The 103536-nt window shown below is 29.8% G+C and overlaps 7 protein-coding genes across 9 annotated transcripts; 4 read left to right on the top strand and 3 right to left on the bottom strand.

Moving 5' to 3' along the window:
• Nucleotides 1–23912: 23912 nt before the first annotated feature.
• Nucleotides 23913–28492, top strand: LOC114164552 (cytokinin dehydrogenase 2-like). Its single transcript, XM_028049269.2, has 5 exons — nt 23913–24508; nt 26879–27006; nt 27167–27427; nt 27543–27811; nt 27895–28492. Exons 1-5 carry the CDS (start codon nt 23920–23922, stop codon nt 28184–28186), a joined length of 1539 nt encoding a protein of 512 aa, XP_027905070.2. The 5' UTR covers nt 23913–23919; the 3' UTR covers nt 28187–28492.
• Nucleotides 28493–29560: 1068 nt separating this feature from the next.
• Nucleotides 29561–32906, top strand: LOC114196106 (Translation initiation factor SUI1 family protein). The gene is made up of 7 exons (XM_028086633.2): nt 29561–29873; nt 30000–30089; nt 30286–30338; nt 30449–30530; nt 30847–30914; nt 31647–31730; nt 32568–32906. Exons 1-7 carry the CDS (start codon nt 29726–29728, stop codon nt 32622–32624), a joined length of 582 nt encoding a protein of 193 aa, XP_027942434.1. The 5' UTR covers nt 29561–29725; the 3' UTR covers nt 32625–32906.
• Nucleotides 32907–34171: 1265 nt separating this feature from the next.
• LOC114162399 (pathogen-associated molecular patterns-induced protein A70-like) lies at nt 34172–35319 on the bottom strand. The gene has a single exon (XM_028046268.2). It carries the CDS (start codon nt 35229–35231, stop codon nt 34413–34415), a length of 819 nt encoding a protein of 272 aa, XP_027902069.1. The 5' UTR covers nt 35232–35319; the 3' UTR covers nt 34172–34412.
• A 9587-nt stretch (nt 35320–44906) lies between these two features.
• Nucleotides 44907–54514, top strand: LOC114163007 (Protein kinase superfamily protein). Of its 3 annotated transcripts, none has more exons than XM_028047050.2 (20): nt 44907–45538; nt 46396–46515; nt 46654–46779; nt 46857–47099; nt 47185–47313; nt 47438–47563; nt 47681–47806; nt 47909–48046; nt 48305–48391; nt 49677–49805; nt 49935–50063; nt 50395–50580; nt 50680–50751; nt 50859–50948; nt 51058–51165; nt 51290–51661; nt 51740–52033; nt 52416–52802; nt 52888–53131; nt 53416–54514. In XM_028047050.2, exons 1-20 carry the CDS (start codon nt 45457–45459, stop codon nt 54062–54064), a joined length of 3837 nt encoding a protein of 1278 aa, XP_027902851.1. In that variant the 5' UTR covers nt 44907–45456; the 3' UTR covers nt 54065–54514. The 3 variants fall into 3 exon arrangements, with proteins under 3 accessions (XP_027902851.1, XP_027902850.1, XP_027902852.1); XM_028047049.2 differs by having other exon boundaries at nt 50856–50948; XM_028047051.2 differs by lacking the exon at nt 46396–46515 and having other exon boundaries at nt 44908–45538; nt 50856–50948.
• Nucleotides 54515–58249: 3735 nt separating this feature from the next.
• Nucleotides 58250–64793, top strand: LOC114164213 (WD-40 repeat-containing protein MSI4-like). The gene is made up of 15 exons (XM_028048791.2): nt 58250–58588; nt 58674–58737; nt 58935–59021; nt 59261–59323; nt 59580–59645; nt 59720–59794; nt 60848–60923; nt 61013–61208; nt 61722–61803; nt 62218–62291; nt 62429–62540; nt 62646–62720; nt 62822–62898; nt 63677–63776; nt 64405–64793. The coding sequence occupies exons 1-15, from the start codon at nt 58338–58340 to the stop codon at nt 64510–64512; spliced, it is 1506 nt and encodes a 501-aa protein (XP_027904592.1). The 5' UTR covers nt 58250–58337; the 3' UTR covers nt 64513–64793.
• A 7130-nt stretch (nt 64794–71923) lies between these two features.
• LOC114163345 (putative polyamine oxidase 5) lies at nt 71924–74747 on the bottom strand. The gene has a single exon (XM_028047601.2). The coding sequence runs from the start codon at nt 74313–74315 to the stop codon at nt 72582–72584; it is 1734 nt and encodes a 577-aa protein (XP_027903402.1). The 5' UTR covers nt 74316–74747; the 3' UTR covers nt 71924–72581.
• A 12200-nt stretch (nt 74748–86947) lies between these two features.
• LOC114163163 (beta-galactosidase-like) lies at nt 86948–92597 on the bottom strand. Its single transcript, XM_028047296.1, has 19 exons — nt 92204–92597; nt 92009–92104; nt 91789–91901; nt 91594–91660; nt 91376–91468; nt 91101–91244; nt 90475–90563; nt 90293–90398; nt 90097–90184; nt 89764–89882; nt 89511–89672; nt 89185–89357; nt 88981–89084; nt 88792–88901; nt 88576–88686; nt 88072–88182; nt 87759–87964; nt 87539–87674; nt 86948–87436 (listed from the first exon to the last, which is right to left on the bottom strand). Exons 1-18 carry the CDS (start codon nt 92363–92365, stop codon nt 87569–87571), a joined length of 2160 nt encoding a protein of 719 aa, XP_027903097.1. The 5' UTR covers nt 92366–92597; the 3' UTR covers nt 86948–87436; nt 87539–87568.
• Nucleotides 92598–103536: the final 10939 nt, after the last annotated feature.

Raw genomic sequence — 103536 nt, 5'->3', positions numbered from 1 at the left:
GGATACCAATTTATAAACTAAAAGTGATTGGTAGCTAAAATAATTTCAAAAAATTATAATTGATCTCTAAATTGGTAAATAAAATAGTTTCTATTATGAATTAGTCTTTAAATTGATTATTAATATTAACTACAAAGGTTTTAACTTAATCTCTAAATTGATCACGAAAATTTATCATTATTTAAGAGTTTTTTGATAATGATTTTAATATAAATCAAAATATTAATGTTTAAAAAAAGTTAAAACATATAAATTTATTTTTAAATTTTTTATTAAATAAATATTTATTTTAACGTCAACTTAGTATAATTATGAAAAATATTAAAAATAAATAAAATTAAGGTTCATTTACATGAACTAAAATAAATATTAAAAATAATTAGATTAGCATTGACTTAATGGACAATAACTAAAATAAATATAAAAAATAAATGAAGTTAGCATTATTTATTTTTAATATTTATATTTATTTAAGCTAGTATATTTTCGGTGGACGCAAGCTAAAATAAATATTAAAAATAAATAAGTTAGTGTTATAATTTAATGAAAATTAATCTTGTTTATTTTTAATAGTTAAATTTGTTTAAAATAATGTTAACTAAACTAACACTAAGTTATATATTCTAAATGTCTAAATTTAAAGATGATAAATCTTCTTCATTGATGTCATCGACTGCTGTCTCTCCTCCTCGTACTCTTCACTCTCTTCTCACCCATCTCCTTTCGATATATAACAAATCTTATTAAACTTGGTGGAAAATTTGCCACTCAATTTATTTACAACCTTACCGACAAAGAAAATTGAATTGATAGAAGGAATTTCAAATTATACCAATGAAATTTATCGACAAAATTGATTATCAAATAAGTTACCGATGAAAGTATGTGTCGGTAAGGCATGAGAGTTAAAAAGTTGTCCTTTTTTTCTAAGCCTCTAAACTAGAGAGTGTTAGTAAGGAGATGTGTTTAGGGAAATTGATTTAAAGAGAAAGAAGAAGAAGGAGGAATGTTAACGAAGGTAAATTTGAATGCATAGGAGGTTTGTTAGGGTAGGGCTGGTTGAGGTGAAATTGTAAGTGGGTGAAAAATGAGATATAACGTACAATGGTCAATGTTCACACCTCATGCGTTTGTAGTCAGAAAAGGAGTTTGTGGGAGACATCGGTGGATAAAAAGGTAGCAAAAACAATAATTGGTGGTGCATAGCAAGTCACTTTTAATTCAATAGGAAAGGAAGATGAATGGAAAGGTCAAAGACAAAACAACATTAATAAGAAGGAAATACATACGTTCAATGTTTTCATTCATAACACCGAAGTGGTGGATGCTTGAACCTTTACATGGTTTAAGGAAAACGGAGTGAGAAAAAAGGTTACATCAATTGAGCATTGCATTGCAATAACAACAATAAATATTTCTACTAAATCGATTAACTGAAACAGAAACTTGAAACTTGAAATTTAGTATTCTGAGCAGTGTGTTATGTTTTTTTTATGAGTAATAAAAATATGAATTGAAAAAAGGGGACAATAGGGTTGCCTCAACCCTTATACAAAAAACAAATAAAAAAGGAAAAGAAAAGAATATGCTAGTAAATACAACAACAAACAGAAGAAAGGATAAATGTTCATACTCAACAAAAAATTAATAGCCACAAACTTAACCAGAACGAATTTTCTGACAGAATAACAAGGGCTTTTACATAAAAGTTTTCACAGTATCGACCTTCGAGGTTAAAACCTTAAGAATATGATTGTTGGCATTTGCGTCCTAAACGTGAGTATATTTCTTTCCTTCACAAGGTGACATAAAATACTTCTTTCCACTTTCAAAGACGAACTTGCAATAGCAAGCTTGAAAACACTGGAAAAAGGTGTTGTTTTGTATCAACCCTTATCTGTTAAATAAATGACGAAACTCATAGCATCATTCACCATTTTCTTATTTTGCTTATTTAAAAGAATGAGTAGACATTTAAAGAATGAGTAGGCATGTGATTGGGCATAGACACCAGTCAGAGTTAGAGAAATCAGCCGTTGAATACCTATTTGTGATCCATGCCCAAACTCTAGTTTGTGCTAACATAAAAACTTCCTCAGCGTCTACTTTAGTATTTCTAAAGATGACCTTATTTCTATGATTCCAAATGTCCGAAACAATAGCCAGCCACATGCATCGCCACACCTTATTACGTTCATTGCTAAATCCAATGAATTCAAACTGACTAAAATGTATTCCTGCACTGTTATGGTAAACAGAAGATTTTAATATCCAAAAATCACAGAGTTGTCATATTCATGTTGTCACCTTTCAAGTAAAAAACAAATGACTCACATTCTTATCTGTGATTGCACAAAGTGTGTTATGTGAGTAAACATGTTATAAAATTTTGATTGTCGTTTTGTGAATGTATGTGACATGAATATGTACTATTGGAGTGAGTTGTTGGAACTATGCATGAATGTGAATGAATGGGGGTGTGGATGGAAATTAGAACACGATGATCGATGAACAGAAGTTTTATTATGAATACACAAAAAGTGTATAAGCATTTAGAATTGTGTGGCGTTTGATTTAACGGCCACTAACTAACAAGGAGAAATATGGTTCCCACCTGCCTAACTAAAAGGAACAAGGAACTGCTGCAATTTTTCAAATTTTCCTCTTCCTATTCACATTCATATAATTACAAACTCACGACGTGTCAATTTATATGCCAAATCCTAATTCACTGTTTTAAAATTTACTGATTTTAAAAAAATGTATATATTTGGTTAAATATATAAGGTAGAACAGAATATCAAAAAGTTCATTAGGATAATCTCTAACTTGACTCTGATACCATATTAGAAGTGGGTTTAAATCTTAACTCAACTTCACAAGATCGACTTATAAAGTGGGATTTACACTTTACTTATATACAATAAAATTGTCTTATCTCTAATCCATGTGAGACTTTCAACATTCACTGCTTTAAACAAAATAAAATGTATATATTTAATTAAATATAAAAAGCATTAGAAAATATGCAGGGTTAGGTTCTTACTATTCCCTGACGTATTTGTTATTGATTTTGCATTAGTTAACCTATTTTTTCAAAGATCAAACCTGAAAGGTATTTTGATTAGGGGCAAAATATTTTCACAAAAAAACTAGTTAACGCTGAAAGTTAGCAGATTGTTAAGTTAGTTTATATGTAAAATGGTAGAAATTAATAATTTTATTTTTTTAGTTTTCCTTCATTTATATTCTCGTAATTTGTATCTATCTATACATGCACTTTAATTATATTGTTTAGTTTCAACTATTTTATTTTCTTATGTTATAGTTCTGTTAACAATCTAATACAATACCTTGGAATATTTTCTATTAAGTTTAAGATAAAATAACACTTAAATACACAAATATCATATTTTGCATAATGTTTGATTTGTACAATGGCCGAAACTTCACAAGCTATTGAAATAAACTTGTTTATTACACACTTTATAAATTAAGAAACACAAAAGTAATTGAAGTGTCTTTTAAAGCATACCATATTTTATTTAAATTATTGTAATTATTAAATATTTATTAAATAATTTTTACATACACTAAAAAAAAACTTTGATATAACTGACAGTGACAGTAAAAATTCTTCGATAATATTTAAAATTTATAAGTAAATTAAAATTATCAACAGGCTATCCACGATCAAAAATTCGTCAATAAAATTGTCATCGATAACTTTTTACTGATTGAACAGGAAATTAGTTGGTAATTATCAATAAAAAATTCATAAATAAATTTGTCGATAATTATTGACGAAAAATTTTTGTTAGTAAATATGTTAGACTCTGGTTCATCTTGTTCCTCCTTCCTTCTTCTTCCTTTTATCTTTTCATTTTTTATTTTTCTAATACTTCCTTTTTTTTTGGATACTCGGTTTAAGTAAAATATTTTTATAAATTGATATTTAAAGTAATAATTATTTTTAAATATAAATTATAAATTAATTTTATCTTTTGTTATTATTTAATATGGTGAATATAATAAGTAAAGGACGACAAATTTGAAGGTCGCCCTTATTATATTTGATTCAAATTTGAAGTTGATTATGGAGAAAGTTTGTGTCTATTTCACTTACATTTGATCAAACTTTGGAGTTGATTATTGAGAAAGTTAATGTCCATTTCACATTTTCATACACCTACTTTAATTATGTATTAAAAATGAGAAGTGAAAATGAGTTTAACATTTGTGTATCTGAAAAGGTTGAATAAATATCATTTTCACATTCTTTTATACGAGATCTCTTTGCTTTTTCTTTTTCACTTTTAATTTGGTAAAGAGGGAATAATGTGTATGTACTGAAACCAAAGGAGGTAAAAGAAAGTAATGTGTTGTTGGTAGGCCAATAATACAGCTTGTAATCATTAAATATCAATTTATATCACTCTGTCAACTTTTTTTCAACACTATCATTGTAAAAGACAAGACGGGTAGCCCTTCAAGCAAGCACACTTTACAGTGACAATATGCTTCCAACCCTTTACAATCATCCCATTAGGTAATCATCATTTTTGCAACAAATGAATGAACCCATCAATTCTATAAGTGCATGTACGCATCATACACAAAAGGGTGCTTCGAATGTGGAGTTGCCATAAAAAAATTTGTTCTCACGTTTAATCTATAAGTATCTATAAGTATTTTTAGAAGTGGACTTTAAGTCTAATTCAATCCCACAAAACCGATTTGTAAAATAAGGTTTGCATTGTGAGACTAAAAATCAATAAGTGGTCCGTTAGCAGCCCGATAGCGGGTAAAACAAAATGTCCAAAAAATCTCGCTAGAATAAACTTTTTTTTAAACAATAGCTCTGATACCATGTTAGAAGTGAGCTTTAAACCTAATTCAATCCCACAAAAATGATTTATAAGGTGAGATTTGCATCTCACTTATATATTATAAAATTATCTTATCTCTAATCAACGTGAAACTTTCAAGAATAGTAGAAATGTAGATTTATTCCGTTTAACATTAGGTTTGAGTTCAAACTTTTTATATCTGATGTTTTTGTTTGATCTCCTACTCGTGTCAATAGAAGATATTACGGTGTGTAGAAAATATTATAGTTGTCTCTTAACTATTATAAAAAGCTATAACTTTTTATTTCTTTATTTTCAAATGTATAATTTTAATAGTAGAACTGTACTCCCAATAACAATTGTAATGGCTACAGATGTTGACATGACAATAACATGTCACTCAGGTGGGAATGAGATTTTTGGCTTAAAAATTAGTTAAACGTCTTTAAAAAGAGACCTTAACACTTGTTTTGTCACTAAAATAAGAGTTTCTAAGTAATTTGATCTATTTCGTGTTTTATAAAAGTATATATTACATTATTTGGTGAGGGACTAAAGTTAAACAGATTTTTGTTGATGTTAAATGAACCTATATATAATTTATATGTCTTAATTGTAATTCACAGTACTAAAAGTTTTCATATTATAAATTTTATAAATTTATTAAAAGTATTTGTAAAAAATTACTTTTTCTTGTTATTTTTTTAAAAATCTTAATTGATAGATAATTCTTTTCATGGATAATTATTTCTTACAAAATTATAAAATTTATAAGTATTTTCTACAAAATTTGTCGCGAAAAATATTTTTATATAAAATATTTTGCAAAAAAATTGACAACAATTTCCTGCAAAAATATTTTTATAACAAAATTTATAAATATTTTTAACAAAAAAAATTTAAAACAAAATTGACATAAAATATAAATTTTTTTAACCGTGAATCAGTTACTTTATAGTAAATAGTTTATTCTTTTTTTTCTTTTCCTTTAATACTTCAGTGATTGAAATAAGATATTGTAATTAATATAAATTTATTTTTATTTTACCGAAAATATTGCTAATCATTGCACTTTATAATCCATTTTCCGTAATACTAACCTTTTTAATTTAATAACAAGGATCATCTTAATTTTAAAATTCAAATGGTTATTTTAATAATTGAAATGAGATATTAGTGAAATAAAAGATTAATATGGTTAATTATTAATATTCAAGATGGTATAAAAAGGGTTGGTTTAATTTATTTACAAATCAAAATGAAAACTAATTTTTAAGATATTTTTTAAATAAATTTTTTATCATAAAATATAATTTTAATTACATTAAAAAAATGAAATACAAAATAAAATTGAACATATTATTCAAAAAATTCCCTTTTGTTTGGACTAAGGTTCCACTTATAATTAAGAGAAGGTGAATAGATTATTTGCAATGAAATGAATTGATTTATTAGATTAGTTGATTTGACATGTAATAGAGGGAAACATTATGAGCGCAAAATTCCCGGTAAAAAAACTTATTTTATTAGGATATGTTAAGGGGTTATTATCAGATAATACACAAATAATTAATGAGGTATTTGATAAGGTTTCATGAATGGACGAGTTTTAAAAACTATAGATTTAGATAAGTTGTTCTTGAAAGTACTATTTAAAAGTGAGAAGATTGTTGAATTCCACTGAAGTTATTTTGTTCGACCTAAAATCGTGCTTAAAAATAAGTCTTTACTTTCTTTTATTAAAATGATTCTAAAATTCCCGATTTTCATTTAATTAATATTTTTAATATATCCTTATCATTTTAAAATAATACTTACAAGCATTTTTTGTGTTTTTTAAAATTGTGTTTTTCTTATAAACGTATTTAGAAGTACTATTTAATAAATATTAATTAAGTGAAAATTGTATTTCTAAATAAAATTTCAGTAACAAAAAAAAAACAGTAATTGTATTATTCACATTATGTTTTTCGATGATATTTTTATGCGAGACATGGTCATCCTTAGCAAGACACAAATTATTTTGAGTTTTTAGACTTTAAAAAATCTCAACATGTTCAGAGAAAATATACCTTATACAAAACAAGTTGAGTGATAGAGATAGTGATATCAATTAAAATACTACAAACCTCTAATAGCTCTAACACGTGAACATAATATTTGTAACTTCTTTAGATAGTCTAATAAACATAAAATAGAGAGTAATACTTTTTTTTTTAATCCTTCACCTTTTTAAAGTTCTCTCTCACGTGTGTAATTTTATATCTTCTCTTAAAAAAATATTCTTATATTTTTTAAAACATATTTTTTGTTATAAATAAAAGTGTATAAAATAATCATGAAAGTCATAAGTGATTTATTATACAAAAATATTTGTTGTTTTTATATTAACAAAAGAAAAAGTGAGTAACCAAAAGTGATTTTTCGTATTTATTATAAGTTAGAATGACCTTGAAAGAATATTTGTATAATATTCAAATTATAACGGAATTATTTAAAAGTATCTTAAAGAAGAATTGGAAATAAGTTAGAGTGAATAAGTATAAAAAATAAATTCTTTGTTGCCTATGCTATTACACATTTACAAACACTTATATATCCTTTGACGAATCTTGTAAAAATATTTGGATTTTTTTTTTAAATTAGTATATGTTTCCCCTAGATAATATTCTCGCAATATCTTTCAAAAACATTTTGTTAAGCCTTAAACAACATTCAACTCTTTTCTACAACTAACTTTTTATTTTATAAAAAACCTTATCCAACCATTTTATTATTATAGTTGGATGTTATGCGTAAGTTTTTCAAGAACAGAATATGGTTTATATGCATGAGTATAGTTTTGTAGTTTTACATGAATTTGATTTAGTTGTCCAATGCTTATAACTGGTTCAATACATAAATATGGGAAATTAAACACATTTCATTAATCTGTATTTCACAATTTCACTCTTCAAGTCCTTCTTAGTATCCTTTTATCCATAATCAGTAACAGTGAATGGTAGTTTTTTTTTTTTTTTGTCCAGAAGTGAATCATAGGTTAGAATAGTTGATCTTACTTTTTGCTGAAAGTGTAACAAAAAATGGTCCCATCCCCAGGACACAGGTCGATGGTTGAAGATAGGAAGTACATAAATGGGTACCATAATCTATGTCTAGATCCTCTTTTCTTTCTCTTCCCGCCTTCGGATCACACCTCTATATTTCTCATCCAAACATGTCCGAACTGTGTTTTGTACTACAATGTTTTTACTTATGATGTTCAGGTTTTCATTAATTTCAATTATTTCTCAAATCACTGATTAATATGTACACACATGTAGACATGTTGTGGTACATGCCAAGAATCATAGACATGATATGACGGAATGTTTGTCATCTTATTATCCTCTTAAGTGTAATTTAATCTTGTCGAAAACTCTTTCACCTAACCCCACAAAATATATGGTTCTATGCTAAGTGAAAAGTTTGAAACAGAAGAAAAACATGAAAATCATCCATTGGAATTGAGTCACTAATTGTGTTTGTTTGTCAGTTTATGGCCAGGTAGAAGAAAAGCGTGGAGTTTGCATTAAAAACATTAGATTTTAATTTTCTGGAAAAGTCCAAAATCCGAATGATGTTGGTGTTGGGGGTTAAAGAAAAAGATGGGTAACATGTGTTGACATAGTAGAAAAAAACCTAACCGTGTCGCTAGGGTTTAATGAGCATATCTTTGGAAAGATTGTGCGTTGTTGTTTAGTCAATTCCGAAGGTAATGGGCATGAGTTAGGAGCCATGGTGTTCCCATTGCCACTTCCCTGCCTCTTCTTATAATGGCAACAATGTCACATCTCAAATCTCCTTAATTGCTTCACCAACAAATCTCTGCCAAATCACACTGCAGATTCAACTTCCATCCAAATATCTCATACTTGACTTGTTCTTTTCCGGGGACCTCCTTCTCAAAACCACAACCAATATTGTTTTTTCTAGATCGAATGTTTTTTCTGCTCTTGTCTTCTTCCAATGATTTCTCCAAATCTTCACTTTTTTATTTATTAGCTATATGTATAATAATATTATTGTTTCTGAGTTCCAGTACTGGAGATACGTACATCTTCTGGACTCACTCAAGCTACAACTTCTCCATCATTTAACATTTTTTTTCTTGGCGACGGAAACACCGAGATGTACCCGATTGAGTTTAATAATCTACTCACTCTAAAAACTTGGTTAGTAAGAAAAGTGACTTTATATGTGTTTTTTAGGTGGTATATTGTTTTGTATTACTAGAACGAAACAAGTGTGATTACTAAAGAGTTTATTTTACAAACCTTCTAAAGTTGAATTGGACTTAATGCTTACTCTTTAATATGGTATTAGTTATATGAATTTAGTCTATTATAATAAAATTTATTCTTTATTAAATCTATTATGTGATTTGTTATTAAACTGTTATCGGATCACATATTAATATCTTGTTTTACCTTCAAGATATATACATTGACATAAAAAGTATGATGAAAATTTTATATTAACAAGAAATAAGATGAATCACAAGTTTATAATATGTAAATGAATGTAAATTTTATTTTACAAATCTAATAATCAGATCACCTATTAATATATAGTCTTATACTTTGAGTATCTTGGATTGTTTAAATGAAACTTATAAATGTAATAATATTTTTATTTTAATATTATATATTTATAATTTATTTATTTTTGTTTTGGGTTCTTTAATCGTTGACGGTTTTGAAAACCTAGACTGTGTTTCTAGAACCGAGAAAACGAAGAACCAGTTAAATGTTTTAAAAAGCAAGGTTTTGTTTTGAAGATGGTAATGAAAGAAAATTTGTAAGAAATGTTTGAATTTGTCGTACCATAATAATGATATGATCGTCATCCCCAGCCGTACGATGTCTTGTGGATGATTTACTATCCGTACGTGTGCTGAGGCAAAGCATGGAAAATCGGGCCATGGACAGAACATGTTCTGTAACAAAACCCAGAAATCTGAAGCTATATCAAAGAATCCAAATTGCTAACAACACTTACGACAACGTAGCAACAACCGTACTCGTTGTCTTCCTTGCCGACGACTAGTTTCCTTTCAACCTTAAACACAGAACTATTGTGTTCTCCGTATGCATCTTACTGCCACAACAACCAAGACCCATGAAGCCACCTCCATGCTATAACCTGACTCCTAACCTCTATTCATCAAACCCCAGAATTTGACATTTCCCAGAAATTTATGTCTTTCCACGCGTGGGAACAACCTAGTTTACTGTAATCTCTTTGTTTTATTCAACCAATTCTCACGTAGAATAAACATCCACGTTTCTTATTTGAACTGTTCCTGTATTGTGTGAGAGTTTATAAGGGTTTAATCATTACAGCAACCCATGAGACTGTATTATTATTATTATCTTTACTTTATGAACTGTTTATTGTAGATTTAACTAATCTTTTTTCACCATGCGGTAGTATTTTAAATTTATGGTTCCATTTTCTAAATACAAAAAATAATGGAATTTCTTGTGTTAAACCGAGAGTGATAAAGTTAGTATATTTACAGGTGTTATTTTATGTTTGTGTCATATATTATTTTTGTACACAAGTCAACTTTCGATGAGATGCAATCCCTTGTTCATCTATATATTACTGTAAATAAACACTGTTCTTGTCTTAACTCCTTTATGGGTCTTAAAAAAATGAAAAATAATAAGATAAAATTAAAAAAAAAATAAGAATAAAACGAAAGGAGTTACTAAACATTTATTACAATATGCATTTCAGCTCATCTCAATTTCACAAATTGATTTTCAAGGGAATATTTAATTTTACTTGTATATTTAACTTTATTTATATAATTAATTAATGTTTGATATCTCTCCTTATATATTAAGATCTAATAAATTTGTAAAATTCAACATTTCTAAATAGCTCTGTTGGAAATAAAGATTAATTTCATGTACTTAAAAACTATTACTAAAAAAAGTGCATACATGAGTTAGACTGAACTTTAAACTATGAAAAGTTTTTTTTTTTTTTTTCACTAAAGTTGATATAAAATTTGTTTTTATTTTAAAACAAATATTTGATTATCTTAGTTTCTTTCTTTGTTATCTTAATCCACACTTCTTACTTTGCTGCTTCTTCATAATATTCAAGTTTAAGCATTGTATGTTTTACCACTTTAGAGATTGTTATACTAAAACACTGACTCGACAAAACTTATTGAACTCGACAGTTATATTATTTGTTATCAATATTCAAGTTTTTTCTTCTTCAAAAACTTATTTAACTCCACAGTTATATTATTTGTCTTCATCACTTCTTATTAACACTTTTCTATGTCTCACTTTATTTTTCGACGAGTGCTTTAAACTTTTTGAATATTCCGAAGATTTGTATTTTCTTTTTTTTTTTTTGCAATTAAATAAACCCAACTCATTCTAAAGAAGTTAACAATGATAAGGATAAAGTACACCTTTTATTGGTGGTATCCTCATCAATTCACAACTGTCTATGTGAATTAACTTTAATGAGTATTTTTTTTTTCTCCTCATGGTTGTCAGTTGAAAATAATGGTAATATGTGTTGGTTCTTGAGAAGACATCCTTCACATACTTTTGTTATTTTTTTCAAGTATCACAGACTCGTCATGTTCTTTTGATATAACTGTTAAATTCAGACAATCTAATAGTCTTCTTTCAATTGTCTAATATAAGACAACCTAGTCTTCACAGAAAAAAAAAATAATGTAAATGAATCTTGATTATGATCATAACAATTTAATTTTATTGAACTATTATATCTCTATTTCAAGTGTGTTCAGCTGGAAAAGTACTTAGTTTCATGTGTCTAAGGGAAAAATACAAATGAAAAATGTGGCAATACATGGTTAAAGCTTGGTAGTTTCACATCGATTAAACATAAAATCAATTCACAATAGTAAAATGCAAATCTTATTTTATAAACCGATTTTGTAAGATTGAGTTAGATTTTAAACCTAGTATCAATGTTATGTACTGTCCGATTTATAATAAAATTTATGAAAGGAAGTCCTTCTAAAGAAGGAAACCTGACGTGTGCACCACTTTCTTCTGATGCTATCACTGTTTAGTGGGTTTAAGTAACAATATGGAAAGACCTAGTCACATCGAAGTGAGAGAGATTTGATTTGAATAGGTAAAGATAAGTGTTGTGTGATGCATATTTGAGTCACCGAATCTGGACAAGAAAATGTATATGCTGATATCAATATAGGACTTCAACCCTACTCTATTAGGTTTTCTTTTTGAGATATTGACATGGCTACGTTTCTTTAATTTTAGTTCTGTTCATCGCTAAAACTTTATATCCAACCGTGTTGCTTAGAACTTATAAACTTATTACACATGCAGCATCACAGAGATTAAAAATAAGAAAATTAGCCCCACTTTGTATCAGTCCCTGAAAATGGGTTTCATGATGAATCGCTTTCCCTTGTGGATCTGAATTGACTTCTGCAAGTGAAATGAATATGAAGGAAAATTGTGGAAGAAAATGGCGAGTCTAGCTTATATATAGCTTCTACGGGTCTGGACCACGCTAAATGCATCTTATTTGCTTTTTTTATTATCATGAGTGGATGACAGTAACATCATAGTTCCAAACAAACCGATTTCTCCAACAACATGAACTAGATTTTCTTCAAACAATCTGGTCTCGTTTGCCATACTGGTTCATTTTTCACGTGATTATATATGCAACTGCATGTGTAAGCCATTAGAACACAGGACAGAGCAAGAAAGATTAGGTATAACAGTTTAAAAAGTTGTGGTACATATAGAATGTAGGTTCAGTGCTTATTGAAATTCCTACCTAACCATCTTATCTTTTTCTTTTATGTTAACGAAAACTACATAGTTTGCGCATTTTTGAAAGGAAAATAGAAATGTTCAGTATGTATGTGTGCAGTAACATTCTTTTTTTGTAGTACTGTAAAATTATAATGCTAACTAATTTATGGTCATAAATAGGAAAAAAAGTTTATGTTTTATTACTATTTGTTTTTCTAATTTTCTTACGAATATAAAGGATGTTTGGAGCATTGTTAATTAGTAGTGATGGGTATGAAGAAAGCTAGGTAGGGTAATGGTAGATACCAAACTATGATGGCTTTGGCATGTGCAATAATTCCGCAGCCAAGCTGACTAATGTTTGGCAATATACCAAACAAGTTGAACTGCCTTAAAACCAAAACCCTATTAGTTGAAATTCGTAATGACCAAAACCATTTTTTGTCACTAATGTTCTCACCTTAAATTCACACATTCAACCTATAGTTTGCATTGATCGTTAGAAGTTTCATTATAGTCTAAGTGACCAGACTAACCATGTCATAAATAAAGAGTTAGATCATTAGAATCATGTTTAAAAATAAATAAAGAGGCTAAATTTGTGTTATTTTTATATTTATATGTATTTTTCCTTTTATTATTTTTGAAAGTGAATATGTTCTTTTATTCTTTATAATATCTAAAAAATAAATTATCAGAATCTAATTAAATATTGAGGAAATTAATAAAAAAAATATTGATAATGAAATTACATTTAAAGACGGATTATGAAAAAATATATAATAATTAATATTTTCTTTTATGTTATAAAAGATTACTATGCAAAAATATTAATTGAATAAAAAAATTTGAAACTAATATTTGATTATCAAGTGAAATAAGAGAGAATTGTCATTTTTTTCATAAATAAAATAAAATATGTAAAAAGTGAATGTAGAAATAATGAGTGTCTTCAATTTCTTTTTCCTTCAGAAATAAAAAAAAGGTTTGACAAAGTGAAAGATGAACATGGTAAGTAAATCAAGAGGTAAGGATAGAAAAAAAATCCTAATAAATTTTTTATTATATTTAATTTTATATTTTTCTATTTATTAACAACTTTTTTAATAAAAAAATAAAAAAAAAATTAATTCTATTTTTTATATATGTTATATATTTTTTAAATTATATATTATTATTATTATTATTATTATTATTTTATTTATATTAAATTTAATAAAAAAATTATTTTATCACTTATTTTATTTATATATTAAAATTTATATATATTTATTGTTTAAAAAATAAAATAAAAATCAACTTCATAGACATGGGTTAATAAAAGGTGATAGGTTTTGTCACTAGTGATGAGATTTTTTTACATTAAATCATTGAGAAATAATGAGAGTAGAAAGAAAGGTGAAGAGATCGAATAGGAAACAAAAGATTGAAAAACGTAAAATATATCTCATGAATCGAGATTAGTATCTTATCATGATTTATGTGTTTATGATTCTTCTATTGCGATAATTTTCTCAAATTAAGTTTTTTCCGAATTAATATGCCTAATTATGATAGTAGGAATTTTTTTAAAATTGGCACTAACCCTAATTATATTTTTTCCGAAATTAGTATAACATAGATTATGAAATTTAGAAATTTTGTGTTTTTCATTGCATATGGTAAAATTTGTAAAATTTTATGGATGTATCTTGGTTGCATTACGAATTTCGTTACTAATAATGAATTAGTTGAATAACCTTGTAGAAATTAAAATACCCTTGTTACGTTAATTCAATGAATTAGAAAGATTATAAATTGAAAAATACATACAAGAATCACTTTGTAAAAATGGTTTAAACAGAGAGAATGAAGAGTCTTTTTTTTTAATTAGAAAAAATAATTTATATATAAAAAATTTAATTTGTTATTCCTAAAGTTTTTGTCCAAGTTCCGTTACTACTCATACTTTGATTTTCAATAATCTCTAGCTCAAGGGTGTGAGTCCCTTCATATTGGTACATTATCCTCAATTATAAAAATTTCAAATCAGAAGTATCCCCTTATATTGTCATATCATCATATTGGGATAAGACTTGTTTGAATCCCCATTAAGATTTTTAATACGAGAATCGTAATATTGTATTAGTATGAGTAAATTATCAAACCAAATCTTCAATTCTAATGCTATTAATGAGTATTTTGAAATATATATTCATGTATCAATAACAAGTAGATATGAGCCGAACTCGCATAAAAAATGACATCATTTCTAATAAAAACCTTAAAAAAGTGAAACCATATTTTTAAATTTAAAATAATCACAATTTAATATTAAATTAAAAAAAATCTTAATTTAAAGAGAAAAACAATAATTGAAACATAAAATAATTTAAATTGAGATTAATTCAATGAAAAGAAAAAAAAAGAAAACTCAGTTTGATATATACAGATTTTCTACTGATCTACTGTTTTTTATTCTTGTTCAAGGTAAATTAACCTAATAAGATCATTTTTAATAATCCTCTTTTATATTTCTCTTACGATCAAGTTACAACTCCATAAATTGTTATTTTATTATGTTAATTTATTTATATTTATTATTACTATTATTTTAATATAATATTTTCTTATAAAAATAGTTGCCAAAGTAAAGAAAAAAGGCGGTGTCAATTCTTACCATAAAAATGTATACAAGTAAATTCATTATATTTCTAATTAAATTTCTTAAGCTCTTTATTAATTAATAGATTGTTAAATGTTTAACCTAATATTTTGTTTTATTCCTAAGTCTGTTGTCATACATGGATCAAAGAAACGGTGGCCCAAGGTTCACATGAATAAAATCAATAAACAATTGTCTTCCCGCACCTCTATAAATATTTTCTTGCACCCCTATATAAAAATATTCTATTTTTGTTCTGTACAATCCATAAGTTATTTTTGGAAGTCAAAAATGACTTTTAAATAGTGCAATCAAGAGTCAATTGTGCAATCAGAAAATATTTTTTATCTTAAAGTAAGAATTTTTTTTATTGTATAATCCAAAAGATAAAAATAGTTCTAAATTGTATATTTTGGAAGTCAAATAACTTTTGAATTTTACAATTTGGAAATTTTTCTTTTAAATTTCTTCAATTTTTGAAAGTAATTTTAGATTTCGAAATTGTATAAGGTGGAAGTATGGAGAGAAAAGTTGTCTAAAAGAAAGAGAAAACTAAAAAATATATTAATTAAAGAGTTAAATATATTTTTATTTATTAAACTTAGACTTTAAATATGTCTTAAATATATAAATATTTTAATATAAGATGTTAATTATTTTTATTTGTTAAACAATATTTCAGACTGTAATATATTAAACAGTTAATAAAATAATAATAGTGTTTAAACTTAAATAGTTAATATTTATATATCAAATTTTAATTATTAATTATAACAAAATAACAAGATTAAAAATTAGTTTCAATTATTTTCCTAAAGACCTGTCATTAATCAAGTAAAAAAATTTAAAATATTTTCACATCATTAGATATGTTATATATAATAATAATAATAATAATAATAATAATAATAATAATAATAATAATAATTGCATAGAATATACATACAAAATTTAAAAGAAAAAATATATATAATATAATAATTTAAAAAAAGTAATTTTTGGAAGAAATAATTATTTACCAAAATATAAAGCAATAATTTTTTAGGAAAATATCTATATAAGAAATTTTGTTATCGAAATTAAGATTTATTGATTTGGAAATAATCTGTTTTAGTAATTTAAGTTTGGAAAATTTTATAAAGAAAAGGAAAGAAATAATATAAAAATTTGAAGAATGTTTTACATAATTTAAATCACGTGAATAATAGAATAACAATCAAAATTTGATAAGATGTGTTTTTTCTATTAACTTTAACATGAAATTGAAATTAGCTTTTGCCTGAAACTTTGATATGTTATTGTCTCCAACAAATTTATGGAATAAATTAATATAATTTTTCTAACTCAATTAAGTTTAATTTTTTGACTTGTCACACATGTTTTATGTTAAGATTTAAATTATTTATCTTATTTGATATATTCTTAGTTTAATGTTAACAATAAAATTTAAATTTTTTAGTAGTACTTTTTTTACAAATCTTTTCAATACTGTAAGTTTAAAACATGAACCACTTATAATTTTTTGTAAATCTTTTCAATACTGTAAGTTTAAAACATGAACAACTTATAATTTTTTGTATTTTAATATTTATAATCCTCGATTCTTATACTTTCAAGACATCTTCTTCCTTGTCATCTTTTCCTACATCAGTTTGTTGGAGTCTTTCTCAACCAATATACCCAATAGTCTTGCATCATCTAGGAATTGAGAATTTAAATACTTTTTCATTCTAAAGATAAAATCGTAACGGCAGAATATTAGTACGGTCGATAGAGACGACAACTACTATATGGTATTGAAACATAGGAATACTATTTTTTTAAGAGAGACTAAAATTAGATTTTGAGGAAATATTCACTTTAACATAAATCAAAATTTAGGTTTGGATCAATAATAAATATCATAAAGCGCCTTTTTATACTCTAATTGATGCATGAGTCCAATTTTGTGTTTATATTGAACAATTCAGTTTAAAATGTGTAAATTTTGACTGATATTATAAGTTATTTTAAACAATGTTGAGGTCTCTATTGGGTTGATCAATATTGTAAATTAGTTTGAACGTCATCTATTAGAAGAAAGTGTTAAATTAGAAACCTTTTATTTTTTATTTTTTTTATATAAATATTGTGTGGTATATGAATTCGACAAATCAATTACTTTTATTCAATATATTTGTTTGTTGGAAAAAAGTTACAAGAGTTTGTCTCTAGTTTTGTAAGACCATATTTTATGGATTGCTTGGTACATAACATTATAAACACTAGAAAAAGTATTGAGATGTTCAAATTCTTTCAGAAACAATTTCAAAGTAAAAAAACACTACATACATGCAAACATTATAAGACAATGTTTTGTGGATTACTTCATGCATGACACATGCTCAGTATATTGTGATTTGGTTTAGAGATTATTAAAGTTTTGGTGCACACCCAACAAATCTTCCTATAATCTTTGATGCTGAAATTGGACCTTGTAAAATAATAAAAGTAAGAAAAATCTTCTTATAATCTTTGATACTGAAATTGGACCTTATTGTAATAATAAAAAGTAAGAAAAATCTTCCTAAAATCTGCTTGGAGTCATGTTGCATGCCAAAGAACATGAAAGGAAGATCACTTCAACTTTACTCAAATGGCTTATAATTTTCAAATGCAAATAAATTAATAGATAACGGTACTCATTGGGAAGCCAAAACATTATATTGCTATCATCTTTTAATAAAAGCATTAAAAATTAAAATTTAATTTAATTAGCCCTGAAATTAGAGTTAAATTGTTTTTGGTCCTTTAAGTTTTAGTGAAATTTGGAATCAGTTCTTCTTTAAAACTTTAATTTTTGACCAAGTTAGTCATCATCTTTAATAATACGTGAATTTAGTCATTTGAGTCGAATTTTGTTAAATTTATCTGACGTTTGAAAAGTATTCCATGATAATATTTGAATTGTTTATACCGTTTGACACATTTTTGCTTTAATGCTAACTCAAATATTATCATAAAATGCGTTTAAAATGTCAAATAAACTTAACAAAATTTGGTAAGAATGACTAAATTCCCGTATTTCTAAAGATGAATAACTAAATTAGTATAAAGTTTCAAAGAGAGACTAATTCTAAAATTCACTTAAATTTGAGGGACCAAAAACATATTTAACCCCTAAATTTTTAATTTTTTTACCGTTGATTTCTCACCCAAATTCTAATATATGTATTATAATTTCCACCCTTAGGTCAACGACGAAATCATGTTTTGAATGCAAATTTTTTTACAAAAACAACTATAAATTCATGTTTAGTCACGGACGTTTTACTACCTTTTTGTCTCAATCGAACTTCTAGATTATTCTCATAAATGTTCAATATATATGTTGCAGGGTGAATTACTTTCTAAGTGATTTTTTTAAGTGAAATAGTTTTGAGTGCAATAATTATTTTAATACAAACAATTTATTTTATACTTTTAGGTAAAAAATAAGTAAAATGATATTTTAATTCTACACAACGGATTTCAATTGAAATAAAAATATTTTTCAAAGTTCATTATTTTGAATTTCAAAATATATAGAATCCACATGTCAGCAATACACGTATTTTCACTACCCTACATCATAATTATTATACAAAGAATACTCTTCATGAACACATTTCCTTTTTCTAATTTTTTCCTTTTAATTAATTATTATTTTAAATTAAAATTATTATTTTTATTATTTTAACCTTTTAAATGACATTTTTTTAATTTGAACGGTTCTTTTTTAAAATTAACAATTTCTTAAAGTAAAATAACTATTTATAATAAAAAAATACTGTAAAATAAATAAAAATTATCTACAATAAAATTTCAAAAATTATTTATAATAATTTTATAATAATAATAATAATAATAATAACTATAATAATAATTATTTAAAATATACATGTGTGTGATGCATATATTTTCACTGATTATAAATAAAAGAATTTATTTTTATATTTGTAGCTATTATTTTAATATATACAGTCTTTATATATATATATATATATATATATATATATATATATATATATATATATATATATATATATATATATAATAGACGTGTTTCTATGGTGCATGTTTTCTACTGTGAGGTAATTACATACGATACATAAAGTTATATTAGTCTAAATACAATAATAATTTGTTTGTGTAACGTTTTTCAGGCACAAATGTTTACTTATAAATATTAAGCCTTGTCGTGTTAACTGATATAGGTTTAGATTTCTGAATAAAAAAATATATATATATATAGGTATATATTTGACCTAATAATAAAATGTTTGTTGAAAATTGCGTTAAAGTCGTATTAAACCTCGATCAAAGATACGATTTCCAATTTATGTCTGGGACCAAATTATCTGAAAGACCAATATTTAATTATGCCAGTATCTATAATTTATTTAGTTTACACTATACTAGTTTTACAAAAAAATATATATACAAAAAATAATGAAAATAGTAAATTTTTACTTAGTCAATAAATATTTAAAATATATTTTAATTAAGAATTAAAAAAATATGCTTTTAGTCCTTACCATATGAATGTGTTTACCTTTAATTATTGTAAAAGTATTTGTTAGTTTTATATGTTGACAATTTTTAGCAGTTTCTTTCTAGCCATCATTATTAACTATAGTTATTTTGATCATAAAATATAAATTATTAATTAATAGAAATGATATTTTAAATTAATATAATTAGATTATTTTACGTATTTTAATTCTATAATATTTATTATTGAATAATTTGTTTTTCAGATTAGATGGTTATAAATTATAATTTACTTTTTCATATATTAGTTTTTAGTTTTGATTGTACAATTTACGGTTTAGTATAAAATAACTTCATTTACAATATATTTTTTTTCACTACTCATTTTCTACCTATAAAAAAAGGAAAAATACATAATTACAAAATAAAGTTATATAATAATTTCATTTGATTAATACTTTGTGTATAAGAAAGTTATAAATATATAAAAAATATATTACATGATATATATTTTAAAAGATTATATGCAATTTGTTGCAAATCGTAAGAAATAAACCTCAAAGCAAAAAAAATAATTAAAATCAAATTACTATTGTATACATTAACAAGTTATAAAAAAAGGTTGTCAAATCTTATGATGGTATAACGTTATGATTGTCTAATATGGTCATTTAATCATCCGTGTTGTCTAACACTTTATATTGTCTAATAGATTACGGGTCATCTGATCACCATATTTGTTCAATTTAACTCTTAATGGTAATATGAATATCATTCAAAACACTCAGGGTACAAAATAAACGTTTGCTTTCTCAAGGAATAAGAAAGGAGGTTTTTGATACAATATCATTCATAATGTATGAAAGTCATTAGCCATTACATAACCTTAAAGAACATAAAGTTCATTAGGTTCAAGCATAGGACATGTTGAATCTTAACAAAACTAAAGAGTTGTGATTTTGCAAATCGTGAAGGCGTCTAGTCCCTTCAGAATGGTGTTCCAACCTCTATATTATTATCTGCTCTCATATAATACATAGTCATAGTAGGACAAAACCAAAAGACACACAAAGAAGATGATAAGCTAATTATAAAATAAGATATATATTTTCAAAGAAACATGCATCAAGTCATCATTTAAGCTTCCTAGAAGCAATAATATGTTATCATATGCATGAATCATGGATCTACTTCTGAAAGGTTAGTGTGGATTAAATCAAATATGCATAGAAGTCTTACACCTGTCACACCTATGATAAATTCGAGTTGTAACCAGTGACCTTTCCAACCACATTAATGTACCATGGTAGAATTGAGTCATAACCAATGACTCTACCAACCTATGTTGAACGAGGTTCTTAGTCCAGCCAAAACCATAACTTGTCAACGTATGATAAGGTTAATTCCTTATGGTCTAGCCATGATTATATTTCACACCATGCTAACCTCATAAAGACCTCCATCAATTCTTACCACTTGATCATGTTCTTCTAAGTGAATCAAATAACCAACAGAGCTTGGATGACTTCATTTGTAGACCCCAGTCAAATCACATCATATGCACACACAATGTGACAGTTCTTAAATGACAGTCATTATCACACCATACATATTTCTAGGCAATAAATTTTGACTCTTCCTTTTCTGGACTCTACTCGACACAACCACATTATCCTCTTATTTTAGACCAGATCATGTGCATGCACCACCAACATGTACATGGATTCATTCAAACATTTTATCCATATATATAAAATGATACATATAACCATGAACTTTAATATGCCACAAGAAACATTAACACATCAACAAAAAAATTCAGACAGGGTTAGCTTCCCTCACCTTAACAAAGCTTTTTGTAACTGTTAGGTCTTCAATAGTTGAAATGTATGCTCTCTTCTAAGAGCTTCTTCAAGTCCTCACACCACACTAGAATTCCAAGAGAAAAGATTCAAAAGAAAAGAGAGAACAAAATGAAAGCTTAATAAAAGAGAATGTAGTGACATGACACCTTATAACTCAACATCTGCTTCTTGAATAGACAAAGTTTTCATTCGTAACATGCTTTGCACCTCTATTCCAAACAGAAAGTAATATTGTACCATAGTACAGTATGCACCTATTGGGGATAGCAACATACTAAGTCGATTCGGACACGGATAGTGCTTACACATTACCTAACCCACAACAACAAAATTCACTTGTTATCCATCTTGTTACTTGCTGGGTAGCCATTTAAAAATACACACTAATTTTTCAACATGTATATGTAGACACTCGTAAATACTTAAAAAAAGAAATTTATACATTTTTATAATAAAATTAAAAAATATAATATAAAATAATATAAATTAAATTTTAATTTTAATTTTAATTAAATTTAAACTAATAAAATATAAATTAAATTTAACTTAATAAAATAAAAATTAAATTTTAATTTTAATTTTTTCAAATAACTTATATCTATAGATGCAAACATGATATCCAGACTCAAACCATTTATAAACTAATATTAAAATATCGACTTCATGCAAATAATCAATATTCATATGTACTGACTATTCAACATAGATTTTATTAACATGTATCCGTAGACATAATATTTTTACCATTCCTATCGCATTTCTATCGCTGCGCCCGCCCTTATCCCTCTGAACGCATGAAGCAATTTAAAGTTCAATCATAATATCTCTAATAAATATTTTTTTTCTTTCTTTCATGTATCTCTTCAGAGTCAACCACACACATTCTTAACACATCAAAAATACTTAAGCGCTCTAGACTTATAAAAAATAATTATAATAAGAAAGTTAAATTATTTTTATTTAAATTTATATTTTAGATATTTGTTTTAAGTATTTTATTTAATTTTTTATAAAAATAAAATATAAAAATATCCACGAATACCAATAAGGATATTCGCGGACATAAAAATCTCACAGATAGGAAGGAATCCCGCGTGTATAAAATTAGTTAACTAATTTTCATTTCATTTTATTGTTGTTATATTCTTTATTTTAATTTTTTTTAGTTTAATATTTTTCTATTAAATTCATTTTTATTTATATTAAAATAATAAAATACACACACACACACACACACACACATATATATATATATATATATATATATATATATATATATATATATATATATATATATATATATATATATATATATATATATGGAAAATATTTTCATTATAAATCGTTAGATATTCAAATGGTGGTGACTTTGAATTCACCTTATCAAGGTGCTACACTGCTACTAATACCTGTTTTCTGGCATCCACAGGTTTAGTAAATATTTTCAAGGCTAAAATTCCTTATTAACCAGTCCTCATTAATAAAAGTAAAAAATCCTTGTAGTGCATGATTGTCACAAATTATACAAAACCAATTTGTTAAAAATGCTTTTTTTTTTTTCTTTTGTGATGTAGGTTGGAATACAATATTTTGAATAATAAAAATATTGTTAATTAAGTGGTTCAATGAATCCAGTAAATATTATCATTTAAAAAGCTTCAATGAATGCAATTAAGTCATAAGTGGTAGAAATTTTCGACTTTTTCATTTTTTATTACATTTTTAGTATTGTTTTTTATGTTGCCTTTAAAATATATTGAGTTTTAATATTTTAAAATATATTAAAAACAGTAATAGATATAAACTCTATAATTATATACCTTTTTGTCTTACTGAAAATCCAGAATTAATTAGTAATTAATACATTTCATTTGCTGATACAGTATGTGCACAGTGTTAGGGAGTATTAAATTAATTAATAATTATTCTAACATAATGATATATTTTGAAAAATAAAAGTAACATTAATTAAAATATTTCAATTACACGATTAAGTCATATATACGTAGAGAGAAATTTAAAAAGAAATACTGAAAGTTAACCTAATGTATTATAATTAATCCATCTTTATGATTTGTCGTTTTCAACGGCAGTTATTACGTGTCAATTACATTAACATTGAATACATCATAATTTGTATATGACCTTGTCCCCTAAATCTATATATATACCCAATTCAAAGCAATTTTACATAGAAATCAATCTTGAAAATAAAAATGGATGTGAGTAATTTAGCATTTTTCATAGCCATAGCTGTTCTATGTCTACCTTGCACAGTGTTCACAGAAGCAAATTTCAAAGTCCCCAGAGAAATAGCCTCAAAGTTCAGTCGTGACCCTCAAATCCTTTCACTGGCATCAACAGATTATGGCCACATAGTTCACGAAACCCCATCACAAGTTTTTGAGCCATCTTCGGTTAGCGATATCTCAAGTTTGATAAAGTTCTCAAACTCTCTTCCCACCCCATTCACCATAGCCACCAGAGGCAAAGCTCACTCCATTCTGGGGCAAGCCCAGGCACGACGAAATGGGGTGGTCTTGAACATGACCAACCTCAAAGGGTCACTGGTTTCGGTTTCAAACTGTAGTGGAAAAAGTTTGAATTGTTATGCTGATGTTGGTGGTGAAGTGTTGTGGATTGATGTGTTGCATGCAACCCTAGAACGTGGACTCACACCTTTATCTTGGACTGATTATCTGTATCTGAGTGTTGGAGGAACTCTCTCAAATGCTGGAATCAGTGGCCAAGCCTTTCGTTTTGGTCCTCAGATCTCTAATGTTCTTCAACTCGATGTTGTCACAGGTATCATCACTTTCTCAAATCTCACCCTGTTTTCGAGTTCAATGCGGTCAAAGTCTTGAAAAGTTAGGTAACTGTTCATCACATTTCAAACTTCTCCTTTAAACATATTCATATTATTTATCACACTCAAATTTGTTCACTTTTTCATTAATATATTTTATGATTAGTCCTTGAATCATGTCACATTCACTTCACGACAAAGAATCATTAAAACTAAAGTTAAATCCTTTTAAATTTCAGTCAATAGAAAGATTAGGTCAGTAAGTTGTCATTTTTTAGGGTTTAAAATGTTTTATTACTCATTTTAATTCTAAGCTGTACAGAATTTATCTTAGTTTTTGTCTTTAAAACTTGTTTATCGTAATCTTCACGTATATGCATATTGATTTTAAACTTTTTAGGGTTAAATATGTTTTTATCCTACAACTTTCAGTGAAAATTAGAATTAGTTCCTTTTCGAAATTTTGACCAAATTTATTCCCCAACTTTAAAATTGTGTAAATTTAGTCATTTTGACCAAATTTTGTTAAGTTTATTTGACGTTTTAATTGCGTTTCATGATAGTTTCGTAGCTAACATTGAAGCAAAAGTGTGTCAAATGGTGTAAACATATCAAATGCTATCATAAAATGCATTTGAAAAGTTAAATAAACTTAACAAAATTTGCTTGAAAAAATTAAATTCATGCAGTTCTAAAGTTGGAAGACTAAATTGGACCAAAGTTTAAAAGAAAAACTAATTCTAATTTTCACTAAAAGTTGAAGGATAAAAACATATTTAACCCAACTTTTTAAGTCTATGTTATATATATATATTTGTAAAAAGTAAAAGATATTAAAACTTATATATATATATATAACACCAAAAATGAATTATTATATAGAATAGCAAAACAATATATTTGTCTATTATTCATCCAAAATATATTTTCTACTTAAACAATTTTTTTATCCCTCATAAACTTTTGGATTTTGATTATGCTCTTCGATAAATTTTATTTTGTCGTTATAAAAATATTATTTTGTTTTGTTCTCCGATATTTATTGGCATGCATTAAGTGATAATTTTCTATTAAGCGATAGTTCAATAGAGTGTAATATATATATCGATTAAAATATTAATTGATTCATTGAATTGGAATTATATTAAATTAATTATAATAAATTCCATTTTTTCATAATGAATACAAGTACAATTTTTTATCCCATTCAAAAATTGAAATTCATCGATACAAATTTGTCACTTATGTTTGAGTATATAGACTAAAATATAAATTGAGTTTAAACATAATAAAGTTAACAATTTGACAAATTTAAAATATGAAAGAAACACTTAAATGTAACTGTCATATGATTTCACCGTATATGTACCAATATTGTTCATGATTAAAAAAATCAAAGGATGTTTGCAACCATATAATACAAAGATTTCACATGTAACATCTTGTCGACCAATCTCTTGTAGTGAGTCAAAATATCAGTTAATTAGAACGCCTACATGCACATTATATATTTAATATATTCATGCATCTCTAAACAATTCAAAATCTCATTTTTCAAAGTCAACACTTGTTCTCTGATAAACCTAAAAGATATACTCCATATTATTTTCCTTTTTTAATTTAAATTAAAACATACATTACCAGGGTAATTGAGTTTTCATATTTATCTACTGGATAAGAATCTGGTTAAATATCAGATAAGTCAAGTAATTGATCTAATATTTATTTTATTTTGTTGAGATTTTTAGGACTTATGAAAATATAAGAGATATGAGAGATATATGTTATAGGAAGGAACATATTTTTGTATTTATTTTATTGATATCCTATATATAGAGCAAAATATAACAAATATCAAATATAAATTATTTAGAATATCTCACTCCTAATCTAAAATAATAATTAATTTCTAAAACCAAAATATATTTCTAAAACTGAAATATTTTTTAAAAATTAATTTAAATAAAAAAAATATTAAGTAATATTCTCTGTATATTTCAACCGTAAAATCGGTCTCCATTTTTTAATCAATTTGGAACCAATTCGCAATGAGTTAATAATGTGTTTTTATTTAGAAAGAAAAACGTTTTCCAATAAAAAAACTTATGTAAAGTATGTATCACTTTACTTCAAATACCTATATGTAAACATGTAAAACACTTAGTATGATTGCACTTTATACCTATGTGTTATTAAACATTTTATTTAGTGTTGTCTTTTAAATGTTAGAAACAAAACATTAATAAAATTTGAATTAATTTTTATATGATACATTTTTATTTAATATGAGACATAAATTCACAGTTAAATTTGTAATATTATTGTACTCTCAATTAGATCTATGAGAAATATATTTGTTTTTTTTTCAGGAAAAGGAGAGCTTGTGAGTTGCTCGAGGGACAAGAACTCGGAGTTATTTTACGGTGTTCTTGGAGGATTAGGTCAATTTGGTGTAATAACAAGAGCAAGAATACCTCTAGGACCTGCACCAACTAGGGCAAGTCTCATTTTCTCCCCTTTCTACATTTTTTTTATGTGCAAAATGTAGAATTACTTGAAACATATATATATATAAAAAGTAAATCATTTAACTGAACATACATATAAAATTATTTATTTACTTTTAACGAGGTATTTTTATGTGGAACATTTTGCAGGTGAAATGGCTCCATCTGCTTTACAACAACTTCAATGCATTTTCTAGGGACCAAGAACATTTAATCTCCTTCAGTGAAAACAAAAACACTACTGCAGCAGATTATGTAGAAGGCATGCTTCTGTTCAATCAGCCACCCCTGGATCTTTCCTTTTATCCAGATTCTGATCATCAGAGAATAACTTCACTCGTAACTCAAAATGGCATAATCTACATCATAGAACTTGTCAAATACTATGACAGCAACTCTCAAGTGGCAAAGGTAGTGAAACAAATGTTGCAAATTTCTCATGTTTTTCTTAGGAACACTGGAACAAACTCATTATTATGTGTCAACTCTATGTTTTACTAAATTAACTATTATGTTTCTTAAATAGGATGTGGCAGATTTGGTGAAAGGGTTAAACTTCGTACCAACATTTATCTTCGAAAAAGATGCATCGTACGAGGAGTTTCTGAACAGAGTTTATGCAGAAGAGTTATTTCTAAGGTCAAAAGGACTTTGGGAAGTTCCTCATCCCTGGTTGAACATCTGGATTCCAAGATCACGAATTTCAGATTTTAACGAAGGTGTCTTCAACAACATTATTCTTAAGCAAAACATTTCTAGCGGAATTTCTCTGATATACCCACTGAACCGAAACAAGTAAGTTCATAAAACTGATTATATATTATTTAGTATAAATCCAACTAAGATGAATTAATTATAATAATAATAATAATAATCAGGTGGGATGATAAGATGTCACCAGTTACACCAGAGGAAGATGTTTTCTACGCTGTAAGTCTTTTGCGTGCTACAAGTTCGATAGATATGGTGAAGAAATATGAGAGTCAGAACCAACAAATATTAGAGTTTTGTAAGGGTGCTGGTATTAAGATCACGGAATATCTCACTGGGAACAAAACACAGAAACAATGGATGGAACACTTTGGCTCAAAATGGAAACTTTTTGCAGATAGAAAAGCTCAATTTGATCCCAAAAGGATATTGTCACCGGGCCAAGGGATTTTCCAATAAACAATGTACAACTAGGGTTTACTTTACCAGGGAATCTCTCCTATGGAACTTTATGAAATTAGTTTTAATATGTATGAGTTCAACTTACGTATGAAGTTGTATTTTTTTTTTTTTTTGTAATAAATAAGTGTACCAAATAATCTATAAGGTATAATTTAATTTAATTTATGTTTAAATTTAATTCAATTAATAAGGTGTTAGATCCGGGGTCTATATAAATGGTGAGGTGAATAAAAACAAAGGTGAGCTTGCTTGTGGGCTTTTACGTTGGGCTAAAATAGAGGAAACTTAAAGCACGTGTTGAGGGAGGGGGAGTGTGCTTTAGTATTTAAGAGGTGCAAATAAAAAACCTCTCTATTTCTTTCCGATAGGCAATAGTTTTATTCTTATTCTTTGCCTTCAAGCACCACTTATGTGATAAAAATCACACTTGTCAAGTATTGATCAAACCATAAAAATAAGATTATTAACTCTAAAAAAAAAAAAACATGAATGACTATCAAATACAACTTTTATTTTAGTGTTGATTTTTAATATAATAATTAGTATCAAAAGTAAAGGTTTTAAAGAAGTATAATAAATAATTTTGTCTAGTAGCGATAAAAGAAAAAATCACGTGATGTCAGACTTTGTATGGAACCTTGCTTCGTGTTATAAAAGATAAGTAAATCACGAAACTTTCATATCGGTGTTAGTTCTTTCAATATCATGATGTTTTTCTACCTATTAATATATCAAAAACTATAATTGTTACTTAGAATACAATTTTTTTATTTAAGAATATAACACAAATTCAAATATCATAATTCATTTAATTGTAATTTGTCTTACTTATTTTTGTCACGAATAATTGATGTCATTGACCACACTTCTTCCTATATTATGATATTTTTCTACCTATTAATAAAAATAATTCCTAGAATATAGACTCTTTCAAACAAAATTACAACTTTAAGACAACACAATATTTCACTGCTTAATTTATTTTGCGATTCTATTATCATATTAGAATGAATTCAATACCTTTTAGTATCAATTAGGTTTCTTAAACCACGCGATTCTAATTTTTTAACAATTATGCAATTTTAGTTTTTTTATTTATTTTAATTGTGTCAATTTGATCATTTAATTATTATAATTATATAATTTTTGGTTTTCAAACAATACGTAAATTATACATTAATATATATTAGGGAGGAATTAAAAATTCATAATTATAATTATAATATCCGAAAAACAAAGTTGGAACCACCAATATTAAAAAGTCATACACTCACTCAATTGACACTATTGAAAGCACAAGGGGTTAAAAGTGCAATTGATTAAACTTTTTTATTTATTTTTTCTTTAAATAGAGAAACTCCCTACACGACATCGTATCAAAGAATCATCAAAGTCCCTCCCTTCACCGCGGCCATCGATCACCATCGTCTTTTTCTCTAGAGCTGCGTTGCGAAAACGCACCGTTTTGTTAGTGTTTTCGTTCTCTAGAAAACTGCAAAAGTGAAGCAGGGTTTGCAAGCTTGTGTATAAACAACAATGGCGGAGAAACCCCAACCGGTTCGGGTGCTGTACTGTGGGGTGTGCAGTTTGCCTCCTGAATACTGCGAATTTGGATCCGATTTCGAGAAATGCAAACCCTGGTTGATCCAAAACGTCCCTGACCTATACCCTAATCTTCTTAAAGGTACTTTTGCTTTCTTTCTTTCTCAAAAGAAATTCAATATTCCCCAATTTACTCGGTTTTATTTATTTATTTATTTCGATCATTCCGATTTAATTCAAATGCGAATTTTATTATTATTTCGCGCAGAGGCAAATGATAAGGAATCTGATAAAGTTGCTGACAAGCTGCAAAGTACCGGTATATCGTCAGGAACTGGTGATGGAGCTGCTTCCTCGGGTATTTTTCTTTTTAATTTTTGTTTAGTGTGCTTGCGATTGAAGAAGGTTGAAATTCCGTAAATTTTAGAATTTGTATTTTAGTGTGTGACCGTTAATTTAGATGAGTTGTTTGGCTTTCAATGACTTGAGTTTTTTGTTATTCTAGCTTAGTCAATGTGATTCTCTAATGGTGTGTTTTGGTTTTGATGTTTCAGCACCGAAGCAAGAAGAGGTGAAGCGTCTTCCGGGTGGGAAGATAAAGAAGAAGGCATGTTTTGGAATTCTTTAAGCCTGTCTAGTGAATGTACTTGTTGTGTGATGCTAATGTCATAGTTTCATGTCGTTTGGTGTGATTGGAAGTGATTTTGCTTTTTTCAGGAGAAGCAAGAGGTGGTTATTGAAAAGGTTGTACGTAACAAGCGAAAGTGTATCACCACTGTGAAGGGCCTGGAGCTTTTCGGTGAGCTTCTTTCTGTTATTCTCTTGGGCATTATTTGGATGTCTTAAGGACATGTAGAATCTAAGATGGAAGGGGATGAACTTGTCATACCTGTCTGGACGTTTCATGGTGAAATAAGGGGAAATTTTTATTCTACAGGATGGAATTAGATAATATGGATTCCTTCTGTTTCATTTCATCTTAAACAATCCAAAAATTTAAAACTGACATCATTTCATTCATCCCTTTCTATTCAGTATCAATCCAAACATAGACTTAAGGTAATACTACATAGGTGTGCTTTGGTGTTTACCTGTTTTTCTTCTATTGCATTCAGGTGTCAAGCTCAGCGATGCTTCCAAGAAACTCGGGAAAAAGTTTGCTACAGGAGCCTCTGTTGTCAAGGTTTGCTGAAATTTTGTATGATGTTCATAAAATGCATGTTGTGACCCTTTTTCCTGGGATTTTTCTTTTGTTTTCTTCCAAAAAGTTGATTACGAATTTACTTAAGAAAACATTTTTTAACTCAAAAAATAAACTAAGCCAAACCATCGTTGTCAATAGTGCCAAATAGCAGTGTTATTGGGGAATTGTGTCATTGAGCGGTAAAGTGGAGTATTGTTGCAATTTGGAGTAGCTGCTGTTGCAGCAGAAATAGTGGACAAAATCATGGAAAATTGCAGATGGAGCGGCTGCTTGGAGCGGGTCACAAAAAAACTTATTTAAACAATGAAACAGCTGTTTAACCTTTTTTGGGGGTTAATTTGGGATTTATCCCCCTTCTATGAATAAGAACTGAAACCGTTGCTTCTTAGTCATTTAACACTCTGTTATCCATAGTTTTTTTTATGTCCCTTAGACCTGTGGCTAACCGTGATCTTTTCGGCCTTACTTCGTTCTGTCCGTGTTCCTTTATTTAATCTCTCTGAAACATTTATGTCATCTCCTTGTCTTGTGCTATCTTCTAATTGGTTACAATAGTGGCTATCTTGCTACCCTCTATTCTGCTATAGTGTTTTAAGGGACATTTCCTCTGTACTGCTATTTGTGATTGACAACTACGATCCCGATACCTAGTATTGTTGGTTCATATATGGATATAATGTCTTATACTTTTTGTGGATTGATTGCTGTTAGGGACCAACTGAGAAAGAACAAATTGATGTTCAAGGGGATATAGCTTATGATATCGTGGAATTCATTACAGATACATGGCCTGATGTAAGTAATTTTGATCGTTGTTTGTTTGGCATTGTAATTGTGTAATCTAATTTAAACGTATGTATTGCCGACAGTGGTGAAAAGAAACAATTAAAAAGGAAAATTTGAGTTATCAAGTTTCAGAAACATAATTTCCATTATAATCTTCTTCTCTTGTGAGAGACCGATGCATATTTTAATTTGGTTATTAAACTGAGCAAGGAAATTTGTTGTTCAAATCGGCAATCTATCTTTGACACCATCTTATTTGGGACATTTCCTTCATCTATGATACTACAGCTGAATGTAGCCAACATATTTCATGCATGATATGGTTAATATTTTGTTTTCAGTACTGATGGATGAATTTGGTGATGAAAATGGAGTCTGTAAAGATGCATCTGTTTTTATGTGAATGTCGTCGGCTAAGATAGGCTTGCTTCTTATTGAATGAGATGTTGTTAGTGAGACTATGGGTTGAAAGCTGAACCCATTTGTTTGGTAAAAAACATTTACGTTTCATGGAAGGCAAAAATGCCTAAAACGCCTAAAACGGCCCTTACAATGAAAGGAAAAACATACATGCTTTTACTTTTGTGTACATTATGCAACGGAATTCCAAACATACACTATATCTATTTTTGTTGACATCTATCACTGACCCCCATTTGTTTGACAATTTTAAACGATGAGTCTAAATAAACAAAAATTTCAGTAATCTGTAGTTAGCTCAATGAATCCTTTGAAAAGTGTTTCATATGTTTTCTTTGCTATGAATAATTTCAAGATAGTAGGAGACGGGGAGTTAAATGGTTTGAAGAAATCTCGTATGATCGAAAATCTGCCTTCCTTTTGCAGGTTCCAGAAACAGCAATTTTCTTTATAGAGGATGGGAGAAAGGTTCCAGCTGCGTGATTTTGATATCCTGGCATTAAAACTTCGTACTGGTTGCTAGACTCTTCTATATTACTGTAATCCCCCAATGTTCCCTTTTTCCCTTACCATATCCCCCAAAAAAAGAACATAGTTTGGTCTCGATGGACATCAGCATGTGTACTTTTAGTTTAATGTTAATTAATTAGTGATGTGTGTAAAGAGGCAAGAGGAAGGAAAGGTTCCTTTTCATCAATTTTGTATTTTCATTAAGGTTTTAAGCCATATATTTAAGTTGTGGGGATAAGGCTCTGCTTGCATTAATTGCCAGTTGCAGAATCCTTTTACATAAGTTTATAATAATGCAGGCTATACATTCTGAACATAAAACGGGAATTTAGATAAATTAATCTGTTTCATTTATCATCGGTCTTTCGTGCTGTTCGGAGGATGGGGATAAGGGTGCGTGTGTCCCATTTAAAGTTGAACGCGTCCCTTCTTAGTGAAAGTTTGATTTGTTTGTACAAAAATTAAAGTAAAAGCTGATGTGAGTTTATTTATTTTATTCTTTCTTAAACGTCATTATGAATTCGTTTCTTTAAACACGGTGGTATTACATTATATTTTTCTTTTATGTTTGACAATGATGAAAGCTTTTCTTTTGAGTTTGACAGTGATTTTTAGAATTTAATAGCCATAACTTTTTACATTTGAAGTCTGATTCTTTTAATGAGTTTTCAAGAAGTTATGAATCCCTGCATTTTGCATTTACTCATCTGTGTTCAATGTCTTGTCCTACGCCAGAACGAGTTGTTAGTATATTTAGTTTAATATTAACAAAATTTGCCAACAGAAGGCTATATTGAGTTTTTCTAAATGCGCTTATTTACAATGCTTGAGGTTCGTAACAAAATTCATAAATGGGGAAATGACGTAATACTGTTTATATGAATAGAATTGTTAGTAAAATAAATGGTGCTAAAAGTCTTCTAATACTATATATTCGGTTGAGGTATTAGAGTTAAATGTGAAAGAGCAAATACTATTTAGGCTATGTAATTAAAATGAAATGTTCGATTTTATCGAGGCTGTGGAATTTTAAAGCCCTCCCTCCTTAAACATGTGATAGTGCATATGCAGTATTTAATAATCTGAACGGCAGTACTTAGAGTGTAAAACACTTTTTGACCAACATTCAGCCGATAAACTTGACAATGTGGTAAAGTAAGTCTAAGTGACTATGAAGCCCCGCCAAAGGTTGAAGAAGACTCCTAAGAGACCTATGTCAAACATATATATAGGGAATTCTAATTATGTTACTTTTCTATAATTTTGTTTCCTTTAGTTTTTTCCTTTTAAAGTTTCAATTAGATCGTCTTGGTGAAGAGTATTTAGTCAACAATTTATTTTTTCTTTCCTTAATTCTTATCATTATTATAATTTTCTGGTCGTTTTGGAACCTCGAAGTCATCTGATTAGTACAAGCGATGAGACTAACACCAGATAAATTAATAACCTAGTACACAGCACCCTCTCCAACACTCACCAAGAAACTAACAACAATATCGCTAAAAGAAAAAACCTCAGACTTCATCTTTAAAAATTGTTTCCATTCAAAAGATTATCGCTAGCTGCTTGCTATACACATAGATTAAATTTTTCTTTTCGAATAACAAAACAAAAACAGCAACGGTTTACAAATACAGATTACAAACAACACACCAGGTAGCCAAATTCTCGTGTTCAAACAAGAAACATTCGGAAAAAAGTGATCTTCTCCTTGGAATAATATTGAATCCAAAGAGTTTCTTCTTCTCTTTTCACTTGTTGTTATGAGTTTCGTGTGAGTATATCCCTGCAACGTAGAATAGAGTCAAGCCTCTGCAACCTGAGTTGCTGTCTAAACCTGTTGATGAAATCATCAGCCTTGGCGTCCACCCCTTCCTCTTCTTCCCTTTCCTCCACCGACTCCCCACCGTCCCTCACCTCAGCTTCGGATTCCGATCTGTCAAAGGTCAAGGACTTGAGCCGCTGGAGAAACGAAGGACCACGGCTCAATTGCTGCTGAACCGAGTCACAACTTTCCTTCTCCACTTTACCTAAATCCAGACTAAAACACCTAACACGCTCCAATAAAGATGGAGTTCGTACGAGATTATTCATTCCAGAGTCAGAATTTTGGACCGGGTCGGATCTTTCACTTTCTGTTCTACGAAAACTGAAAGACCTAATCCGGTCTAGCAACGACGAAGACGGAACCCGGTCCAACTGGGGTGAGTTATTATTATTACTTTTAATAACTTCATCCTCTTCTCCGGTCTCAGTCGTATCGAGGGATTTAATTTGAACCGGGCGGGACGAGTGTAGAGTCTGGACAGGCTCCACAACAACGTTGTGATTGTGAGGCGTTAACGTTGGTGTCGTTTCATGATGTTTGTGATAACGGAAGTTGAAGGATGTGAATCTGTTTAACAAAGAGGGAGAACGGATGAGTTGGTGTTGGCGTTGGCGTTTTGCTGTGTTGGTGAAACGAGAGGTGATGGCTATGGTTCCGATGACAAGGTTGATGAAGATGAAGAGATAGGAGGGTGTGAACCAACTTGCCATGACACCATAAACTGAAGAATCTCTTGCTGTTGTTTCACTCATTGTTGGCTCAGATTCTCTTCTGTTTTTAGGTTGATGAGTGTGTTGTTTGGGACTGTGGGAATGAAACGAAGGGTGTGTGGTGTGTTATATAATAGGAAGGGTTAACGTTTGCTTTCATGCATTCGTCAGTTTCTGTTTGGTCTCTTTGTTCAAACGTCAGGTTCTTCATTAGTGCGTGTTGTTGATGTTATTGTCGTTGTTATTTTATTCTTTTCAATTTCAACGCTCTTAACAACCATCACAGTTTTATGTTTACTAGAATGAAAGCATATCCTGTGACCTGTTATTATGCTAATTCAAACTCATTCATTCTTAACAAATGGATAAACATGGTTTCAGAAAAAAAAAAAACAAAACATGGAGCTGTGTGCAGAGGTAGTAGGAGAGAAAAAGTATTAATTAATTAAGTGTATTATTACACACGTGTCTGCATATCATTGTATTTTATATTGGTAGGAAGAGTTATTTTTATATTGCTCTTCAACAAATATTTATAGAAAAATATCTCTTAATCTCTTATCTTTTACATTTATATTTTCATCGTTTTTCAGTATTTTTAAATGAAATTATTATTGGTTAAAACTAACCTAGCTAGTATCATACTATAATTTATTTATCATAAATTTAAAATATAGTTTATCTGTTTAAAACATTTATTTGTTAAGAATTTTAGTCACTGATAAGAAGATCTTACAAAATTACTAGCCATATACAGATTAATGTTATTCTATATTGCAAATCTAAATATTAGTGCAAAACATATTTAACTATTATTTCATTTTGTTAGAAAATATTGGTAGAAAATTTAAATCGAACTACTCTTTCATATTTTGTATTTTGTTTAGTTCAAAGTATATGACGCAAAAGTCGGTGCAGTGCATGATATCATACTCATCAGGATTTGTCTTCTTTATTCTTGACCATATTTCAACCACTCTCTTTTCAGTCTTATGCTTCAAACTGCATTAGTTTATTTATTTTTTAATCAATCAAACATCTGAAATCTGAAATCATATATATAACCCTAAGATATATATATATATATATATATATATATATATATATATATATATATATATATATATATATATATATATTATAGGTATATATGTATATGTGTGTATTTTCTAATAATTATATCTTATGACTTCGTAGTTATCCATTAGTATGTTTTGAGGTATGCTGAGTTTGAATATTTTAAATTAACATTGTCATTTTTATTCCTTTCGCAGACAATTCTGACTCATCCATCTTTTGAATAATACTGTTAATTGCTATAATGAGTAATTTGGAATTTGCGTAATGATATGACATTAAAAAATGAATTCAATTACTATGTAGGGATGAGAAATTAACTCATACAAGTTTCTATTTTATAAATCTATATGGCGATGAAATTAATACTTAATAATAAATAATTAAAGTACCTTTTAAGTTTTAAAGTACATAAAAGTTTATAAAAATTGGATTATAAAATATGATTAAAGCAACACTAGCACAAAATCTAAAAAAAATAATAATAATATGATATAGTAACACCCATTCCAAATAAAATAAATCTTGTAAGAGAAGAATACCCTTTGTGTTCTTTTAACTGTGTTTTTAGTTAAAAAAAGATGTTATTATTATAACGTATTAAAACAATATTTGCTTCCCTTTTAAAATAATTATTTCACCATTTTTGTTTTCTGTCTATGTACAAAGCCAAAAAAGTTCAATCTGTGAATTAGCGTTTATATTATACAAACGTGATTTTAAGAAGAATTACTTTTGGAGAACATCTTGAGCACATGGATCCATAGTCGTGGCGGCTATAAAATTTTCTTCTAATTTGTGGAAATTAAGATGTTGAAAACTCTTTCCAAAAGAATTTTACAGAATAATCAACATATGTAGCCAGCCACGTCATGCTTCTTTAAATTATTAATTAGCATGAAATACATGTACAACATGTTATGAATATAAATTCTACCAAGACATCATTTATACTCAAATAAAGTAAATCTAATCAATAATCACGCTAAAAAATTTTAAACAATCACCAATTTTTGTAATTAAACATTGTTACTCACTATAATGGTTAATTTAGTACTAATTTACAACATAAAAAATTATTGTTACTAAAATAATCACTATTATAAATAAAACTTATAATTAGTTATTAAATTGGTTGTTAATTAATTAAAAACTAGTTTATTTGGTTGTCAAAATTTTGATAACTAATGTTTAATGATCAATTTATAAACTATTTTTTTTAATAGTTAAATTTTAAAGACTAATTATAATTTTTTATTTATAATAATAACCATTTTAATAACTAAAAATTTTTTATTTTATAAATTGGTATATAAATTAGTCATAATAATCATTAAATAACTTTTTTTTGTTGTCATGGTTGTTAGTAGAGTATTTTCGTGTATGGACACTTTGATTTTGATTCTATAAAGAGATGTATATTAAATACCGGAGACATTATACACTGATGCTTTTTTTCAGTTTATCAGGTAAATTGTTAATTTTAGATAACATTTAAATATTTTGAGTTTTAAAAAAAAGAAAATTCAGCATAGTACCTATAACAATTATAAATATTATTCTATATACAATAGATATTATAAATAATATGATCTTATTTTATTAGAGTAATTATTTAAGTAAAAATTTTAAATGTGTAAGAATTAAACGTTTCAAGTTGAATATAAATTAATGAGATGAATAATATATAAGAACAAAAATTACAAAACTTTTATTATTTTTAAGATTTTAAATTAAATGTAACGCCATATTTATTTTTTATATATAAATATAAAAATTGATTTATGAGTCAGGACTCATCAGAATCCAAATTTTCGAATACTTGTCTCAAATTTAATCTCGATATTAAATTAAATGTAACGCCATATTTATTTTTTTATATATAAATATAAAAAATGATTTATGAATTATGAGTCATCAGAATCCAAATTTTCGAATTACTTGTCTCAAATTTAATCTCGATATAAAATTAATTTGGAGTAGTGAACTAGAAAAAGGAAAAAAAAAAAAACTTGTATACAATTAAGCTTTGTTTGGAAGAATCCATAATCAAATGCAATAAAAAATTTAGTATAGTGAAATGGAGTGGCTACTGAACCTTAATACACACCTAACAAGTTTTAAATTGTAAAGAAATAAATAAATTACTATAATTACAATGAGAATTTTAAAAAATATAGGGGTGCAGAAAGAAAATCTGAGGATGCAGAAAGAAATTATCCCCAGATACTGCTAAACTGAAGTAGCCGCATGCAAGGCTAAAGCCCAGATCACTCACCTTCCACATTTGTTTGGGCCTAAAGCAATTCTCATAAACTGAAGTAGCCATATGCATGGCTAAAGCCCAAATCACTCACCTTCCACATTTGTTTCGGCCGAAAACAATTCTCATATTCATTACTTTCATAAGCAATTTAGCGATTGACATTTTACGATAACGTAGAAAAGAAAAACATTGATATGTTGACACTCATTTACACTCAAATAAATAAATATTTTTTACAATATAATATTTTATGAACAGTGATACTAAAGAAATATTTTCCTATAAAACAATCTTACTGTATAGGGAACACACTCACCTTTCATAATATTATTGTTTTTACTTTGTGAAACCATTATTTAAAACAAGGTCATTGGTGTCCTTATTTAAAAATATGTATTATACACAGGGGCAATCTCAGTGTATTAAAAGGGGCCGGCCCCAAATTTTGTTTAAGATATATATATATATATATATATATATATATATATATATATATATATATATATATATATATATATATATATATATATATTGAGTTTAAGTTTGCTTCTAGTATCTGAATTTTCAGAAACTGAAATTTGTCAACATCGAAACTTTAAAATATATTTGTTCATAAATCTTTAAATTGTGTTAAAATGTATTTTATATTATCATTTAAATTGTTCATATTATTTAACATGTTTATGTTGAAATATCAGTTCAAAAACATATTTGATCTATATAAAAAAATATATAATTAGATTAAAAATATACTTAACTTTTGTCTTTATCTTCACATCCTAAATTTATTTGAAGATCCACCATTGGCTTTATACTTTTCAATTGTTTTCTATTTATCTTCTTTTATCACGTCATATATATCTACAAATCTATATTATTTTTCTTCTTTCTCTCTCTGTGTAAATCATTATTTGGGATGTTCATAAATACTTTCCTGTAAAAATATGTTATTTTACTTTGCACTCAAATATAAAGAGAAAATAATGGAAAGTGAGAAGGAAATTGACATTTTCCAAAATTATTTCTCTCCGTAATTAACTAACGTAGGTAATGTAATCATACATTATTCAATTTTTATTTTTATTTATTTTACGCAGAAAATGTAATTTATATCATATATTTTTTAAAATAATATTTTTGTTCTTTTTTTATCCTCACACAAACCATCTTACTTTTCCACATGTTTCAATTTTTTTCAGCATTATTTTTTTTTTCATTTTTCTTCTTCTTTTCAACCCAACATAAGATAAGTGTAGAGTAGAGAAAAGAAAATCCTCATAGCAACTTATAAGTTAAATAAAAGAACTAAAAGATTTGAAAATCTAATTAGATCGAACATGCATTTCATAGAAAGTGAGAATTAAACTTATGTCCCAATGGTCTAAGAGTAATATTATGATTATTTTACCAACTTATTTTTTTTTGGTTACATATTAACATATAAAAACGTTACTTAACTATATATGTAACATAAAATTATATATTTAATGATATATTAGGTCACAGTTCCATTAGTGATCTATTGGTTGAACCAACAATCCAATATTTTAACCGAATTATGACAGTTGCGTTATAATAACATTGATGAGTAATATAAAGAAAACCTTTTAAGTTTTCTTTGTTTATTTTATTAATTATGTGTAAGTACAACCATTTGAGTTGGATATAGATGATTCATTTCCTCTATATTCACACAATTTTTAATATTATTCTAATACCTTCAAAAATTAGAATATGAAAAAGTCTATAAATATATAGAAAATAACTCATTATTATAAATTAAGAGAAAGAATGAGTATCTTCTTATCACCGGGCGCAATAAACTGAATATTGAGCCAAACTTCAACAAACGAATAGAGAAAAATTAATAACTCGTTTTCTTTAATATATTATTTATAACATTTTTTTATCATGGATTAAAATATATTGAAAATCATAACCCAGATTCTTAAATAAGAAATACAACCCAACAAATATACAAGATTTAATATATTTTAAATAATAATAAAAAGTACATCAGAAAAATAAGTTTTATGTATTTGATTTGATTATTCATATTCAAGATATTCATTGGTTGAATTTAAAACATAATTCTATTGAAATATATATATATATATATATATATATATATATATATATATATATATATATATATATATATATAATTCATAAACACGCAACAACAACAAAATACACACGTGTAGAATTAAAAAAAAATTATGCACATGTAAATGTAAGTAAAATTTTTAAAAGTATTGAATTGCTGGGGGGTCAATATATATATATATATATATAGCTTAATATATTTTATGTAGGTTTCTTCGGAATTCAGCTTTGTAGGAAGGAACCACCTCAACAACCGTGGAATGTTCTTCAAAAGTGCTTCTTTCAGCCTTAGCAAAAGTGAAGATCCTAAAGCTATGCATGTGATATAAGAATTGTGTGTTAAAAAGTTCTTGCACATGCTTTCAAAGCATTGGATGAAACTCTTTTATGTTTTTATGTTTGGTCCCTTCTTCCTTTGCTAACTTCCATGGTTGTTACCTTGTATCAAAAGATTAGGTTTTAACTCCCTCAGGCAAAGAAGTATATATATATATATATATATATATATATATATATATATATATATATATATATATATATATATATATATATATATATATATATATATATATATATATATATATATATATATATATATATATATATGATAAAACCCTAATACTACTAGAAATTTTTATATCATATGTGATTTTTCTTACAAATTTGTTAAAAAATTTGTAAGAAAATATTTTTTTCTACCATTTTTACTAAGAATCTTAATTGGTAGGTAATTCCTTCGTGAATAATTATTTTCTACAACATTATAAAATGTACAAGTATTTCCTACAAAAATTGTTGTGAAAAGTGTTTTATACAAAATATTTTGCATAAAAATTGATAGCAATTTTTTGCAATTTTTTTTTTCACAACAAAATTTGTAAGCATTTTTTATAAAAAAAATTTAAAAAAAAAATTGACAAAAAATATAAGTGTTTTTAGTAGTGTAATAATGGATGAAAAATAGAGCGGACCAAAAGGTAGTAACATGGTGGAGTGAGTAACAAGAAATTAGAGAAAGGGATGCAAGGGAACCTTTTCAAACATGCATATAATGTCACATTCTACTTAGAACTTTAAAAAGAAAAAATGTATATATATATTTTTTTTGTGGGGTTAGGGTTTGGGACTTGAAAAATAAGAAAGAAAAAAAAAAGTATGTATGTATGTTAAAAGACAAAGTGGACCATGTTGTATGTGTACGTGGTTATATTCTTTGTTGCGTGTCCTTTTCCACATACCACGTGACATTTCTTTTTTTGCTTTGCTTAGTGAGATTAATGACGTGGAATTTGAGGATTGTCTTTGTTTGAATTTGTTTATACACACTTCATGTATTTATTTGTTCCACTTTGTGAAATAGCCACCACATACGTTGTTTTTATTAATAATGGGACAATTCGTGTTTGCCAAGAATGTATATAGTATTTAGATACGTGAAGGTCGTTGGTGGTTGCCAAGAATGTTTGGTGGGTTTCACAATCTTGGGTGGGAGTGTGAATTTCATTTCTTCAAGATATAAGTCAAAATTGAAAGGTATTTGAAATTGCAACTGTAATTATACTTGATGAAATATCAATCTTGTAAGACACGTTTGGTTTATTTTTAGAATCATTTTGTTGAATTACTCTCACTTTGTCTAAATGAACTAAGCTTATATATCTTTTGGCAAGATTTTGATTCAAATTTCATATATTTATATATAATTAAAAATGAAATATCACCTAATTTAATATTTATATAATTTTAAAATAAAATATTGGAGATTTTATATCGACTAGAAATAAAATAAGTTTATAATATATAAGTGGATACAAATCTCATCTCACAAATCAATTTGTGGGATTGAGTTAAATTTAAAGTTTATTTCTTAACATAAGTCGATGCAAATCTCATCTCAGAAATCAATTCTGTAAGATTAGATTGAATTAAATTTAAAGTTTATTTCTTAACACAGTATCAGAGTCATAAATTAGACCTTATTCCACTTAAATTTGTTCTTTATTTAATTTATCGTGCTATCCGTGATTGGATCACTATTGACTATTCACTAATATCTAGTCTCACATTTGAAATATATACCTCAACATTAATCTTGCAAAACTAAATTAGACTTAAAATTCACTTTTTAATAAAAAGATTACGTTAAAATTAATTCAAAATGAATCAAACTTCAGAGTTAAGTTTTGTTCTTCGAAAATGAATTGTGGTACAAAAACAAAGCAAAAAATTTAAATGCATTCAAGAGAAAGAAAGATGGTTTTCAAGTTTGCATTGAAACATTCATTTACACAAAGAAATTAAAAAAGAAATGAGAAGGGAATTTTGTATTTTATTCTTTACAGAAGAAGATGCAATCAAAAAGGGCATTTGGGCTGAAATACACTTACTTTAGGTCTTTATTTTAAGAAACAAAATCCTCCATTTTCAATTGACACTTCAAGGTTAGTTGTCTGTAGTGTCCCTAAATTAGAGGCCATGATCCCTTTGTGAGGTATATGAGTTCCACTTACATAAGTTATAATGGTTGGAGAGAGAAGTTTGCGAAAGAAAATGTGTCCCAATATATGGACCCTACCATTATGAATGGTGTTATGGTGCAATGGTGCATGTGAACAACAAAAGATTCACCACCTTCTTCAGGCCATTGTCTTTGCACTAAAATCCAAGAAAACCATCACTCATGCTGCTCAACAATAATTTCAAGAAATGTGTATAATTTCTGAACATTTTGTGTGTGTGTGTATAAATTTAAATAAAATATGTGTTATATTTGAATTGATTTAAATTGAAAATTAAATAATGTACTTTAATATTTATTGGCAAGAATAAGTTATATGAAAAAGAAAAAAAAGAAAAAGACTATCATGTTTTGGTTGATTTATATTTATTTTAAGAAAAATAGTTAAAATTGTAATTTATTTTAGCCAAATTGAGAGGTTTCACTGATTTTTGTGCATCATTAATTTTTCACCATAACCAAATTGGTACGTTTTTCTTAGTTATAAAAGTCAAATAAAAAGTTATATTTTCATTAACTCAATAAGTAGCACTTTTTGGTAATTTTTTGTTTTTTGAGATTCCAATTGAACACATTCCAAAATTTTAGTAAGAAACATGTACTTTTAATTAAAAAATTTATTCTCAGTTAAGTTTTTAAGTACAGAACACTTAAAATTTTATTTAAGAAATAAAAAAAAAATGAATTCTAATCCGGCAAGAAGAAATGCCTCTCTCTCTAAAACCACTTTGTTTCATGTTCATCAATTACAAATAGCAACGCTTTTGTCTTTTTTCGGTCTAAATTTTGTTCAACTTGTTTTCTCTTTTGGTTATTTTTCACATGCATCTGTCAAGAATGCGTGGTTTGGGGACAACAATTTATTGCACTGATTCCCTTATCAGAACAGAAGCTTTCTTTATCATTAGAAAAAAAAAAAAGGTTTAGAAATGGAAACAGAACATATCACCTTCATAACAGTCCATCAAATTGGTCGCAGAAAAAAGTATAAAACTTGAATCTTTTTATGAAGGGTTGATGTTTTCTGTTCTAAAAAAGTTACAATACATCATCAACAGAAGTTACTTAACGTTAAAAGAACATTAGTAATAACAACGATTTGATTTAAAACTGTAATCTTTACCAGACCAAAGCCCTTAATTTCAACTGGGGTGGTGGACAAAAGAATAGGGACAAATAGTTAGGCAATAATAAAGTTGAAAAAGTCAGAAAATGGTGCAGCATGATCTGCCACTAGAGATGACAAAAAGAAAACTCATACTGCTAGATAGAAAGTTCATAATCAACCGAGATAAATTCATATCTGGGGATAAAAAAATGCTGTGTAGAGATGAACTAGTCCCTTCTTACAGCAAAACCATGTGATTGAAATTCTGGCCTTAAAATTGTGATGCAGAAGCATGTGTTGGACACTGGATCCTGTACTTTTCCCTAAACAGCAAGCAATTTAAAATTGATCATAGCATAATAACTTAATTGGTGACCATTTATTGGGTGTGGCAGAAGTCAATTAAGCATTAATTAATGTGAAATCATGTGGAGGAGATTCAGAGGGATCGGAACAAGATTTTGCCACATGGCACACCTTATTATCATCAATAAATCACTTTCTGAAGATGGCCACCAAAGGGAAGAGGAAAAGCAACTAGGCAACCTCCATTGAACTGAAATCAAAGTAAAGTTTGGTAATTATCCTCTGTTGACAACAACGCTTAAATCTGACTTTCCCACTGAAAATTACCAGACAAAAAATTAAGTACACATTTTCTTAATACACAAAATAAGACTCTTGTGTTCTGTTTCTGAACCTGTCTGTCCCACCCCAACTGCCTCTCTCTCTCTCTCTCTGAGAAGGGGTCTGTTACTTTTTCCTTTCTTGAGGTTCCTTGAAGTGTGTGTGGATTGTGGAATACACAAAGTGCATATTTTTATTGCTTTGCATCAATTTTATACTTGATCTAGTTACCAACTCCAGTGGAAAGAGTTCAACTTTCTAGTTTCTAATCTCTTCTACCCCTGCCATGGAAGACTCTCAGTTCTGTTTCTCACAATTCATGAGCTCAACTTGTTCTCAAGACACACTTATTCTGGCACTTGCCCTTTTCACCAAAGACTCTTCTGGCTTCTTCCATAACCTTCCTTCTCATTGCTTTGGTGTCACTATATGTGGGTCTTCTTCAATTTAACCTCTAGTTGTTCTTGCTTCAAAGTAATAAGCTTCCAAAGCTGTAGTTTTATTTTTCTCCTATTTATTGTCCTGTTGCTCTGTTGACTCACTTCTGAAGAGGTTATATTTGGAGATGGGGGTGATCTTGGCACTGATTCTGCAGCTCTTGAAGCTCTGCGTCATTGGCTTTGTTGTGGCATTCCAAGGATCTCAAGGTACGTTCTTTGTTCTCAGAACGCTTTGTTGAAGTTAATGTCTTCTTCAGAAATTTTAGCCTGAGTTTGTTATAGATTATGACAAACCTATGCTTTGGTCAGAAGAAGTACATGATCTTGATCAGTGTACGTGTTTTTAAATTTGTTATAATAGTACCTGTTTAAACCTTTATACACAGAGCTAGGATATTAGAATCAAAATACATTGGCTTCTTACTACAGATTCAGCTGATAATTAATGATTTTTTCTATCTGTGATCAATGCTCCATACCAGGATTTCTCCTTTGGTGAGCATAAAAATAGATGTATATAGGATTTACTGGCTTAAGAAAATCGTAGCTTGTAATTTACAGAATATTTAAAAGCCAGAGGGTTTCTTGTAGTGAAGGTACTTTTGGCATATTGATTGATTTCTTACCCTCCCCATGATCATCTTAAAATCGTGGAGGTTCATCTAGTGAAGGTACTTTTAGCGTGTGCATTGATTTCTTAATTCCATTTAAATTCTCACTATGAGAAGCTAGTGTTGTTCCTTAAGAATCTAATGGCCTTCAACATTTATTAAATTTGTAGTGGCAGAAATTTGATTTCTGTACTCTTCCATCTCTCAATTGAACCACAATCCTTCATTTTTATTTCAAAATTAGTTTTCCTAATGCACACAAAGTATAAACTAGCCAGAAGAGAAATACCAAGACTCAAAATGTTAAATTTTTCATCAAGATATAACTGATGTGTGGCCAAACCCTAAACCCTGTCTAATGATATTTTTTCCTGCTGATAGAAAAGAAAGTTGATATTTTTTCCTTTTCTCCCATGGAACTTTTGGCTTCCAATTGATGATATCTTCTTCTAGGGTCTATTATATCCCCATCTCCAGCATTCCTTCCAGTCATTCATCCTACTGGAGAAGCACCTGCTCCTATCCATCTTGGACTGTCATGGGGAAGCAGTCCACCAAGATCACCTTCAGATGGTATATCTAATCTAATCTAAAATTAAATCTAATATCACACAAAATGAGTTTGAATTTTAAGCCTTTTGAACTTGATTATTCGTTGTCCTCTCCCTATTAGCTTCTTCTGATATTTAATACTTCTGTTCCTTTTTCCAGGGTTTGTTATATCCCCATCTCCAAAAACCATACATGTGAATCCTTCCCCCAGTGAAGCACCTGGTTTTATACACCCAAAAGAACCATGGAGAATCATTGCACCAAGCCCTCAAGAAGTACCAAATGGTAATCTCACTCCTTTAGTCCACCAGATTGATTATGTTGTGATTATCTGACCAAAAACTTGGGTTTTCACCATCCAGGGCCATTTTTTTCCCATCCGGTTACATTTCCACCTCCTAAATCAGCTCCAACTCCAGAGAAAACGAGAGAATCTGAACCATCCATGTCTCCTAGTCCTGCTGCAAGCACCATAACATCATCATATAATGGTGCTCCTGGACCATCAACTGCAGAAGGGAATGTTTCACCATCCATACAATTAAGTCCACCTCAAAGCAAAACACCTGCTTTTAGTCCTCCTGTTTTCACACCAATTTCTCCAGGTACATGATTGAGAAATTTGTTTTCTGGGGGAACCTTCCCATTAAGAATAACCCAAATTCAACTCTTTTGTCACTTCTTGAACAGCTCCCATTGCAGTACCTTCAGGGAATTTGACAAAAAATTCACCAGTCAGCCAACCAACTGAACATGGAAGTTTGCCTCCTAAGATTGATGAGAGGAATAAGAGTCACAAGCCTGAGCCAGCTTTTCCAGGTGTGTGGTAAAAAGTCTTGTCATGTAGTTGGTATTCTTAATGATGGTTTTTCCATTTCATCATATCCAACTTCCAGTTTGTATTGACCTAAAAATATGCTTTTCTATTGAATACTTGGAGCAGCTATAGTTCCAATACCTTCTACACAGTTGCCCAAATATTCACCAGTTAGCCAACCAAATGAAAATGGAAGTTTGCCTCATAGAGATGGTGCAAATAATAGTCACATCCCCGAGCCAATTTCACCAGGCATGTGATGAAAGTAAAAAAGTTGTCTCCTGATTTCTTCTGAAATTTCCTCTTTTCATTTCCAACTTGTAGTTGGTATTAAGCCAAAAGTATGTTTTTCTAATGCATTTTCAACAGCCCCTTTAGTATTCAGTTTTCCTGAACATCCACCAGTGAGTCAGCCAACTGAACATGGAAGTTTGCCTCCAACTGTTCCCAGAGGGGATATAAACACAGGTCACACATTGGAGCCAGTTTCACACGGTACTTCTATTTGAGGGTTTATAATTGTTTTTTTTTTCTTTCATTGCCAATTTTGTGTTGATACTGACTTCAATTATTTGTTTCTATGACCATTTTTAACAGCCCCAGTTGCACAACCTCCTACAAATTTGCCAAAAAATTCATCTGTTAGTCAACCAACTCATGGAAATTTCCCACCTGATCTTCACAATGGAACTGCAAATAATGATCACACTCACACCCCAGCACAAACGATGTCACGTATGTTGTTTAGTTTTATATAATTCTCTGTATAATTCAACTGTTATGATTCTAAACTCCTCTTTTTCTTCATGAAAGCACAAAATATATTGCATCATCACACGGAAAATGGAAAATAACCAACAAATAGGCCACTTATTTTACCAAAATTAACTGCATTCGTATATCCTTATTTTGATGAAAGAAGGTATAAATTAAAATATCTATTTTATCCATTTTACTTGTCTCATTGATTTTTCTTTTACTGTATCCCTGCAGCATCAGTTACACCATCAAGTCCATTTCCAGTAGATCCACCATTAGTCCACCCAGTCATACCAGCAGCATCTCCATCCAAATCACCAGGTGCAAATTTTGAGAAAGGATTTTGTACCATTATCCTCCTACCCTGGTTGATTTTGTTGTTTTATTTCCAAATACGTTACAGTTGTTCTTTTCTGTTAAAGCATTCAATCTTTTCGTTTCCGAATCTATAGTCTTTCTACTCTTCGAATGGTGAAGGTTTAAAACCAATCTTATGTACAATGTGCATTTTGTTGTTGAATTACTATAGCCATTGATGTCCCACAAAGAGATGTTATTATATCTATCTCCTTTTAACCTTACATGATAATTTGACAAGGAGTTATGAAATGAGGATTGGATTATATATCTGAAAATTTGAATTGAGATAAAAATATAATAAATTGTGACTGATATGTAATGTTTCCTTTACATGCCTAATCTTTGCTACATGCAAAGTGGAATAATAAAAGAATTATCATGAACTTATTGAAAAATGTTGTTTGATGAGTTATGAATTCAAAATATTTAATAGAATAGTTGGAAAATCACCATAATTGCGGTCAGTCACCCCTATCTCACTTTGCTTGCAGCTTATTAGAATTGCTTACCATTGCTTCAAGAAAGGGAGTCCAGATTTTCTCCTAGGTTTTTTTTGTGCCGTCCTTTGTTAAGCATTAAAAATACATTGATGTTAGTATTTTAAAAATCTTTTTAATATATTTTAAAACATCAAAATTAGTGTCCATAAGTATATTTTAAAGACACAACAAATGATCAATACAGAAAAATCCAATTGAGAATCCAAATTCCAAAAAAGGATACTTATGGGGATGGTTTGACTAGAATGGTTGAGTGAAGCATCCTAGAATCCGACCCCTTGAACATAATCTTTTAGGTATTTGAAATTCCAAATCAATAAAAAATATGGCTAAGTGGTGCTTATAAGGTTTAGTCAATCCTTATTTTATAAGTCAGATTTATAAGATTGACATAGACCCTAAACCTAAATTCTAAATGTTAAAGATTATCAACATTGTGATTTATATCTTCTAAGGTGAGAAAAATGGGTGCATCCACATTGGGTTAAATCATGGGATACTTTAATTCAAATCAAGGGTCGACTCTCCCTTGCTTTTTCTTTTGACACACCTCAATCCCAAGGAGCTAAACCACAAAGTTGCTAAATATGAAAAAGAATATGCAATCACCGAAATAAATTTAGTTACAACTATTAGCATATATCTTTACAAAGGAGCATCTTTTCCCACATTGGAATACTATAATTTCTTCAGTGTTGTTAATTCTGTTGTGCATTAATTTAATTAGCACAAAAAATTTGGTGCAGCACCTACTGTCTCTCCTGCATTGACTCCTTCCAGAAGCTTTAGTTGGAAAAAAGGTGGAGAACCAGTTTCTGCACCAGTGTACAAAACACCAAAGCCACTACCGGCTATAGTACATTCCCAGACTCAAGGTATATGGTAACATTAAACTACTTTTGATGAGTCACACATTTTTAACTAGATGTTTGCCTATTCTACTTACAGTATCAATCCTTCTTCATTTGATGGAAAATTTAATTAGCACTAAACATTTGATGCAGCACCTGTTGTCTCTCCAGCATTAACACCTTCTAGAAGCTTCAATTGGAAAAGAGATGGAGAACCAGTTTCTGCTCCTCCATACAAAACACCAAAACCACTACCCGCTATAGTACATTCCACTACTCAAGGTATACAGTAATATTAAACTGCTTTTTATGAGTTACCATTTCTTAACCCGAGGATTGCTCATTGTACTAACAGCTTGAATAAAAAAAAAGATTTCCCTAACCATTCTGTCAAAAACCTACTCTTCCAAAATCCTTTGCTGGTTGAAGACCTAGAAAGATTTTATTCTTTTTTATCATCTCCAATTATTTACTATCCAAAACCTAAAGTTTTAGAGGCTGGAAAACAATGCAAAAACTAAGGAATGTAATTTTAATTATTAAAACACACACTAAACCAATATATTTATGCACACATACTGAGTTAACTTTATTATTTTCTTTTATGTTGTAGCTCCTTCTTCTGCACATGTAGCAAGGCAATTTCACTATGCTCCTGAACCATCTCCTAACAAAGATTACCCTCCTGCATCTTCACCTTCAGCCACATTCTATAAGCATCACCACACAAGGAGCACAATCAACAGCCCTGCTCCTGCGTCATCATATTCAGTTTCTCCTTCCACTTTAAAACACCAAGGTTTGTTTTATTAACCACCGATCTATTTAATTGTTTCACACAAATTCCAAATTTCACTGCAATTGAATATATTACTTTTTGCTTGGTTATTTTATGTAGATGAACCAATTCCTCCCTCACGGTTGCCAGCAAGTAGGCATAGACAACATGCTCCATCACCATTGAACACAGGTACTTAAAAACTTTTGGTGAGCTTATAAGATGTTCCTTCTGTTAGACTGACAAATAAATAAAGACATAAAAGGAAATTTAATCACTGAAACTTTTGTTCACAGTAGGTTCGACAGTTTCCCCGTTTCAGTCACCAGTAAGCCAGATTTCACCAGCTCCTTCTCCATCCTTCAAAATACTTCCCCATTCAACCAAAAGTAAGAAAGACTAAACTTGCATATTCATTGGAAACATTTTAGAAATCTGGTCTTTTCAGTACCATCTACTTATCCTTTTGCATCCATTCATTGTGTTTATTATTGCAAGTTCCAATTCATCCTCCTGAGGTATCTCCTTTAAGACCTTCTTCCAAGAGACCTAAGAAGCCAGTCCCACCTCATATTCAAGCACTACCACCGCCACCTCCCAATGAAGGTTAGTTAATAGTTAAGGCTTTATTTGTTTCCTCTCTGGTAAAGGAGTTATTTCTGCTAGTGCATGTTCTTTTTGCCTACTGTCTTCATCAAACTGAAAAATAACTGTCTCTTCATTTTTTTAGATTGTATATCACTGGTTTGCTCAGATCCTTATACAAGTACTCCACCTGGTGCACCTTGCAAATGTGTGTGGCCCATGAAAGTCAGTCTTCGCCTTAGTGTTTCTTTGTATACTTTCTTCCCTTTGGTTTCAGAGTTTGCTTCTGAAATTGCCATTGGGGTTTTCATGAAGCAAAGTCAAGTTCGCATTATGGGAGCTGATGCAGCAAACCTGCAACCTGATAAAACTATTGTATTCATTGATTTGGTACCACTTGGGGAAAATTTTGATAACACTACAGCCTTTTTAACTTCTGAGAGATTTTGGCATAAACAGGTTGCTATAAAGACTTCTTACTTTGGTGATTATGACGTATTATATGTGAGCTATCCAGGTATATATCAATTTTGAATGTCTTGTATCCTCTTCCTGACTTTTCTGGTTACAAACTTATCTGGCTTTTTCATTATAGGTTTGCCTCCATCTCCTCCTTTACCTCCTTCAAGCATTACAATTGTTGATGGCGGTCCATATTCGGGTGGTGGCAATAACAGTAGGACCATAAAGCCCCTTGGGGTTGACATATCAAAGAGGCAGCATAAAGGTGGAATTAGCAAGGGCATGATTGCTATTATTTCTCTCTCAGGTTTTCTAGTAGTTGTTTTATGCTTTGCTGCTGCTTGGGCCTTGTTCAAGTTCAGAAATCATTCAAGTAAACTGGCATCAACCCCACAAGTTGTGTCTCCTTCACTTACCAAAGCACCAGGTAATGCAATAGTAGTGTCTTGAAATCTGGTCAAGTAGTGCATTTGTCATGTTAGAAACGTTGTCTTGGTTGATCATTTAAAAAAAAGAAAAACTGTACTTTAAGAGAAAAGAACCTGAATTACGAACTATGGACCATATACTTAGTATTTGCCTCATCTAATAGTATTAAGAAAACAATAGTAGGCAATTCTATGCAGAAAGCGAGAAGTCCAGTTGCAATAATTTTAACAACTAAGATCATTTTCTCATGTAAGGTACATTGAAATTAAATAATTGGTGTCCCTTAATTTCTAGTGTCTCCTTATATCCTAATATTGTGTCAAATTGATTGTTTTATCAGTCTTTTTTTCTATTAAGAAACAAACATACAAATTTCACAGGTGCTGTCTCAGCAGTTGGAGGCAGGCTTGCTTCAGCTTCAACATCATTCCGGTCTAGCATTGCTGCTTATACAGGATCTGCTAAGACTTTCAGCATGAATGAGATTGAGAAAGCCACAGATAATTTTCATGACTCCAGAGTACTTGGAGAAGGTGGTTTTGGGCGTGTTTATAGTGGCATACTTGAAGATGGGACAAAAGTGGCAGTCAAGGTTCTGAAAAGAGAGGATCATCATGGTGACCGTGAATTCCTATCTGAAGTAGAGATGCTTAGCCGGCTTCACCATAGAAATTTGGTTAAATTGATTGGTATTTGCGCAGAGGTCAGCTTCCGGTGCCTGGTTTATGAACTCATTCCAAATGGCAGTGTGGAATCCCATTTGCATGGTACTTAACTCACTAAGTTTCAAATATCATTCCAGTAATTAAGTTCTTAAGTTAATGGTTTTTCTTACATTTTGTTCTTTGGTAGGGATGGACAAGGAAAACAGCCCCCTTGATTGGAGTGCTCGGATAAAGATAGCACTTGGGGCTGCTCGTGGACTGGCTTATCTGCATGAAGATTCAAGTCCTCATGTCATACATAGAGACTTCAAGTCTAGTAATATCTTGCTGGAAGATGATTTTACTCCAAAAGTATCCGATTTTGGATTAGCCCGAACAGCAGCTGATGAAGAGAACAGACACATATCAACACGAGTAATGGGAACTTTTGGGTAACAGACTTCTTTCATAATAAATTATTTCCTGCTTTTCTTTGGATATATTCATGTACAAGTTACCTCCTCATATTAGTACCTCTTAAGTTTATCTTATCACTTCTTACATAATAAATTTGTGTGGTTTTATTGATCAGATACTTTAAAACTAGAACTCTATCAATTTTTCCAAATGAAGTATCAACACTAATTTTTGTTGGAAAACTGTTTTAATTATTTGCTGTTATACTATAATGCATTCCCTGATTAAATTTTCTTACATATTCGAATAACAATTTCAGTTATGTGGCTCCGGAGTATGCAATGACAGGCCATCTTCTTGTGAAGAGTGATGTTTACAGCTATGGTGTTGTCCTCCTTGAGCTCTTGACAGGAAGAAAACCAGTAGACATGTCACGACCTCCCGGTCAAGAGAATCTGGTTGCATGGGCTCGTCCATTGCTCTCAAGTGAAGAAGGAGTGGAAGCAATAACAGATCCATCTCTTGGACCTGATGTGGCTTCTGATAGTGTGGCTAAAGTTGCAGCCATTGCTTCTATGTGTGTACAACCAGAGGTTTCAGACCGTCCATTTATGGGTGAGGTTGTTCAGGCTTTAAAACTAGTGTGCAATGAATGTGATGAGGCAAGAGAAACAGGCTCGAGTTCTACCTCTGTTGATTTCAGTCCTTCTAGACAAGTATCAGACAATTTTCAAGGCCAATCTTCAGCCACCAATTATGATTCTGGAGTTGATATTGAAAATGGGCTGTTGGCATCAGAGTTATTCAGCTCAGCATCCGCAAGATATGGAAAGCGAGTGTCAGGATCATTTAGAAGACATTCTTACTCAGGTCCTCTTAGTACCGGAAGAAGCAAACGGTTATGGCAGATAATTAGAAAGCTTTCTGGTGGCAGTGTCAGTGAACATGGAACTATGTTCAAGTTATGACCAGGGTTCAACTGAGCCAAATTGCAATTTTTGAACTTGCTATGTGCATACTTCTCTTCTCTCCTTCACTTTGTTAATGTGCAGTTCTGAACTCTGCTAGAGGCATTGCTCTTGAAGTTTGACAAGAGAATACAATCAACTTGTAAATAGTGTTGACATGTTTCTCTGCTGACCTGCAAAACCATGTGTGCGTAACTATACTAACTCTTTGAAGAGAGCAAGCAGTGCAATGCAAGTCTAGCATGAAAATAGAAGATGACTGAAGATGGTGTTTACCAAGACCCATTGGCAATGCAACATACAAAGTATAGTGTTTGCAGTTGCAGCATCAGTAATGTAATGTTGAAATTGTCAAAAACCCACATGTATTTAGAGGAGGAGGTTAATGGAATCTGGTTAATCAGTTGTGCAGAACATGATATATCACAAATACATCTCGAGATTTCAGAATATGCACAAGTCACTCATCTTTTAAGTATGTTTATGATGATAGTTTCTCTTATAAAAGAATTGAAGTTTAATTCAGCACCATAGAAATGGTTTATAAGATGAAATTTATATTTATTTATATATTATAATTTAATCATATTTATTTAGGACACTTAAATGAATAAGTCAGACTTAGTACGACAATTTATTATTATTTTTTAAAGAATAATATTTATTTTATAGGTTTCTTGACGTAGCATGCCAAAATATTTTGTAGTGATATATGCTGTTAACAGTGTTAATTTTGGAGAGTCGCCTATCACTATACTTGCAAAATATCTTATTGGGATAACTATATAGATCAATATTTTTAATTTAAGGATAATAAACTTGCTGTTAGAACCGCATCATATACAATTTTGAAGACGAATGTAGTTTAAATTCTATTGATGTCAATGTTGCTACTTCTCCTTTCCACATATAAACAAAAATGTCGTAGAAAATAAGATAGTATTGGGGTGAAAATATACAGTAAATGTTTTAGGTAATGGAAAAAATCTTAGATATTATTAAGTGCATTTAATCTTAATTGTGTTTGATAATATATGATAGGGTTAATTAGAATTAGGGATGGCAACGGGGCGGGGCGGGTACGGGTATCATGATCTCATCCCCATAATAAAAATTCATCCCTATCCCCAAACCCAACGGGTATACAACCTTTGACTCATCCCCATCCCCACCGGGTAACGGGTATTTTCTTATACACATACCCATACCCATTTTTTTATTGTTCCATATATCAATTAAATATTTTTTATAAAAAAAATTTAAAAATCACACCAACGGAATCATGATACTATCAAAATATTCAATATTAAAATAACATACTCTTTTTTATTTTCATGATGTCAAATATTAAGAAAAATATTATAATAGTATAAATCTCAAATTAAAGTATCAAATAACAACTAAATAAAATTCAAATAATTATATAAAAGCTAAAAAATTACACATTACTAAAATTTTATAATAACCAAAATATTTATTAATTTTACAAATGATTAGTGGTTTCATTTGCATTTGATCCACCTACACATAGAAAAAAAATGAAAAATTAGATATGATATAATAATTGAAATTGAAAATTTTAATTACTAGAATATAATGTACCTTCTTCATCAGATTCATTTTCACTCATGAGAACATCTTTTCCTTTTAATTTTTTAACACCTACAAACACCAAATGTAGAATATTAGATGAGAATTCACAAAAAATACTAACAAAAAATATTAATAAATTTGAGTAACTTACCTAGATGGTTTGAGTTCCATATCCAACTTCTTGTACACATCAAAGCCTCTATAGTAAATAATTAAACATTATCATGAAACAAAAAATAAATAATAAATAAAATTATCATAAAGGAGTAAAGATAATTAAATGTGTGACCCAAATTTGAGAATATCCATTTGAACATAACATAACGGAAAAAAAAATGTATAATTAAGATTATGATAAAAGGAAAAGTACCTTGAAGATCTGCTTAAACCTTAAAGAACAAGCCAAACAATTAAAAGAGAGTAAAAAAGTGTATAACCAAAGTAACAAAAAGAAGAGCTACAAAATAAGAGTCAAACATTTTCATGAAAATAAATAAATAAATAAAGATAATCAAATGTGTAACCTAAAAATTATTTCATAGAATGAAATTGAGGAACGCCTATTTGAACATAACCATGTACAGAGAGTAAAAATTATGTAATAAGAAGAAGAAAAATTACCTTCAAAATTAAATTTTGAAAAACAAACCAGACAATTGAGAGAGTAAACAAAGTGTATAACAAAAAACAAAGAGGATGAGAAATATGTTATATATATATATATATATTATTATATTATATTATATTATATATTATATTACTATGTATATATATATTATATGTGTGGATATCTTATGTTTATATATATATATATATATATATATATATATATAATTATTTATATATATTATATTATATTATATATTATATTATTATTACTATGTATATATATTATATGTGTGGATATCTTATGTTAATATATATATATATATATATATATATATATATATATATTTCTTTTAAATTTTTATAAATTTGTCATGTTATAAATTTATTTATAAAAGATCTCACTAGTTAAATGATTAATTTGTTTTATACGTATATATTATATATATTATATTATATTATTATGTATATATATTATATGTATATTATATTATATTATATTATATTACATGTATATGTGTAAATATATATATATATATATATATATATATATATATATATATAAAAGTATATTTTATTTATATGTATATATACTATATTATATTATACTATATTATATTATATTATATTTTATGTGTAAATATATTATTTATTTATATATATTTTTTAGATTATTTAATAAATTATAAATAGTTTAGTAATTTAAGCGGGGACGGGTATTTGGGCGGGTATATATATATCCCCATCCCCATCCTCATCCCCAGTTGAAAATTTCGGGTATTACTCATACCCATACCCATACCCAGTCAAAGCGGGGATTCCCCGTCAAAACGGGGACGGGTTCGGGTGATACCCACGGGCACGGATTTATTTGCCATCTCTAATTAGAATACTGAATATAAACTCTGATGATGAAAGACCTTGTAAGAGGTGACAATAATGTTAGGTTAATAGACTATTACTTCAAGATTAAAATGCTTTTGATATGTTTGCACAAATTTATAATGTAATATTTATTTTTGTACACATTATTACATTTATTTCTCTTCATATTTGGAGTACTTCTATGTCAAATTGGTTTTATGTATTTAAATGTTATAATATCTATTTAAAGTAATATAACTATAACATAATTCATTTAGAATAAAATTAATTAATTTAAATTATACTATTTTGAAGGAATAACATAATTCATAATTCATTTTTACTTTTACTAACACTTTATAATGAATTTTAATTTTAATTCTACTCTCGTTTTAACTTCAATTTATATTTATAGAAAAGTATTTTTTTTACATTATTACATATATTGATTGCACAAATGTAGATAATATATAATTAAAATGTTTTTTAAAATCCAATCTAATTTCATTGACGCTTTAGTCTTTTATTAGTATATTATTTTTTTATTTTATTTTATTACATTAATGAAATTATTTTCAAATTTTTCATTTTTTTCTTAATTTTTTCTTCTCTTTAGTTTTTTTTTATTCCTTTCAACTTTCTTCTTTTTTTCCTTTTTAAATCCAAACATAACCTTAAGATTAACATTTTCTCCTTCAATCTTTTGTAAAACTTTTCATTCTTTACATTTCTAAAATAATTAAATTTGATCTATGCATCATACTTAATGCACAACTCTATAATAGATGCAAATGGTAAGTTTCATGCATATTAAATTTGTGAGATTTCAATTCTCAATGAAATAAAATATCTAGGACCAAACATTCCCACAATAACTTACCCAACCTAACCCAAAAACATACATTAATGTTTTTCCTATTCAATCACTCAAATTCAAGTTTATTCATGTCCATTTCCACTAATTTATTTAGGAAAAAACACACCATTTAAAATGCACAAAACATGAACCTTACTCTAATTAATAATTTTTTATTAATAATGACTAATATAATAAAAATCAATTTACCACATTTTTTTATTTACATAAATAAAATCAACTGTGTGAGATTGGGGTTTTAATACTTTTATTTTTGACTTGTAGGTGTGGAAGGGAAAGAGAGCAGAGAGACAGAACAGTGAGAGTTTGTGAGGAAGAAGAGTGAAAACTGAGATGGAGACTCCTCCTCAGCAAGGTGTGGTGAAGAAGAAGGAGACAAGGGGTCGAAAACCTAAGCCAAAGGACGACAAGAAAGATGAACACTCCAAGACAAAGGAAGGGAGAAAGACACAACAATATCAGCAACAACAGCAGCAGCAACAACCTTCGGTGGATGAGAAATACACGCAATGGAAGTCCCTTGTCCCTGTCCTCTATGACTGGCTTGCTAACCATAATCTCGTTTGGCCCTCTCTCTCTTGCCGGTAACCCACTCTAGGGTTTTCACTTTTCTCCTTTCTTAATCTTCAAAATCTAATTTTTTTCTTAATGCTAATTTTGGGTTTTCAGGTGGGGTCCTCAGCTCGAACAAGCCACTTATAAGAATCGTCAGCGGCTCTATCTTTCGGAGCAGGCAAACTCTTATTTTATAAATTAAAAAATTAACCCTTTTTTATTTGTTGAGGAGTAATGTGAGTTGGTTTTGTTGTGTGCTTAGTCTGTGTTAGTGTAATGGGTGTGTTAAATTTAGTGGCTGGTTGCTATATAGGGGAGAAAGATTTTTTTTTTTGTTGTGAAAAATTAATTTTTGTTTTTGGTTTTTGTTGGTAGACTGATGGCAGTGTGCCAAATACTCTGGTAATAGCGAATTGCGAGGTTGTGAAGCCTAGGGTTGCGGCTGCAGAGCACATTTCACAGGTGAATTTTTGTTTTATGATGGTGAATGTCATGTTTCTTCTCCGAGCTTTTAAGTCTGATTTGTGACTGTGTTAAGGGTGTTGTGTCTTTATGATTGCCATTGGGACCACTTTTGTCCACAATTTTAAGGACTACTGCTGCATGATAACAATTGCTTAAAGCCTTGTTCATGTTTTAATGATTACTTTGGTGTTTGAAATTTGATTAAGCTGATAGAAATGCTTGTCTATCCCTTTTAGTTTAATGAAGAGGCACGGTCCCCCTTTGTGAAGAAGTTCAAGACCATCATACATCCTGGCGAGGTATACTCATTGTTTACATTGATGGGCTGGTTAAAGATTGGATGTGTTTTACATTGATGGGCGGGTTAAAGATTGGATACGATTGAAACACGTGTGAACAATGAAGAAGGGATAACAATTGTTCCCTAATCTGCCTTGGCTTTTTACTTTTTGTTTATTTAATGCTACCCATCATCAATGGTATATGTATTTTGGTTTGAATTTCATCTTTTTGATGATCACAGTATGTGTGATCTGATATGGCTTTATTTTGTAGGTGAACAGAATTAGGGAATTACCACAAAATTCCAAGATAGTGGCAACACATACAGATAGCCCTGATGTAAGAAATTTACTTTACAGTTTACATTTTGCTTTGATTTTTCTGGTTTCTTATATATAATCTTTCAATATCAGGTCCTTGTTTGGGATGTTGAGAATCAACCTAACCGTCATGCTGTCCTTGGAGCTACAAACTCTCGGCCTGATTTGGTATGGCTGGGCTTTTAATATTTTGCTTATAAATACTTCCTACTAAAAAAGTTTAATCTTTTTTTGGAATGCAAGAAAAAATGAAGCAGATAAATACTTCTATCTATTTATTTCGTAAGAAACATGACCTTGCTTATTTATGTGTAGCATCTTTTGATGTGAGTCTGATTGTGCTGCAGTTTCATTTGATTGCTGCATTGATTAACTTTTTTTTAGTTATGTTAGGATATGACTTCATTGAACAGAAAATAGGGGTAACATTATTGAGGCTAGGACAGGCCCTGGGTGCAGAGATTTGTATTCCACAAATATGATCTGACATGTCTCTGATGCTTCGGTTCTTTAAAATTCTTGGGACATGGTACTTTTGTGGCTATATTTGAATATAAGAGTGTGTTATTGTTGGGGCTAGAGCAGGTCATAGGTGTGAAGGATTATGATGCAAAGACATGATCTGATATGTGCATTTGATGTGGATATTCTTGAAAAAAAGTGAGATGGAACTGCATATATAGATATTCATAAATAGCTTGTAGAACACTATAATTATATAATTGCAATCCATAAAGTCTAAATTAAAATTTATATAATATTTTGCTTTTATGAAAATACAATAAAAAACTAATCAATTCAGGATGTCATGGTCTGTGTGCCCATGCTTATGTGTCTCACTGGTGCTGACATTTACGGGTTTGTTGCCTTGTAATAGGCTGAGAGGAATCAATTCAGTTTCCTCTTAATAAAAGTGACTTGAATATCGATGACATCCCCATTTAGTGGTGTGAGATATATGTATCCACTATCCCATACCTATATTTGATGCGAAGACCTTAGAGAATGCATCATGCATCCATGCTTCTTAGGTAAAAGCATGGAAATTCAAATAAGTAAGACCAAATTTGGCTCTCCACTTTGAAGTATGTGGCTACTATTAATTCCCTTGAATTATCTATTATACAAGAAACTCCTAATGCATCATTATTGTTATTTCTATGTTTGTTATTTGGCATGGTTGCTGCTTCCTGATATATTTTCGTATAATTTTGCTTGCAGATATTGACTGGACACCAAGACAATGCAGAATTTGCTCTTGCTATGTGCCCAACTGAGCCCTATGTTCTTTCAGGAGGTTAACTATCAAAGAATTAGGTTATTGAATTCCTGCTTATGTCTTGATGTAGTAATTCGATATCTGAAAGGAAAAACTTACACTTGCAGGAAAGGACAAAACGGTGGTATTGTGGAGTATTGAGGACCATATAACATCTGCTGCCACAGGTGGATCAATTATCAAGCCAAACTCTAAATCTGGGGAAACCAATGATAAAACTGCTGAAAGCCCTTCTGTCGGGCCACGAGGTATCTACTGTGGCCATGAGGATACTGTTGAAGATGTGACTTTCTGTCCATCTAGGTAACTTGCCTACTTTATACTCCGTAACTTCTGCTGTGCTTCACGATAAATGGCTACTCTCATTTTACTGTTCACTTTGTGAAATTTAGTCATTATTTGGTTATTGGTTGAGAGAAAATGGAACGAGAGATATTTACAGGTTGAGAAAATAAAGGAATTATACCATTTTCTCTTCCAAACAATAAAGAGAACAATGCCTTTTCTCTTTATTTCCTTTCCTTCCATTTTCTTTTTGTACACTTTCTCCCTGCAGCCAAACAAAGCATTAGGGTGAAGTCTAGAGTGTGTGTCCTCTGTTTTTCCTCATCAACTCCTTATCATTCATTATTTACTAATGTATAGCTATACCTTTTTTTATTTTATTTTGAGGGTGTGGGGGATTGTTCTATATTTTCATTTTTAAATTTCTGTTTGAGGGATCTAGTGTATTTGTACTTATAGTAGCAGCATAAACTAAATACCATATTTGATTAATAACCTTATTCTCCTGACATCATTGTGATCATGCTGAAGTGCACAGGAGTTCTGTAGTGTTGGAGATGATTCTTGTCTCATCTTATGGGATGCACGTGTTGGGTCTAGCCCTGTGGTTAAGGTATTGCTTTATACTCCAATCATTTATTTAAATTTGTTTTCATTTATTATTATTATTATTATTGTTATTATTTTATCTAAGTACGTGTTTTATTGCAGATTTAAATTTTTTGTGAAAAAAACATGTTTTTTTCTTTTAGATTTTAGTTTACTCCAAACATATTGGATTAGGAGTATGCAATAATAACATTGAGGTTTTATCATCTTGGAAAACATGCATCTCTATTTCAAAATATTAATGTTCATAAAGTAACCCTTATACACACCGTATCTTTGTTTTTTTTTACACTATTTTAAAATATTCATATCCACAAGAACCCTTGTTCACAATATCTTTTGTAAGGTATCGTTCTTTACATTTCTTTTTTGTTTTTTTTTTTAAATTGTTTTTCCTCTACCATGAATTTGGTAACAGGTTGAAAAAGCTCATAATGCTGATCTTCACTGTGTTGATTGGAATCCACATGATGATAATCTGATTCTTACTGGGTATGTTTTCCTGTTTTCCTGTTTTACAGTTCTCATTTTCATTAATTTTGCTTTGACATGTAAACTACATTTTGATCTTATCTTACAAATTGATGAAGATTCACATCCCTATTTGACTTGTCCCCATTTATCTACAGGTCAGCAGATAATTCTGTTCGCATGTTTGATCGTCGCAATCTCACCACTAACGGAGTTGGGTCGCCCATCCATAAATTTGAGGGTCACAAAGCTGCTGTTCTTTGTGTTCAGGTAATTTTGAACATACTTTTTGTTTATGAATAATTCTTCATTCGCCTTGGCATTATATTGTTATTTCACTGTAATGTATGAGAATCACTGTTTGTTTTTATTCAGTGGTCTCCAGACAAATCATCTGTATTTGGTAGTTCAGCTGAGGATGGTCTCTTGAACATTTGGGACTATGAGAAGGTGCAATCTCAGTCAGTAGTATTTAGCTATTTTCTTGCCCCAAAAATAATATTTGGTGTCAACTGCTCATGATGTCCCGTTTTTTTTTCCCTGCAATGTAGGTTGGTAAAAAGATAGAGCGATCTGGAAAATCAATAAGTGCTCCTCCAGGGTTGTTTTTCCAACATGCTGGTCATAGGTATGAAACTTGTTTTCTGGTATCCTTAACTATTTTTTTTTCGTGACTCCAATCATATAGTTGTAATCAACCTTTATTATTTATCTTTTTAGCCAAGGCCAAAAGCAACATTTTTCATATCTGAACCTCTTGTTTTATTCGTTGTCTGATGTAGCTTCACTGTTTCTTATGTTGCATTATCTTGAGTTTTTCTTTGGTGCTTGTCGCCTGATTCCCTATTATCAATGCTTTCCTGTGTCATTCTCCATGAGATCTTTTGGTAAAAACTTTTATGAAATGCTCGATATCTGATAACCTCCATGGTTAGTTACATAATTGGAGAAATAATGTTGCCTATAAAAAATGAAAAAAGGTTGAGATGGAGAGTCCAGATCTCTCAAAATCCTGCAAGTCATTTGTTCGTTCACTTTTTCTGTCAATTGAAGTTTTTCTCTCTAATTCTGATCCAGTTTGTATCAATATCAAACATAAATTTCTGTAATGGGTTTTTCTTTGATAATACTGTCAATTGTGGTCTATCGTCTGCAAGCTTACAATATCAATTCTTCAGGAATTCTGTAGTTACTGATATTCGTAAGATAAGTTATCCTTGGAATTCTTGTCATCCTCTAGCAGCTTTCTTTTGATTGTTTCTTTCCTGAATTGTTCATTACATATTTTGGCAAATAATACTCTGAATTTGTTCTTGTTTTTTTTTTTTTCAAAATATTTATTTAAGCCCCTCTCACCCCCAGTCTGGCTTACCTTTGTAACGTATAAACTTTGTTATTATATGCAGAGATAAAGTAGTCGATTTTCATTGGAATGCATATGATCCTTGGACAATTGTTAGCGTCTCTGATGACTGTGAAAGTACTGGTGGAGGGGGCACATTGCAGGTATGAGAAACACTTTTCAACTTACGTAATATAGATCATAGAAAATGGCTATTTGTGTCATATTTTATGTAGTTGAATATTTCTACTTTTGGAAGCAAAGCAACTTGCCTGTGGCATGATCAAATTGGTTGGTTGAGGTTAGATCTAATGGGGCAAGCGTAACTTTTTACTATTCACGACTCCAGTACCCTACGATTATCTCTCTCCTCTTCCAAGAACTTCATACACAGTAACTTGCATACAATTTCTACGTTTATCCTGCTATTTCTGCTCGTTTGTGGCATTTTTTTTTTATTGGATGTGAGGAGTGCTCACAGTAGAGCAGATTCAGGGCTGGCATAAGTGAGACAGTGACAAGGCTGTTTCCTTCTCCTTTCTTGTGCACAATTTTATGCACTTTGCAGATCAAGTTTTCTTTGCCATTTTTTACTTTTATTTATTTTTTAACGTGAATGATTCTGGTGTTCCAATTCAAAACCGGTTTACACCAGAACAGGTTGTGTACATTACATTTCTCAATAGTTTACTTAGACTCTTTAATGATCCGGTTAGTATTTCAAGTTTAGTAAGTAGTAATGAGTTTGTTTTAGTGATTGTCTGTCTGATCCATTCAAACTCATTTGTGCAGATATGGCGCATGAGTGATTTGATCTACAGACCAGAAGAAGAGGTTTTAGCAGAGCTGGAGAAATTCAAATCTCATGTGGTGGCATGCGCTTCCAAGTCTGAAAAATGATGTAATTCGCTGCCAAAAAAGAGTTCAGATATTCTTGCTGTTGTATTTACTTAATCTTGATTTGTGATTCATGTTTCTCAGCATTTTAAAACCACCCACATGGGATTGGAGTAGGGAAACTTAGATTAACGTAGAACTGACAAGGGTTTGTGGTGTAGTGTTCCTTAAATTTTACTGTTTCTCTTCATGAACCTCCTCGTGTTGTGCACACTGTTCAATCCTCCAACCACTGAACCGAATATGCATTATTAATCCATGATTCTCTGAGTTTGGTTGGCAAATCGGATGCTTTTATGTTTGTTTTTATATATCTTAGTATATAACTTAATTGGTATGTGCAGCCATAGCTATACGATGGTATTTGCTTTTATAATTGAACATTTCAGTGATTGAAAGAAAAAGGTGAAAGGTTTCAAGTTTGTGATTTGGGGAAATGATCAAGCTTTGACGAAACAAAAGAAAAACTCTTGAAATTCTCATTTGTAAACAATTTGTTTAAATTAAAAAGAATACTAAATTTGATTACAATATAGTTACATTCAATTTTCACATGCCATAAAGAATAATTTGTACTGCTATTACTATTGAATCACTTAATTTATACTTGTCGATTTAGGAGATAATTTGTTTGGTGAATCTTGAGTTATCTTAGATAAGAAGCAAACAATTATTACTTTATGGCATGTGAACAAGAATAAGCAAAATAATAGAGAATATTTTGTCTTCTTCATGTTTTTAATATTAATATCCATAAAGAAAAAAAATGCATAAATATTAAAATTGTTTATCGCTATATATTGGGAGAATTAGAAAACCAAACCATTTCTCTACTACCTTATATGTATAAATCTTCAATTGACTAATGTTTTTACTTAATAAGTGATCAGACAATAACATCATTTGCTTGCTGAAAATTGTTGGCAGTTGACTTACCAACATAAATTTGAGAAGGAATGTTAAGTCACCTTATGTGGATTTGATTTTACCTATAGTTATGATTTTTTTTTTCACATATTTACTGTATTTATTATTTATATGATAGTTGCTACAGAAGACCTTATATTTTAAATCCTGAATTATTTGTAATGTGAGAATTAAGATTTATTGAAAAGATTTTGATATTGATAACTTTTTTTTTTCAGTAAACATCTTCTGACTATATTGTAGTTTCCATAATGTGTTAATAGGAGTGTTAAATATGTTTTTAATCTATAAATTTTAGTCTCTAAATTACGTGAAATTTTTTTGACGTGTCAAGTGAGATGATGTTTGAGTTATTTATATCATTTGACACATTTTAATGTAAATGTCAGTCTAAAATGTAAAAAATTGACTTAGAAAAATTATATTCATTCTTTTTTAAAGTTTGGGATCAAAATATGTTAAACTTTGAAATATAAATGAATTTCAATTTTGTGTCCAAAGTTAGGGATTAAAAATATATTTAACTCAAACCCAATCAATTAAATAGTAGGTTGAAATTTTACTTTGATTATTAACGAAGCCTAAAAAGAATAATGATGTAATAATTGAAAGTAACTAAACAATATATATATATATATATATATATAAAATTAAAAATAACTTGGTTTTAAATATTTATGAATACAGGACACCTTCATTCATATATTTATGCAATATTTAGTGTCACACTTTAAAGCAATTGTCTTTTAATAAAGTCTAAGAATGTTTGTTAAATACAACGATTGTACAATTTCATCAACATATCCTTAAAAAGAAAGGAAAAATATACTAAGACTTTTATTTTTTGACTCTCGTTTTTTATTCCTTGACATGACTTAGTATGAGTTATTGAGGAAAAGATAGGGATACATTAATCAGTGATCCATACTAAGCCACGTCAAGAACTAAAGGATAAAAGTCAAAAAATGAAAGTCATCATATCATTGTTCAAAAAGAAAATATTATTGGGGTTGAGTAAGATTCCTATAATAATTACTATAAAAAAATTATTAAATAGTAACCAATTTTAGAAATAAAAAATAATTAGACACTGTAGTAACTAATTTAGATACCAATTTCTTGGTAGCTAGTGTTAGAGATTAATTTAGAATTTAATTCACAAACTGATTATATATATATATATATATATATATATATATATATATTTTATATAAGAGACTATTTAAATTGGTATCTAAATTAGTTATTATAGTGACTAATTATTTTTAGTGTCTAAACTTGGTCACTGTTTAATAATTTTCTTGTAGTGAATATTTATAAAGTATTAAACACAAATTTTGCATTATAGTCGAGGAGTCAAAAAATAATTATTTACTTATTGTAGATTGGTTTGTCATCTTCATCTTTTATTAAAAGTTATCTCTTCTCCAATGTTTTCAATTTTTTCCTCCTCTTCTCATGTGAATTTTTGCATTTTTATTGGTTTTGAAATTTAAGTTTCTAGACCTGTATGTGCAAAAGAAAAACAAATAAGTTTTAATTCTAGTTTGAACTTTCTATTTGTAAAAATTTTAAATATAAATAATAATCTTTCTTCTTCTTTTTTACCTCTATCTTCAATAAAGCACTAGTATATATTTATTCATAAGAAATCAATAAAAAAACAACTATTTGTTTTTCTAATGATCCATTCATCATATGATTTAGTATCCGACAAACACATGTAATCATATATATATATATATATATATATATATATATATATATTTATATCCATATTTTTTTATCTATTATTTTGTCTTATCTCAAGTTAAAGATTGTACTTCACATTCACAAGAGTATTTAATCTTTGTTGTTCTAATTTATTTATACACTTAGTATGCACTTGATCAAATACGTTCAAATTCCTTTTACACTCTTGTACTGCCTGTGAAACTCAAAATTTTCATGATTATCTTTTGTAACTCTTACATTCTTCCACATAATTCTTTCGTCAAAGAACTATAAAAAAAAGTGTTGAATTATAATGTAATTATAAATTTATAAATCATATAAAAATAGGAGTAAGTAATTTAATTACTAGGTTATTTCTTATTTCTAATACCTATTGTCATTTTCATTTCAAAAAGTCTATTAGTTTCCTTGAATTTTTCAAGTTGTTGGTCAACTGTAACTCTTTTTTTTCATTCGAAATCATTCTTAAAGGTTTCATATAAATCAACCAACACCCTCACTATTTGAATTGAAGTTTTTGTCATAATAATATCTAACACAATAAAAATTAAGTTGATTGTAGATAGTAGTCCTTATTAGGACAAGTTTAGATTATTCTTATTTGAAATTTGTTTGACAAATTATTGGAAAGGTAAAACCATTATGCTAAGTTATAGAAGAATGTAGTATAAATATCAAAATAAAGATCCATTTCAACACTCAAGGGAATAAAATTACTTGAAAATTTTAATGTAAAAATAAGAATGAGTATTGCATTATGTTGGATTTATATATATATATATGTCATATGAGGATTATAGGAAGACTGTGATTCTAGATATATATAACATTGGTTTTACACACATAAGATATTTGATATCACTTTTACCTCAACACTTTAAAACAATGGTGTTATACGTATGATATATTATACAGTGTTTAACTTTGTCTTTTCTATTCAACGTGAGACTTTGACCCACATTTGGATTATTCCTGACACATTACCATATTACACTCTTTAGTAAAGATGTTTTACATAGGCTTTTTAGCCTTTATGTTTAAACATGAATATCAACAACAAAATTAGGGTATTTATGCAATAATTGAGTTGTTATTATTACTATCAATGAAATTATGTATTAACTTTGATTAATAATAAATATTATCATACATATTCCGCGCGTAGATACCTCTCCTTTTACTATAATTCAGAAGAACATAAACTGACATAATCTTGTCGATATTACTTTACAGATTGATTTTCTTTGCAGGAATCCGAAGAAAGTAGCTAATAATTATTGTAAGAACACAACAATGGGAATAATTTGGCGAAGCAATTTCAGCATTAAGTGCCTACCATAAGGATAGCAAATAGACACATAATAATCTGAATTAAAAGCACTGTCATGAGATTCATATTCATTTCAAAGAAACAAAAATCTCGGATGATATCTGATATTTGTCATTAACTTTATAATTTAATTAGAAGACGCAGCACTTTAATCCTTTAGTCCTCAGCAAGGAATGGAAAAAACAATAAAATATAAGAAAAGAAGGTCAATTAATTATTATTTATTTCATTTTAAAATAGAAGTATTAGACAGAAAGAATATTGGATTAAGATAGTAATCCAACTTCAGAATCCACTCCCCTTCACCTCAATCAAACAAAAAATCTTTAGTCTGTGAAGTCCTTGTCATGTACTATTTTTTTCACAAGCTTTTGTTGCATCCTAGACATCATAGTTGACCAGCTAGGTTGTACAAAATTATATACTTCAAGCTCATGGGATCTACAAAAGAAAGTAAAAGAAGATACACTGATAAGAAAACAGTTTTCTGCAGAAGCTATTACCAGGTAAAAGAGACAGACAGGTAATAACTATAGTGAGTTGTTTGTAGGCTGTGTTATTTTTAGACAGCATATCTGAAGAAGAACCACTTCTCAGGTTATGGTAAATAATAGTCCTTTTGTTTACTTACCCTTTGAATTATAATAGCAGTAACAAAAGAGAAAATTTTAAGTGAGTTTAGAGTTGAGGTAAAGAATTGAAAGAGCCCACCATTGAATGAATGAGATTCATATATACATTTGATGTAGCTCCTGAAGAAAAGAAAAGAAAAGAAAAGAAAAGGAAAAGAAGTGAACTTTAGTTCTGAAATCGTTATCATTTAGCAGTGTTTGGTTGATGAGTTGCCAAAAGAACATATTGAAGGAGGATTGTCCTTCTCATGCTTTGGTTCAATGATCATGAAAGAGAATGTGGGCAAAAGATAGTAAATAGTTGGATCGACCCCTTGAAGTGTGATGCTCAAAAAAGAATTTGGGAAACCTCAAAACAAACCTATTAGCTAGGCTACGAATATGACTACTCCAAAGATTCCATTCTGAAGATTTAAGTGGCCTACTTCTTGATCTTTCTTTATATATTATTTGCAAAAGGGTCTACCCCTATCACTACCTAGGTCTTCCTAAAGAAAAATCCAGATCCCCAATGTGATAACTTATTTAAATCTGTCATCTTCCTCTTTGTCATCATTGGCTCTTTAGGAATGGAAAAACGTTATTCTCATTTAGAAAGAATAAAGGGATGGAGACCTCTTAATCATCTATCATTAAACTTTTAATCTAAGATTTGCAAAAAAGGAAAAGCAGGATCATCATGATAAAGAAGTTGGACACGTAAAGTTAAAGAAATGTTTGTCCAAAGGTGAATATGATAGAAAGAATCATAATTTTTGTGAAAGAGAATGATTAAAGTACATCCAACTGAATAAACAGAAAAGCAAGAAGCAATGGAGTTGAGTTGAGTGGTACGTATATTATATCAACACTTCTACAACAACATCCACTGCTTAAAGGAGTAAAGTAAGTCTCACGATGTGATTCACATTCTGCCATGCCAATTAGTTTTTATATTGTTTCATTCTATTCTTCTAATTGGTGACTGAATCAGTTCCCTTGCTGTACTAAGTGCATGACAGGGCCATGAGTACAATAATGAGAGGTAATTTGTCTGCCATTAAGTTAAATTTATGCTCAGTTATCAGATTCAGAGGGCTAGAGCACACACATTACACTTGAATTTGATTGAATCATACAAACCAAACCATCTATCTATCTGTTTGTATGTATCCTTACAATGAAATCTTTCCAATGTGCACGTGTAGTCAATTCAATGGTCCTACTAGAGTTAAACCAAATCAAGTGGCAGCCCCTAAACCTAGAGTAGGATTGTGTGGCATTGACTGTTCTTAATTCAAAAGATTTCTGATTAATTTCAAAAGATTTTGAGCAATGAATGGGGTAATTATCACACCAACTTGATTATAGCAGAATAGACCTCAGATGTTGTGGTCAATTACATGGGGTGGTGAGCATTAAATATTGCCAATGAAGGTGTGTGAGCATAATGATAATTGGATGGAAAGAGGGTGATGTTTTGGTAATTAAGATGTTAGATTAGCAGGTGAGGAATGTAGATTCTCATTTGTTGGTTTATGTATCAGACAAGGACTAGATGACAGATTGGTCTGTGGTGTGCAATCATCAAAGGGTGATTGAAGCCCACAAGAGGCAAAAAGAGAGAACAAGTGGGCCATTTCAGTGTTTTATTTTTTATTTTTTATTTTCTTTTCTTTTCCTTATTTATTCTTTTAAAAGGAGGGGGAGGGTGGAGTTAAAAACTTGAAATGGGGAACGGGGAGGGCCTTGGGAAATCTTACAATAATACTCACTTTACATTGCACTTGATTTGACCTCACAGTCACCAAACAGATATTCTTAGATAATCCGTTAGCATTTATCAAGCAAATGCACCAAGCCACTGCCACAATTTTAGTGACCCCAAAACAGGTTGTTATTCCATGTGACTTTTGTTCGGTGTTTTATTACCCAAAGGGTCTTCCTAATCATTATCCTAAGGATACTACTACCAATTCACAATATCAAACACTTTCAATTACCTAAGCATAACATAACTGATTTTTAAGTACTGTTTTTAACTCTAATAAAAAGAATGATGGAATTGATTCATTGTTTGGTTGAGAAGATGCATGAAATTCAAAGGGGTGAATTTTTGAAGCACAGAAAATAGAAGTTGGCAATGTCAGACAGACACATTATGACAGAAAGTGTGTATTATTGTAACATGGGGCTGTTCTACAAGAACATGGGTGTGAAAGGAGACCAAAATGAAGGGAGAAGTAAAAAGTATGAATGATGGTTTGAATAACAATTGGTAGGTAGGGGATTTTGTTACTTGGAGCAAAGTGGTCTACATATATGTATGTCTGTCCTATTGCCAAAATACGTACTACTATGCAGAAGAATGGGACCAGTCGTTTTCATGAATCCTGACCAAGAGAGCTTCTGCACAAAAGATCACTGCAATCAGATGGCTATAAGCATCTACAATTCTGTCTCATTGTTAAAGGACATTTTGGTTATTGGTCTGATCGACCGCAACTGGTCATGGGGGCAGGGGGGGTGCATAATGGGACCCTACCTTTGCTGCCTCTATCCATTTTCATGTGAATCCTATACAGTTTTAGCCAGCTCATTTATTCATTCCCACACACCTCTAATATATATCACTCAAACAAATCAATGCTTTTGGAGTTTCCTGTTATTACCCTTTGTTTCTTTGGAATCAAACTTGTTTAGTCTGTGTTTCGTTTGTGATAGATATACATACATACATCACACCTAGCTAGCCCCAACCACCATCATTGCATTGCTTTTGCTTATTGCTATCAACAATAATACATATATGTACATACAAAGTCATCCATTTTGTTGCCTTACATTACACTGATCAAATTAAACTTCATTTTACATGTAGAATGGAATCAACATGAATTGAATTGCACTTAATTACAAAAGCTCTATCTATATCACATCAAGGAGCAATTCTCATAAAGGTAGCATCAATGTTTTGACAGGAACACATAGGCCTGAGCACTTGACAAGCCATATTTCATTTCATAGAACTAATGAGGAGATTCCAAGCTGGAAAGAACCGGGTTTGGCGGATCCTGTCCTTTGAGAGAAGCCAGAGAGAGACACACACATGGAGATGGGGGTTCTTGCATTGCATAGCTGAAGCTTTCTTTCTAGTCCCTAAATTCAAATCCTGAATGTCATAAAAAAATCTCATCTGGTTTTCTTTTGAAGATTAACAAGGAGATTAAATGAAAAGAACTACACTCATATAAATGAAGAGAAAGGAATATATTGGGGAAAAATTACTTCAAGTAGTACATCTAAAGGTCCCCATCTCACTATTCATCTTGCCCCCTTCTAATATTGATTTCTCCCAAATCACTCACTACTTTCCTTAAAGAGAAACGAAGACGTTTTAAAATGAAAATGGGAATAATATCATAGAGATTAATGTTCAAAAATTTGAAGAGAAAAAGGAGGAAGAAAAACTAGTTATTATAAATCCCAACACAATGATAATGTTGAAGAAGCCTATTGGCTTCCCTGAGACCACTGAAGTAAGCTCCATGAGTTGTGGAATAATGAGTTCTGTGAGTTGCTTCCCCTGCAAACAAAATTTGAAGTGGAGATGAAGCAGAAGGCTGACAACTGCTATCTTTTGGCAATGGCTCGGCCATTGCATCTAAATCATCACCACTTGACCCTACTGCAACATAACTGTATGAGCCTAAAAACAAGGGATCAGTTCCCCATTTGCTCTTCAAGACTTTACTGAACTTCACCTCATTTTCTTGAGATCTCTCCTCAGAATTCACATTCCCATTGCACAATCTATGTGAACTGGAACCCTTTTGCCACTGAGAATGCTGTAGAAAGCACGAGACTGTGGATGAAACTCCATTTATGATCTCCTCATCTTTGAGTGACTCGAGTGCCAGTGCTTCTTCCCCCACAAACCAAGACAAGAGGACACTGGAATTGTTGTAGATGGGGAAAAGGGTGGCTGTCCTCCTCATCCACCATGGTATTTTCTTGTGCCTCGTTTCAGATTGAGGTGAATGGAAAACCATTTGCAGGAAAGGGAACCCCTTGTCGGAGTCTTCATTTACATGTTCATGATGGTATTCATGTTTCCCTCCTCCATGTTTTGGACTTAATTGCATAAACAACTTGTTAACAACCCCAAAGCCAAGCCTTGAAATTGCCTCAGTTTTGGAAGGGGGAAGAGGAGGACAGAACATACCTGAATCATCATCATCATCATCATCACGAATAGCAGATTTTAACACTCCCAGTGAAACTGTGACAATGACATGATCAGCAGACATAACGGAGCCATCACAAAAATGCAGCTTCACAGGCCTAGAAGAACAACAGCCATTTCCCACACCCTTCCTCTCATCAAGCTGCCACTCAATCCTTGTGACTTTTCTACCTAACTGAATCAAACCAGGTGGCAACACAGAGGCTAAGGACTCAATTATGCTCAAGTAGCCTTTAGCAATAGTGATTTCTTCACCTGGGAACATTCTGTACTCACTCTCAGCACTATAATCCAGTGTCAAGAGGTCATCAGCTGATGTATAGGTCCTCTGGTTGTTCTCATGCATTGCAAATATTGCTTCCTCAAGTAACTTCCTGCTCCACTCCCCACACCCTTTGACCTCCTCTTGCTCCTTTGAAATCTGGTAAGCCTCCAGGCCTTGTCTCAGAAAAGAGCCAATACTAAGGTTGTCGTTCCCAGACCTGTTGGAAGCAACCTTAGCAGCCAGAGCAGGCAGGTTGTGATAACTTTCAAGTTCACCCTTTGCAGTGGCTTCATTGAGCTTCCTTTGAGAATATTCCATGAGGGTGTTGAAGAGCTTTGTAATGGGGTCAACAATGGAAGGGTGGAGATGGAAGCCACCTTCAGCAATGGTGATGGCCTCATCAGTGTTCCCATCCATGCACTCCCAAGGTTGGTCAGAGCGGAGTGAGTGGATTTCTTTAGCAATTTTGTGAATTGGACTGCCTCCAATTCCGTGGATCCATGTAGCACCCATCTCAATACGGTCACCACCAAACTCTGAGGTGTTGATTCTGCCACCAATCCTGCTTCCACCCTCCACAACACATAGCTCAAACAAGTCCTTGGAGGCAGTGGCAGTGTAGAGCTTGTTGGCAGCTGTGAGGCCTGCCATTCCTGCTCCAATTATCACTATCCGTGGCTTCTTCACCACCATTGTTACTTCACACACTCACTACTCACAAGATTAGAAAATAGCTTTGCTTTTCACTCTTTCACACACACGGGGAGAAATAAACAACACACAGAGTGGTACAACAACAACAACACAAGTGGTGTGAACTGTGAAGGTGAGATTTGAGTTACTGACAATCAATTTATAACTGGCCTCTCTGCTTCCTCACTGAATCCCCTTTTTCTTGCACTTTTTTTTGAGGGGTGCAGTGATGCCAATCACTAACTCACTAGTGTAAATAAATAATTGTTATCACAATAATACTACTACTACTACTAAATATCTATCTCCTGAAAGAGAATAAATATAATCCAAAGTCACTCAGAGACATAGTAAATGTAAAAATCTTCAACTGTTTTCCATGCTATGCAGCCCAGGTTTTAAAATTCACCCAGTGTAGTGACCCACCCCAATAATTTTCTACAACACCAGGTTGTGATAAAAATTACAAGTAGAAGTGTCAGCACAATTTGAAACTTTTATGGAGTACATTATCTGAAGTAGTAGTGACATCTTTTTAGTTTTTCACGTTGTTTGTAGTTGTTGTTTAGTACTATTTACTAATTACTAATCCCTCCTAATAAAGACAGGGGTCTACTTTTCCTTTAGCTAGAAACTAGAAAACACACACACACTCACTAGAACAACAGCAACTACTACTAGAATTACAAGCAAATTCAAAATGGTTGAATGTCACTCAAGTGTTACTTAAAAATTGATATTGGCATGGGTAGGTGTGTCCCACAGCCATAAATGCCCACGAGTGAGTAATAATTCAGAGACAGTCACTGAGCACTGAGCTATAAGACTAATGTCTATGACTACAACCTATGCTATGGGGTTTACCAGAGGGGGGAAAATCAAAGGAAATTACACAACATTTCATGATGTGAAAGAAATGAAAAAAATGTGAAAATCACAATATAATAAACCAGAAAGAAAAATAAATAAATAAAAGGTTGATAGTGCCTTTCACCAACCTCACATGTAAATAGAGTTAGGGACGGCCCACCAACTGAACAAGTCAATGGTCCTGATCAACCGATGGACTGTCCTTAGATGAGTCCTACGGAGGACACCCTACACACAAATCCAACAATTATAATCAAATTGCTGCACACTGTATTATTGTTTTTCTTCTTCAAATCTTCAAGGTTAAAAAATCTCAGACAGTTTTACATTAATCATGCAGGAGTGTTATGTTACACCAATCACTACACAATGTTATCAAGTTCTTTAGAGTGTACATGGCTCATGTGTGACGATAAGTATGGCACATCAATCATATTTATTCATAGTTTTCTGACATGTCAAATGAAATTGCCATGATCAAACATTCTGCTCAACTAATTGAAAAAACTTATAAAGTAATCTTTTAAGTTGTACAACAATTATGCCAACAATGATCGATAAATAGAGTAAAACTCATCACATGACTGTTAAACTCTATGATTTACAGATGAAGCTGTATTCTAAAAACACTTGTCAACAAACAAACATTTGATGTATCTCAGCAGATGTTGCCAATTTCATGTATGTAACAGTGAGTTTTGTTGATATTTTTTTGAAGAACGAATATTTCTCAAACAACATTCATTTTAAGAATACTTAGTGAGGGACAAAAGCTGAAGTGGAAGTGTTTATTTAATCGTGTGGTGCATAGGATAAGAGTATGAGATTATTTCAAAGTTTGTAAGCAGATAGCAGCACACTTTAAATGAAAAAACAAGTTGAATAATAATTGTACGGTCCAAGAAAAACTTAGTATATTGAATTTAAAGATAGATGATAGATATTGAAGGAAATAAATATCTGAGCAAAGCAAAGGAAAGAAGCAAGAAGCATCTTTGATATTTGTGGTCAACGGTTTGCAGACTTTATAATATAATTGCTGTGAAAGAAGTGAGATAAAGCAGAAGAGAACAGAACAAAACAGAACAGAACAGGGCACAGTGCATGAATCTTGGTAAACGGTGATGGGTGCGCAACGTCAACATGATAATAGCTACCTATTATTTTAATTAATTCACCTACTATTCATTTTTATAAATTATAGTACTTAAATACTTTAATAAACACAAGTTTAACTTTTTTTCTTAAAAAAAATAAGTTGTTTTGATTTTTTTTCTGATATAGCAACAGGAAAAAAAATCTATATATTTTATTTTTAATCCAAAATCTTAATATCATTGTTCCATTTATATTTTTTATTAACAAAGTATAAGTATATATATTATAGTTATATATATATATATATAAACAATCCTATTTTAAAATACTTGAGTTCAGAAACAAATATATACCTCAAATATTAAATTACTAAACTCATATTTATGAATTGTAATTAACAAAAATTCATATTACTGTATTTTACTTTGAATTATTTAAATATAAGTTTCAACATGTCCACATATCATAATTTATATCCTAATTAAATATTTTATAAAAAATATTAATGTAATTTTTTTATCTTGTCATGTTATTTTTTTAATTCATTTACACAATAAAATGACTAATTTAAATTTTTACTAAATTTATTGTTATGGTTGATGTTCTCATTTAATAAAAAGATAATAATATTTTGATGTACTCTTTTCCACCTAATTTTAATTCATTAATCTGATTAATCAACTTTAGATCATAACATTATATAAATCAAAATAAATAATTAAATAGTGATTAAAACAGTAAATTAAAAATAGCATCTGCATATATGTAAATCACAAAATAATTAAATAATAAATTTCAATAATTTAATTTAAAAAATTAAGAAAAAACAAAATTCATTTAAAAAACCAATAGTACCTACCATATATATTTTTGTTTAAAACTTTGAGATGATTAAATCCAAAACACAACATAAAGACCATAACAACAAGATCCATGTTCTTATAACATAGTATTATTATTATAAGGGTGACCTAGTGATGTTCATGTTGATGTTGGATGGTAGTCGTAGTACAGTCTGAAACATGGCATGAAGCAAAGGAAATTATGTACCTAAACATTTTCTCTGGATCTTCATAAAAGATAGTGCAGATACGTTAGTATCATAGATTGATTAGAGAGGGAAGATATGTTTGGAGTTGGACACTACCCCACTATTTTTCTCCCATTGTACTACCTAATTAAGCCACTGTCCTACTTAGAGCCATATCATAATCAATCATGTATCGACAAATCTTCAATAAAATCAATAAGCTTCCTTCACTCTACACACTAATTCTTAATTATTCAATCAGATTCTTACCATTAATTTTTTCTTAATCACAGATTATGCACACTTATCAAAGCCTAATCGCTCACAAGTCAAAGCCTCTTACATTGTTTACTCCACATTTCCCTGCATTGGAGCTTGAATCCAAAGGGTACCACCACAGTTACAGGGTATCACGTGTATGTTGTTAGTAGAGAACGATTAAGAATATACGTGTGAGTTTAAGTTTTACATTGATTAAAAATGAGAAAGTGGAACATCATATAAGAATGAAGACCTATAAACTCGTTACTTTAAGTTTTGAGTTGAGAATAGTATCAATGTCTTATATAGTTGGTCTCATTAGTATTTGTTCTGCCAGTAATATTCCCTGTGTAAAACCTAACAAGAACAAAATGGATTCTATGGGCAACAGATTAATCATTTTTTAGAAGGTAAACGAGCTTATTTACTTGATTGTGAGGAATACTCAAAAAGTGAAAGTGAAAGGGTTTTATTCTCTTCAACCAAGCATTTAAAAAAAGCTCCTACTTTCATGTTAGTTTCTGCAGAATGTAAAAACATTTCTGAGATGAACTGTTACCTTAGTGAGATTGGACCCACTATAATTTAACCAATGATTTGTAATTTGAGTTGTGACTATGCATTTACGTTAAGTATTTGAAATGAATAAAAATTAAAAGAGGGGTATATCAAATTTGAGTTTTGATGAGTAAGAGACAGGTGATTGAGACCCATAATTTGACAGGGAGGGATTCATCTGAGAATGATTGTGTTGGAATGGGTACAAAGGGTAAAGGATTCGAATCATACCTCAATTGTTGCTGCCTTTCGCTCTACTCTCTCTTACATCACCAAATTCACTTTACACATATCAACCTCCGTGAAATCCAAAACAGATGCCATAAGCAATTCACCATTTCCCATCCTTATCTTTATGCATATTCACACATATCTCATTTTTTTTCCTCACTCTACAAATGAGTTACAGGACAATGATAAAGTTTTTTTTTTTTTTTTTACATAATTTAGTATGTGTCATTGATTTCTTAAAAATAAAAAAAAATAGTAGTACATTAATTAATTAATGAGTTAGACTAAATCATGTTAGAAAGTAAACTATGAAAGTCAAAAAATAAGAATCAAAGTACAATTTTCCTTAATTGTAAAGAAGATAACTTCTTTAATTTCGAATTTTGTATGATTAAGTTATATTTGAGAGTTTTGTATGATTGAACTATATAAAAGGTTAAATATGTTTGTGGTATCTTAACTTTCAATGAATTTTGAAATTAGTCTATTTTGTAATTTTGGATCAATTTAGTCATTCATTTTTCGAAATGCGTGGATTTAATCATTTTAATCAAATTTTGTTAAGTTTATTTGACATTTCAAGCATGTTCATAATTGTAATTTGACTTAATATTAAAACAAAAATGTGTCAAACCGTATAAACAATTCACATACAATCCTGAAATGCGTACGAAATATCAAATAAACTTAACAAAATTTATTAAAAGGACTAGATTCGCGTATTCGAAAGATGAAAGACTAAATTTGTCCAAAGTTTCAAAATGAACTAATTCCAAAATTCACTAAAAATTAAGGGACCAAAAATATATTTAATTCTTATATAAATAAGTACAACTCTTATTTTATAAACTAGGTCCGAAATAAAAAACTACTTATGGAACATTTGTGTTTGACTTTAGTAATTTTGTTAGTACATGAAGATATATTAATTTGAGATAGAAAGTGGTTAATAAATTGTGCAATGAATGGTGTGGGTTAAAATAGAAATGAAAAGCAAAGTAGTTGGCTGAAAACACTGATGGTGATGGAGGAGTGAGTGAGTGATGTAAGGTTTTGGCGTATAGAGAAGTGAAGCGTAGGCATAGGATTCTTGAGCCACAAAATTGGTTTCTCCCTTGGAGCTGGTTTTGGAGTTTAGTGGATATTTGTGAGTTTTGTTGTTTGGCCTTTTGTGCCATATCTAGGGAGAAAGAAAAAAAGAAGAAGCTAAGTAACTGTTGACATAGAGTGGTCTCACAAGTCTTTCTTCTTGTGTGCTATGTTGTTAATAATGTTTCAACAACACTACTTCTTGATTATCACTTTACCATCAATTTGTGTTGTTGATTATGTGATATGGTGTTGTTTCCTTGCAAAGAAGAGAGGACCAAACCAACAACCACATATGCTACTTACCAAGTTGTTTCTTTCCATCAGTATTGTCAACTCCCATCTGTACATCTATAGTTTCTCCAGGATCTATCAAGTGCACTAGCTTTACCCTTCACAAATGATTTTATCATATTCATAATTTTATTATATGTTATTTACTATTATTTTTAATTAAAAACACATGGTATATATAATTATAGGATTAAATATGTTTTCTGTTCTTAACTTTTAATGAATTTTGGAATTAGTCCATTTCGAAACTTTTGAATGATTTAGTCCTTCATCTTTTGAAATACGTGAATTTAGTCCTTTTAATCAAATTTTGTTAGGTTTATTTGATGCTTGAAGCGCATTTGAGGATTGTATTTGAGTTATTTATACTATTTGATACATTTTTGCTTTAATGTTAAGTCAAATACTACTGTGAAACGTGCTTAAAATGTTAAATAAACTTAACAAAATTGGATTAAAATGACTAAATTCACGTATTTTGAAAGGTGAAGGACTAAATTGATCAAAAGTTTCGAAATGGACTAATTCTAAAATTTACTGAAAGTTAAGGAAAAAAACATATTTAACCCATAATTATATATTTTGACATCTCGGTTAAACTTATATTTATTAATTTTTATGTCTAAATATGTTTTAAGAAATTACAAATGTAATTTTGTTTAATTTTAATTTTGGAAAAATATTAAATTTAAACTTAAGTAACTAGGTTATTTTACTTGTTTAGTTTTTTTTTTATGCCAATTGGTATATATTATTGTTCAAATAACTTTTTAGTGGTTTAAGTGTGGTGATCGTCACAAACAAACTCTATTTTCATTACATAATGTTTTTAAGTGTGTGAACCTTAATAAAACAATATTTTCCTACACCTTATTATTCAATCTATTATATTTATTTATGTTTGATTTTAGTCAGTGTGATGAGAATTATTGAGTTGATTGATGTAAAATGACAATTAAGAAGAAGGTAATACTTGTTTTATGCTTATAGTGTAACTATTGAGTTATGAATTGAGATAATGAGATATTTAGATATATTACTTCTTTAAATAAGATAAATAAAAATGTAGGTTCATCCTCTTTATTTTTAAGGATTAGTAACCTAGAATTGATGATGTGGAAAAAGTTACCTTTGGCATGTTTGAGCTCAATATATATATATATATATATATATATATATATATATATATATATATATATATATATATATATATATATATATATATATATATATATATATATATATATATATATATATATATATATTTACTTTCAAATTTAAAAGTTAAATATATTTTTTATCTTTAAATTTTTTGAAATTCTTTTATTCATACGTGTATATGAAAATTGATTTATTTTTTAATTTTTTAAATTAAATGTAAAAATTTGAATTTTTGGAAAATTTTAAATAATAAAAGTATATAACATTTATTTTATATATTTTTATTATATAAATTAAATTAGGTATCTTTTTATTTATTTTATAAAATATAACATTTAACGCTAATATATAATAAAACATAAAATTAAATTTAATAAAAATAAATAAATTTATTAAAATATTTTTTATTTTCTCTCATTTAGGTTATCACAAAAGAAAATGGTATTGAACTTGCTTAATTTGCATTGATCATGATGAAATACAACTGTTACAACATAATCATGATCCTACAATTATTATAATTATGCTAATCGATACATATACTTCCTTAACTAAAGCTAACTGAAGATATACAATAATGGTTGAGATATTACACAAATAAAGAAAATTAATGTGTGTAATCAATAGTTGGAATTAAGGATCATAATTAGTGAATATTTGAATTTTGTCTAACTACTGTACTTACTGTTCACTTTTACTTGTTTTGTTTTCTTTTGTTTATGAAGAAAACAAAAAGAGTTGAACACAAATTCTTATTCTATGTTCTTATTTTTTGTATGCTTTCTTCTATTCTTGAAGAAAAAAAAATATAATTCTCTTTTATCTCACTTGACAGTAAAATATTAATTTAATAGTTAATTTTATTTTTTATCTCACGAGCATTTTGTATATTCATACAGAAGAAAAAGTAATGCACAAAGTGTTTTTTCATAACTGGTTTTTAATTGTGGCTTAATTATCATAGATTTTTCTTTTATTAATTACGTATCTTAAGTTTTTATTAGATTATGATAAATTATCTTTTAGTCTTCTTTTTAAACATAGGTATATTGATGAAAAAAAAATAGATTAATTATTTAAAATTGATAAAAGAGAAGATACCTATGAGGAATACAACAAAAAAAAATCAATCTTTGACAAAAACAGAAAAGTAAATTACATTTACTTGATTGATCATCTTTAATTCGTCTCATCTTATTTTAACTATTCTTATTTCTACAGCCATAATAGAAGGATAATTTTCTATAATGAAAATGATCAAAACAAGATTGCGAATTTTTGCCAACGATATGATTATTTACATTGAAAAAAAATATAGCCAAAAATTTTAATACTAGTTCAATTATTAATGAGTTCAAGAATATGAGAAAGAAGGTCAATCATTTAGATGTGTGATTTGTTTTATAATTACAATTATCCTAAATTATGTATTCATTTTTATTGTATTAATCACAACAATTAAATATATAAATTTTGAGTGTATTTTGGCTCCTGCACAAACATTGACCAAGATCTGCCACTGCAAACAATGTTAAAGATGTGTTAATGTGACAAACGATATTGTTATGTTTACGTCCACATTATGACATAGACACACATGGATACATACATGATAACATTGTTGTCCTTTGATGAGTATGACTACATCCATTCTTTTTAAAAGTTTGGAGACTAAATTGTATTAAAATTTGTAACAAAGATAAAATATAATTTTGTGTCGATTTGCAAACTAAACACGTATTTAACCCAACAAACAATAACATTAAAATAATTAATTGATGTAAAAATAGAAATATTATAATGTTTAAAATAAAGAGAGACGAAATTTAACAATATAAAATATATAATAATAATAATAATAATAATAATAATAAGTTTATTTATGAAAGATGAAATATTGTGAATTCTTCTGAAAAAAGTTACATCACTTTACTTAGATTGTCATTTAAACCAAACATTACCTATCTCTATCAAAATACTAATTATCCAACTTTTATATCCTTGACAAGTACATAAAAACAGAACTTTCGAGAGTCAAGTAAATTTCAATTGACGAAATTATTTTATAAACAATATCGTTATGGTAAAAGTCCTAATGCTACAAGATTATAATTACCCTAAGACATAAAGAATATGCTCATAAATATTTATACCATAAAATTGATTTTCTACAAAATAAAAGAATGGTGGAATTGTAATATATACATTGTTATGTAGCTTAAATTTACTTCTCTGAATAAAAATATTCCTCCCACTAGGTTATCCCTATTTGTAACATCATGTTTCAAATTTAGTAAAGTCATATTTTGAATAGTTTGTTTATAATAAATAAACTAAATTTATTCATCCAAGTTTTTAATGAAGCATTATTATCCTGAATGTTATACATTCAAATGCTACATGATTAAACAATAATTGTTTATTTATATTTTAAATAAACATATCATCATGTGTTAAATCAAAGTTGAGTGATAAAGTATCAAATAGTTTTTAGCTACATAGAACTTTGGGTACTTTCTCTATTCCAAAAGAAACTTATAATTATGACTATAATAATGAAACTATTTTCAAATATGAGTTTATTCAACTTTTATTAATCCAATAATTAAACATTTTGAAACTAGCATAAGTGTATGGACAACAATCTTGAGATAAAAACAAATATTTGTAGTTGTGTAATTTTATAGTCTGCTTTTTTCTTGAATTCTCAAATTTAGTTTGTTTAGTAAAATATCTTTACAAAATTTTAAACTTGGTCTGTTCAACATTTTTTTTAATTTGGTAGTCAAAATTAATATATATATATATATATATATATATATGTATATATATATATATAATATATATATATACATATATATATATATATATATATATATATATATATAATTATTAGATAGAGTAACCTTATTTAATTCCTTCTCTCTCACACATATTTAATGATTGTGTATATTAATTATTATTTTGAAGAAAAGTCTAACCTTTTTCTTTGTTTTATTGATAATATTACAGTGTTCTCCATCATAGTTTCTTGGAATTTTGTGGAACTTGTCGTTTTCTTTGTTCTTCATTCCTATCTTTGAGGGGAAGTAGATATATTATACATCATTCAAATGCCATAAAAGGGGAAATCTAAACATTGAAAATATTTATTACATCATTATCTAGAAAAATCAACCATAATAGCAACTTGTAGTATTATACATCTTAATCTAACACTTCAAAAGAAATAAATTTGTGGGCTTGTCACACATGTAATCCACATTTAATTCATTCTTTAATAATTTAAGATTTTATTATAAGTGTAAATAATATTATATGTATCAACAATATAAAGTTATTGATAATATTTTATTGGTGGACATTAATATCTTCTATTTAATAGGAGTTGAACAAAAGAATTAGTCAAACACTTTCAACTTCGAATTTGGTTTTATTTTCCCAAAACCCAATATATACTTTTATTTACAAGATATAATTGTAATTTCAAGAAATATCATTTAATGTGTCTTTTGTTTTATTTTTTTTACAAATTTAAAATATATGTGAAGGTAAAAGAATATGAAATGTCAAAGTTTTTTAGGGATTAATAAAGAGAAATTATATAAATTTCATATAAGTTTAAGGTATTGACACCATTTTTAAGTTTTTAAAAGAGTGAGTTTAGGTTGTTATTGTTGTGGTTGTATTATTATTTTTACCTATTATCAAAAAATTATAAGTTTATGAGGTAACTTGTTATTTTATTTTATTTATGTACTTTATAAATAGAATAAAATGTAATTGAATATAAAATATTTACAATATTTTAATTTTTAAATTTAAATAATAACTAAATATATTTTTATCTTCATATGAAAAGTATTTTTAAAATTAAAAGATTTTCTAAATACTAATAGCTAAAAACTCAATTTCTCCCACAATCTCAACTATTTAGCCATGCATGCACTTCATATATAAGAGAAAAGATGAAAATGGAAGAAAGAAGAAAAACATACCTAGAACATGATTTCAAGATTGATGTTACGTAATATTGCTTTGTTTGTTTTTAGATCAAATTTAAAAATAAGGAAGAAGAGGACTTTGAGGTTTTTGGAAATGGAAGATGAGGAAGAAGAGTTCATAAAAAGAGGTTTTTCAGATTTCTATTTACACCCTTAATTACAAAGTTCACCCCGCTATTTTATGACTTTTCTATTAAACCCCAAAATATAAACCCAAGTCTAGTCACTATCCATATGGGTTCCAAAATACTATTCTCACTCCCTTAATTTAGCCATACTACCTTTTATTCCTTAAATATTTATAAACACCTTAAGTATATGATTAAATAATTTAAATATTTGAACATAAAAGCAAGACTTTATAGATAGTATTCAAACTGAAATTAATATTGATAAAAAAATAATTTAATATTAAAAATGTGATATTATAGGCTATTTGGAGATTAGAAGATAGAATTACGCGAATAAACTCCACATTAGCTAACACAAAAAACTCCCCTCAAAGCTTCACTAAAAAGTACTCATTTTAACTTTTTATTTCATTAAAGTAAGACCATATTTTTTAAAGAGATTTTTTTTGTGAAAAATATTTGATCCACACCTTTTTCTCTAGAACAAAATAAACTAGTATTTTTGGTTTTTTCACCAAACACATTATAGGGTTCTGGGCAGAGTGACAAGAGATCACAACTATTTCTGGCATCTGCGTATAATTTAAAATCAACAATAGTTCAATAAAAAAACCTAAAATGGTTAAATAGTAAGATAAAATCATACATAAATCTGTCTGGCTAGAAATTTGAATCCCTGTCTTTTCATCTCTGGGTGAGTGATCAAACCAAAAACACCAATGGTGGATGCTACGTCTGCACAAATGTTGTTGGTGCTCCTTCCTCCTCCTCACATTTCATGTGCTATTGATCCTCTTTTAGACCTTGGAAAGTCAGAATTTTATTAGGTTAGATTCTTATTTTCCTTTTAAACAAACAAATTGTATATTTCTTTTTATTGGGATTTTTTATTTTTCTTTTACTATTTAAATTTGTCTTTAAATAAATTTTAAGTTAAAAGGATATTTTAATTTTGAAGGTTGGATGGAAGAATTAGATTATTTAGTGTTGTACCTTCTCTATATTTTGGTGTAGCAGTATATATGTTCCTGTCATGTCAGTTTACATGTGATAGTCTCCAGTGTTCATGTCTGTGATTCTTAGATTCCTTTCCTTCTGCTCTTTGCTGTTCGTTAACACCAAAAAACCATATATCATTGACTTTAGAATCAGAAGACCAGGTCTCATTTTCAGCTGAGAAAACATTATTTCTTCCTTCAAACTTTAAAAGCACTTAGACCATTGCATATATTACACTTTTGTTCTCATGTTTTGATTGCTTGGGTAACTTTTTATTCTTATAATATAATAATTTATAAGTTAGTAAAGTTGACATCCAGAAGTGAAGAGAACCACCGGAGAAAATGCTTTATCATACCATGTTTTTCTCCTTATTCTTGATATCCTCATATTTCAGAAGTTACAAGGATGAGTAAGCAAGCCTATGATCATCACACCAGACTATATCTATATCATTTCATAGTGTACATAATTGAGTACAAACCTTACCTTACAAGTCAATTTTATGAGGTCGAGTTAGGCTTAAAGTCTACTTCTTAACATGATATCAGATTCATGAGTTAGAGTCTATCTTAGCAAGAATTGTTGTCGGTTGAACCTATCATACCACCCGTTATTGGGATGCTATTAGACCATCCATTAATGTTTAGTCTCACACTTGATATATATATGCTTTGGCACGAGGAGTGTGTGTTGGAGATCCCACATCGACTAGAAATAACGCGATTTCAATAGTGTATATTAGTGGATGCAAATCTCACCTTACAAGTCAGTTTTGTGAGACTGAGTTAGATTTAAAGTCTATTTCTTAACATTATGTAATAAAGACAATATTACATAATGATGTTTTGTATAGCAAAGATGACAAACACACCGGTACAAAGTTATGATGTAATAAGATAAATATTGACATTCGAAAGCAACTTTTATTATTACTCTTTCAATCTGTCACATAATATATTTTTAGTAGAGAAAACACAATTGTTTTTTGGCAGAATGTAATAGTAATCTGACACATTTTTGTGTGTCCAATTCTTTCCTTTGTATAGTAAATTAAATAAATGTGTAAGGGCTCAATATTCAGCACAGTAGCCTGACTATGTACACAGTACACAGTCTTTGCATCCAATTTCTCTTATATACATTTTTGTTTTTGGGAAGACAATGCATGATTAGGCCTCGGCAATCTTTTGAGGGTATACTTCAACAACCAGAAGACATGGAGCACCAATGATGAACTTCAAATACTTTGTATACTGAACCTAATAACATCTGAACCACACTTATTTTGTAAATTGCTGCATCACAGGGTCCTAACCGCATAGGACTCACTTGAGAGCTTTTTTTCGTTTCCTAGACATTAGTATAAGATATATATTGCTGGCCAATACTGCTCTGCACAAAGACAGTGAGAAGAATAAGAAAATGATTAAGAAAAAATGGAGAATTTCAGATTCAAATGGTCTGTCTACTAAAAGAAAATTAATAGTTGGGTACCCTTTTAGGAGAGCATGATGATATCACACTTTAGGTTCTTTTTACCAAAGCAATTCCGTTAGGATCACCTCCCCATTCTTCAAACACGACCAAGGAGTTACCACCTGAGTTCAGCCATGAACGAGGAACATGATACCTGTCCAAAGGCAAAAACATAAGCTCTGGTGATATTCAAGCTTTTACATAACTCACTGTTAGACAAAAAGTTACAAATCCTCACCATCTCTGAGATGGTTTTCCACAATTTGTCCTGCATTTCTGATCAGTATAGTATCCAGCATAGTTGCAAGCATTACAACTGCCATGTGCAATATATGCAGGCCAATGGCGACCAATGCTGCGACCGTTCACCCATACTTCACCCTTTCCCATGCTACCCAAATCTAGAGCCAATGGATCATTGCCAGCTGGTGCACTGAAAGTTGCCTGAAAACATCAAGGACATTAAGACATGAAATGACTGTGCAACAGATAGAGGTGAATGATCTATAACAATAACAGAAATGCAACATTTTTTGAAATTTTATTCTTACCTTGTACCATGTCAAAGGTTGTTTTTTAGCCACTAATGATCCTCGTATCCATTCAACAGAGCTACTCCCACTCTCAGTGTGAAGGTTCAAGGCTTCACCTTTCAGTCCAACCTGTCCAATAGCATATAAATTTTGTTTTCATTGCTGCATCTTTCTGAAAGCAGAAGTGCATAATCTTTTGCATATTGCTCCAAATCTGCTCAACATGTACTTAGTTGAAGTTTTTCTTAGTGTCTACATGGTCTAAATTCGTCCACAGTTTTCAATATTCAATGATGTAATGCATTCCTGTCTGTCCTAGAATGGCACAATGTTAATTTTCTCATGAACTTTTGTTTCAACATATATTAACAATAGGTATCTATTTATACAGTATCTTTACTGTTTAGTCTTCGCCTCAGTTTTTATTGACTTGTTGATCTTGTGTTTAGATAATGCTTACCCGCATTATTATTAAACCTTGTAAGGTTGCACATGAGCAATGATATAAACAAGACAACAAACCTTGTAAGACCATTTCTGTCGGGACAAGTCTCGTGTTCCTTCATTTAGACCCTTCAGAGTGACTGGACCTAACACCCCCGCATTCCATGTTTCAAAGTGGACGCCAACATTCTGGTATTAAATTAATACAAAACATGATTAAGATTTAAAAATATTACAAACCAACAAATTAAAAATGTTATAGGAAACTCAGATATCAGAAAATGGAGAACTAACCGGGAGACCAACGGCAACACTAAGTAATGAAAGCTTGTTATTGCCAACTCTCAAGTTCACATTATCACTAAATGTTAACTTAGGATTCCCCAATCCCCCATACACAGTTCCTGCAACCATAAAGAAGTTTAATTTACAAAACTGGAGTTCATAAACACAAGGTAAAAGAGGCATAACCATGTTATTCACCTGAAAGTTGACCATTAATGAAAACATGTAGCAGATGGCCTGCTGACATTACAGTGAGAACAGGAGATTGACCATTCTTTAGATCATTACCATTAATGTAGACACTGAACAAAAGGACAACAATTTGATCAGATTGAGTGAGGATAGAGTTAGCATGTACAATAATTTTTCTTTGAGAAGTTTGATAAGTTGAAAGATACTTACTCTGTCATATACCACAAATAATCTGAAGAATCCCGTGTCACATTGACCTGTTCAAAGAGTGCCTGTGCTGCAATGGAATCATCTTGACTTGATGAGGCAGGTTCTTCATTGTATGACTGCCAAGCAAATGCACTGTTTACAGGAGTCATCTTTTTCACCCAACCGTTGCCAACCTACATTAAATTGGTAAATTTTGTAAATATTCACACTAAAAAATTTCTGTTCAAAAACACCATAATCTTTGTCTGCTGTTCAATGTGAAATCTGGACATAAACAAATAAAAGAAGCAAAACTCATGTGTACTCAGTGAGCAATATTGTGTTACCCTTGCGGTGTTGTAAACAACAGTTTTGCAGTCAGGAAGAATACTGATAGACCAAGGTGGTAGATCATATTGTCCACTTCCAAACGTAGCTTTTGCAGAGGATTTGGTGTCATAATTTGCAATGAAGGCCGCACAGGCACCAGGGGTTGAGAACACATGTGCCTGAGATTATATCAACAAAAGGAATGAAATGAATTTTTAATGCACAGGAAATTCTGTTGTTTTTCATCGCAAACCAGATTAGGGACTTCACCTCAAGGTTATATCCAAGCGATGTCACCTTAGGATCTGTAGACACTAAAGCAGGCTCACTTTGTTTTATTGCTTTATGCAAAGCTCTCAAATGCCCCCATTTTGGTTCATTTTGAAGTCCTGGTACAGTGGTAAAATTGAACGAGCTTCAGGCTACTGAGAAAATGTTTTTCAGCTTTACCATGTGGTGATTAAAAGTGAATTTGTGCACTTTGTTTTCTTTTTCCTCAAATATCACTTTAACCAAAAGTTTCCCTAAGTTTTCAAGAGCTTTTCAAATGTGCCTTACTATTCATCATCTTCCAAAGCATGTAAACAAGTTATCTTTACTTACCGTATTCATCAAGGGGTGCGTCATAGTCATAGCTGGTGGCAATGAAGAGACCACCAGATGTCCGACCAAAGTTAGTTCCTCCATGGTACTAGGTTTAAAAAAATAAGATATTAGACTCAAACCAAAGTTTCTAGAACATGAATTGATTGAATGTAGAACATGGTATGAACTATTAACAATGGATAAACCAACATACCATATAGTAATTAACGAATGAACCACCATTTTGTATGAATCTTGCAACTGAAAATGCTAAGTCTTCTGCTGGTCTAACAGGGACTGCACCACCAAAATCAGTGTACCTACAGAAAGAGAGAAATGAAACTTACTACTATAGGACAAAGTAAAACCTACATGGTAGAATTTGTTGGGACTTACCAGCCAGTCCAATTCTCGGTCCACATTTTGGGTTTGGTGTTCTTGTTGGGTTTGAAGTTTTCACAGTAGAACCCATTGCAGGTGTCAATCTATACATATATCATAGTCAGAAAATTAACACAGATCAGAAAGTAAGATCAAAGATGCAACGGGGAGGAATCAATTTGCCTGAGAAAACACAAGCGTTCCCTCATTAAACCTACAATTGAAACAAAATCTTGCACTTTCTCAAATTTTCTTTTTCAAAAAGAGTAATGGAGACAGAAGCAAATCAACCACTGCACTTATAAGACAACCAAAAGAAGCAAGAAAAAAGTGAAGTTGGTAAAACCGTGTGATAGGCCAAAGAACCTTCTCCAAATAAAAGGTGAAACAAACAGAGAAAAGGGTCAAATGGGCTTATGAGAAAATAGCAAAAATATCATGGTATGGTAAAAGCAGCAACCTTATCCCAACCAAAGCATCCATAACACTGTTCATAAACCCCACCACCAGTTTTAAATGGGTCACTCAAATTTATCAGAATAGAATAAGAATCACGTGAGAAAAAAAAGTCAAAAAGTCATCTTGAAATCCAACTCCACACGCACGAAAACTTTTTCTAGGATGAAGAAAGAGTAACTTACAACAGGATCAGGAGCATCTTCTTGCTTGCACATGACCCATGGAACACCAGTGTCTAGACCAACAGCCATTTGAGCAGCCCACTTCGTATAAGCTTTTCCAGGAGCACCAATTTCCCATTCCACAGGACCATACTCGTTTTCAATCTGTCAATTCAATCATAAAACACCAAATTAAGCACCATCTTTATTCTAATTGGCTCAAAAACTTCTCAGTAAAAAAATTGAAAAAAACCAAGAATACAAAAAATTATATACATACATAGTCTTGTATTTACCTGTGACATAATTATTGGGCCACCCTGCGATTGAAACAACCCCTCTGCTTTCATCAAGCTAACAATCTTCGCTGTGAATTTCTGCATCGCAGCCTAACATGACAAAAATTTGGACGGTTGGTCATATGATTCAATAATTCGTTAAACTGTTTTCTAATCAACCAATAAGAATAAGCAAATTATTAAAACTGGTGAGGCTCCAAAATGAAAACACCAACCTTGAACGGTTCGTTGTCTGTTCTGAAAGCAATTCCAGGAACATACTTGAGCCAGACAGGAAATCCCCTGAACAGAAAACAGAGCATGTGACCTTTGAGTGATTCCTCAGAATCATTATTTTCCTTCTTTAAACCAAGGATTTTTTTTTTTCCTTCTCATAAGAAGCTGTACATTCACATCATTAAAATCATTACCCAAAGTTCCATTCAGCACATATGTAGGGACCAATGCGGAGATGAACATAGAGGCCTGCTTGCTGCACTAGCTTCACGAACCTAACCAAGTCATACCTATCTTCGAAATAGTACTGCAAGTTTTCAACATTGTATAAAGCATTAATTACAATTTTCCACTTTCAACTTTCTGATCAGTGAAAACAACAATCACAAGTATTCCCAAATGTATTTGCATTACTTTTCCCGGAGAAGGTTCATGACCATTCCAAAAAACATAGGTCTGAATGACATCAAGGCCTCCATCTTTGGCTTTTTGAATGAGGTCTGGCCACATCTGCAATAACAAACATGATTTAAGATGCAAGCTGCAAGAAATGGTTGAAAAAACAAACTTTGATGCAGCCATGATGAAAATTTGGAGTGGAGTGTGTACTTGAGGTGTGCTTCTTGGGTAATGAATGGAGCCAGAGATCAAAATTCTCCTCTTTCCATCAATCACAATGGCTTTGTGGTCGTAAGTGACAGAGGCTGTGACACCAGAAACCCACAAAAACAACAGCATCAACACCCCTCCATGAAACTCTCCCTTCCCCATTGAACTCTCTTGCTATATGTGTATCTGAAACCAACAATGGTGTGCTTCTCTCTTTCCTTCACTCTTGTGTGCTCATTTAAAGCTTGAAAAGAGAGAAGTAGCTTTGTTGGTTGGTAGTTTTTGTTTGTGGGAAATGGCTTCTTTTTATACCTGTGTATTCTTTTAAGAGAGAGGCTCTTTTGTTACTGCTACTAGGTGAGGTGTGTGGGTTTGATGGATTAGTTGATGCAAATGTTGCTGCTTTATATAGATTTGGAGAATGAAAGAAAAGGAGCGAAGAATGGGACCCCTGTTCTATTCTTTTTCTTATCTTCATCCTTCACACGTAACAACTACACAACATTGCCCCTTAAGATATCTTCGGCTTTTGCTTTGGGAATTGTAACTTCAATTTGGGTGAGAAGATTACATTCTGAGTGTGAATTTACTTTACTCATTTTGCTTTATCATGTTTGGTGAAAAAGATATGAAAATATAAGATGAAATGACTATCATCAAGGCTTACTCTATACACCATTTCTTGACAGAGGAGCTTAAACTGTCATTAAAGGATTTAAATTTATAACAAATTCTAGTTTCATGTTTTATTCAACTACTAAACCCTGTAACTAAGATAATAAAAATAATATAATTAAGTTCAAGTTGGTAACATCATTAATCATGAAAAAAAATCTGAATATTTTGGTTACATATATATAAAACATGAATTTTTAAGATTTTAAAGTTAAATAAATCAAGTTTATTTATGCATACAATTTTCTATAGATATTTTAAAAAATAAACTAGTTTATATATCAATTTAAAAAATAAAAAACTTAAAGAAATTATATGAAAGATTTTAAAATTTTTAACTTTTAAATATGTTTTTTTTAATATTTTTGTTGTGAAAATTTTCCCAATGCTGCTCATATACTTAATGTATCTAGTGTATGGTTTGATGTATTGACAAAATTTTTAATATATGAAATTGTAGCAAAATGAGTATATTTTTAATTAACAGCAAAAAAAATTTTAAAAAAAATTATGCTTTCAGTTTCACTCAAATTATTGCCACTCAAACATACTTATATTTGTTAAAGATGATACTTAGGTAAATATGTGATATAAATGAACTTGTTTGTTCTATTCAGTAATCACCATGATTCCACGATATGTTTACTACACACAATCCTGTATAATGTATTTTTAATTTTGATTAGAGTATGTATCTATTATACAAAGTATATTCTACTATCTAACTATAAATTTTGTTAATAATAATATTATTACTATTTTTGCAATAATTACATTATAGAACCATTTCTGATTAGGTAATAATAGGAAAATCTGTATATTGTATACTATAATGTACACTATTAATTGTGCATTAATTGAATGATATAGTCATCTACAAAATTTGCTGCACCAAAAAACTTATTCTTACCATGATTGTGCATTAAATAGCATTTATGTTGTTTGGGTTAAGTATCTTTCACGACAAGATGGTGCATAGTACATATTTAAAACCCAACTAATTAAGAAATAATGAAAATCAATTTAAAAATTAAAAATTAATTAAATTATATTCTTAAGGTTTTGTTATCTATTATTTTAACTTAACTATTTAGATTTTGAAAATAGAAATCAAGAATGGATGAAAATCATTTATTATATTGAAGTATAATATTATATTTTAAGTTAATTAACCACAAATTAATATATTGTATTGTATTTTTTCTAAATGGTTCTTTTAGGTTTTGATTGTATGTTTGTGTATTATGATATAAAATTTGAATTATAGTTTCAAATGAAAGATCGTATAATTTATTTAGTGTCACACACACATTATTTAGTGCGACACACACGTCAGATTTCCTGTTACTCTTATCCATTTATTCATTCCACTCTACTTGAGTGTTAACGATTATTATAATTCAGGATATCTTTCTTACTCACATCTCTTATATTAAGGCATACACTATCAATACTATCACTAAGCATTTTTTTTGAAACTCTTTAAACATTATAACTTTACATGTTCACACATCATTTCATACCAATTATCATCATATATATCCACGACAACATTTTCACCTCAAATTATAATAAAAAATGATATAAAATATGCTTAGAACCAAATGACATATCATTTAGAATAACTAAGCAGGAAAACAGACAAACCAGGACATGTGGCACTTGCTCCTAGACCTGCAGTGGTCACCAACGCTCAATACCACCTGGCTAGCGCTCAGTGGCACCATTATAGGGCTCAACTTAGAATTTTTGTGTTGTGATTAAGGGAAATATGACATGTCCAATTGATCAATTTGTGTTGAGAATAGTTCAAGTGTGACTCAAAGTCCCACATTGGATAGAATAGACAAAGTTAAACACTGTATAAGAATAAAGACCTATAACATCATTGTCTTAAAGTGTTGGGGTAAAAGTGGTTAAAAGTGTTGTTAAATACCTTATATATGTAAGACCAATGTCATATATACATAAATCCATAATCTCTCAATACCTATAAGCCATATGAAAAATATATAACCAACCAAAATGCTTCAAACTTCACATGATGCTCTATTTACATATAGAAACATCACAAGAACATTATGATCAGAACATACTATTATGATCATTGATCAACAGAGAATCATATAGAAGACTAAAAAGACACATGCAAGCGAAAAAACCTCACATGTAACAAAAAATAAAAGAAGACCAAGAAAAAGGGGTTGAGACTTAACTCACATGAACGGAGAAATTGATTGGTCCAAATTGAAGAGCTCGTTGCTAGGATCATCTATCTCAAATCTTCAATCAGGCAAACATAGGACGATAACCTTTAGAAAGAATAAGTCAAAGAACTATAGGAAAGTGGTTTCTAAAGGAATGATGTGTTTTAAAATAATTAAACTCGCATATAACAATTCTATTTATATTAAAACCTTTTAATATTAAAATAATTGAGTCTCGAATATCATTTTTAAAATGTCATCTTCTAAGGTTTTGCAAATAGTATACGTAATAATATTAATTATAATAAAAATTTTCAAAAAAATCTTTAAAAAACTACATACAACTATGTTGAAGTTAAGTAATACAAAATATATAATACATTACTTCATTTCAAATGCAAATTATTATTGTTTGTATATTTACAAAGTATTGCAAAAAGATTTTATTTGTGAAAACATTTTTATCAAATAACTAAACAATAATGATCCGGGTGTTAGTTCTTTTATTTTCAAACAAGATTTGCAAAAAACTTTATAATTCTATTTAACATCCTTTTAAATTTAATTCATTATTATTTATTTATTTATTATTATTATTATTAAACATCTTATATTTTGAAATTCTATTAAAAGAAAAAAAATTATATATATATATATATAGTTTATTTTTGTGAATTATAATGGATAATAGTATTTATGTGCTAATATATTTAAATTTTATTTATTTTAATAATAAGGTCCTCGTTACATATCTATGTTTTATTGTATTTTAATAGTAAATAGTAACAGTGTTCTCGTTTACTCCCATCTTCACCAATTCAGTAATTTCGCATAAAGTTAAAAAGGTCTTCGTTTTCAATTTTCAACAATATTTTGTTTTGGGTGAATTGTTATTTCAACTACATAATTATTTAACTAGTTTTTTTTTTTTTCAAAAATACTCATTGGTATTTTGAATTGCTGAGTAAAGGTGGCCAATCAAAATAAGTGTGAAGCTTAATATGTGACTAGGGTCATTTTATTTATGATAAAAAGCTAAAATTTTTAAATATATTTTAAAAGTAATAATCTAAAATATGGGTATGAAACGAGTAGTCTACCTACCCATAAGCATCCTAATTATCCCACTGCCAACATTAGGTATTGAATTTGTAATTAAAATAAAGCTTTCAATTTTAGTGCAATAAATATAATTTCTAAAAAAAGGGAGTGCAGTGATGACATAAATGGAATAAAAAAAAACATTTTGAACATTTATAAATTTTCATTGTGCAGTTGCAGCATCTTCAACCACTTGTAACATGAACATCCTTTGACTCCAATTATTATATAGCATCACTGGATTCCCGTCCTCTCTTGCATTAAAAAAAGAAGAAGAAACTATAAATATATTTTTTTAGTATGTTTTAATTAATGCAATTCATTGAATAGTATTCCATCTAATGATTTATACTCAAATGGTTAAACTAGTTTAGATTTTTAATTTAATGGATTTCAATTTGATCTAATTCATCTCAGTAATATAAATAATGATTAGTTGAGTATTAGAATGTAATTTGCAGATAAAACGGATTTAGAACAAGTTATATCATTCTTATCATTATAGTTATTACAAGTTTTATGATATAGTTATGTATTTTTAAAATTTTTATTAGAAAAATGATATTCTAACTCCCAATTTTTTACCCCTTCTCTTACTCCCTGACCTGGTATATGATGTGTATTTAATTTTTTAATTTGTGTTTTGTTTTGTAAAGACATTGTGGCAACGGGTAAAAAGCAAAGGGAGAAAACGTTTGTCTATCCCGCAGACCACACCCATCCGCAAAACACGAACAAAGGGTGGAGAAGACGAAATGTGATTCGAGAGGTTGAAGCTGGCGCTGTGCACGGAGAACACGTACCTAGTTCGTGAGGGTGATCCCGTGAATGAAACTCTCTTCATAATCAGAGGTCACCTCGATTCTTACACCACCAATGGAGGTTGCACTGGTTTCTTCAACTCATGTCAAATCGACATTGGTGATTTCTACAAGGAGGAGCTGCTAAACAAAATCTCATTCCGTTCCAAGATTTTGTTGTCCTTGGAGTGTTGTTAGCGTTGTTGCTGCTTTCCAATAGTTTGATTCAGCTCAATGGTTGTGTGTGGTGGCAGGTTGAATTACTAGTGATCATTGACATATATGTAAACTTTGGATTGAATTACTAGTGACCACTAATATATTAATTGGTGACCTGCCCAATACTTTTTGAATAGTAGTATAATTACAACTCTCTTTTAAGGAAGACCACATGTAAACCATTTTTAGTGTATTAGAAGATCTTAACAACATGTATGAAAGTTATATTTAATCCTAATAAAATTGCTCTAGGATAATTGGTCCATAACCCCACCTCACAAACATGATAATTGTGGATTCATTAACTGATGACCCTTGATGTATTACATGGTGATCTGCCCATTACTTTTTGCACAACAATATGAATTGTGGTATGTCGTTAGGACTGAACATGTAAACCAGCTACAATCATGACTTTCCTAACATGTGTGGAATGTATATTAAACATGATAAAAATTAGTGAGAGAGAATTGGTTCACAAAATTCAATTCACATATATGTAAACTCTAGATTGAAATATTGGTGACCACTGACATATTAACTGGTGACATGCCCAATACTTTTTGAATAGTAGTATAACCACTGCTCTATTTTAAGAAAGTCCACATGTAAACCATTTATAGTGTATTAGAAGACCTTAACAACATGTATAGAAGGTATATTTACTCCTAATAAAAATTATTCTAGGATAATTGGTCCATAACACTCACCTCACATACATGATAATTGTGGATTCATTAACTAGTGACCCCTAACGTATTATATGGTGACCTGCCCATTACGTTTTGCACAAAAATATTAACTGTGGATTCATTAACTAGTGACCCTGACGTATTACATGGTGACCTGCCCATTAAGTTTTGATCAACAATATGAATTGTGGCATGTCATTAGGGATTGAACATGTAAATTAGTTACAGTGAATTACATGACCTTCCTAACATGTGTGGAAGGTATATTGAACATAATAAAAATTAGTGGGATAGAATTGGTCCACAAAATTCAGTTCACATATATGTAAACTCGAGATTGAAATACTGGTGACCACTGATATATTAACTAGTGACCTGCCCAATACTTTTTTGAATAGTAGTATAACCACTTCTCTATTTTAAGAAAGTCCACATGTAAACCATTTATAGTGTATTAGAAGACCTTAACAACATGTATGAAAGGTATATTTAATCCTAATAAAAATTGTTCTAGAATAATTGGTCCACAACACTCACCTCACAGACATGATAACTGTGGATTCATTAACTAGTGACCTCTAACGTATTACATGGTGACATGTTCATTACAATTTGCACAAAAATATGAATTGTGGTCTGTCGTTAGGGACTGAGCATGTAAACCAGTTATAGTGAATTACATGACCTTCCTAACATGTGTGAAAGGTATATTGAACATAATAAAAAATGGTGGGAGAGAATTGGTCCATAAAATTCAGTTCACATATATGTAAACTCTGGATTGAATTATTGGTAACCACTAACATATTAACTGGTGACCTACCCATACTTTTTGAATAGCAGTATAACTACTGCTATGATTTTAAGGAAGTTTACATGTAAATCATTTTTAGTGTGTATGAAAGGTATATTGAACATAATAAAAATTGCTCTGACTTAATTGGTCCACAATTCGCACTTCATAAACATCATATGAACTGGATTCATTAATTGCTCACCACTAACATATTAAATGGTTACCTAGTTATTACATTTTGCACAACAATATGATTTATGGTAAGGGACTGATCCCCTAAACCAGTTTTACTGGATTGCTGACCTCAAAAATATTCTGCAATGAATCCAATCAGTGACAAACAATTATAAAAAACAATTTGCTATATTCACCTCAATCTAGTTTCATAAACCAAAAACTATATCCTAAAAAAAAAAGAGTCAATAATAGTAATTACAATTGTCCGTAAATCAATGACAATTTCATAAGTTGTAATAAATACAATTGTTTTAAAACTAAGATATGTAGTGCACGGAGGTGACGAACATGGAGTGGTCGTTGATGACTTAGACACATTTGTCGGTCTTCACATCCCAAACCCTAATGCTCTCGTCCAATGACCCGGACATAATGTAGCTTGATTAGGGATTGAAATTCAAACAGAAGACCGCCACAGAATGGTTGCAGAGGATCTTCATGCAATCGCCCCTGGTGGCGTCCAAGATGCATATGGTGTAGCCTTCAGAGGCAGAACATATATAGTGAGAGTCTGAGGACCAGGCCAGGTCAGAGATGCCCTCGTAGTGGCTGACGAGGCGGTGGAGGAGGGAGAGTGTGGCAGATGACCAAATGATTAGGGTTTTGTCGAGGCTAATAATGTCCTGTTGTTTGAAAACTTCACACATGACACGACATTTTCGTGGACGATTAGGGTTTTCAAGTGACGGTACAATTTGTAGGTTTGGTTGTCGTGTCGCCGCCAGCACCACCGTCGTTCGCGGTCATCGCCATTGAGAAACTTGTTGAATTTCGAAAGCAATCTCGTACTTCAAATTGCTAACGAACGCAACTCTTACCTGGCATACCTTAATATCGAAAATGGAAGTGCTTCAACTAAGTGATAGTTGCATTAGTGCATTTTAGAGCTTTTACATCGTAATATATGCCTCGGTTCCTGCGCACCCGCTGCATATAAACACGCAGTGGCATTTTTGTAATTAAAGTCAACTTTTATGCCTCGGGTGTCATTCTAACCGAGACGTATAACTTAAAAAATTTTGACTACTTGCGTTGACCCATAATTTGAATTTTTTAATTTTTTTACTGAAGCAATATGCCTCGGTTCTTTTATAACCGAGGCAGTAGAGACTTTATGCTTCGGTCCAACTGCCAACCAAGGCATATAACAAGACAATATGCCTTAGTTTCGAATAATCGAGACAGTATCCCTTCGTAGGGTTAAAAAACCCCAAATTTCTTCACTACAACAGGGACACACTTCTGCAATTCTTCTTCTTCTCCGACGTCCCGCGCACCTCTGACAGTCCCGCGCACCTCCCACCGTCCCACACACCTCCGACGCACACCTCCCACCATCCCGCACACCTCTACTCCAATAACGTTTCCCGTAACGGTAAGTTACTAGCATCAAATTTCTTCCTTTTCACAATAATGGAAACGATTGCTGCATGGGTTTTGATTTTTGTGTCTTTCTGCAGTTGCTTTGTATAACCCAGATCAGATTCAGAAAATGGAAGAGTCAATGCATATCCACAGGGAATTTAAACCCTTGGAGTTAATTAAGTGGGTAAGAAGTGTGAACCCTTTATCTACTTCCATTTGAGGCTAGCTGAAGTTAACGTTGTGAATTCGTTGTGCAAAAAGGTGAAGGCTTTAGAGGGGGAGCTTTCGAGTGAAACTGTGGCGGTTGAGTTGTCGCAGCATTTGAAACAGAACATGTTCTTCTTCTTTGTTGGGATCTTCGAAGGAGGAGCTTGAGCTCAAACACACATGGTTTAGGCCTCGGTTGAACCAGAACCGAGGCAGTAACTTTGCAATATGCCTCGGGTTGACAACCGAGACATAAAGGATTGTCTTTTTACCTCGACAGTATATGCCTTGGGTGCGAACCCGAAGCCAAAAGTGAAAAATAACCGTTGTTGTTTTCCTTCCCTGCACTAGTGTTGGAAATGGGCATAATCAAATTTTATCTTCTCCACCTTTGTTCGCGTTCTACAGAAGAGAGAAACCCTAATTGTTTGTTTGGGTGTGGTCTGCAGGATAGAAGAACCCTTTCGCCCTTTGCTTTTCACATGTTGCCAAAGTGTCTTTATAAAACAAAACACAAATTAAAAAATTAAATACACATCAACTGTCAGGTCAGGAAGTAAGAGAGAGAGTCAAAAATTGAGAGTTAGAATATCATTTTCCTCTAGCACTTGCTTAAAATTTACTAATCATACTTTACATATTGAACATGAACTCGTGAAGTAATTGCTAACACATAAATTTTGTTTTTTATTTATTTTGAGAATAGTTTGGTTATATTAATCATGTAGGATCTCGTGTTTGTCTTTTCTTTTCTTTTATCATTTTATAACGTGAGGTATTTGTTTATGTAATAATTCTTTTTTATTTATTTATAAGACTCATTTTAAACTTTATTTTCGAAATCTAAACCTAAAATCAGTATACCTTTTTAATATTGTTCTCATACTCGTGTTAAGTAAATTAACATTTTTTACAATTCTTAACGGTGATCTTGAACTATATATTTTTCTTAATAGAAGGAAACTCATTAAAAAATAAGGCTTAATTGAAAAAAAAAAGAAAAGAAAATCAGGAGTTTAAAATTATTTGGAAAAATGACTTGATCTATAAATTCTAACACATGTACACGTTTTATTAAAATAATATTACTTTTAATTTTTAAAATTATAATTATTATTTAGAAAATAAATTATTCCAAAAGTATATACAACATTTGAAGTCTTCGCACCAATTTCTTCACCCAACACTCACATTTGTCTGAACAAAATTTTGAATCTATTGTTCCACTTTCAAAAATAAGCTTAATGAGTTATTTATAAACCTAGAAGTTATAAGACAACAAGCCAACGATAACCTAATTTACTCATTGAATTAATCCAATCATACTAAACAACTTTTCTTTTCAATAAATAAGTTTATTATGAATCTTATCAATCAAATGTTGAAAAAATTATGTCTTAGGAGTCCTCACAAAAATTGACACACCCAAATAAGTAAAAGGATGAGATCCTTGATTACAAGAGAGAAGCCTCTTGAGACGTCTAACAAAAGAAGAAGAAACATACAAAATGTAAAAGTTATTTTTAACAAGACTCACCCACAAACTAGAGAAAATATCATACTCATGCTAAAAAGATGTCAAATGTGTGATATTATGGGAATATTATAATAATTAGGAAAATAAACAAATGAGGCTAAATACATATTTGAAGTAAAAGGTAAAATGGTGTTGTAATTACATAATTTAAATAAAGTGTGAATTTTTATTCTAATAATTATCTGATATATGATTATTTTGTGTAGTTATGCACCCGAGATAAGCAAGAAAAAAATTAGGTATTACATTTTTTGTACCAGAACAATGGCTATGTATCTTAGGAGATGTGGGAATTGAGTTTACTATAGTATCATCTGTTAGATCATGAATGTGTTGTGATGTTTCTTTAAGTGCATTTTTTAGTATTTCTCTTAGGTCTTATCAGAGAAAAAGACATGAAAAAAATGATATCCTTATATTCTCACCTTTTGGCAACAAAAATTTTATATGTTGAGAATAATGTGAGACCCTGCAAATTATAATAATTAGAAAAATGAACAAAATGAGATTAAATAGATATTTAAGTAAAAGATAAAATGACGTGTTAATTATATAATTTAAATAAAGTGTAATGTTTTTTTTTCTAATAATTATCTGAGATAGGATTATTCATGTAGTTATATACCATAAGAAAATATAAAAAAGGGTGTTACAAAATGTTGTAGGATTCTAGTGTTTCCTCTATAAAAAAAAATATATCATTAGCATACAGAGTATAATAAGGAAATTGCATTCCATGAGACAAACCAAGGAAAACATAAGCTTATTAAAAAATAAGATTTGAAATGTCCTTATTAAAAACCTACCCAATAAAAAATAAAGGAGAGAGATGATCTCTTATCTAATTCCCTTACCAGAAGTAAAGTAACTAATCAAATTACCATTATTCCAGATAAAAGGATGAACATATTACAAGATATGTAAAATTAAAAACCAAAACACTACAACACTTATATTAAAAATTATAAATTAATGGCATAAAAAACCTTAACTATATCAATCTTATTAATAAGTAATACAAATACAATCTTAAACACTTATCTCTTTAATGAAATAATTTTGATTAGGAAAAATAATTATACTATCAATCATTACAAACCTATCAACTAAATTTTTTTCAATAATTTTAAAACAAAAATTAACTATACATTCTGTCCCATAAATTTTAAGAATAAGAAAGACAACGTTCAAATTCATATCAGAAAGATTCAACATACTTTGATTCTATGATTTATTTTATCTAAATTGTCTTAATTTTCTTAAATTTTTATTCTGTCCCTTATATGTTCCAAGAAAGAAAATTCAAAACGAGGAAACTTGTTAATATTATTTCCAAAATTTGTTTCCGAAAAACTTCTTTCCTTATTTTTTTTTATTTAAATAAAAGTATAAATTTAAAAATTGTTTTTAATCCTTTATGTTGTTTTCTCTCTCCTAACAATAGTGACATATCCTCGCTCCAAACAAAACAAAAAGGTAAGGTTTTGAGATCTTGTC

Source organism: Vigna unguiculata, chromosome 9 (assembly GCF_037176805.1).
Source record: "Vigna unguiculata cultivar grain cowpea cultivar isolate G323 ecotype 2 chromosome 9, ASM3717680v1, whole genome shotgun sequence".
Lineage (NCBI taxonomy): Eukaryota > Viridiplantae > Streptophyta > Magnoliopsida > Fabales > Fabaceae > Vigna > Vigna unguiculata.
This window is presented reverse-complemented; position numbering and strand designations above follow the sequence as displayed.

What these genes read in the sequence shown, in the direction of transcription:
- LOC114164552 (XM_028049269.2), top strand. Translation starts at nt 23,920, where the DNA reads ATGGATGTGAGTAATTTAGCATTTTTCATAGCCATAGCTGTTCTATGT. An exon ending in GCAACTCTCAAGTGGCAAAG is followed by an intron (nt 27,428 to 27,542) that starts GTAGTGAAACAA and finishes TTTCTTAAATAG; the next exon opens with GATGTGGCAGATTTGGTGAA. An exon ending in TACCCACTGAACCGAAACAA is followed by an intron (nt 27,812 to 27,894) that starts GTAAGTTCATAA and finishes AATAATAATCAG; the next exon opens with GTGGGATGATAAGATGTCAC.
- LOC114196106 (XM_028086633.2), top strand. Translation starts at nt 29,726, where the DNA reads ATGGCGGAGAAACCCCAACCGGTTCGGGTGCTGTACTGTGGGGTGTGC. An exon ending in ATACCCTAATCTTCTTAAAG is followed by an intron (nt 29,874 to 29,999) that starts GTACTTTTGCTT and finishes TATTTCGCGCAG; the next exon opens with AGGCAAATGATAAGGAATCT. An exon ending in TTACAGATACATGGCCTGAT is followed by an intron (nt 31,731 to 32,567) that starts GTAAGTAATTTT and finishes TTCCTTTTGCAG; the next exon opens with GTTCCAGAAACAGCAATTTT.
- LOC114162399 (XM_028046268.2), bottom strand. Translation starts at nt 35,231, where the DNA reads ATGAGTGAAACAACAGCAAGAGATTCTTCAGTTTATGGTGTCATGGCA.
- LOC114163007 (XM_028047049.2), top strand. Translation starts at nt 45,457, where the DNA reads ATGGGGGTGATCTTGGCACTGATTCTGCAGCTCTTGAAGCTCTGCGTC. An exon ending in TTTCACACCAATTTCTCCAG is followed by an intron (nt 47,100 to 47,184) that starts GTACATGATTGA and finishes CTTCTTGAACAG; the next exon opens with CTCCCATTGCAGTACCTTCA. An exon ending in TTCCACTTTAAAACACCAAG is followed by an intron (nt 50,581 to 50,679) that starts GTTTGTTTTATT and finishes TATTTTATGTAG; the next exon opens with ATGAACCAATTCCTCCCTCA.
- LOC114164213 (XM_028048791.2), top strand. Translation starts at nt 58,338, where the DNA reads ATGGAGACTCCTCCTCAGCAAGGTGTGGTGAAGAAGAAGGAGACAAGG. An exon ending in CAAACTCTCGGCCTGATTTG is followed by an intron (nt 59,795 to 60,847) that starts GTATGGCTGGGC and finishes TTTTGCTTGCAG; the next exon opens with ATATTGACTGGACACCAAGA. An exon ending in TTCCAACATGCTGGTCATAG is followed by an intron (nt 62,899 to 63,676) that starts GTATGAAACTTG and finishes TATTATATGCAG; the next exon opens with AGATAAAGTAGTCGATTTTC.
- LOC114163345 (XM_028047601.2), bottom strand. Translation starts at nt 74,315, where the DNA reads ATGGTGGTGAAGAAGCCACGGATAGTGATAATTGGAGCAGGAATGGCA.
- LOC114163163 (XM_028047296.1), bottom strand. Translation starts at nt 92,365, where the DNA reads ATGGGGAAGGGAGAGTTTCATGGAGGGGTGTTGATGCTGTTGTTTTTG. An exon ending in GCCCAATAATTATGTCACAG is followed by an intron (nt 91,245 to 91,375) that starts GTAAATACAAGA and finishes TTGAATTGACAG; the next exon opens with ATTGAAAACGAGTATGGTCC. An exon ending in GGAAAACCATCTCAGAGATG is followed by an intron (nt 87,675 to 87,758) that starts GTGAGGATTTGT and finishes GCCTTTGGACAG; the next exon opens with GTATCATGTTCCTCGTTCAT.